Raw genomic sequence first — 141,146 nt, 5'->3', positions numbered from 1 at the left:
CTCATTATTAATTGCACCCAGGTGATTAAGTGCTCTGACTTCAGTATCTTTCTGTGTGATTGATGTTAAGGGCTTTTAACCAATTTTATTTTTGGTTTAGTAATGATGCAGATGTGATGATCAGATCACATTAGCTCTTCCCTGCGGGTTTGGAGAGTCGCTGGGTGGGACTTGCGTGTGGTTTTCTGGTGTGTTGAGAGAGCTGTGATCATCAACATCAGACAGATGTGTGTGAGAGAGACGTGGTGTGGGGGGTCTTGTGTGAGACTGGAGCTCATTCAGCCCAGCCACATGCAGTGGAGGGGGGGGCTGGGGGCAGGTGTGAGGCATGCCGAGTCAGGTCTCAGAAGCTGTGAGTGGGTGGGAGCAGACACTGTTGCTGACATATAGTTTACTCTGCAGCTTCTCTTCCACCAACAGTCAAGCTGGAGACAGGACCGTGGCATGAAAAGAACCTTTGGTCTGGAGCTTTTGAAACTGATTATACTTGAAACCAATTATGGAAAAATGCCTTCTGAAGTCAAGACAGAGGCAGATAAATAAGTGCAACCTTAAAACAAACAAGTAGGAAATGGCGAAAACCACAAGCGCTGTCAGCACTTGTGGTTTTAACCATTTCATCAGTAATAGATAGTTTTAATCAGCAACAGATCGTTTTAACAGCATCAATCAGAGTTGGGTAGATTGCACGGAATCACATCCATGGAATCGGTGTTTTTGGTGTGTAGGTTTTTAGGTGTGGCAAATGCAGCCAGTGCCGATGCCCCTGACGACACCAGCGGGTGGTGACCGCACGCGGGGGCCGCACGGAGGACCTCCGACAGGCGCTGCACACGCGGAGAGTCTGGTGCAGAACTGAAGCAGCGAATGCAGATGATTAACATTTTTAATGGAGGGACCAGAGGCCATGCGGCGCTCTAACAAGCACTGCTGGGTGCTGGCTGTTGACCAGCGGACCATCTGCTCTGCGTCCCCCCCGCCCTGCGTGTCGAGGCTACGCCAGGTCCCTGTCGCTGTCTGCGCTGGTGTGGTAGCTGTTAAATTAGTCCATGGCCTTGCCCCTCTCATTAATATTCATTTTTAGTACGTGTGTCGCCGTTGCGAATGAAATATTCATGCTGAGCCAAATCTGCACTCTAAGCTTTAATAACGGTAAAGATGTTCACTCGTTGTTATGTTAGCTCATCAGCTCGGTGTGTTTAACAGTATTTAACATATTAAGATGTTGCTTAAACACATGAGATGAATACCTCTTCAGTAAATATCTGTGCGGGTGGAAGGCCACACTGTTGACTTTGAGTCCTGTCATCTCAGGAAGGTAGTCAAGCCCCATTGGTTAGGCCCCTCACCTTTCAGCCAATCACAGGTGCAGCAGATTTGCATACAGGGACAGTTCCGGCACCTCAGTGCCATTCTCACTGAGCACCTGTACGTGTGCCTGCTGCCGCCACAAAGCGATCTCCCTCTCCACGCCTGCTATCTCAGAGGCGAGATGTGAGTGGAACCTGTTTCGCGGTGAGCTGCCAGAGAGAGCTCCCTCGGTCGCAGCAATGCGTCCCCCCCGCACCTGCCTCCAGCTGCACCTGCTGCTGCTGCTTGCGGGGCCCGGGGTGGCGTGGGCCGCCGTGGCCGACAGCTTCAGGGACTGCAGCCAGTTCCTGTACATGCGCACACCGCCGACGGGACTGCGCGGCCTGGACCTGAGGAGGATCTGCCAGCGCTACGGCGACAAGCCGCGCTACGCCACGCTCTACGACCGCGCCCGCCGCCTCCCCATCTACTCCGCCTACACCTTCAAGAAGTCGGACGGGCAGAGCCGGGTGGACACGCCCTGGATGTACGAGCCGCAGGTACGGCGGGCTCTCTGTTCGGCCGGTCAGTGTGGCCTGAGCCGGGCTTTGAGCTCATCTCAGTTAGCCTTGCCTTGTTCTCTCCTCATCTTCTCCCAGTCCAAGAACAGCGCCAACAACCCAATACTTACTGGGTTTGCTAAACGATGAAGTTGCTTTCAATATGTTGAAATATATGAATATGTTTCTAAGCCTGCATGTTGTGAGGGCCAGGGATGGTATATGTTTTATATTCAGAACAGCTCAGCATGTTAGAAGCATGTAGTGTGGAGCTGGGTGAAGTATGGTTTACAAGCATCCCAGGCCATGAAAACAGGTATTTTACAATGCTGCCTGGAGCACTGAACCTAGATCATGTTTAACTGTTTTTATTGATTGGCTGGTGTTGGAGTCTGGTATGCATTTGCTGATCCTAGTTCACTTATTGCACGTAATCCAGAGGAAACTTGCTTGTGTTTGGATGGGATCAATATGAGTGTGGGAGAAAGGAGAGGGGAGAGATGTCAGAAAATTCAGTTTCCCTCTTTAACAATCAGCTGACATCACTTCCTCCTCCACTTCCTGCAGATGGCCTCTGAGGAAGAGGACAGGAACATGAAGATGCTGCCCCCAGACGGCGAGCTGGACCCACTGATCGAGGAGAGCCAGGTGGTGCTGCAGGACTACACCGACGCCGTGATGTACGAGCGCGGTCAGCTCAACCCGGACCAGCACCAGGCCGACAGCGAGGACAAGGCCGCCACCTACACCCTGACCAACGTGGTGCCGCTGGTCAGCTCCTTCCTGGACGAGTCCTGGGCCGCCTACCTGGATGCAGTGCGCCGGAGGCTCAACAACTTCTGCAGAGGGACGTCGTACGTGGTGACGGGCGTGACCGTCTCCGGGGCGATGATCCGGCGGAACAACGTGGACCGCCTGGCCGTCCCGAGGTTCCTGTGGTCAGCCTACTGTTGCCCGCGTTTCGACAGGAACGCCCCCTACGAGGTGCGGCACAAGCTCCCCACCTACGCCGCCTACGGCCGGAATGAACAGGTGGGCCACGGCGTGCTGGAGCTGCCTCTAAGGGCTCTGCAGACCTTCCTGAATAACCAGACGGACGTGGACCGCAACCTGGCACTCTTCCACAGAGACTGCATCACAGAAAACACCACCAAGAGGAGGAGGAAGAGGAAGAGGAAGAGGTAGACACCACCAGGAGGAGGAGGAGGAAGAGGAAGAGGTAGACACCACCAGGAGGAAGAAGAAGAAGAGGAAGAGGTAGACGGTCCCCACCTGAACGCCGTGTGGACGTGTGGGGTGTGTCACGTGTACAGACTGTGTGTGACTATTGCATGGGTGTGTGTGTGGCTCTCATGCACACGTGGCTGTATCGTGTATTGTGTGCATGCAAAGGCTAGGCCTATTCTAGACCCATCAGATACTGTCCCTAACAGACCCATCCCACCATCCTAGACTGTCCCCTATAGACCCATCCCAGCATCCTAGACTGTCCCCTATAGACCCATCCCAGCATCCTAGACTGTCCCCTATAGACCATTCCACCATCCTAGACTGTCCCCTATAGACCCATCCCACCATCCTAGACTGTCCCCTGTAGACCATTCCACCATCCTAGACTGTCCCCTATAGACCCATCCCACCATCCTAGACTGTCCCCTATAGACCCATCCCAGCATCACAGACTGTCTCCTATAGACCCATCCCAGCATCCTAGACTGTCCCCTATAGACCATCCCATCATCACAGCCTGTCTCCTGTAGAGCATCCCACCATCCCAATATCACGCATTCATTCACTTTACTCACCTCCTGATTGGTGTTTCGGCAGGGCAGGGCCACGCCCCACCATTCGAATGAGGGTTGCCTGGTATACTTTCTGGCTCTGTTTCATATCACAGATGTGTACTCAGTGTCATCTGGGGAACCTGGTGAAGCTCAACAAGAGACAATAAACACAAGTCAACAAAAAGAAAGTCTGTATGTCTCTTTATGTCTTTTCTTTATGCCGCCTGACTTGTGCAGCAGTAGTGCTTGTGCTGGTCTGCTCTGTAAAAGCACGCTGGCTAGGCCCCACCCAGGCCTCTGAAGGGCCTCTCTGTCCCTCCACACAGTTCTTCAAAGCCTGGCATAGTGGCTGAGAAGCTCCACATGATCAGAGGTTTCAGATCCTGGGAGGGGCCCTGCCCTCATGATGTGTTCAACTTGCTGGTCTCATTTATTCCTTTATTTTCTCCCTTTCTCATCCATGTCAGTTGTTGTTAATTATACATTATAAGCTCCTCACCACGCCAACAACAGCAGAACCCACAAAGGAGCATGACGCGCCTGCAATCCACTGACACACAGGCCTATGCCTTTTTTCACACAACAAATCCCACAATGCACCAGGAGGCAAAGGCTGCCAGAGGGAGAGGCGTGATAGTGAAATGTGAGTTTAATGTAGTGCAATACCTGTAACCTCACCATGACCTATCAACATTATAAAATCAGCTGTCAACCAAACCCGTAACTGTGTCATTATGTCAGTTCACATTTCTTGGAATGTTTATGGAAAAATTCTGTTCTCTGGACCAAGTGATTAAAAAGGCCATGTAGTTTATGGAATCAGGCTTCTGTTTTAAATACAGTTATGATCACCGATATAGAATTGCTAGATCTAGGGCTACCTTCACCCTGGAGTGTATTTAAAAGGCTTGTGGGTTAGGGCATCCTTACAAAGAGGGTCTGAGAGAACACCTCGTTATGTGAAAGGGGTTTCTGGCATAAATTAAGAGGTTTGCTGCTGTCCAGCAATGGCCAGCCAGCCACCACCCATTCAGCCCCTGGTCCTGTCAGGACCTCCCAGTTTAGGTGTTATAAACCTACAGTTGCATGACATAACTGTGCCCTACAGTAGGCCTGTGAAAGTCCATGCTGAGAAGAGAAACCACACTCAAATGAACTCAGATACCGCTGAGCGGGGAATAAAAGGCCGTCAGACAGGACAGTCCGAGACTTGTGCTGGTATCTAAGCAGGCCGATGGTTTTATTACGTGGTGAGCTGAGAGACAGGTAGCGGCACAATGACCCTCAGTGCTGCTGGTGCCTGTTCACTGTGCATTTGAATGTGAGATACCATAATCACGCACTAAATTGCTATTGCAGCCATATACTGTTTCATTCCCTTGAAAAACCATAGGCTGTCCATATGGAGAAGAATGAATTATGATCCACTCTTACAGAGTGACTTCATTTTATTCAATTTACTTGTTTATCCATGTGAAACGATTGCTACTTTCATGTATATAACTGTTCATATGTTATCTGCCTGCATATTCCTCAGTATAAGCACAAAATAACATTCATAAAGGTGATATGACTGCTAAATTTGCCCAATAAATGCAGAAAATTTTGACCTATAGCTAATGTCCTTGATTTTATGTTTTTTACATTTAGCCCATAACAGTTAGCAGCTAACTCTAACTCTGTAGGGCATTTAAATCATTAAGCAAATTATTTAAATCATTTGGCAAATTATTAAAATCATTCAGCAACAATTCTCATTGGGTACTCCCCGCACGAGAAGCTGAGCAGGAGAGAGGACCTCAGTGAATAGCTGATATCCATGTGAGGCCAAAGCCTCGCCCCTTTTCCCTGCCCCTCTCTCCCTCTCTCTCGCTCTCTCTGTCACCACCCTCTCAGTGAGAGGACGAGAGAGAGGGAGAGAGGGAGAGGGAGCCGGCTCTCTGAGCGACAGCCTGACAATGTCCCCGTCCCGCGTGCCCGGCATCTGGGCCCTGCTGCTCCTTCTCCTGTCCCGCGCCCCCCCCGCCCAGCCCAGCGTGGACACCTCCTTCAGGGACTGCTCCCGCTTCCTGTACAAGAAGCAGCCGCCGACGGGCGTGCACGGCAGGGGCCTGCAGTGGATCTGCCAGCACTACGAGGGCACGCCCCGCTACGCCACCCTGTACGACCCGGCCAAGAGGATCCCCCTCTACTCCGCCTACACCTTCAAGAGGTCCAGCGGGGAGAGGAGCGTGGGCCTGCCGTGGATGTACGAGCCGCAGGTACGCATGAGCCACAGGTATGCGCCAGCCTCAGGTATGCACCAGCTGCAGGTACACGCCAGCTTCAGGTACGCACCAGCCGCAGGTACACGCCAGCCGCAGGTATGCGCCAGCCTCAGGTACGCGCCAGCCTCAGGTACACACCAGCCTCAGGTACGCACCAGCATGTGCTACAGGTAAGGGCTTCTTCCCTCGCTCCAGGCCCGTCAGGGAGGCAACGGTGCTGTCAGGGACAGTTTTCCCCGCAAACGGCAATGCTGAGTCATGAGTGCTAATCACCAAGGATGCAGAATCAATAAAGATCAGGCACAGTGGGAAACGGCACGGCAGTGACCACAGACACACCAGGGCTCGGGAAGCCGAGAGGCGAGAAGGGTTTGCAGACTTTTACATTCATCGTACATTACATTGTTGTCATTTATCTTATCCATTACACTTATCTTAGTCATCTTATCCATCTTTATACAGCTGTTTTACTGAGGCATTTGTGGGTCAAGTACCTTTGCTCAAAAGGTAAACTAACAGTGGCCCAGTGTGGATTTGAACTAGCAGCCTTCCAGTTACGAGCCCTGCTGCTTACCACTGTACCACACTGCTGCCCTGTTCATAACGCGCTGGTCTCCTCCTGCACAGGCAGCTGCTGCTACGTACTGTGCTTTTCCTTTTCACCTTAGACATTCTCTCCATCCGTGTTTTACGTCTTTTTTTCCCAGCTCTCCAAGGCGTCCAGCACAGGCAACATGCTTCCCTTCCCACAGGGGGAGGGCGAGCCGCAGCTGCAGGAGAGCCAGGCGGTGCTAGCGGACTACGCGGACGCCGTGCTGTACGAGCGCGGCCAGCTCAACCCGGACGAGCACCAGGCCTCCCCCAGCGACAAGGCCGCCACCTACACCCTGACCAACGTGGTTCCGCAAGCCAAGGAGTTCTACCAGACCCAGTGGGCCCCCTTCCTGGACAGGGTCCGGCAGCGCCTCAACAACTACTGCCGCGGCACGCCATTCGTGGTGGCCGGCGTCACCACCACGGGAAACACCATCCGCAAGGACAATCTGGACCGCGTGGCCATCCCCAGGTACGTGTGGCTGGCTTACTGCTGCCCGGACTTCGACCCCAACGCGCCCTACGAGATCCGCTACAAGCTCCCGTCCTACGCCGCCTACGGCCTCAACGAGCTCGTCAGCAACTCCGTCACGGAGGTGTCGTCCAAGAGGCTGGAGGCCCTGATCAAGAGGGAGATGCCTGTGGACCAGGACTTCCAGCTGTTCTACGACAACTGCATCCCCGAAGTGTGACTTATATTCGTTTGTCAGGCCTCGGGGGTCCTGGCTAGGAAAGCACAGGGAGCCATTTCGTGTGGCCTGGTTTTGAATGTGCTCCATGTCTCATCTCCCTCCCTTTGAGAGGCCCATTTCCTGCAGCAGATTTAGCTAAAGCTTTGGTTTCTGAATGGTGGTACCGATGAAAACAGTTGAAATACCTTTGGGTTGGTTTAGGTTTGATTTTATTTGGGTAGATGGAAAGTCAAATTGTTTCTACTTTTCCTCAATCAGCACTCAGACATTATGTGCAATAACTCCTGATGTGTCAAATGTAAGCTATGTACCATAATGGTGTTGACTGAGCCCTGAGCCTGTAGGTAATTAACGTGATTAGGTTTCTGTGGATCTGTGATCTTCATGAGTTTTTCCCTTTAAGCGAGCAGCTCTTCAGCTGGTAAATTGTGCAGATCTTTGTATGCATTCCTGAAGCTGCTCTTGTGAAATACTTCTGAATGTAACAAATAAAAAAACGCTGCTGAAATTAACATCTTATATTGTGTGAGTCACTTTGTGGTTTTTATATAATAATACTAAAGCCAAACCAGCACTCTTAAATTCACATGAATTCAAAAACATACATTTGGTGTTTTCTCCTACTTACTTACAATAATAATAAATGTTATGTGCTTTAACTCCCATCAAGTGTTACCTGAAGAGATTGAACAATTCCCCCCAACCCAAAAAAAAATACGATTAGAACTGAAACTCTGAGAGAGCTAAATGTTTTTGGCTCTGAGTAATTTATGGATTCAAAATATTTAATAGAAACGGGCAAATGAAATTCATAATTCAGTTCAGATTCAGTAGTGATGGTCAAATAGCCACCAAATAATCACTACTGCAATGACAAAAGTTTGTTCTGTACTCAAATATGCAGATTAAATGTTCCATATTTTTAAAAGTTCCAAATTGAAATTGATATACTCAGGTCAAAATGACACACAGACACAAAAATACCTAAAAAACGTATATGTCTGTAAGGTTACCATGGGAACTCATCTGTGATGCTATAGTCTCTTATGACCCATTGCTCACTCACTCCCTCGCTCTCTTCCTCTCTCTCCTCTCTCTCTCATTTCTTCTATGAGCTGTGCTGTGCGAGAGAGAAAAATAAAGGCTTTCATGTTTATTTCAATAGAGATAGCGCTGGAAAAACTTCCACATCTCCTTGAATGAGAAAGTAGATCCGTTTCCTGCGTGAGGGTAATTAAAGCACCGCCTGCCATCCCTGCCTGAGGGGGGGTATATGCTGGGCTCCTGGCAGGCTTGTCTTTTAAATAAACGGCCTCAGGTGTTTGCTTTAAAGCTTGTATTATTTAAAGCAACCTATAGAGCGATATGACCCCGTCAGGTCCCATCTCTAGGGCCTTTCGTAAGGGTGGGCTACAGTTTTCCTTTACCACTCCACTTAAGGTCCACACATGGACACAGCTAAACTGCTTACAGAGGACCGGCTCTCTGGCCTCGTCCTGACTGGCTGCTTTCGGTTCTCTCTTCAGAATGTGCAGCGGTCGGAGAGCCAATGAGGGAGAGGCCAGCTGGCAGCACGCACGTGCCTCACTTTGCATACAGGACCGAGATTAGAGGGCAAACCGTGCCCCACAGGTGTGTCTGTTTCACTCTTTCATTCCAAGCCGGACATCTTGCGCAGCTTACCGAGGGACACACAGAGCTGTTCGCTCACAGACAGACAGATGGACTGACGGACTCACAGACGCAGGGTTAGGGTAAAGCTTCACTCCGGTTGCTGCTCTGCACCTGTCCTCTGCTGTCCCTTCCTTCAGACACGGCTGTGGCTCTCTGCTGCCAGCTCACGGACGCATAGAGACACGTCGGCTTGTCTCCTCTCATTGCCGGCTCAGGCTCCTCTCCTTCCTGTGTTCCATCTCTCCTCTCCTCTCCTCTCCTTGGTCTCTCCTCTCCTCTCCTCTCCTCTCCTCTCCTCTCTCCGGTTGGCGGCCTCCGTCATGGTGGCGCGGTGGGCGCTGGCGTGTCTGCTGGCGGCTCTGCCGTGGGGCGTGGTGCGGGCAAGCGTGGAGAGGGACCTCTCCCCAGAGTGCCGGGCGTTCCTGTACATGGGCACACCGCCCGTGGGGCTGGAGGATCACTCGCTGAGGAAGATCTGCCAGCGCTACAATGGCAGGCCGCGGTTCGTCACCCTCTACGACACCGTCGACCACATCCCTGTCTACTCTGCCTACACCTTCAAGCGCTCTGATGGGGAGAGGAGGGTGGACGTGCCCTGGATGTTCGAGCCGCAGGTAGACGCCCAAACGTGTGTGTGCTTGCAAATAGCACTTATTCTGAGTCTCCCGTTGCTGTGGTACTTGTCACTCTAATGACCTCAGCAGGGCTGTTTGACCCCTGTGTGAGAGAGATGACCACCCAAAGGGGTGTAGAGGTTAGCAAAGAGCTAATTGTCAATCTCTAAACCCTGCAGACCAGAAATAGAGAAGTAGATTTAGCATCAAAGCTAAAGACTAAGGTGAGAGGACTTTACCCCGCATGTGTTCCATTTCGTGCATGTGTTGTTTGCGGTTTTTGTGATTTAAAAGTCACGTCGCTCTCCGTTTGGTGCATTTACCAGTGCTTCGTTTGACTCGCTGTGTCAGTCTGATTAGATAACGTTGTTACATGCGTCATCTCAGCCATTCAACAATGCCGTTTAACTTTTACACAGGGAAAATCTCCCCTGTTGGATTCTCGTCATCTGCAGGCTCCATTTTCCCTCCCTGCTGCTCTTTCTTTCACTCGCAGCTCTCCACCACGTCCGACACCGGAGAAATGCTGCCCTTCCCCCGCGGCTACCTGCACCAGAACTTCGAGGACGCGCAGGCGGTGCTGGAGGACTACGAGAACGCCGTCAGCTACGAGCGCGGCCAGCTCAACCCGGACGAGCACCAGGCCGACCCCGATGACAAGGCCGCCACCTACACCCTGACCAACGTGGTGCCGCAGGCCCGGGAGTTCAGCATCGGGCCCTGGAAGGAGCAGGAGCACCGCATCCGGAAGAGGCTCAACAACTTCTGCCGTGGCACGGCTTACGTGGTGACCGGCATCACCACCTCCGGACACATGATCCGCCGCCACAACATGGACCGCGTGGCCATCCCCACCTACATGTGGTCGGCCTACTGCTGCATCAACTACGACCACAACGCCCCCTACGAGGAGCGCTATAAGTTCCCTGCCTTCGCCCACTACGGCCTCAACCAGCGGGAGGGCAACCAGGTCCTGGAGATACCGATCAAGAAGCTGGAGGAGTTTCTCAAGGGCTCCACCTTCGTGGACAAGAACTTCCAGATCTTTGTGGATGACTGTGTGCCCCCACCCTCTGCTCTTCCTTAACTGACCCCACCCCTTCCCAAGACCAAGCCCAGTTCCACAGATCACACCTGAGCGCCTGTCTCCTCCGTTGTATTTGATCTGTCTTTACCAATAATTTTACGGCCAATTAAAAAGTTTTATCAGCCATCACAGGACATAGAGCTAATTGTGCAATCAAAAATGCCACTTTTATCTTAAAAATAGAACTGAAATATTATTGTTCAAAGTTTTAGTGATTTTTGTTTTAAACATGATCTGGGTGATGTTTTGTGAAATGAATGAAATGATCTAATGAACTATTGTTTTCATGTTTCTTTGCCAACATTAGGTTCTTTTCCTTCTCCCAGCAGGCTGTAAAATGTCATGAAAATACAGGGATATTCTGTTTAATCAGGTGTACCTGTTCATTTCTGCCAGACATCAATAAAGAAGTCTTCTCCCACCAAAGTCACTGCTTTTGTTCATTTTCTCTTTCACAGAAGCACAGACCTTGTCACTTTGATGTGATTATCTTCACCATAATGAGGTTATAACACTCAATATGTGTGATCCTCTGATAAAGGGTGGGGTCAAAGGTCAGGCCAGTTTTGTTCTGCCTTATTTTTGTCTTTGAATGGTGCTGGGCACGTTTTATGTTTTTACTAGGCGATTTCACCGTTTACTCACCCTTGCCAATTTGAGTACTAGGTACTCAGCCAAGCCTGGATCAACCGATTTTAAACCTCACGCCTCTGACAGGGGCCACAAGTGGACGTGGCCTTAAAAATGTCATCACACTGAAATGGACATTTACATGTGTGAGGGGAGACAAGTCCACAAAGAGCAGTTACCACTTCCCTCGGCTTCCAGAGCAGTGCCTAACCAGCAGACAGGCACGGAGTGCAAATCCATCAGAACCTTTATCATTTTAAAGATCATTAAACCCAGATAACATTAAACCCAGGTAACACATTTGATTTTGCTGAAAGTCCTGCAGATGACGGAAGTGGGTTCTGGGCATTTTCTCCCTGTAATAGCTGATCCAGGACTGTGTTGACCTCCATGAACCTTAATCCAAAATCACTAACACCAGAGCCATGGAGTGAGTTTTCCTCTGATTAAACTAATTGAAGTTTCAGACTCTGTGTGACCCTGAAGAAAACCTTAAAGTAAGAGGTATGCAGACTGACCACAGCTGTGGAAGAAACACTGTAATGGGGGATAAGCGTTCCATGTTGTGCTGCTGTTGTCTGCATGGTGATTGGTCATCTCCCCCTCATTAGTTTCCCTGTTGTGTCTAGGTAATTCTTGAAAGGTTTTCAATGTTCCCCACCCTGGATTAAACATCAGTGTGATGTTACTTGACCCTTTCCATGTCTTTATACAGTATTGCACAACTAAAGAATTTCTGCGTCTGATTCCTAAGAAGAAGTAATCAGAAGCATGAGCATTATAAGGCGAGCTGTGGTCAGAGGACCCTGTAGGCCACATTGCAGTGCATCCTAAGGCCTGTGGTATCTTAAATCCTGATGATAAGCTGCCGTTTTTAAGAGTGGGCGAAATGACCAGACTAGAGCAGAAATTTTACCTGATGACTCATTTCCTATTTGAGGCTGTGGTGTACTAGCTGTGGTGATCATCTAACAGAAAGGGTTCCAGGATGCATGGTTGCTGGTTTTTTTTTTGTTGCTCATCAAGGTTCTTATTTCAATTTGCTTAGGTAAGCCAGGCAACCTGGATGACATAGATATCTGAAATAAAGCAAGTGAAAAATGTGGCGCAGCCCAGTATCTTGTACCTTGCTACTGCATGGCCAGTTTACACCACTGTTTTTACATACTGAGAGACCAATTATTTGATAAGACTGCAAAGGTGCGCTTCTCTTCCTCTCCCGAGCTCTGAAGACTCTCTGTTCTCTGACTCACAGTGGAAGCTGCTTTACATGTCAGTGGTGGAGCACGAGTCCCACAGAGAGAGTCAGAGGAGAGCTGACGTTGTGAGCTGATTGGCTCTGCTCTGATATTGATGCTTGTAGGCATCACAAACGCCACAGTAGCATTCTGATAAAAAATAATAATAATAGCAGTAACGTATTTTCAAGAAGTTGCCTTCTTCCAATAAAGTGTGCCCTGCACAAAGAGAAAGTAGACCTGCTGCATTAGCAGGTAAAGGCATGACCCTGTAGTCACGCTCATTTGAAAAAGCTCTATGTAATCTGATGTATCACCTGGCTCTTTATGGACTTAACTGACCACAAAGCAAACAGAGGGAGAAAAAGTCTTTCCCTCTCACCCCAGGATGTGTAATGACAGATCATACTGAATGCTCTTAAGAGCAGCTGCTTTCAGCCAACCTGACCAGGCCTCCAGACAGAAAGTCATTGCTTTTCTGTATCCACCTCTTGCATGAATTTAATGTACTTCCAGGTGTGTGTTCAGTGTTCAAAGGAAACCCCACAATGTGAGATCTTCTTCGTAGTATAGTTTGGCCTTTTCAGTCAGCACAGTAAGTCATCTGTGGTAAGCCAATAGCAAAGAGAGTCAACAGTGACACAGCTTTGGGTCTGTCACCTGTTTGATCGAATGAATGTAATGGGATGACACACTGAATGAAAGATGTTCCTTGCGTCATTTCCACAATGCGACTCCAAAGTGATGAGTCCATCAGTTTACATGATATACAATTATATTTTATTATTATGCATTTTCCATTTGAAAAACATCAGAAAAGAAGAGCTGTGTCTGTAATTCTTTTTGTTGCACGTTGTAACTTGCCCCCTGTGTCACATTTACATTTATTCATTTGGCAGACGCTTTTATCCAAAGCGACTTACATAGGTTACAGTTCTTTACAATGCTATCCATTTATACAGCTGGATATTTACTGAGGCTATTGTGGGTTAAGCACCTTGCCCAAGGGTACAGCAGCAGTGTCCCGGTGGGGATTGAACCGGCAACCTTTTGGTTACGAGTCCTGCTCCTTAACCACTATGCTACACTGCCGCCCGTACATCATATATGGCCACAAACATAATCACAATCAATGTACAAGGGCCACCACAAACACTCCACACCTCTCTGTCCATTCTTCCTTTTCTCTGTGCCGTTTCTGGGTCAGTGTCCTGCCCTGAGCGAGACATTTATTTTTATGTATCCATCCTGAAATCATCCTGCCAGTGCTGGTCCTGGATCAGGGTCGGGCGGCAGAGCGACAGTTGTGCACAGGAACAGCTGTCCTTCCCAAACCCTTGTGGCTGCTTTGCATGTATGGAAACTGCTATTCATCAACGTGAGTCACAAAGAGCCCGTGCACTGCTCCTTCTGTCCCTGTAACGAGAGAGAGAGAGAGGGAGAGGGGGAGAGAGAGAGAGAGAGAGAGAGGGGGAGAGAGAGAGAGAGAGAGAGGGAGAGAGAGAGAGAGAGAGAGAGAGAGGGAGAGAGAGAGAGAGAGAGAGAGAGGGAGAGAGAGAGAGAGAGAGAGAGAGAGGGAGAGAGAGAGGGAGAGAAAGAGAGAGAGAGAGAGAGAGAGAGAGGGAGAGAGAGAGAGAGAGAGAGAGAGAGGGAGAGAGAGAGGGAGAGAGGGAGAGAGAGAGAGAGAGAGAGAGAGAGAGAGAGAGAGGGCAGACTCAGAGGCAGACAGGAGGGGAGAGAGAGAAAAGGAGAGATCCACACAGTGCACTCGGGGGACAGGGCAAGAGACTGGGAGAGTGAGCCGGCGAGAAGGGAGGCTGAGAGACAGAGAAGGCAGACAGACACACCGACGGACAGACAGACAGACAGAGAGCTGCTGATCTGTCACTATGACACACCTGCTGGTTCCCTGTGCCCTCGCCCTGTGGGTGCTGTGCTGTGCTCCCCTGGGTCAAGCAGCAGTGGTGGAGGATTTCAACCACATAGAGAGGTGCAAGGACTCGCTCTACATGGGCACGCCACCGCGGGGCTACCTCAGCACCAGCATGAAGAAGATCTGCCAGCGCTACGAGGACAAGCCGCGCTACGTCACCCTCTACGACCCCCGCAAGCACATCCCCATCTACTCCGCCTACACCTTCAAGAAGTCTGATGGGGAGAAGCACGTTGACTTCCCTTGGATGTTCGAGCCTCAGGTGAGTCTCCGCGGTTCCAGATACCTGAGTCACTGCTGGCACTGGCCCTTTGGCTGTCAGAGCAGGGGGTTTAAAACCATCACACATTCCTGCAGTAACGGCCACGAGTCACTATCTGCATTATCACTGTCTAACTTGTGTAGCACTCAGCAGAGTGCATACCTTCATCACATTGGACCTTTCAGTACTATTAGTATCTTTTTCCCAAGTGTTGTCCAACTCTAGCCATAACAATTTTTGGTTGACCTGTTTGCAGATAGAAAGACAGGTAGACAGACAGACATTCATATAACTTATCAAAGGCATAGGAAAATACCAATGCATGTTATGCAAATCACAGAGCCTCTGAAATCATGTTTCCTTTATGTTCCCATATTTACTCAAAGGAGCTTTAAAGCTTTTTCCAGATACAAGAAAAATGCTTGCCTTAGTGAATTAGTTTGTTGCCATATCTTGGAGAAAGACGACACCTGATATACAAATGACACAACATGTCAGCTGTATTTGGGTAACGCTAATTCATGAACGCATCTGGGATGCGATTTGCCTCTCCGATACTAAATGACCCCTCGCCTCTCTCTCTCCCTCATCCAGCTGGCCAGTGAGAAGGGAGGTGGTAACATGGAGCCATTCCCCCAGACCCACATGCACAATAACTTCGAGGACACGCAGGCGGTGCTGGAGGACTTTTCTGACGTGGTCCAGTACGAGCGTGGCCACCTGAACCCGGACGAGCACCAGGCTGATCCGCTGGACAAGGCCGCCACCTACACCCTGACCAACGTGGTGCCGCAGATCCGGGAGTTCAACACGGGCCCTTGGTCCGACCACGAGGACCGCGTCCGCAAGAGGCTCAACAACTACTGCCGCGGCACGGCCTACGTGGTGACCGGCACCACCACCTCCGGAAACATGATCCGCCGGGACAACATGGACCGCGTGGCCATCCCGGAGTACATGTGGACCACCTACTGCTGCACCGACTTTGACCACAACGCCCCCTACTTTGTGCGCTACAAGTTCCCCGTGTTCGGCGCCTACGCCCTCAATGACCGCGTCAACAACCACGTGGTGGAGGTGCCCGTCAAGAACCTGGAGAAGTTCCTGAAGGGGAAAATGGACGTGGACAAGAACTTCCAGATCTTCTACAACGACTGCGTCCCAGACTTCTAAAACGTGCCACACTGATACTGTCCCCACACCCCCCCCACGAGTGTGCCTTCTGGATTTCCCTCTACAATTTGGTTTCAAAACGTAGCAAACAAAATACATAAACAGCTATAACACATTTCAGTTATAATATTTATTGAGTTTCTCTGTGTAAAAGAATATTTTAATGCCCCAGCAGCTGTTCATCTCTCATTATGAAAGCACTGGTAGAAAGGTCTTCACAGTCAACACTTACTGATGTGTCTGTATTCTACATGTGCAGACAGGGTTGCCCTGGAATAAACCATCCAAAATAAAACCTACACTCCGCTGTCACTGTGTCTTGTTTTCACGGTCATCGCAAGCCCTGTCTTCTCCCTCGTTAAATCTGAATTCCATTATGTGTGTGTGTGTTTGAATCTGTCTTTAAAAACCCTGTTTTTATACCTCTTAGTGTCCTGTTGAATCCTGCAGACCTGCTTCTTGAGCGGAGCTGTTGGTTCTAATTGCCTCATTCTGCTGCTGAAGCCCATGTAAGGAAGAAGCCACTTATTCAAATCAAGCACAATAGCACAGAGATAAGGAGTAATCAGCTACAGTGATCTAATCACACCAGGGCATTGCTGGTGTATCTTCTTTCTCATGAAAACAGCTGAACTGTTCAAAAAACAAACAGTTGTTTTAACAGTTTGAACACATCTACAGTAAAATGATCAGATGATATAGCTGAAACTACACACACAAGGATCCAGTGCTTCTACATGTTACATCATAGCAGTAACACATATCACCTCAATAAAACAATCAACCTTTTAAACTCTTTATCCCTGTACTACAGCCATAGGCAAAATTTGCATAATTCTAAGAACTGGTTGCCTAGTGATATGAATATATTGCAGAAAGATCTATCCAGCAACGAAACTTTCACCTCATGTGACAGTATGTGTCTATCTGACCTCGTCTGGCAATAATAATGTAATGTCAGTCCACAGTATTATATTCTAGTGAACTTTGACCTCTGAATGTAATGTTCCATGTTAATTCCACTAGTAGCACACAGTCAAAACAAAACATGAGGAAGCGGCTTTTCTATCTCTTTATTTAAAGTGACTGTATGAATTATGGGCTGCCAGCCTCAATGTACACAAAGGAGACAGCTCACAGATGATTAATTCCACACTTTCCAGGAGACTCCTTCCAGGATCATCCCTCAGTCTTGCTTCACTTTCCCACAAATCTCTCCTTCTCTCACCCTGACACGTCCCATCGCTTTCCCTTTCCCTCCCTCACTTCCTTACAGTCTGAGGCAGGCAGAGGTTGTAGAAGGAGCCGTGATCCAGGGATCCTACCCTCTTCCAGGACACCCAGCCCAGCCTCTGTGTGGTCTCCCTGTCCAGGGGAGGGCCGTAGTAATGAGGGTCCAGCACCAGCAGGTAGCTCCCTCGTGCTCCTGTGCACACACCAAGAATCCCCTTGGAGGAGTTGTCTCTGTCCCCGCCCATCATGACAGGGGACCCCTGTGACTGGAAGTGCTGGTGAAGCTCCTCTGCCACACCTTCCAGCTCCGCCCCTCCGCCCCGCACGTGCACGATGCGACAGGGGACGTCATAAAAGTGGTCCAACACCAGGGCTGCCTCAAATGTCCCAATCCATTCCCGCGACCCCACAAAGGAGGGAGGTTTGTCCCCCATGGTGACCAGGGCTTGCTGAATTTTGCATAGACTGGGTGGGGGTATGTTGTTCCTCAGTTGTGACCAGCTCAGACACAGCCAGGAGGAGAGGGTTTGTAGGGTACGATAACCACAACCCCAGCCGCGGTCATCTTGCCCATCACAGCCATAGTGAAAATACAGACACTCCCCAGACACTAGGGAGCGTCTGACAATGTTTGTCTCGGGGTCCGGCAGTCCAACGTGAGCGTTCTTCAACAGCTCCCCCGCCCCGTTATTCTTCACTGTCTCTGTCCTTTGGTGACTTTGCCCTGTCAATCCTCCCCAGTCAACCTCTTCCGTCTGCACACCTTTCTTTCTGCTATCCTCACTCATCTCTTCAGTTTCCTTTAAAGAGCGGCAACGGGACTCTCAGAAATCAACCCTGTAAGAAAAAAATGTGATACCACTTTACAGTAATGCAGTAAGCAAGCTAGCGAGTATTTGGACCGTCGGAGGGGGAAAAACGTAATAATGTTTTTAAAGTTTGTACGACATATTACATACTAGAAGTAACTGTCAGTAGTTATATTTTTTTGTCGAACCTTCAACAAACAATGCAACCGTCATGCCACCGAGCCCGACCAGCGCCGACCGGCAGCAAGGTTTATTTCCCACGTACACAGGAGTATTTTCTGCGGCTTAATTACATTTTCAACTATGTTACACAATTTCTGCTTAAACAAATTCACCTGCATGAAAACCTCAGATCATTCACAATAATAGCTTTATTTTTTTACACATATCGGCAGCTTTTTGACAAGACGCCTAAAGTGTTTCATTCACCTTGTCCGTCACCAAATGTCTTCCCACCAACTACAAAAGCCATAAAAGTAAATATGCGGGTTCCGAAAGTGAAGTTTGTAATGTAACTGCCGTTACGTCACATGTCATTGGATGGCATAAGCTCCATTGCGTCTACAAAGAAAATATCATTTATTAGCATACAAAATTCTTTCGCTTGACAACACCTCTAAATTGCTGCTTTCCTTCAAAGAGAAGGATAATTATTTGAGCTCTGGGTCAACTATAGGTATAATTTATGTTGCTAACTAAAAAGTGTACATAACTCATACATGATACAGCTGGTTATCATTGCTGTGTGATTTTTAAATATGCACACGTGTTACTTGATTACTAGGAAATCAGCAAACAAAGGCAGTCTACCTAATTCCGCTGACTAAACACCGCATTTGCAAGGTATACGCCAGAAACGAAACTGTTCACTACTGCAGACCACAACCGTACATCTTTTAACCGCCGCCCGTTATTATTTTACTGAACACTTCCAGCCACCGCAACTAAGCGTAGAGCTGATGGCGAAACGCAGAGACACCAATGTGCACATTTTCGAAAAGAGAGAATTTTTCGAAGAGGCCTCGCTTCGCTCGGTCCGGCCAGTTCGGACCGCCGACTGCTCGTTCTCTGGAACGGACATGACTGAGACACGAATACGGTAGTGTTTCTAAAGTTCTGCTCCCGGTGATTGTGGTGTTAGTGTCATGAATGCATTTGGGTTCTGTCGAACAGGTTTCCATTTGTAATATTCTGTGTCACCGTGTTAAGTAATTGTAGTCAAAGAAATTAAATTTAGGCTGGGAAACCTATGAAATATTATGGGTCTCAGAATAAATCATTGTCATGAGGCAATATAGGAGGTTTTTGTTGTCGTTGTAGACGTACATTTTAAGAGAAGTTTCCGATCTTACATTTTAGCCAATTTTTGTGAAATTAAATTGTAATCAATCTTAATTTAATTGAGTACCGGTCTGGATTTTACACCACGTGATAGGTGTGCTCAGTAAATTCATTGTGAAATAAATGTGTATGTAGAAAAGCATTGTTAAAACCCACCACCTATAGGGCTATAACAACTCATCAATACACAAAAAATAATCCTAATCAGTTACTATGGTATGTAATATATTACAAGTAGTACTGTAATATGTTTTGTTAGTGTAACAGACACACTGAGAAATACCTTTAATTATTTTTAGTAGTAACAATTCATAAAATCTCCAACTACACATTCTTCCACAAAGATTCTAGTCATGAGAATGCAGATCAGTCAATAATCCTCAATCAACCCTGATTGAACCAAACAGGGCCTGGCCATCACAGCCAGTTAGGAGAGTACTGAGAAAGTCTGTGTGGGTGTAGAGGTTTGCTGTGGGGTATGAAAGATTGAATTTAGGTTTGGGTGCATATATTAAACGAATGCAGTAGATAGTTTCTATTTTGCCTTTTCCCTGAAGCCTGTGCCATTCCACTGTATTCCACCAGGGGGAGTGGGAGAATCTGGAAGTATTGGCACAAGCAGGTGTCCTAATAACTTCCCCCTGTGAATTTTAACCACTGTGTGAGCTCTGACCCTCTCTTCAAACAGGAAGCAGCAGCAAGGAGGGCACGTTTTAAAGATAAAACTGAATTTGGGTCCCAGGGTGATCAGGCTGATGAAGAGATCGGTTTGGGACGTGAACTGAGTGCGTAAAATGCATGTGGTTGTCGTTGTAGCTGAGGGTGGGCATGTGGTATATAATGTATGAGGCTAGCTAGAGTTTGGGTTAGAAGTTGGTGTTGTCACGACTCACATACTTTTTCGCACAGGCTCTCTCTCTGTATACACAGAACTATATATACTGCACAAATTGTTAAAGCTAATTGTCTTAGCTTTATAATTTTCATGTTTTGCTAGTGGAGGTTTGTCAACAGTATTGGGACTGAAAAACAGCTTGTCACATCCCTCTGCTGTTTAGTACATGTTTGTAGACTCACCACTGTATCCAAGCTGCATCAGAGCCTTCTGCTCAGAGCAAAAATAGAATATGGCTCATGATACTGCGTGTTTTTTTTCTTTATCTCCTCCTAGCTTTGAGCCTGTACAGGTTTCAGTCAACTGACACTGCTGAAAACATACATTTGATAAATTGTTTCTCCTTGGTTTCTAAAATTAACTTTCAGAATGGCATTTATGGTGAATCGGGCAAAAATATAAACATATTGAATATGAATATTTAATATGTAAATATGTGTTTCATCATGCCAAGGGAACTCTCTTCAAAGTGGTATGATCACTGCGTGGGGCGGTAACCCCCCCCCCCACCCCCTCCCAAATGCGCCGCCGCTAACGCCACCCCCCCCCCCCCCCCCCCCAGCCCCCGCCCGCCCCGCTCTCTGTTACCGCCTGTCGCGCCTCATTGTTTTCTGTGTTTGATAGCCTGTCTTTGATCGCTGTGTTGGGCCCAGGCGCTCCCTGGAGAATGCATTTCTACTCAATACGGCTGCCAGTCGGGATATTGCCGGAGCCACGGGGACATCTTCAGCTCCCCTGGGGTGGAGGAGCAGTGCACACATGCCTGTGGGGTGGGGGAGAAACATGAAACACGAAGAGGTTTGGACTGTGTCCTCTCTTCTCCTGTGAACCTTCTATAAACAACCAACTCATTCTCATTAATTGTTCAGATACATTACGTTACATTACCGTCATTTAGCAGACTCTCTTAACCACAGTGGCTTACATTGGTTACCATTTTTGCATGTTATCCATTCATACAGCTGGATATTTAGTGAGGCAACTTTGGATTGAGTACCTTGCCCAAGGGTATATTAGCAGCGCCCCATGGCAAATCAAACTAGCATAGTTTCGTTTACGAGCTCTGCTCATTACCGCTAAACCACAATGCCCTATTTCTTAAGGGCCTGAGATGAATGTTAAAAAGGTTAAGACACAGACAGCACTTTTCCCAGAATTCCTTACAATGATGTATCTGTCAGAAAGGACCCAATGTGGAAAGCTGTCAAGCATATGCCTTTCAGATGAGAAGTTAACAGAGGTCCTGAGCTGTGGTCCTTGATCTCAGGGGTGTCCCTGGTGCCAAATTAAGGTCTTTCAGAATTCCCCCAAATTAATTGCTCAATAATTATTTCTCTCACCATTACAGCTGATGTGCTGTGAGTGTTCCGGCGCAAAAATGCTGCTTCACTGTGAATCACTTTTAGATTCACATCTTTTACACCATTTTTACATCCATACCAATGCAATCCATTTAAGGGCTCAAGCAAACCTGATCTGAAAGGTAAGTTGAGCCCGTATACATTCTGCCATTATGGATCCTTGTCCAGGCTTAAATAGTGTTATATGACTCTTTATAACAGTATGACTTTTTAGCCACTAGAGGCTGCTACAGAGCTGGGGTGACATCTACACATGCTGCAAAGATTTTTTTCCCATCATACAATACCCTATTGTACTCATAAATCCCTTGACAATAAGCTTACACACCTAGACATCCCAGCAATCTGAAATCAACCCCAGTGAACTTTTTAGGAATTTGAGGTGTTGGTGGGTGAGGCGTTTGTTGGGGGGGTGACGCGTCTTTACAAATCTCCTGCCCACTGTTACCCAAGCGCCTCAGGCAGGAATGAAAACCAAAATATCCTAGACACGTTGATATGCTATTGTCAAAAGAAACAAAACAAAACTAAAAATAAGCAACTGAAAATATAAACATGTCTGTTGTCCTCTCATTGGCTGCTTGCATGCGTGTGTGTGCTGTTGTACCCGAATCTCTGGAATCTCTTCCTCTTTTCCCGTTACAGGAAGCACAGTCTTTTTTGACATATGACCTGTAGGTAACCAACAGGGAGCCATCTGAGGCCTTCAGAGATCCCTCATCATCAGTGGTGTTATGATTGTGCTGATTGATCTTAACACATTGGGCCAAACTGCCTGAGACACCAGGTCCACTCAGAGAGCAAAAATCATTCCTTGATCATTGAAAAGAGGCTGTTGTTTCTCATTGACCTCTGCCATAATAAGAAACTATTCGACTGTACAGGCAAAATGTTTGGGAAGTGATGCTGATGGTGGGTGAAGTAAATAGTCCCACCTTATTGGAGGATGTTTGTGTTTGGCCTTGACGTATTTATGTTGCATTACATTGTTGTCATTTAGCAGATGCTCTTATCCAGAGCGACTTACACAGGTTACAATTTCATCCATTTATACAGCTGGATATTTACTGAAGCAATATTTGGGTTGAGTACCTTGCCCAAGGGTACAACAGCAGTGGAAGTGAACCAGCGGTCTTCCAGTCACGAGCCCTGTGCCTCACCACTCCACCACGCTGCTACCCGTTTTTCCCATGTGCATCTCTGAAGGTGGTACAGAAAGGTTTTGCCCATTGGCCTCTTCGAAGCTGTTAAATATTCCTGAGCTGCAGTGCTTTACTTCCTGTTGTCATCTCTCAGTTGGACCCAGAGTTTAGTGCTACTGATTAAATATTATTATCTTTCAGTCACTGTCCAGCATCAAAGCAGAAAGCGGGTTTGGCTCTTGCTTCTAAGCAAATACACCCACTCAATTCAAATATGACCGTAACGGTCAGCAGTCCGCAAACTAACTGATGCCTGGCAAGCTGCCTGTTCTTCTTTTCACAATTTATTTGCAGAGGTTTATTTGATTATTTACTTTACTATTTGTGGTCTTGTCAGTTTTGTGTCCTCACTTGCAAGGGACATTATTATTGCTTTTGTAATCATTACTTATATTTCAAGCAGACAACCTCAGTGTTGTGTGTGTATTTTCCATTTATACAGGTACAGGCAATGAGGGTCACAGTACAGAGGTGCCACCTTTGTATTACAAACTCATTTACTTTGTATACGTAGTATGGTGGAGTAGCTAAAGTAATTATTTGATCGTTTTTCAGCCATTCAAAGAAATTAATGGGAACATACAGCATAAAAATGCAGGCCTGGTGGTCAAAAAATGAGCAGGTGAGGCTGCCTTTAGCTTATGTCACGTGTCAGTGTAGTGTCATTACAAAGATTGATTTTCATCTTTATTTAAAAAGACAAGATAAATGATCATTTTCTAATTGTAAGATCCAGTGTATCCACCCTTAGAAGTTGCACAGAAACCTTACTGCAATAATATATCACAAGCTAGGTAACTCAATTCAAGAAAAAAATACAAGCTCCTACTGCACATTTACCCTGTGGTAACCAGTTGTCTAGCTAGTTAGCCTCTTGAACAACATTCAGCTACGACAACAAAGAAAAATGCAGAGTTCTCATACAGGGTATATATTTCTTTTCTGTGAATGTAGTTTATGTAGTTCAGTCTATTTTCAGACATGTTCACCCTTGACTGTGAATAACTGAAAGCTCACAACTTCCTTTCATTTCCAGTGTGGATGCTTGCTTTATGCTTGCAGTATTTTCACCTCAGGAACATCCACATTTGATATTGATCCACATTGATATTCCTGTCATCTCTTTTAATCTGTCCCATAAACTTCTCACTTAAAGCGTACCTTGCATCTTTCATCATGCCTACTTCTTAAACGTAGTTTATGCAACAAACTGCCTGTTAAGGCATTATTAGGAAATGGGAGTACAGGAAACTGTAGATACATTGGGAAGGTGATACTAAAGCTATCACACTGTAAAAAGGACAGAAGCTTTATTCTCACTGCTGCTCTCTGAACCTTGTGGGTTTTATACAGATAATTCATCTCACAAGTTCACCACTGAACATTAGGTTACTTGAATGTTCTTTTTTTCATTTATAGCAGGGTACACGTATCATATCAAAATAAGCAAGGCCATTGTGCAAGCTAGCACAATCCAAGCTAGTCATAAGATAGATGTGAGCCTGTATAGAGGAAAATGCTGATTCAGTCTGGCTAAGCTGAACATTTTAGCTCATTCAGGATGGTGGAATCAAGGTCTTATGAGGTCTTTTGGAAGCGGCTGGAAGACGATGAGTGTCCCATTGTTCTAATGCTTGACGTGGAGTATTTGGTGCAGTAAAGTGATATCCCAGGTGTACAGGGTATTGTGTGTAAATGCAAGTCATGGCCATACCTGCTGTTCTTCTGAACTGTTGACCACAGCATGACCAGGATAAGCCAGGAGACAATGAAACACTAAAGAAAGTATATGTGTGTCTGTGTGTGTGTTTTGGGTGGGGGAGGCTCTTCAATATATTAAAATGTATTCAAAACCCTGCTAAAGAGCAGCTTAGTATATTTAGATGGGGGGGGCCTTCTGAAAATAATCAGCGGGACAGCCAAGCCACGAGACAGGAGATGTGGGGCACCTGGCCAAGTGGAGTGGGCTGGGCAAAGTCAGAAGGTCATCCATATCAGCCAGCAGCTTATCTGTGCAACAAGCAGATCTCTCACCTCTCTCTGCCCCTCTTCACTGTCTCACTTCAGGCCGTGACTGGGCTTCAGGGCGAGACAGAGCTTCAGGGCTTCAGGGCTTGACTGGGCTTCAGGGCGACACTGGGCTTCAGGACTTCGGCAAGAGGGATACAGCATAATGTGGATAGAGCACAGGCCGAAGGAGGGAGGTTTATCTAAACAATTGTATATGTTTCCTTTGTTGATGCTGCTCGTAGGACGCGGTCGACGTTCATGACCTTTTCTCCACCGGTGAAGCTCATTGGAGCATGAATCTGACCACGGGTGACCAGAACGGGGTCACAGCCAGAGCGGTTGCAGATCAGAGCAGTGATTACCCTCCAGGACGCCTCCAGCTCCAAAACAATAACTTCCGGCAGGCCGCTGTCCTGGCTCCTGCTTTGCCCCCCCCCCCCCCCGGGCCCATTCTTTCATTCTTTCATGTGTTTTCCTGTCTCGTGTCGCGCCACTGCAGCGACGCAGGGCAGGCCCTCTCTGGCGGGCGTCCCTTCCCAAACCTGCAGAGGACTGTTGCACTCTCATTTCCTGCTGTTTACTATCCGGCAGGGGAGTACACCTCTGCCTCCATCTCCCTCTCCCTGCAGCACCAAGGAAGAGGGTCCTCTGTACACTGTCCTTAATTTCTCCTCACCAATCCCCCCCCTCCCCAATACCACCACCTGCCCCCCCCCTCTCTGATATCCCAATGACAGCCTCCTGACTGTAGAGTCGCTGTGAGTGAACGCTCCTACCCCCCCCCCCCCCACCCCCCATGCCACCACCTGGCCCCGCCCCCCCCTCCTGTCCCAATGACAGCCTCCTGACGGTGGAGTCACTGTGACTAGGCGCTGCTGCCCTCCCCCACGCCCCCCCTCCCGCCCTCAGGCCTGACACATGTCGTCCCGCACGTACCGTGTCTCTCTCCCCTCTCCTGGTTTGGCACAGACATAAGCAAACAATCGAAGACAGAGCAGGCAGCCAGGCGGCCAAACTGAGAGGCAGAGTGGCGAGTTCATGTGTACGTGTCGGGGGGGTGGGCTTTGCATCCCTCTGCCCCCACGCATTTCTCTGTCGCTTTCAGGGTCAAAGTTCACAGGGTTCAACTCTAAAATCTCAAAGCACCATGGGAAAATACACTTTGTGTGCATGCGCTCAATCAACGGCTTTGTGGAAGGCAAAGGCAGGAGCAGAGGTGTCTCTTCGGCTGGTAGCCATTCATGTGCATCTCAATAACAAATGAAGAACTCAAAGTCTCACTCAGCTGAGATTATTTAGAAGCTTTATTACTAACCCATTCTAGAACAATATATTGAGAAAATAATCAAGATCTATGGGATATGGCTCCAGAATTGTTCTGAAGGACAGATATTAACCCCCCCCCCCCATTTACTTGTCCTTTTTACAACATTGGTAAAATCTGCTGTCCTCATGGGGGACTAAGTTTAACTGTACCAAGATATTAAACACAGAGCCTTGTTCAGTCAGCAGTATAATCAACTCTAAATCCAGTCTTAAAATCAGTCTTTAAATCAGCATGCAGGTTGGACCCCCAGAGCCAAAGGCTGACAAACACTGACAAATAGAATAGCGTTGTGCTTTATTTTTGGGAAAGGCTCCACAGAACGCCTGCATAGTGCTTTCCCTCCTAAATTGTCAGTTTACAATAGATTTTCAGCTGAAACCTTGATTAGCTAAGTGCCACTGTTCGCTATGCCTGGTTTTCAGGACAGACAATGGTGTAGTAATTCAGTAATTGCAAGACCTTAATCACAGACAGGTAAAACTGATAGGCCTATGTTTTGTTCTGACAGGTTTTTGGTTTTCAATTTAAGTTCCTTTCAGCAGTAGCTAAGAACAGAATTAGTCATTATTTCTCTTTATAATACTTTTACCAAACAGTTTTTTTTTATGTAAATGAACCTCCCTAATCTTCCACTAGGCCGCTGCTTTCCAGGAATAAGAGTGTCTTTCCCGGCCTGCCTGTGTGGGAATCTCGGCCATGACATCATCTCTCGTGCCTGCATGTGAGAATGTGTGAGGCGGTGCGGGTCGCCGCGGCTACGCTGGGAGTGACGCTCGACTACGCACTGCCAGACGCAGCGCAGCTTCCTGTGTGACGCGCACAGCCTGCGTTCTTCCATTCCCTACAAGTGCCGGGCAGATAGGAGCGCTTGCAGAGGCGCGCTGAGGGACATCTCCCCGAGATTACGGCACACGCGTCACCCCTTTGAGGGCCGTCTGAGGACAAACCCAAGCACTGGCCCCATTCTGAGACGCTGCTTAAATACAGGCCACTCTCACTGAAGTCCGGGAGTATGTATAACACGAAAGGAGTTTCTTTCTTTCATTGATAGCTGAAAGTTGATGGCCGTAGCCATTCTGTCCTTAACCATTCTGTATTTAAGGAGACTTGCGGCCTTTAATGTCAAAGGTTTTTAGCTTAGATGCCTTTATTCAGGTTTGCTTGTATAGCCAATGTTACTACTTAATATACAGTAAATATGTACCGTGGTCGTCTTTTGGGGTTGTCATGTCCGGTAGGTGAGCAGGTTCATGCACTTCAAATGGTGCCCAAAGGTTGGAGGGGTTGCTCTCTGGCTGTGAGTGACGTGAGGGAACGTGTCCAGGAGAAAAACGCCAGGAGAGGAAACAATTCCAGGAATTCTCTCCGCTGGCATGCCAGATGCACGCTCGACCTCTGTCAGCTTTCTTGGAACTCGCCCAACATCCTCTTGAGCTGCGTGTTCTGTTGTGCCGGTCACTCTTCGTCATCACACGTAGGCCAAATGTGTTGAATTGTGGAGACCGCATGGCCTAAGCATACAGGCCTTCTTACTCTCCTGTTTTGTATTATTTAACCTGTGTTTTACCAGGTAGTGTCAATTGAGAACAGGTTCTCTGTGGCACCTATGGTTTGTAATGACGCAACAGAACTGCACTTGAATTTTAAATGAAACGAAAGACTGAACAGGACACACACTAAACACACTTTACCCGCAAAAAGGACATGATTTGTGACATCATCAAGACTGGTGATATCTGTGACAATCAGAAAATTGGAAGCTACTTTTTATCTCTTTGACTAGTTGTGGATAATAAAAACTCTTTAGGTTGTATTGTATATTACCCTCTACTACAATAATGTGCCATTTTAAAATCACTGTATTCTGTCTATGAAGATGAACATATGCCTTTATCTATTCATCTTCAACGGCTGTTTAAATATGTAAGATTATGGTACTCTGTGTCCAAGCTGTCACATCTGACAAAGTAAATATAGATAACTTATGTTGTATGATAAAGACTGATTGATGATGATTTTTTTATTGTTTCATGCATTGTTTTTATTTCAGCTTGAAATCAAATGAAAATGTGTGGTTCTTGACAAAATGTATCTTTGTTTCAAATTAATTTTCTGTGCAGAGGTAAGGATGGGGACAGTCCAGACAGATTGAATCAAGAATTATGTCAAGATTAAAAACATTTTCAAAAAGTTATGCACAATCAGATCAGTCTCACCATTGAGATCCAACCACCACGAGAAGGATGCACTGTCAGTGACCAAAACAAATTAATCTCTATCCTCTACGAATTAATGACAGGAGACTCCAAGCAAGAAAACATTGTCAGGATTTGTAAATCTATGGGGAATAGTGTTAGTGTAACAATGCTGTATCATAGTCAATGCTGTTCTGGATGTTTACATCACTATAGGTATATTTCTTGTACCATATTCTTAAACACATAAAATGTATGTAGATTACATTCATCAAAAAGAATAATAATGTACATTCTTCCTTGGGGTTTGTTTTATGACTTGTGAAAGGCTTGTGTGTGCCTTCCGCCTTTCTCTGTATTCACAAGATGATGGCTTTACCATTTTCAAATGATATTTTCCAACGACTGCACAGATTCGGTGAAGTCCAGCGCGAACGCTTTCGATGGCTTTTCTCCATGCTAAAAGCTCGTACAGCGCCACGGTAGACCCAGCTGAGACCTCCGGGGCACCTGCGCCAAGGTGGAATTCGTTGGATGATGCGCCAGCGGCAGCGAACGTGCAGGATGCTGTGTTGTCATTTTTTCCGCGAGCAGCGCCGGGTCCCCCGGGAGCATCACTGGAGCCTGGAGGAAGACCCCCCCTTCCGCCAGGAGCGACTCGGGGACAAGGGCCGCACACTCGGAGACTGCCGCTCCACGCCGTCTGCCGACAAGTTGCCGACAGACTGCCTGACAGATCTTTCTCTCAAAAGAGAGAGAGGAGTACGGAGCCAAGGGTTCCCAACACAGCTGTGAGGCACAAATGTATTAAACTTCCTTGAACACCCTTCAGTGTCAGATTAACAGTAAAATCTTAAAAAGGCTTTACGTATAGTACTTACAGTTAACTCGATCTGTCTGGGCTGTCGCCTGTCCTAAGTATTTTTTAGTATTTTTTGGACTGAGCATTGAGTCAACAGGGAAATACTTTGAAAAAGCGCAGTTCATTCATAAAAAACGAGTGGCTCTTTAAGGCTCACTATTTATTTACGTTTGTGGGCTATTGTATAATAACAGATATTATTTGGCTGACAATGGAAAGAACAACGCTTATTCAAAACGGAGGAAGTAGTTGAGACAACCATCACATCACAATGCAATTTTATTCTCATGGTCATTGATAAGAAAAAAATCAAACGCCCCACCGGATAAGTGCAAACACGGCGAGAAATCCATAAAAGAGCTTCGGTTGCAATTAATGGGCAATAGACGGGCCAATGGGCGAAACGACAAGCACTCTGTGAGGGACTATGCGGATTGTGATATGGAGATACCCAGTGAGTATAATGAGATCCCACAATTCTTTCCTATCCAGGTTTAATATTTTTCGTGGATTCTGCGTGGGACGACTTTGTGTAGGGTGTCACTGCGCGTATCGCTGCCGCCAAAGGGCAAGCGTCCTGTCTTATCAGCTTTATTGAGCTATCGCACCGTGCATTGGCGGTTTGTCCAGTTTACTGGGGCTTGCCAAAACTGTGATGCAAACCAAGATAGATTGTAGTCTTGATGGGTAGACAGGCTCCAGGACACGTTCGTGGTAGGCTGCGCTGAAAGACAGCATTGCGCGGGGCGCAATGTAGAGCACCCCGTCGACTTAGTTTGGACACGAACAAAGCCAGATTTCACACGGTACCGGGCCACCTGTGGAGCTGTTGAATTATCTTTTGAAATGGGTTTAAAACATGCAGTGCCACTTCGCGAATGGTTTGCAGTTCAGGTAAGACTTTTTTCCTTTTAGTTTTAAGTTAGACTACATATGGGACAGCCACAATCCATGGATCTCATGGAACTCTGATTATGTGGGATGTCCATAAGATGCATTGGAATCGAGTTATCTGTGTTTTATTTGTTGATTCTTCTTGAGCCCTTATATCTGTTTGTGTTTGTTTGTTTTAAACAGTGCGTTGTTTAAATGTGGCACGACTTGCATTTCCACATAATAAAAATAAAAAATAGATCTAGCTAATGTAAAGGAGCATTGACTAGTCAAACAGGTGCCATAAATATTTCACATACGGCATGTGTAACTTAAAACTTAGTCACCTCATTCTCGTAGATACATTATAAAATGTTAAAGTATGGCAGTTAGAGTGTTGGTCAACCTAATCGTGAAAGAACGAATTCCACCTTATTCTGTACCGATAGTACGATTTCGGTTGTGCGCTCCAGATTAGTGGGTAGGTTGTTCTGTTGAAATGAAAAGATTTTAGGACAAGTGCAGGATACTCTGACCTTTAAAATATAAAACCTGCCAGATTACAGTGCGCGAGGAACTTGAATGTTGCGCGTGACAGTGGCTGCAGCGTTCCCTCGATAAGGACGGGAGTGAGGGAGAGATGAACCACCGATCGCATCTTTATTATAGCTGAATCAATCACGCTCCACGCTGGTGCTCTATACCCTACAAGATCAAGGATGCAGCATTTTCAGTGTAAAAATTCCAACCAATCACAGTCATAAAAGAAATTATTAACTGCTGTTGTATCAGTGTTTTCATGGCACCACGCTTTTGGAACGCGTATTGCGTGCTGTGTTCGGTGGAAGCGCTTTATTTCTCCGAGGCGTCAGTCTTGACTCCGCTCTTGGACGTGTTCTTAAAAAACAGTCGCACAGAGTTTGTGAAAACTGACATGCAGGGGTGCAGAGCCTACGGCTTCTGTTTTGTGCGCAGTTATTTTCGATGCTAATAACTTTGGCAGGTTACAATCATCTGCTTGCGCGATAGCACCCCTGCTATCAACAGTTTTAACCTGTTCCATATATGGAATCTTATATTTTCACCACTCCAAGTATTCCCCTGAAGTTAATATCGAGGAATTTGATCTTTATGCCGCGTGATGGGAGAAACGTCATAGAATAAACAAAAATAGTGCGAGAGGCATGTATTTCAAATCACAATGATTTCATTATCAAACAGCGGCTGGTCTGCAAATAAATCATTGTCATTAAATACCACAACTGTTTTTAAGTGTGTGCACCTGTCAATCATTAAGTATCTGTTAGAACTCGTCAGAGCAATTAGTTAATTAGTTTGTGCGTTAGCTAGTAGAAGTGTCTATCAAGCCGTATTGAATTTAAATAAGTCAATTTATCGGCTATCCTGCAGTGATAGTTGGTTCTGTCAGTACAAAACCTCTGTCATACAACATGCAAATGTTTGTATTGGTTGTCCTTTAATTAGACTTCAGACAGTCCCTCAGCGAAAGCCTGTGACACTGCGGCGGCTGCTCTCACCATCACAAACAGTGAGTCCGCTGAACCACGTGACTTTCGGTCAGTTTCCACATCGTACTATTCCAGTCACTTCAGCGTATCAATCGGCCTGGTGACGCTGGACGGACAGTGACTGTGCATATTTGGAGACTGCTGATGCTCAGGCTGACTAATGGGGATTTTTCCCTATTCCCACCACCATATTGCTGAGTCACTTTTTGGAAAATGACAATTGACGATTTAAAGCAGATGGTGAGTCATCAGGAAAAAACTTTTACTGCATGTTTGTGAGATTTGTGCACTGTGGGGTGTGGTAGGGGAAGGGTCATGTACCGCATGGGGATACCACTGAGCGCCATCCCTTTCCCTGAAGGAAGTGATGTCACAAGTCACCTGCTGATTTAGCATTAACAGTACTACAGTTTCCAATGTGTGGCAACCCACAGAGTGTGAGAAAGGTGCTGGGAAAGTTGTTGTACGGTGCAGTTTAAAACCCTGTGATGCAGATTCACATGGGTTACTGTAAGCTAACTCTAGTGTTTTTACATGTTATCCATTTATACAGCTAGATATCTACCGAGGCAGCTCTGGACCTTGCCCAAGGGTGCAGCAGCAGTGCCCCAGCAGAGAATCAAGGCAGCAACCTCTCAGTTACAAGTCCTGCTCCATACCACTGTGCTACACTGCCTACCTGAGGACCACAATGGAAATAAGAGACTTTGAGGCTTGAGACTTTTATTGTGTTTTTCTTGACTGGTTTTTAGATGCAGTGTGCCTGTCTTGTGGTGATACTGTATTTTTAAATTCATGACATACGTTTAATCAACCGATCGATCAATCGATCCGACTTTGCCTTGATTGAACTGGCTAGCCTTGGATTGTGCAGCTTTCTTACTCAACAGCGTAATGTTGTGTAAGGTTACTGTGTATCTGCACTGCGTGTGTGTGTGTTGCGTAAAGTGCTGGGTTCAGCCAGAGCGTGGCAGAATGTAAAATTCCCTCAGGGGGTTTGATCCGCTGCCCTCAGCTCTGTTTTTGGCAGAACACAGTGACTGCCTGATGTAGAAATAGAACACATGAAGAGAATGAAGTGGTAAAATGTTACCATTGGACACAGCTAACACCACTTCTAGCTCTCACTGCTGTTTCTAGGCTTCAGAAGGGCCCACATATACAGTAGCTGCTGTGTGCTTTTCAGGGAAGGATGCCCCCCCCCCCCCCCCGGCATTGCATCCACCCCTCACTCCCGTTCATGTTTCATGCTGGTACACTGTCGGACCACACCCCTCACCTGGTATTGAAGGTCAGAGGTCAAGGCGTCAGCCTCAGCGATGGCGTGATTTTGGGGCGCAGGGGACTGTGCAGTACTGCTATGTCGGCCTCCTGTATCTCAGTTCAGATTATCCACCCGCTCACACCGCGCTGGGAGGATTCATGAGGCATTACGTCCCATCAATCAAGGTCGTCCTTGAACGGCATTTTGCCAACAGAACCTTGGCTGAGGAGGTGCTTAAGAGCTGTGCTACAACACAACTCACACCAAACTAAAGGTGAGCAGATTACCTGCCTATGAGGACGCTGTGCATCCGGTTTTCCAACTCACTACAGTAACTATGCCGCACTTCTGAAGCAGTGGCAGGACGTTTTTCAGTCAGGCAGCCACGTTTGACAGTAAAGGGAAGCGTAGAATATACAGCAGAAGCTGCTCTCACATGAGCTAACTGATGTGGGTAGTGGACTGGGTTTTGAAACCGGCATCTGGTGGTTCTGGGTCTGTGGTCCCCCGGTCTGAATTACGAATCTCCCGATTCTGTAACGGGGTCGCGGTGAATCAGGCCCCCTGCGTGGCTCTGTGCACAGCCTGCATTTTTGCTGCGAGCTGCCATGTCGTGCAATGCAGAATGTTCTCGCCTCTTAAGGCATAACAATGGGGTCACTGACACAGAGTACGCGTCCTATATAATGCAAACATTCTCACTATTTCTGGAAAAACCGGTGTGCTGTAATTTCCTGATCTCTCAAAGATGACCTAATTTATCATACATTTAATGCATGTTCCCTAGTCATATGGACAGCGTGGTGGTGAGGTGGTGGGGGGGGGGGCGTAGGGGAAGTTTACAGAGGAATAATTGTCATTTGTTTGGATTCGTGCTTATTCCTGAGATGTGGCTCGTAGCCGCCTTCGATACGTGCCTGAGATCATGGTGGCCTGTGCTCTCCTGTGGAGCCCCTCCACACCCTGAGAGCTCCAGCCCGGCTTTGCTTTGTGAATCAGGGCAGGTTCCCCACACAGAATTCGGCAGACCCCTGTGAACAGGTCATTGAAGAAGAGGAGACACCACTGCCCTCACTGTCGAGAAACAAGCTGCTTTGGGGGCTTCTCTAAGGAGGACCCGCTCTGGCTGAGCTCCGAGTGCCGCTCCTCACTGTCACAGGGTCACACAACGCTCGTGCAACATTTGCACAGCATCCCAGTAACGTTGGCGGAGGTGGCCTGACCTGCTCCCTGCCGACAGGGCCCGCAGGGGTGTGTTATGGTAATCAGCTGCATGCGTCACTGATGCGGCCGGTCTGAAAGGGGGCATTGAGCTGCACTTCGGAGGCCAGCCGCTGGGAGACTCGGCACGTCCGCATGATCCACTCCAGAGGGAATCATTCCATCATTCCGCTGTACGGCTCTTTGGCCGTGGATAATTCAGGCGAACCCCCTGTGTTATCGTCCGCCGTATCTATAGCCCCTCTGATTTCTGCAACACATGACCAGGACGTGGAGTGAGTGTGTGAGGAAGGAGCCACTACTTGTGTGTTTGTGATGCACGGGGCACGGGGGGCCGCGATGCTGTATAATCTGCTCATTGTCGCTCTGACAGGGATCACAGCATCCCAAACTCTCTTCACACATGACAGGAGAATGTCAGTGTGAAAATACAGGCCGCTGGAAATGTACAGATCAGTCCTTTTCCTGCTCCGGGCAGCTGTGGAATGCCCTCATGTGAATGCAGGCCATTTAAAAATAAACATCTCAAAGAGAGAGATGAAGAGCGGGCCAGAATGAAGCAGGACAGAGGTGAAGAGGGGACCACACTGGGGCAGCTGCGTTTACAAACTCGGGTCGGGGCGGAAAGCGGTATCAGTCCGTAGGATCTGGCTGTGGGATGTTGCCACTCACAGGAAGCTGCCTCTGTTGTATGAATCGGTGCCAAAAGAGGAGCGTGTGTGAGTGTGAGTGTGTGCCTCATGGCAGCACTCCAGTGCCCTGTGTCTCTGGTTTTGGCTGGTTTCAGCCCCTCCAGAGCAGAGTGCAGCAGGGAGAGGAAGCCAGAGGCTTGCTCGCGGTGGAGACCACAGCCGAGAAATGGCATTCACGTTCAGGCCTGCTCTTTATGGATCAGTGCTGCGCAGATTCACTGATCTTGAAAACATGTGGATCAGCTGGTGTTAGTGGAAGGGACGAGCCTTCGAGGTGTTTTAAAGATCCCTGAAAGTTGGTGTCATTAATAAACAACAACACTAAAACAAGCTTAATTTTTGTAATTGTGTAATTTTTGTCATTTTGTACTTGTTTTTGTAATTCTTGTGATAGATAGGTCATCTGAAACTTCAGAGTGGCTCATCGGTCACAGAAATATTTAAAGGAAAAAAAGGAGGGAGACCCTGTAAATGAGTGTGAAAGGGAGGCCAAGGGTGAGGGGTGGGACCGGGGCTGAAGATGAGGGAGGGAAGGGGAGAGGAGGTAGAGTGATAGAGAGAGGGAAGGGGGGTAAGCTGTGTTAGGAGGGAGAGAGGGAAGAGATGAGCACAGTGAAAGAGAGAGGCGTTAGATATGCGAGAAGGAAGAGAGAGAAGAGGAGACTGAGGGAAAGAGAGATGGAGGGAAGGGGGTGAAGGGGGTGAGTAAATCTACTGAATGTGTGAAGGTGATTATCCTGCTGTCGAAGTACCTGGGAGGAGTGGGCTGTATGCTGCTAACCTAAAGCAGCTTCTGAGTGTTTTCAGGTTGTGAGCAATTGTTGATGGTCATAGACGATTGGTGATGGTTCAAGGTCATAAACGGTTGGTTGTGGTTGACAGACACTGGTGTATGCGTGTGTGTGTGTGTGTGTGTGTGTGTGTGTGTGTGTGTGTGTGTGTGTGTTCTGAGACCTTTAAAAGATTATTTTACACAATATCATTGGCAAATCACCATTTCAAACAACAAATATCACAGTTTTCGGGGAACTGAGCCAGAGAAGTGTGTGGAAAGTAGATAACAGCTGATACAAGAAAAGAAATAAGGGTTCTGTGGTGCCACACAGCTGTTTTTAAAATAATGACCTACATTCATGTCATGGCAAAATAATCTCCTTTCAACTCTTACATAACAAAGACTAAAAAACTAACACCACTATTGCGTACCAGCTTGCTCCACTGGAAGCCAAAACACTTTTATCGCCATCTTAAAACTATTAAATTAAATGAGTAAACTCTTTAAATAGGTCGATTTTTTTTATTTTGGAACAATTTATAAATTACAATTACCAGTTGACAATGGTGATAGAGTATGACTGATTTATCAATAGGTGATGTCGGGAATTCCATCGATACAAGTCTCAAAGGGGTTTCAAAGTATTTTTTTTCCAGATATGTATTATGATTGGCAGTGTGGTCTTCATCCACATCTTTGAAATGTAAAAGGCCAGTGAACTTTTAATCTTCCTTTGAGCTACTGGTGCAGGCCACCTTTCCCTTATTGTCTTTATTGTCTGAATATGCTGGCAGGTATGTTGTTTTCCGTAGGTAGGCTATGGCCTAAAGACTTCATATCCATAAACGGGAAATGAACAACAGCGCTACCTAGTGGTTGCTACTCAGTATTGATGCACCTCCAAGCAGCCCACTATCGGTGTTTTATACCATCCTAACAGAATGTAATGACTCTGATAAACTGCTGTCTCAGGTTGTGTCCTGTGGTTTGTGTGAGTTGGTTTTTGTGTATTCGTTTGTTGTTGTTTGATTTAATTGTGCTTTAACAGTAATGCATAAGTTTAGATGACTTATATTCAAGTGACTGGGGGGCGTGGTGTGGTTGAGGATCTAAGCTAATGATCCAGAGGCTGTAGGTTCAGTTTCCAGGTGTGCCAGTGCACTTGAGTAGGTTACCTGTACAATATGCTGCGTGGGTGAATAGTGGAGCATCCACAGACACAACGGAAGTGTTGATGTTCTCTGTGTGTCGTCTGTTCAAATTCGAGAGCGTAGAACCGAGGAGGACACTGTCAGTGGAAAAGGTAATCTCTCCATGGCCAGACCTCGGTCAGTCCAGTGTCTGACACCCTCATTCCCCATGATCCTCTCTGGTCTGCCCCCTTTAGTAATGCGGAGGTGGGCACAGGAGTGGGGGTCTGTGGCTGTAGTCTGGATCTGCTGCTTTGCAGTCTTTGAGGAGGACGTGCTGGGTGGGGACACCTGGAGTGATGTATGTGGGGGCGTGGCCTGTGTATACGGGCGTGGTCTCATCATCTGTCTCCTCCCCCCTGCAGGACTCCTTGCTGTGCTGCTGATGATTCTGGAGTCGACCCGGCCAGGCCTTCCCTCCCCGCTGCGGCCCATCTGTGACCTGCGGGTTCTGGACCGCTTCATCAAGGAGGCCAGAGACACGGAGGCCACCATGGTGAGGGTCAGACCCGGCCCTTCTGAACCAGAACCGAACCTGAACACCTTGCTCCTCACAGCCTTAGTGTGCGGAGCTGTGCCATGCTGGGGCCACGCTGGGGCCACTCTACATGCACTGACAGCACTTCCAGCTCTGTTGATTCAGCTCGTCCAGTTTGACTTCACTGTTAGCTAAACACCGAATTTGGTTTGGTCTCACTATACAAGTGCTGAATGTTAGTTCTTTGTTGAATATATTAGTTGCTGGAAATGTGGCTGCTTTAACAGAGGGATGCGGGTAAAGATACTTCTGTTAGTCAATGTCAAACCAGCTAAATGTCACAAACAGCACAGCTGTTTAATGTAGAGCTGTTTAATATAGATTAATATTCAGGCAACTTCTGAGTCAGATCAATCCAACATACAGGTCTTCCCCTCAGGACCCAGGTTAAAGAGGACTTATGGTGGAATTTCTTAAGTTTTGACACAGTGCCATATCATTATTGTGTTATAATGGTATAATAGCAATATAACAGATGGATTGCTTTGTCCTCTCTCTCGGTACAGAGGGGATGTAGAGAAGGCTGCAGTCTGGGGGAGCCACTCGCTGTCCCTCTGACCAGCGTCGACTTCGCCGTTTGGGAGAAGAAAGATGTGAGTACATGACACACCCACCAATATTTTTTTGCATTGGAATGGCCAATGCTTTTTTTTTCGTTCTTCCCCCTGTTTGGAATGCCTCTGGTGACCTACCCCTCCCCTATGTCCCCCGGCGAGCCAACTTGTTCCGCCACGGTGGGTTACCGGTCATCATCGGCTAATGACACTGCTGGGATCGAACCAGGCTGTGGCACTGGGCCTTGCACTTGCAACAGCAGGCACTTTTTCTAGTTGATCCACTTGGGAGCCACGCCTGCCACGCCTGCCAGTTTGACGGGAGTGTTTTGCTCCACATGGCAGAGCGAGCAGCTAGTCCTCAGCAGTGAGGGACGGATTGCCTCACACTTCCTCATGCCACTGTGCTGCTGAGGATGCAGTCAGGCTTGTGTGTGTACAGGCAGCGGTAGTGCTGTCTGCATGCCGACAGCCGAGTACTTTGCAGCAGACAGTTCAAAAACTACGCTAGTGTCTCAGTGTGTCAGCCTGTTAGTGAGTAAGTGGGAACACGTTGTAAAACTCTGTGTGTGTGTGTGTGTGTGTGTGTGTGTGTTCAGTTCGCAGAGCAGACCCAGGAGGTTCAGGCAGGCCTGTGGTTGTTGGGTCAGGCCGTCGGCTCGGCTCGGGCGTCGGTCACCGACGCAGCGCTACACAGCCTCATAGACAGCAGCTCCAGGAACATCTACAGCATAGGACAGGTGCTGCACAGCCTGAACATACAGGTGAGTCAGGCGTGGGGCAGAGGTGGAGCAGAGGTGGGGCAGAGGTGGAGTATGGGCAGTGTGTGGGTGGGGTGCGGTTGAACCATGCATACTGCTGTGGGTAGTGGCAGATTGCTGCAATATCTGTGCAGTTGTAGCAATGTACTAAATAGAGAATACAGAATGTAAGTTATTGCAGATGTATGTCTGTGAAGCTAATGAATAAACTGTAAATTCTGACAAACATATTCAGAGGTACTGGTCTGTGTAGAAGCAGCTCTAGCTTTATTCCATTGGGTAAGGGGGAGGCAACTGGCCTGGGCTCGTCTTCGGTGGCTTCTTCCAGGATCATGACATCATGGAGGATGCAGTGTCATTCCAAAGAGCTGCAGGGGACAGGGAGGCGGGGGGTTCTGGGGAGGATATCGCAGGAAAGCATTCATAGATAGTCACACAAATGTGTAAGAGTGGAAATGCCAATGTCTGGGCCGCGCTGCACGGGGACAGATTCCTGGAAAGGCGGGTTTCTCTGAAACAGGCCTCAGAGGAACAGGAAGTCTGCAGCTCAGTCAGGAAGCACAGCCTGTTTGCAGGGGCAGCCGTGGCTGTCGCGGGGAAGTGGTGTGATCCGCTCCTGTCACGGTGCCTTGCTCTGGCTCTGCTCTGGGGCACGTTGCTAATTTAAAGTTTAAGATCTCCCAAAGCATGAAGTCGCCTGGACAGTTCATGGTGTTGTCAAGAGGGCACATTGCTCAGAGAAGCTTACCTTCTCTGGTACACGTTGTCAGTCTTGATGACTGCTTGACTAGAATGGTGACATGCTGAAACAGGTTTGAATATCATACAGTTTAATGAGTGTGGCAGGAACAGGTCTTTGGGGTGAAGTTTGTGTTCTGATCATTTTTTCCCCTTCCTTTCCCTCTCCTGGCCCCCTCCCACGACACAATCAGGAATACACCCCTTCGACAGGTATGTCAGGGGGCGAGGACACATGGCGTGTGTCCACCGTGTCGGAACTGTTTCAAGTTCAAACCAATTTCCTGCGTGGGAAAGTGCGCCTCCTGCTGTCCACCGCCCCGGCCTGCAACAAGGATGGCAGCTGATTGGAGTTCTACAGGACAGGGAGCCAGCTGATTGGATCTCCCAAGAGCAGAGGGTGGGACATGGACCCTGATTAATGCAGGGCAGAACTGGAGGAGAGGAATGTGCTGACAATGCTCAGGTGGAGAAGACACGGAAGGGCGAATGGTGTAGTCCTCTTTGGAAAGATGAATGGGGAAGTCCTTACTGGATGGACAAATGGTCATTGTTTTCTGCAAAAGAGGACATGCACTACACTACAGTGCACAAACAGGAAATGACCTTGTAGGGAGTGGGGGAGGTAGGGCAGTGCCTCCCAGAATGCACTGCTCCAAAAACAGTTCCAAAAATGCTCCCCCCACCCCGCTGTGCTGTGTGTGTATATGCGTGCGCTTAGGCGTGTGCACATGTGTGTCTGCGTGCGTGTGGACCCACCAGCTGGGACCAAGTGGAAATCCTGCAGTCCCAGGCTCTCTATCCCACAATGCACTGCACCTGCTGTCCAGTCAGCCAGCCTGTGCCTACTGAGAAATTCACTCCCTGAAATCTCCACCCTGACCTGTCCTGCCTTAACACAGTTGAATGGACATTCACTGCACTGTTGTTGTTTTTACTTTATCTGTGTGTTTTTACCTGTTTTATATCACTTGTACAATATGATTGTTATTATTTATATACTGTATATATATATATATATATATATATATATTTTTTTTTTTTTTTTTTTTTTTTTTCTGCTTTGAGGTCACCGACATGGATAGATCTTTAAAAAGTCTAAGGGGATTAAGAGTGAATGTTTAAGGGTTTGAAAGTGAATTTTACCCATTCAAAACCATATTGCACTGATGAACTTTGAATATCTGCTACAAAGAAAGAAACATGTATGACATCCAGTTACGTGCTACTGTTCACGTTTTCATACCTGTGTGTATGCGTGTGATCCTGCGTGAATGTGTGTGTTTGTGTGTGTGTATGGGTATGCGTGTTTGTAGGTAGGCATGTCTCCTATCTTAGTTTAAGAACAGAGAACCTGGACAGGTTAGGAGAGGTAGGAGGTAGGAGATTCCAAGTCAGGGTGATGGAGAGAGAGCGAGAGAGAGCGAGAGAGCGAGAGAGCGAGAGAGCGAGAGAGAGCGAGAGAGAGCGAGAGAGAGCGAGAGAGAGAGAGAGAGAGAGAGCCTCAGGGGCTACGTGAGAATGAAGTAGCTGTGCATTTTTATCTGTGTGTCTGACTCATGCAGGGGAATGCTCAAATGAAGTCTTCCACAGATAACACAACTGCCAGGAAAAATAGTGATTGGTTTTTCGATGAACATCCTGCCTTCCCTGCTCCTTCTCACACATACTGTTAATAGGACATTGTCTTGGGAACCGATGGTATTTTTTTAATATAGAAGTGTTTTGTCTCTGTCGTTTTTGCTTCGATATTTTGAATGTAATTATTTTGTTGTTGTTGTTCCCCCTTTTTGACGTCTTTCATTCAGTCTTCGTCACAATGCAGTTATTTTTGAAGGATGTTTGTTCATTTTTCCTGTTTCTTTTTTGTTGTTGTTTTGTCACAGAGCTTTTATCACGGAGCCATTTGGTATTTAAATACAAAATATTATTCTTAGATAAAAAAGGACAAATGAAAACAAGAAGAGAGGAAATTGGTCTGGTTATTTGATTAGCTTCCCTTTATTTTCAGGCATCCTAATGTGCTCAACCCCCCCACCTTTAATCACCCAGATGCATTCTGGTATACTGGGGGTGAGGATGTCAGTCTGAAGTGTGTTCTTGCCTTTTACAATGTGTATTTACAGATAATTATATATTTAGTATATGCTAATCTGTCTCTGTCTGTCCAGATATTGATGTGTCCATTTCCACTTATTTCTTTGTTGTAATCTCTGTTTTTCTTTCTGTCTGTTACATGTCTATATGTCTTTGCTGGTTGTGTTTGTCTTACCAGTTTAGCGAATGGCTTCTTCCAGGCAAGATTAATCTAACACAGAGCTCCCTGTCTCTCAGTCGCTCCATCCCACTACTCTCCCTCTTTTTGCTGAAATCCACTGGGAGATGAAACAGCAGCTGGACACAAAATAACATTGCAATAACATTGACCTCAGTTAAGGGAAGCAGTGACAGGCCTTGTCAAAGGTCACAATCTCCCGGCTCAAATGGACAATAGCTTCATGGTCTTTGTTTTTTTGGACCTCTTTACTTCCAGTGTTTTAATTGGCTGTGAGTGTTAGTCACAGTTCCTCTGGCATTTGCTCTGACCCCGTTCTGTCCGTTCTTGGTGGCTCCGCATATCCCGTGAAAAACATCGCAGCCTCTCAAGGCCTCAGCCAGCCTCTTTCACAGTTTTCTGTGACACAAACATTTTGCCCAGATCAACTCAACCATAATTGATCTCAGGGCCAGTAAAAGTGCATATGAATTTTAGTCACCAAAGTTTCACAGGTGAATGAAAAGACTGAATTCTCCAAAGACCTTAAATCTTTGCAATGCTCTGTTCATGGAAAATTAGTGGACTGATGAAACTCTGGTGCCCATGTATTCCCCATACCTGGACCATAGGACTGTTCCTTTGGTCTGCTCTGCCCTCATGTGGACATGGACCATTATGACATAGGCTAATACTGGAATGGAATATGATGCTCATGTTGATGGGGTGGCAGTGTAGCATAGTGGTAAGGAGCAGGACTCCTAACTGAAAGGCTGCTGGTTGAGTTCCCCACTGGGGCACTGCTGCTGTACCCTTGAGCAAGGTACTGAACCCAGATTTGCTGCCCCTATCATGTCATTTGCCATCACTGTCATGTACCACTGGATTCAGCACAGAACACCTGCATAGCAGAGCTGTTGCAGGTAAGAGCAGGTCTTCCCAGTTGGTGTCCTGTTCATTTGCCAGCTCCACGGTGGAGGTCTGCTTGTAGCGCCCCCTGGTGGGGTGCCTGGAGCTGCAGGACAATGTTTGGGATGTATAATGCACAGACTCAGGCCATGAACACAACAGCAGCTGGCTCCAAAAGTCCTTTGTATTTATATTGTGGCAGTTTCCCATGGTAATGAATCCCATCATTTACAAATGTGAATCCACAGTCACATCCTGCACAACACAGGGGACAATCCTTAAGTGAGGATACAGAAAGGCATGAGGTCATTGTAAATGGCTGTGTAAACCTATAGCCAAAATGATGTGAAGTATCTCAAAGTCAGGCTTGAAAGGAATTCATGAGCTAGATCATTGGCTAGGTATGTAACCCTCTAGCTATCTAAGTAGGTAGCTCACTTGGTTTTGTAAAAGCTTATTCATGCTTTACAATAGTAAGTTAAGTTGTACTTGTTGACTTGTCACATACGTTACTACCAAGTTGTGGAGGCCTCTAGAAATCTGGGGGTTTTAACATTTAAAAAGCATTTTTTTAAAAAACCTGGCCCAGAAAGTGCTGTCCATTTCCAAGCACTATGTAGCATCAAAAACATTATATAATAGCAATTTATATTTTATTATGTCCAGATATTTTAAAAATCTGTAGGAGAATTCTGAGGGCATCGGTTTGTCAGGAGAGTTATATAATACGCAGATAGCCTACAGTTTAATGAACTTATGAACTTTAATAACTTTCTAACTATCATTAGGGTAAGGACTTCATTCTTTAACTGTGAGAGGACTTCTTGTCATGAGTCAATCATATTAATAAACAATGTTATTGCTTTTATGAGTAACTCTCATTGAACTATTTTCTTAATGTAATAAGCGACAGAGCCAGTCCTCCAACAATGAAGACAATGAAAGTGTCACTACGTGAAAACGCTGAAATTTGGCTGAACTCAGAGCTTGGAGGCAAGCTAATAATCTTGATTATTGTCTCTTTCTTGCCAGCTAACTTTAGCTAGCTTTTTATTTTCAGCAAAGGGAGCTAAATCGTTAATTATCTAACTGGGCTCGTCATGTAACTGTTCATGTAGCTTAGCATCATTCTGACCCAGTATGCGTAATAGCAGCAGTAGTGTAATATGTTCTGATTCATGCCCCATCACAGCAGGTGGCGCTATCTACCTTGACATCCACAGAAAAAGTAGCTTTTGCCTGGTGGTTCATGACCCAACCTCTCTTTCGTTTTTCAAATCAACACAAAATATTTCCTGAGCCCACGTAGGCCTTCATATTCTCTAAAAGACATTAGGAAAACATTACCAGTGATCTGTCAGCTGAATTCATATTAACATGACTCCTCCGCATTTGAGACTCGAATGTTACACATAAAGACTTGATTTTCTCCAGAGTAAGATTAGTAAGAATAAAGCACTACCAAGTTACTCAAAAGAATTTACGAAATATTTGCTAGGTTTGCTCTGAAGTAGCCCAGTGCTTCTTCAGTTTGTGTGAGATAAAATGTGGCCCAAACTGTTCATTGTAACTTTGCATCATATTGATATTAGTCATTTTCGTGGTAGACGTAACAGTTTGCAGAAAATCTATATTAAGTTACGTGGGCGTAATTTGAACACTGATTGTACTTAAACTCAAGGAAAAAAACGAATTCTTTGGATTTCGTGGTGCATAGCACCACCTACTGTGCTGGGGAATATACCAGCACTACTCTTTGACGTGTCCCCGTAACCAGTCCTGCCGTGTGCACACCCCCACGAAATGTCATATCAGCGGATCTCCCAGGCGATGCGACATCACACAGCTCAGACGCAAACAGTAGCCTACAAGCATCACTGCATCAAGCACAAGCAAGACATCACGCAGCTCCACTGTCAGTTTACCTACACGATATAACCATCAGCTAAACCCCATGCGTATGGCAATGATAAGCCTTCAGCGATGCCAGACCGCAGGTAGCCAGCTAGATAACTTGCTACCTATCTCACGACAAAGTGAACCGGAAGTAATCAATGGAATGCCTACAGAGTGACCGTTCGTGGTATATCAACATTGTGATTTTTGCCAGTTGGCTAGCTAAGTACAAGGCGAGATACAAGAGCTGGGTCTAGTCTCTCTCTCACCTTGCTTCTACACACGTAGGATGCCAGTTGAATGTCAGCTGTACATATTAGCGATGGTTTGGTTTGCAGTCTAGCCACGAAGCCACATAAAATTAGCGAAGCTGTTGCTAGATCATTGCATCGTAGTGCGTTGTTTGCATTGAATCACCTGGCTAGAAAAAGACATATTGATCCTTATCCACATTTACTACGACTATGTTATAATCATAGTAATAGTAATAATGTATGCAACATGTAATAAAATGTAATAATCGCAGTAATCATGTAGTAAAACCAGGGGCACATGGAGATGTGTGACGTTTGACATGACGTTGGCTTCTGGGTCACGTGGTGCGGGTAGGACGGCCATCTTTTTAAAACACAAACAACATAAACACGCAGCGACTGTCGGAGGGGGAGAAACAGTTTATTAAAGAAAACAGATCAGACATTTTCATAAACGCATTAAACATCGGGGTTCACCGGAGAACGACATTAAAAGAGAGAAGACAAATGCATAAACAGTGAGGACTATACACAAAAATACAGCTGAGAAATTTACGTTGGCTTGCTGTCTGTGGAGAGAAGGTAAGCGCCAAATGGACTCCTTTAACGGTGCAGAAGGCTTACTCTGTGAAATGTTAGTCAGGTAGTTAAACCATTGGCGTCTTGGCTAAGCTGTAAGATTTACTGGTCAGAGGTGTGTAGTGAAACGGGGTGCGATCGAAGCGTTAGCACTGACACCGTTATCAGTGGTTACGGTTCTTATTTTTAGTTATCTTAAGAAGTGTACGTGGTAGGCCGCAGAAAGCCGCGGCGTAGAGTTGCAGGGGCGGCCGGGTGGGGAATCGGGGGGGCGGATGTGTGTACTCACGGTGACACCCCGCCCCCTTCGCCATAACTGGCATCCCTAGCAAGAGCAGCGCTTCCCAGCCAACCAATCGACCTAGGCCCATACCGGTCATCCTCGTAACGTTTAAAGCCAGTGTTAAAGGAAATACATGCACTTTGGAAGAAACGATTCAGATCGTAAAGATTATCTGGCTATCCCGGTGCATAAGTACTGGGATTGTGAAATGGCTTCGGTTTTGATGAATGAACAATTGTGAAGTGTCTTCGCTTTCGCAGACAGCCGGGTTAGCCTGCAAGGTAGCTAGCTAACCTCGCAGTTAATGTCCGCCAGATCGCCAAGTTAAATCTCTGTTCAGCAGTTACTCTGGTGGTATGTGATTGATATAACCAACTTTAGCTGTCGAGGCTCTTTTACGTGTTAGTTACACCACAGAATGTGCAACGATCGCCGATTTAGAGGTGCAGTTTTAGTCGGACGATGGCTGTTGGGAAATTCTGCGCTGGACCGCCGAATCCAGCCAACATCGGCCAGGAAGACAGCTAGATGCCAAGCGCTGTTACGTTCAATACATTTTATACAGCGCACTTGGATCAGAGCAGAGTTGTATTATTCATCATCTGTAATTTAGATCGCATAGCTGGCTAGTCGTCAGAACAGTTTGTCCAAATGTGAGAGAGTCTGGATTCCAGTTTGCTACTTAAATCAATTTGACGGCAACCTATTTTTCTGTTACTGAGAGATATGATCGAGATTAATTTATGCACAAATGTGTATTTCCTCTGCTGGTCAAATGGTAAGCGTTTTATGAATGTTTGGATCCCCGGCGGGATTGCTGGGGATAAAAAAAAACTTGGAAAGAGCGGAAGTACCGCAGTCCCACGCGTCCTCCGAATCAGAATTTTATGTGTGCCTGTTGCACGGTGCACAAGACCACACTCTGAGTGTGCGTTTGATGGTTAAAACTTCGTCATATTGTTTATGGATCATATTGCATATTCATCATATTTCGCTTGTATTAGTGAAGTACGTCTGACATAGAGGCATAACTGAAGGGTAGCTACTGCAGGGGTCAGCAATGGCAGTGATCTCTCCTGAACAGTGCTTCACTTTGGGCTCCAAAGTGCCAAAGCAGTGCCAATAATAGTATTTTCCATGTGCAGAAGGGGTTCATTTCCATATTCCAGGTATGTTTTGCTATAAAGACCCGTCTAGGCGACTGGGGGAGTCAGAATAAAGCATGTTGCCTTTCTTGTTTTTTTTTTCTTTTTGTGGTTGCTGTAGCTTCGCAAGATGATACATTCCTTTGCATGATGTTATTTACCTAGCCAATGCTCTTAACCACAGTCACTTGTATGCTGTACATTTTGGGTCACAGCCATGTACACAGCTGCATGCTTAGTGGTGTAATTCAAGTGTACAATAGGCAGCATCTCACACTGGAATTGAAGCTGCAGCCTTGTGGTTATGATCCTTGTTCCTGAGCCACACTACGCTTTGCCCTCATGCATACCAACGCAAAGTCTGCATTTCACTGCGCATGCCTGTACTCCCTTTCATAACCACAACGTCTGTAGAAAATGGTGATTTTAAAATACGTGTTTTGGAAATGGTAAGGAAGAGCTCACTAGAATAACCAGCATAGTGTAGAGTGGTTTATATTCCCAGGCAATCGAATACTTTAATATTTTCCTTTGTTAAATGCTTAGTGGATGAGGAGACATGTGAAATGGTGCTTCTTAATCAGTATGCCAATGCGTAATGACCTGTTTGACCTCTGTCTTGAAAACTGTCATGGAGAAAGTGATCCAAATACTAATGTATGCACACTGAATATTCAAATTTATTATGCATTTCCTGACCCTGAATATTATCAGTATTGGGGACATTTCATCAGTGTGTTTTTCTTTTCCAGCAAATATAACCTATGACTGGTTGTGATGGAACTAGACCTTGACCAAGTCCTTAGATGTATTCTTTTTAAATAGTCCTCACCTTTAAGCAGTACACTCACTCTATCGAGATAAATCATCACAAAGTGATGCATGTGTTAACTATCTATGAGCTAGCTATCTGTTTTACTGTTTTCTGGGGGAAAAAGAGGGAGTTCTTCCCTCATGTAAGATTTCCAGAATGTCTCTATGCGTCTCTGCAGAGGTCACAGGTACAGAGTTATACTCCCGCTGTAGCAACACAAGTCCTCTTCCTCCCTGCTTGGAATGCCGCTGTTTGGGATGTTAACCCTTAAACATTTGCTAGTGGATTTGAAATCATTCAAATATCTACATGCTAAAAGTAATTCCATATAAAATAAATTAAAGAAGTTCAAACTGAGCCACTTGTTGACGTTACTGTAGCTTAGCTGTCAACTTAAAATGTCAAACCCAAAAAAAACGCTTGAGAAACGCTGTGTACTGCTTCTGCATGGCTGTACTCTTTTGCCCAAAACTGCAGTAATTTTGCTCATTTTAATAACAGTGGGAAATGGTTGAAGTAGAAATGCACATTTCTTTTAACACAAATATCAAAAGAAACGTGATTTAAATAAATTTCTGCTGTAGGTTCTTTGGTAGGTGCTGGAGTGCAGGCACTGGGTGGTTGCATTTTGCATTCCTTACAGCTTACATTACTTTTCCAGTGAATCAAAGAAGACCCCAAGGGGGCCACTCTTTTTCCTGTCTTTAGATGCCCAACCTGTGATTTCAGCTAAGGTAAACATCATTCCTGCAGCTCATAGGCATGGGAGAAAGTTAGTGGGCGCTTTATCAAGAGTAAAAAAAAAGTCTTTATATTCCTGTAACAGCCATGCCCACTGAATGGGGCATCTCTACTGCCAGCCTCATGGTGAACAGGGTGTTGGATCTAGTTGAGTCCAGAGCATTCCTAAAAATACCATTATTAGCTACACAGGTTAGCGCTTTTATTGCTAGCTAAAAAGATAGCACATATGTTTTATTTGCTTAAAATCCAGCTGAAATGGAAAGAAGAAAATGGTTTCACAGGGATAGTTGTCACAGTTGAGTAGCATCTAAAGTAGCACCTGCTCAGAAACCTGGCTTCATGGTGTTCTCCTTTGCCAGGGTCCTGCTTATTCAGCGGTTATTCTAGCTTTTGTAACCCCAGCTTGTATTGTTGTCACTACAGTGGCTGTAGTTGAACCAATATAAAGGTAATTGAATGATTATACGGTGATTTATTGGATAAAGACCAATCATTATGGCCCAATCTGACAAATTATTGCATTTCTGATTGGCTGAGACTAGAGGATTTTAAGAATGTCGTACGTAGCTGCATGTAAAAGCCTATCCTTGAACAAACAGGTACATTAGTATGCACTTGGTGAATCTTATACAGATGGATATGATTTATTCTGTTCAAACTTTATCTCTTGAGCTCAACCAAAAATGTGAATAGATTAACATTTAAAATTGAAAAACATGCGAAATGAAAGATTCAAAGTGGGTGGATGGAATGTGCCACATAACTAATAAATATGGATAAATATTGATTTTCCCTTTAGTAGACTGAATTTCTTGGGGTTCCTCTGTTTGCCGGTGACAGTTAGTCTGAGGTACAAGTCCCCATGTGAGAACATGATCATTAAAACCTACATTCCTAAATTACTCAGCCAACTTGCATGCCCTACATTTTGGGCCATAGAAACCAAGAAAAAGAAGTGCTAATAGTTCTGAATAATAAATATTTTGCCACCACGACAGACCTGTAGAGTGCACATGGAATCACTTTATCGACTGCCAGAACTGCACCTGTTTCTTTTCATCTTGAAATTGACCTATTTGTCATTTTTTGGTTTTGCTTTGCTCTTAATAAAAATGGTGTTTGGCACAATGCCATGTTGTTATTTTATCCTGTGGACTAGAAGTGTTATTTGCATGAGGGGTCCTGCTTTGTGAGTTTGCTGACCTAAACAGCTGCTAAGCAGAGAGAACACTCTCTGGAACACTCACTCTCACACCTGCTCATGTGAGGTGCTTCCTCTTTAAATATTGAACATTTTCATTTATCACAAGGTTTGCTTCGGATTTTTTTGATGTTGAAGAAAACAATATCACCAAGCTGCGTTCTGTCCTTCCACAAACAGAGCCTAGTGTCATCAGTGCAGAAACGGAGGGAGCTGCTGCATTGGCCTCTGGATGCACAATTCTCCTTTCAAACAGCATCACGCAGTTTAAAGTGGATTCAAATATTTACATGACCATGCAATTCACTGCACGTAAACAAGTGTGATATGAGCTGGCAGCTTTGCTCAATTGTTTTAACCAAACTGAAAGGGGGGGGGGGGTGCACATCAACTGTGACATTTGGCTGTGCCAGAGGCAGCATTGTCTGTTATTTGGGTGGTCTTTATCTGCGCTTGGCGCGTAACCTAAGTGCTGATTAAACGACAACTGTTAACTCACAAAAACAGGCAAGGTAAAATGTACTCATCTTTAATTTCCCGAGCGGCGCACAGCTCACCCTCGGTGAGACGTGGTTGGTCAGTGAGATAGGGCAGCTCCACGTCCAAAAACAAAGCTTCAGTGCCAGAGAATGCCATTGTAACATCATGAACTAGGCTACAGTTTAACTGTAGGTACATTATTATTTTTGCAATTTTTTCCACAAGTATCAAGCTGTGGAACAATTAATTAAACAGTTATATCTGATTTAAACATTATTTATTTATGAGCCCAGTCATCCATTAGGACTGCTCTACTTACATGAACTATGGGACAGTAATTCCAATGGGCTAGTATGTTTCTAAAGAAATGCATGAGTGTTAGCATATGGAATAGGTGGTAAATAGCAAACTGGGAGGGAACGCAAAATGTGCTGTTTTAAAAAACCGAACAGTAGCACTCCTACATACATTTTTCAGTGCTTTTTACAGAGGGACACACAGAGTTTTCACATAACCCTCACTAAGCTTAATTGGTGCTGGAAGCAATCATTCTAACTAACTACAGCTACATTCTCTTTGTGAATGCAGATCACTTTGTAGCATAGTGCTTAATATGTGAGTAATTCACTATAATTATTATGTTCGTGCTTAAAGTAACGTTTAAATAAAAATGTAATGAGAAGTATGTTGCATATCTCTTACCACAAAATGGTATCGCTTCACATAAAGACACAGAATAAATCAAACATTACCCATCACATATCTGATGGCCTGTGTTCATCCATGTTTAAGACGTGTATCTTTTTTAAAATATGAAGAAAAAATTAAGTTGTTATCTCAGTTGTCCAGTGGGCTCTGATTAAACTTTCCCTGTTAAGTACATTAAGTGACTGATACCAGAATCCTTGTGGTACTCTAGCTGGTGCTGGTTATTACTTTAAAAGGTGAAGTAATGTAATTTATTAATTATAACAGACATGCTTTTCTTGTGACGCTGTTTTGTCCTTCAGAACCCAAAGGGCATTCCACAGCGTTTCAGTCACCTGCTGTGGGGGACTCGGCGTGTAAAAGAGAGACTGGCTGTTCCTGAAAGCTGCTGTTAAACTGCCTCGGATGTCTGGCTGTAGGTTTTTGATGGGAAACCCGTCGTTCTGAGATGCTCTGGTTTAAACCGGGGAAGGTCTCTACCGTTAGCCCGAGACTGCTGGTAGCAGGTACCCATTCAGCTAGCAGAAATGCTCTGGGAATAGGACGCTGTGCTGCTAGGTTTTTTTAGGCTTGATGAGCGACCTCTTCTGAGTTTCTCTGTCATTTTCAGTACTGCTGGGGCACACAGTCTTGAAAATATTCTCATTTTAGGTTAAAATATGAAATCTAGGCTGCAGTTTTAATTTTATATTGAGCTTATATTGATTAATTTTCGTTAATTTTCATAAACTGCCTGCAATGGTAACATAAACACAACATCAAGGTCTTCTGCAAGCCTCGTTAACAGTTACCTGACACTCCATTACCTACGGATATTCACTGTCCCAGATTTCTTCCTATCTGAGTAGGGGCCAGTGGAAATGAGAACCAGTTAAGTCCCTTGGTGGTTCTTTAGACCTTAGCTTTTGATTTATAGGCTAACATTTGTGGAATTCTCAACACGGCACACAAACTCCATTGCTAGGTACCTTCCCTAGCCAACCAAACAGCCATTGTTTTTCAAAAGTTTGCCTTCAGGGCAGATATCCTGAAGCATATGATTAAGTCTGACAGAAGGTCAGCTTTACCTTACGTGTCGAATTTCAGCGTTTGCGTAAAGCTGTCTTACATTAAACAACCAAGACTAATGAAGCCAGTTCCGTTTTGTTTTGTGGAAGAATGTGGAAATTTCAGTTCTCCACATCTGTGAATTGTTGTATTTTATCAAAGAGTAGAGCTGTAGCAATCAGATATTTAGTTTGTGAATATTCTATCCAGTAATAACTTATATCAGATCATTTTCTTTTGGGTAGCTAAGTATGTGGGGAAAGTTTAGCTTGCTGGCCGCACAGCACTGTACCATGGGCCTGAGCTCTCCAACCCAAGGAACTAATTGCACTTGTGGTTTTGCTCTAGGGGGTGATGTCACCCTTTGCTAGCACAGCACTCTAATACTATATGGCCAAAAGTATGTAGACACCTGACCGTCGCACCTATATTATTAATTAATATGGAGTTGCCCCCCCCCCCCCCCCCCCCCCCGCACCACTCCAGCCGTCGCTTGGCATTGCGCATAGTGATGTTGGGCTTGTGTGCAGCTGCTTGGCCATGGAAACCCATTTGATGAAGCTCCCAACGCACAGTTCTTGTGCTGATGCTGCAGCCAGAGACAGTTTGGAACTCTGTAGTGAGTGATTCAACAGAGGAGAGGCGGGTTTTACGTGCTACGTACGTCAGCACTCGGCAGCCCCACGCGGTCTACCGCTTCATGGCTGAACTGTTGTTGCTCCTAGATGCGTCCACTTGACAATAATAGCACTTACAGTTGACTGGGGAAGATCTAGCAGGGCAGAAATTTTGCGAATTGACTTGTGGCAAAGATGGCATCCTATGACAGTGCCACGTTTAAAGTCACTGAGGTCTCCAGTACGACCCATTCTACTTCCAAGGTTTGTCTATGGAGATTGCATGGCTATGTGCTTGATTTTATGCACCTGTTAACAATCAGTGTGGCTGAAACACCTGAACTCAGTAATCAGGAGGGGTGTCCACATACTTTTGGCCTTATAGTGTATCTCCACTACTCTTGTGCCATTTGTGGAGTTATTGATTTCAATCACAGGGTTTTGAAGCTGTATACTTCCTGACAGTGTGGTCTCCTTTCCTGTAACAAAGGTTCTTTGGCTATGTGCTCCGGCTGGCATATAGACATGAACATGTTAGTGTTGATGGGTCATTCAGAGCCCTCAGGATGCATGAGTAGCAAGTAGGAAAGTGACGTCACTCGCACCTGTATCATATAAATAACTATTGTAATGTTACGTGAAAATAGTTTTACAGGATTTGTTTAATCACAGAGTCTTAATTACAGTCAACGTGCAACTCAAGTATTTATGTGGTAGTTGGAATGTCCTCACGTGCGGAATAAAGTGTAATTGAGTTTTTATGTATTCTTTCACTGACATGTTCGTACAGGAGTGAGGGGGAGTGGGTGTGGCTTTACAGGCCATGTACAGCAGGGCCAAGGCGGTGTTACAAACGTCCGTACTTGATGGAATAATATTGGTAACATGCAGTATGCAGTAATAACCTCTCTCTCTCTTTCTCTCTTTCTCTGTTTCTTTCCCCCCACAGGAGCTTAGAGGAAAGAAAAGAATTAAAATCAATAAAAGTAAGCCAAGAGGCTACCTGGAAATACCTGAAACCACATTCTTTTGGAGACAGAGAGACAGAGAGAGGGAGAAGAGCGAAGAGGGAGAAGAACGAAGAGGGAGAAGGAGGGAGTGAGAGTTGCCTCCTGTCAGCTGTTTCTTCAGCTGTTTTTTTTTTTTGGACTTGATTTTTGATATTGTTATTTATGTTATATCGTGGCTAGTTTCATTGTTGCTGTTCCTGGTGTTATATAGTTTTTCATCTTTATTTTTCTTTTTTCGACATACGGTGTTGCTTTTTTGTGTCATTTCTTTTTTTGTTCAGTTATTTTTATTTTTTATTATTATTTTTTTGGGCTGTGAGAGGAGTCTCGTCTCCCGTTCCTCCTGTTCTCCCCCACCCCTGATTCAGGCAGCTATTCTCTTTCTGTTGGGGCGTCCCCAGAAACTGCACCACTCAGCCTTCTCACCCAAGCCTAACCCAGTCTAGCCCGGTCCAGCACAGCCCAGCCTGGTCCACTCTTCTGGACGGGGTGAGAGTACATCCACGTTTTTCCGCACACAGACACAAACTCCTCCTTTTTGTCACTCAGCATGTAGTCTGAAGTGTAGCTGTTTCCCGTTCCCCGCAGGACACATTTCATAACTGCTAACGCTGCAGGCAGACAGGTTTTTTATTGGCATCAGTGGGAACTTGTCACAACAGAGGCTTAAATTCCCCTCCCGTAAAAACAAAGACTGAACATGCACTGTTCAGCAGCTGTTGCTCTTTGTTGGTCATACCCTCTGGTGGTAAAATGTTGTTACTGCAGGAGTCGGTCAATGAGTTATACAGTCTTCTCTCTCCAGCCACAGCCAACAAATAAGGGAAAAAAATGAGTATAAAGTAATATTTTGCCCCACTAACATGATGTGTCAGGACTTTTCTGTCTGGAAAGAAACAGTCAGTCGTTTCATTTAGTCTTCAGCACTGTGTACTTCCATTTTAGACGAGGGGTCTGACTGGTCATTGCCCAGAGGACCGTGTGACTGACAGGGCAAAGGTTGGGAAGTGCCGGAAATTTACTCGCTGTGATTGGACCGTGGCTCAGAGAGGTCATCCAGTCACAGGTTAGGCAGTGCTCTGAGGCTGAACCATTATGATGCAATATATCAGGCTGAAAAAGGGTGATTCTTTCCAGACTGAGAGGTGTCCCACACTATTCATCTGTCTGTCTGGGGTCCTGAGAGCCAGAAGTGTCGTACTGACATGTTTGTTTAACCCATTGACTGCCCACATTCAGAAATTAATTTTATGTGTACCTGTTGTGATTTTAGAGGTAAAACAGTGTTCATCAATGTTTGATTTTCAGAGTGCTCCACAATAACATTAGGTTAAATTTAAGCAAGAGTTTATTTCTTCATTACATGCGCAACACTGTCATTTCAAGCTGAGTTAGTCCTCGCATTAAGGCCAGGCCCCCAGAGATAGAGGCTTGAGCTCCATCCTGCTTTGGAAAGTAAACTCAGGGAAAGTTTTCAGTTGTGCGGCCCACACGGGCTCTGAGGGCGCTGACCTTCAGCAGCTCCTCGGTGCGTTCCTGGGACTGCGTTTTGGAATAGTTGAGATGCCAGTGAGGCCCGCGAGGCTGTGGGTGTGGCCCTGAGGCCGACGCGGCCCCCCGCCCAACCCGCTGCTAACCCACCCTGTCTCTGTCCGGCCAGATACTCAGCTCCTCTGTGGACTCGAGGAATATGACTGCTGAGACACTTAACTTCGGCCCAGAATGGTGAGAGGATTCTCCACCTGTCAGCACCACGCTCTCCCCTCTCTCCTCCACCTTTCCTCCTCCTTCCTCCTCTCTTTTCCCCTCCTTTTCTCCTCTCTCTATCCTTCTCTTTCCGTCTCTCTCCTGCTTCTTGTCCTTGTCTGTCTGTGCTGAGCTCTCCCCTCTGCCGATGCCCTCTGTAGCCATGGCACGGAAGGGGTGGTTTCCCTCTCTGCTGCCTTCCTGCTTTTCTCCCTTCACTCCTCTACCCACCGAATCCTGTCCCCTCAGCCCCTGTCTCTTCCCTCCTACTCAGAAACACTCATTTCTTCCAAGTTTTTTTTTCTTGGTTTCTGTTCATGGCTCTGCCTCTCCACGCCTCGGTTTGTACTGTGTGGTGTAGAAGCTGTTTTTAGCCCCTGCTCACAAGTAAAAACGTGCTTGTAACCATATTGCAGTGCTTGAGTAAGTGCGTCCTTTTGCTTTTCACACATCAGCTCCTCCAGATAAAGTCAGTATTTATGTGGATATTAATCTTTCGGGTAGTCTTCGCTCCGTACCCAGGACCTACCAGTCTCTGATGGATTAGGCTGCCTGTTGCATTGTTGGTTCATGGCCAAACGAAGGTTAATACTTCATAATACCGGTCCAGGCAGGTTGTTTTTGAGCATTAGATAGTGCAGCCCCGGAGGAAGCACTGTGCTGTCCCAGTGCCTGTGGTGCTGACCCTGCCCCCCTCCTCTCTCCCCCAGGCTCCGTGCACTATCCAGTGGGGGGAGTGTGACCTCCCCACCCCCTTCCCCTGCCATGCCAAAGTACAAGCTGGCCGAGTACCGCTACGGCAGAGAGGAGATGTTAGCACTTTATATCAAAGACAACAAGGTGAGGAGGTGCCGGCGTTTTACTCCAAAGACAAGGTGAGGGCGGGGTCAGGAGACAGAGGGGGAACTCGAGGTCAGGGCAGTGGACTCAAGTGCTTTTGGTTGTTCATTTGTTTTCTAACGAGCTGTGCTGATTGTGTGTGGTTTTTTTTCGTCTGTGTGCGTGTGCGTCTGTGTGTGTGTGTGTGTGTAGGTCCCAGAGGACATGCAGGATAAGGAGTTTGCTGCTATTCTGCAGGATGAGCCCCTGCAGCCGCTGGCCCTGGTGCCTCTAACTGAGGAGGAGCAGGTCAGCAGCACACTGAAAAACACGCTGAACGCACCTGCGCGTCAGCCTGCAGCACACTGAAAAACACACTGAACGCACCTGCGCGTCAGCCTGCAGCACACTGAAAAACACACTCAACGCACCTGCGCGTCAGCCGGAAAACACACTGAATGCACCTGCGCGTCAGCCTGCAGCACACTGAAAAACACACTGAATGCACCTGCGCGTCAGCCTGCAGCACACTGAAAAACACACTGAACGCACCTGCGCGTCAGCCTGCAGCACACTGAAAAACACACTCAACGCACCTGCGCGTCAGCCGGAAAACACACTCAACGCACCTGCGTGTCATGTTGACTTAATGTGTATTTTTATGTATCTTTAACGCACACGGAAAGGAGATAAAGCCGTGATGTTTTGCCTTGCTTTTGTTTTCCTGAATAGAGCTGTGTACACGCTGTGAAGATTTTGCTGGACTTTTAACCTTGTTTCTTTTTCCTTCCTCCAGAGGAACTTCTCCATGTCTGTGAATAGTGTGGCTGTGCTGAGGCTGATGGGAAAAGGGGGCGGGGCCATCCCCGCAGGCGTGGCCAGGGGCCGAGGCAGCACAAGAGGCGGCAGGGGTGAGAGTGGGCCGACCCAAATCCTGACTGCCATTTAGGAACCTGCACGAGTGGATCTGCAAGGCAGCGACTGAACCACACGCCTGTCTGTGTCTGTGTGTGTCTACGTGCCTGCAGGCCGGGGGAGAGGGGACAGCGGATTCTACCAAAGAAGTATTGAGGATGGGGAGGGGGGCTTCGGCCGCAGCGGCAGAGAGATCCATCGCAGCCAAAGCTGGGACGACAGGTACACCTCTTCCCCTTCATCGCCTCTCTCTGACTCACTCTCTCTCTCTCTATCTCTTTCTCTCTCTCTCTCTCTCTCTCTCTCTCTATCTCTTTATCTCTCTCTCTCTGTCTCTCTCTCTGTCTCTCTCTCTCTCTCTCTCTCTCTCTCTCTCTCTCTCATTGAACCGCACAGGAAATGCAATGAAATGAAAATGCTTCCAGTAAAGTGTAGAAGGAAGAGCGGTTGGGTGTGTTGTGCTGATAGCTTTCAGTTCAGCAGGCTTAAATTGTGTGAAATGCATTTTGCCAATATTGCGAGAGCGTAGTACACTGTATGAAAATAAACCAAAGAAATGTACAGGTAGACCAGTGAAGAAACAAATGTCACAATTGTAAGATAGTTACAACTATCAAATCTAAGAAATATACATAAGTAAAATATGTCTGCCACATGCTTTCTTTGCATTATTATTACTGTATTATTACATTCGATGCCAAGTTGTTTGCGGGTTGTTGATGGTGCACCGAGCTGGCGCTGTCTCATACTTCCCGCATTTCTTCCTTCTCAGAGGTGAGCGGAGGTTCGAGAAGCCCCTGCGGCGGGACGGGGTGCGTGTGGGGTTCGAGGAGGCGGGGCCCGCGGCGCGGAAGGACTACACGCGCTCGGACAGCGAGAACTGGCGCACTCTGCGAGAGGAGCACGAGGAGGAGGACGGGGGCGAGCCGGGGGGCAGCTGGAGGCTGGCGGGCGCGCGCAGAGACGGTGCGTGGGGGGGGGGGTCTGCAGTGTACATGGCTGGAATCAATCAGAGAGGCTGTGACGCTGTTTCAGATACTTACTGTTCTTCCCTCTCTCCCTCCCTCCCGGTCTCTCGCTGTCTGTCTGCCCTCCCTCTCACTGCCTCCTCCTATATTCATCTCTGCTCTCACTCTGTCTCCCACTCTCCCTCCCCAACTCCCTCTCACTCCCTCCTTCTCCCTCCCGCTCTCATCTCTCTCTCTGCTCTCAGACGGAGGTCCCCGCTCGGCAGGCTGGCGTGAGCACGGCGGCTCGGGGGAGGGACGGAGGCGGAAGTTTGAGTTTGATTTCCGGGAGCACCCCGAGGGGGGCCGCAGGCGGGCGGGGAGCGAGGGGCAGGAGGACGACCGGGACGGGCTGCCGGAGTGGTGCACCGACGAGGAGGACGGGGAAATGGGCACCTTCGACTCGTCCGGGGCCTTCCTCCCCATCAAGGTAACGTGTGTGTGTGCGCACGTGTGAGAGCGTGTGTGCATGTGAGTGTGTGTACACGTGTGTGTGCACGTGCGAGTGTCTGTGTTTGTCACTACATCCCTCCAGAAATCATATGATCAGCTATTAAGATACCAGTGCAAACGCTGGTCTTGTCCTGTCCTGGGAGACTGATCTTATTGTCATCGTTGTCGGGGAGACAGATGTATTTACTGATTTTGCCGCAGGGTGGTAACACCTCACTTTAGGCTGATTAAACTGTTATTTACACTGGAGCTAGAGGAGCCTGGCGCATGGAACAATCAGCCGTATGCTGCTTACAGACGAGTTTAGCATAGCCGAGTATATTAGAAATCCAAACAATATTACTTTTCCCCACTAATGTTTCTGTAGCTTACTCTGCGGCTGCATATTCCTGGTTGACAGTCTGGTGTCCGCCATCTTGGAAATTCTGCCACTGGTCGTGATGCAGTGATTTGAGTGGTTGCTGCAGCCCTGCTCTCTGTCCCTACAGAAGGGCTCCAAGGACCCCATTCCAGAGGAGCAAGAGCTGGAGTTCCAGGGCCTGGAGGAGGAGGAGGAGGAGAACAGCCAAGACCGAGAGAGGAAGGACAGCAGCGAGGGCAGAGGTGAGGGTGTTCTTTTCACCGGAGGCCCCCCCAACATGAACATTTTCTGGCATCACGAAGGGGGTCGGCTGAAATGAACGGGAGGGAGAGAAGGCAGGATGTAGAAATCAGTCTGTTTGGGACAACTTCTGTCCTTACTTACACTAAAGAGGCATTTTGATATATAACTGCTCCGTAAGAAAAGCGGTGCCTTTTTGTTTGGTTACTTCTCCCTGAAAGTGTTTTCAGTGATACTTGTTTATCGAACAAATGTCTGGTTTATGGGTTATCCGCAGGTTTCATGAGCTGGTTGATTAGCTAGCTAGTTATTGTTATCTGTCTTGTTAGCTAAATATCTTGTTCACTACGTGTGCATTACAACGACCCAGCAAGTTTTTTTGGCTAATATGTAGCAGTGCAGCTACATAAGCAGCCAGTGGCCAAACGCCATAACTGGTGTTAATGTGCTTCTGTAGGTAAAAGGCTGGTCCACCCGGCTGCTTTATTTTAATCCTGTTTCTCATCTGATTTCGCCTCCCCAGCAGAAGCAAAGGAAGCCGGTGTGGCGGGTGAGAGGGAGGTGAAATCTGCCCCTGCCCCCTCCCCCCCAGCGCCGGCGGCCCCTCCCGCCATGGTGAGCGAGCCCCAGCCCGCTCCCTGCGAAGCGGAGCCCCCCCAGGCCCCGAGTGCGCACCCCACCAAGGCCAGCAAGGTGTCCAGTGAAGGTACGCCGCGCTTCGCCATCTCAGCAGCCAATCAGAGCACTCACAGCTCAGCCGTGCCCATACAGGCAGAGCCAGCAGCACTCTCATCCCTCTGACCTGCACCGAGTAACACTTGGCAAACCCGGTTAGCTGAGTGGCACTGCATCCGTTCATACTCGCCAGGCTGTGTTTCCTTCTGTTGGTTATTAAAGCTTCATGCTGTGGAACAGGAAAAAGACCTGCTGTACGCGTTCTTTCTGGTGGAGACTCCCTCACTGCATTCTTGGAATATCAGTTTGTCATCACTAATGTCTGAAAGCAAAAATCCTGTCATAATGCATGTAGCATAATGCATGTTATCTCCACATACAGTCTAGCTTGTGCTACGCTCAGTGAATTGTGGTGTAACTTTCCGTTGGATCTGTTGTCATGCAGAGATTGCACCAGCAGGGGGCATCACTCAGCTAAGCCCCGTCACCACCTCCAGCCTGTCTTCATCCCCTCCCTCCTCATCTGCTGCTATTGACCTCCCACCACCGGGGGGCGACACTGAGGATGAAGAGGGCATGAAGCACCTGCAACAGGTACGGCTGTCACACACAGGGGGTGTGTGTGTTTGTGTCCTTTATGTGTGCTTGTGTTGTTAATGTCTCTTTCTCTGTGCACCTGGGTCATGAGAAGAGTGGATTCTGTGTGTGTGTGTGTGTGTGTGTGTCTGTGTAATATTTCTCTCTTGCTCTTCCTCTGTATGATACTGTGTGTCTATAACTCTCTCTCTGTGTAACATTCTGTCTGTCTGTGTATGTGTGTGTATGTAACTCTCTTTGTATAATATTCTGTCTGTGTGTGCATGCGTGTGTGTAACACTGTAATATTCTGTCTGTGTGCGCGTGAGTGTAACTCTGTATGACATTCTGTCTGTATGTGTGTGTGTGTGTGTGTAACTCTGTGTAACATTCTGTCTGTATGTGTGTGTGTAACTCTCTCTGTCTCTGGCAGGAGGCAGAGAAGATGGTGGCGTCTCTGCAGGACACGTCCCTGGAGGAGGAGTGTTTCACTCAGACGCTGCAGGAGAGCCGCAACACGGCCGCCGCCCTGCCCCTCTCCCACGAAGCCGCCATGAAGTGGTTCTACAAGGACCCGCAGGGAGAGATACAGGGTACACACACACACACGCACACACACATACACACACACACACGCACACACACACACGCACACACACACGCACACACACGCACACACACACACACACACGCACACACACACACGCACGCACGCACGCACACACACACACACACACACACACACACACACACGCACACACGCACGCACACACGCACAGGCCACACTGCAGGGGCACTCTCACACAGACAGGGCTTGCATGGCAGTGCCTGGGAAAATGTCTGGACTGAATGTCAGTTCTGCAGTACCTGTGGATCCCTTCCCTAAATGTGCAGAGGCATTAGAGCAGTGCACCTGGCCAGGTGTTTACCCTCACTCTCTCCTCCCTCTCACTCTCCCCCAAGGGCCCTTCACCACCCTGGAGATGTCGGAGTGGTTCCAGGCGGGGTACTTCAGCATGACCCTGCTGGTGAAGCGGGGGTGTGACGAGGGCTTTCAGCCCTTGGGGGACGTCATCAAGATGTGGGGTCGCGTGCCTTTTGCCCCGGGTCCGTCCCCACCCCCCCTGCTGGTGAGCCAACCGCCACGCCCTCTGCCGAGCCGAGCTTCCGCAGTGAGTCAGAGACATGGTGTTTAACTGCCCCCCCCCCTCACCCGGGGGAGGAGCTGTGTGTGTCCATGCTGTGCAGTGACGTGGTCTGTTAGTGTGTGTGTGTGTGTATTTTGTGTTAGTGTGTGTGTATGTGTGTGTGTGTGTTTTGTGTTTTGTGTGTGTGTTTTGTGTGTGTGTGTGTGTGTGTGTGTGTTTTGTGTTTGTGTGTGTGTGTGTGTGTGTGTGTTTTGTGTTTGTGTGTGTGTGTGTGTGTGTGTGTTTGTGTGTGTGTGTGTTTGTGTGTGTGTGTGTTTTGTGTTTGTGTGTGTGTGTGTGTGTGTGTGTGTGTGTGTGTGTGTGTGTGTGTGTGTGTGTGTGTGCGTGTGTGTGTGTGTGCGTGTTAATACAGTCTCAGTGTGTGTGTTCTGGTGGGATGCAGTGGGCAGGGTCAGTGTAGTGGCTGTGTTTCTGTGAAAAGCTTTGCATTTTCAGTAACAGTAGTTCAGAGCAGTCTGTTGTGCTGTGATTGTGGGGAAAGTTTGTTTGCATGACTGCTCTTTGTGTCTGTGTTGGTGTGACTATGTGTGTGATCACTGTACATGACTGTGTTTGTATACCTTTGTTGATGTGTCTGTGTTCCGGTAATCGCTCTGTGTGTGACCGTGTTTGTGTGACCATGTTTTTGTGATCACTCTGTGTGTGACCGTGTTTTTGTGACCGCTCTGTGTTTGACCGTGTTTTTGTGACCGTGTTTGTGTGACCATGTTTTTGTGACCGCTCTGTGTTTGACCGTGTTTGTGTGACCATTTTTTTGTGATTGCTCTGTGTTTGACTGTATTTGTGTGACCATGTTTTTGTGACCGTGTCTGTGTGATCGCGTTTTTGTGACCGCTCTGCTCCTGTTTCCCGCAGGGGAACATGGACCAGGAGAGGCTGAAGAAGCAGCAGGAGCTGGCGGCTGCAGCAGCTCTCTACCAGCAGCTCCAGCAGCAGCAGCTCTTCCAGCTCATCAACAGGTACCGCACCCCACACCCCCCCCCCTCTGGTCTCAGAGCCTGGTAGAACTGCTGCATGGGATTGCAGTGTGCTCTGTGTGTTCAGGTCTAAAGGCTTAGAGTGGGCGCTTACCAAGAGCCATCACACCGGTAACAATGTAGTATTAACTACAGGTGAGGCCCTGTTGGAATATAGCGAGTACAGGTGTGATGCTCAGTAGATGTGCACTAAGTTAAGTTGTGGTGCTCAGTGAGTATGGACTAAGATACTCGGGTGTATTGGCTCAGTAGGTGTGTATTAAGTACAGGTGTATTGGCTCAGTAGGTGTGTATTAAGTACAGGTGTATTGGCTCAGTAGGTGTGTATTAAGTACAGGTGTATTGGCTCAGTAGGTGTGTATTAAGTACAGGTGTATTGGCTCAGTAGGTGTGTATTAAGTACAGGTGTATTGGCTCAGTAGGTGTGTATTAAGTACAGGTGTATTGGCTCAGTAGGTGTGTATTAAGTACAGGTGTATTAGCTCAGTAGGTGTGTATCGAGATGTGCAGGTGTTCAGCTGTTTTCTTATGGCAGGTGTGGAGAGCAGAGTATGATGCCTTCGATGAACAGGTCGATGTCGGTGCCAGATACAGGGTCCATGTGGGACATGCATACCTCAGCTTCACAGCAGACAGGTGCGGAATCTTCACCTGCGCACTGATACACACAACTACAACACACGGATACACACACACACGCACGCGCGCCTACAATACACACACATCCTCAACACGCCACACACACACGCACACATGTTTACAACACAGCAATACTGACTCTTTTCCCCAATCTTATCCTGTCTTTTCTCTCCTCTTTCACTCTCCACCCCCCTCTCCCTTTCTCTATCAAGGCGGTGAAGCCTCTTTATGGGACTTAACAATGAATTCTTCAACTCAGGGTCCAACTCTCGAACAGCTTCAGAAGGTAAGAGCAGGCGCCCCCTACCTGTTAGGAGGGTAAATCCCATTCATCATAATCCGTGTGTTTCAATCCAGGATGTGTGGACCTATAGGCAGCCTTTTATAGCATGTGGTGGGCCCTGCCCTCTGTGTGTTCTAAAGTGACGCACCCCACTCACAGCCTCTGAAACAGATTGTCGAAAGTCATGTTAACGTCTTTGTGAAAGTGTGTAGCTCACACCTGTGTGTGTTACTTTTCCCTCAGTTGGTAAAAAGTACTTCACCTTTCTGTTCATCCCCCTTAAACAAAACCCCAGGTGTTTAAATTCAGCTAAATTTTGTGTCTGTAATTTTGACCCGTGTGTGTGTGTGTGCGTGTGTGTGTGCGCGTGTGCGTGGCGGTCGCAGCTCCAGCAGGAGAGGAGAGACGTGGAACTCAGGGCGAAGCGTGAGGAAGAGGAGAGGAAGCGCAGGGAGGAGAAGAGGAGGCAGCAGGAGGAGCAGAAGAGACGAGAGGAAGAGGAGCTGTTCCGGCGCAAACAGGTGAGGAAGAGGAGCCGCTGAGCTAGAGCCAGTCATCGTGCTTGCGCGGGCACCACCCAGTTTCCAGGCTGTTCCATGGAAACTGGCCAATCAGAGCATACCATCCATTTTTCATTACAAGAAGCAGACCAATCAAAGACACGTTCATTTTCTCAATGAAGAATGTTTCTGCATAACAAGCGTATCTGGAATGGCCATTATTCAGATTTCTTTTCTCACACACGGAGCTGAGATTGGACGGTGGGTGGGCTGTATGCAGGTATAAATAGCAGCGTGTGTCTCTTCAGCAGTGCCGGCAGCAGCAGGAGCTGATCATGAAGCTGCTCCAGCAGAGCCAGCAGCAGGCGGCCCAGCCCAGCCCCGGGTGGAGCGGGGGGCCCAAGCCGGGCAAGGCCCTCAGCCTGCTGGAGCTGCAGCAGGAGGCCGAGAGACAGCTGCACAAGCAGCAGCAGCAGAGAGTGCAGCAGCAGCAGAGAGACAGGGTGAGTCCTGAGTACTGAGAGAAACCACAGAGAGAGACAGTGTGAGTACTGAGAGAGAAACCAGAGAGAGAGACAGGGTGAGAACTGAGTACTGAGAGAGAAACCACAGAGAGACAGGGTGAGTACTGAGAGAGAAACCAGAGAGAGACAGGGTGAGAACTGAGAGAGAAACCACAGAGAGACAGGGTGAGAACTGAGAGAGAAACCACAGAGAGACAGGGTGAGTACTGAGAGAGAAACCACAGAGAGACAGGGTGAGTACTGAGAGAGAAACCACAGAGAGACAGGGTGAGAACTGAGAGAAACCACATTTAAGGTTATTTGACAGGAGGTCAAAACTGTTGCTTCACTTTATTCATTGGACTGCAGTTTTAAACATCCCCCTTTCCTGTCCCCTGCCCTTCCCTCTCCCCCCAGCACGGAGGCCTGTCCATGGGAAACGCGGGCGTGTCGCCCCTGGGGAGTCAGTGGGGCGAGGGCGCCGGGGGGCTGTGGGGGGGTGCGGGCATGGAGGGCAAGCCTGGGGGCGGCAGCACGGGCATAGGCATGTGGGACGAAGCGGTGAAGAACCAGGCTGGCCTCCGAAACATGGGCCTGAAGAACAGCCGCAGCAGCCCTTCCCTCAGGTCAGTCACCTGTCACCTGTCACCTGTCACCTGTCACCTGTCCCGCGCGCGTCCTGAACGCCTGGCTCCTGTGGAGCCTGCCGGCTGAACTCTGTCTCTCTGTCTGCGCGTGTGTGTGTTTGTGTGTCTCTGTCCCGCAGTGAGCAGTTCATGATGAACAGGCGCAAGCGCACTGAGGAAGAGGAGAAGTTGCTGAAGCTGCTGCAGGGCATGAAGCCTCAGGATGGGTTCACCACCTGGTGCGAGCAGATGCTGCATGCGCTCAACACCTCCGCCAACAACTCCTCCTCCTCCCTCCACGGTAACGCTCCCTCTCTCACCCCACCCGGGGTCAGGAGCCCTGCAGTGGCGGACCCTCAGCAGGAAATGACACATCATGACCGACATGTTTTCTGCAGTCCTACACACCGGTTTAAATTCCCAGCTCTGTCTTTCATGCATGACTTCCCTGCACCTTTTCGAGGGATTCAAGCATTCAGAAGCATAGCAGGATTTAACCAGTGCTGCATTTGAAACATGAATACACCTCACTTTTCTGACTTTGTCTTTGAGTAAAAATAACAATGCGAATACAAAGAACAAGGGAGAAATAAAAACAGAAAACAGAAATGATGGTAGTTGAAGAAAAATGACAGAATCAAACGTATTTCATGGTGTGACTGCAGTGAGAGCCTTTAAATGTGGTGTTCTGGTCCAAACGCATAACCCCGTTTGCTTGCTGTGGTTCTGTGCAGTGGCCACCATCGTGGCGTACCTGAAGGAGGTGGAGTCCCCCTATGAGGTCCTTGACTTCATCCGCTCCTACCTGGGGGACACCGTGGAAGCCAAAGAGTTCGCCAAACAGTTCCTGGAGCGTCGTGCCAAACAGAAAGCCAACCACCAGAGGCAGCAGCAGCAGGTGAGTGTGTGTGTGTGTGCGCGCGAGTGTGCGTGCATGTGTGAGTGTGCGCATGCCCGCATGTGTGTGTGTGTGTGTGTGCGAGTGAGCACGCAACGCTGGCAGTTAATATAGTTCAACTTTCCTTTCCCAAGCAGCTATCAAAAGAAGTAGCCGGGTTGACCATGAACTTCCCTCTACAGGTAAGCTGTCTTTCTGACTTGGTGAGAATTGTGACAAATCCCTCAAATTTGTAATGACATCACACATTTCTGTTACTAAAAAAATCACTGATTTAGTCAGAACCCTATTAATGTTTGTGTTTAAAGTTTAACATAGCAGAAAAATATACATAAACATGCACAAAATGTTAAGATAAAAAAAAATGAGTAACTTTCTTCCTGCTATCTCTCCCCCTACCTCTTCCTCTCTCTCTCCCTCCCTTTTTCTGTCTCTGTCTCTCTCTCTCTCTCAGGACTCCATGCGGGGGGTGAATCCAAACACCCTGCAGTCAGTGTTCCAGGCAGCCCACGCCGGGAAGGGGGGGGTCTACGACCCCCAGGGGGGGAAGATGAAGAAGAAACCCCCCATGATGCTGCACTCTGACCCCAGCATCCTAGGTAGGCTGCGCAGGTCAAAGGTCACCTTTTCATACCTCTGAGCCCAGGATGCTATACCTGACTGTGTCCCAGACCGCAGACTGTCACTGTGTGTAGTAAGATAAGCAGGTATGCTTGGTCATTTAGTATGTTCACGCCTGGTAGTACAGATAGTTTAACATGCTTGTAGGTACCTGGATGTCATATTACACAGCCCACATGTCAGCTCCTCATGGTGATACAGAAACTCCCAGCATGCTGTGCATTAGTGTGACCCCACCATCACACATACAGTGTTGTGAGAAGTATTGTGGCTTGGCTGGGCTCAAAGGGGTGACGGGTGAGGCAGAACGTCAGGAAGCAGAGCGGTCTGTTTTGTGAGGAGATGCAGGCTGTGCCTCGTGCGAGTGTTGCCTGACGGTGTGTGTACTGCCCCCTGCAGGATACTCATTCCACAGCGCTGGAGACAGACTGAGCCTGAGTGAGATGGAGGTGGTGGAGGATTACTGATCCACAGCAATAGCTACCTGAGGCCTTGGTCTAATAATCAGACCTTCTGATGACGAATGTGCACTGCTAGGGGCGGGGCTGGGGGCGGGGAGAGGGCGGGGCAGGAGAAAGCCAGGATATTTGTGTGTGTGTGTGTGTGTGTGTGTGTGTGTGTGTGTGTGTGTGTGTGTGTGTGCAGGGGTGTGTGTGCAGGGGTGTGTGTGGAAATGAGGGGGGTGATGGTGGAGTGCGGGGCGCCAAAGGCCGAGTCTGCGGGGTGGGGGTGGGGAGGGGGGGGTTGATAGCTACCACTGCTGCCACCGCTACTGACCCCCCAGGAGAGCTGGGCAGTCCTGTGCCCCGGTCAAGAGGGGCAGTGGGGTGGGGGAGAGGAGCGAATCCCCTGGCACTTACGACAGCACCTTAAACTTACTAATGCACTTTACTCAGATGGGATTTGAATAGGGTTTTAAACACAAATATATGTGTGTGTGATTTTATATGTATGTATAAAATCACATACATATATGTATATATAACATCTGACCTGGAAGGTTATATTTCAGAGGAATAAGGAAAAGAGGTGGCAAATCAAAAGTCAAAGGTTGGGGGAGCCTTTTTTGTAAACCTTATCAGAAACAAATCCTTTCTCGAAAAGACAAACACTGTTGTTGTTTTTTGTTTTGTTTTTTAAAAAAACGTTTATATAAAAAGTAAAGCTATTAAAAATGGATTGAAAAACTTGAAGATTTGCACTTGCTAAAAAAAAAACTAAAAACACAAAAAAAACAAAAAACAAAAAGATAGATTAGCTATAGAGAGCGATATTTTTGTGAATGTGTGCGAGCGAGTGCATTGGAAACATACTAGTCTGCACAATGCATCTTTTCTCACTGCTTACCAAGACGTGTAAAAGAGAGGCCATTTTGTCATTGTGTTTAAACCAGAATTTTGTATTTCATGGGCAGTCGTGTGTGTTTTTGAGACCTCTTGTATGGATATGTGTGTGTGTGTGTGTGTGTGTGTGTATGAGAGTGTGTGTGTGTGTGTGCATGCATGAGAGAGAGAGAGAGGGTAATTGCACAACACATCCTTTCTTTCACCAGCTCTTCATCCCCAGATAAAAACAATCCAGATATATGCATATGTACAGAAATGTGTAGCGTTATGTCTGTGTTCTGTTCTACCACTTGTCCTCTATTTTTTGGGGGGTGGGGGTGCAGTGAGACCCCTCCTCCATCCAACATGCCTCTTGGACAGTGATATGAGGAGATGAAATGGGGGTGGGGGGTGGGGGGGTCGGCCTGATTCTATAAACTGGCCACAGAGATGTGGTCACTGTGCGTGTGTGTGAGTGAGGACTAAACAAGTGTGTGTGTGATGAACTGAGTGGGCTGTGAGGTGGCTTATTTCCCTTGCATATCTGCTTTATATAAGTTGAGTTCCATAAGTGTCTTGAGTCATTCTGGTTGCCCTTTATGTTTGCTGTTCTGTACTTATTTATGAAAACAAACATGCAAAGTGTATGTAATTGTATATTTGAAGACGTGTTGTTTAATCTGGGGATGATGTTTGGGGAAACTAGTTCAGTTTATTTTTTTGGATGCTATAATATTGCCTTTTGTTAACTCTTCTGTTAACCCAGTGAATGGAATGGGTATAGTTTCTAATTGAGCTATTAAAGGAAATAGCATCAAACTGTTTGTGTGCAGGTCAGTGCACCAATGTTAGTATGTTGTGTTACTATTCATTGTTGTTGCAATTGAATTTTCTTTTTATATGAACATTATATACAAAGTGAAAAAGTATTTGGTCGATGATTTGGAGCACTTGAGGCTGCTACAGTTTTTGTTCATTTTTTTTTCTTTTTCCTGAATTTTTTTGTTTCATTGCCTCCTTGAAGTGCGTCTGTGTTATTTCTTTCTTAAGAAAAATGTTGAATGTATTCCAAAAAAAAAAAACAAAAACACAAAAAAAGCAACTCGAGATGATGCCGGGTTTTCACTTCAAGAAAAAAGAAACAAACAAAACAGAAAAGAAAGCGAAGAGAACAGCTCCTTGTTTTTTTAATACATAAAGAGAAACATGGATGGCCACTTTCACACACTGCCGCTACAATCCTGTTCACACAAAAACAAAAAAAAACAACTTTTCTATTCCTCGTTTACAAACCACAAGGATTCCTGTGGGTGCAGTTTTTCGTTTGTTTGTTTTTTTTGTGGGGTGGGCAGGATGCACCTCCGCTGTATGGACTGTCACAGCGAGCGGTTGCCCTGCGTCCTTTTCAAAAGGGGAGGAGTTAACTGACGCTCCACCTCTTACCCGGGTAACGGCTGTTGCTAAAGGACATGTTGGAGCCGAAGTGCAAAAAACAAGGGTTACAGTAACAGAACTTTTCAAAAGAAATCAAAGATGGTTTCCATTTTTTTAACTTTTATTTTGGTTAGCAGGACTGAGGATCACTGGATGTGACCTTTCATTAACTTTTTGTTGTACTTTCTGGCTTTAACAGCCTGTTTATTTTTGTCTTTTTTTTTTTTTTTTTTAAAGAACGAAATGCAAGAAAATTCTGTTATTTTTGCTAAATTTAAATAAGAGCAGAGGATTTTTTTTTGGTACTTGATCCACAAACATGGAAACAAACAATCTTCGCTTTAACCAAGTTTTTTTGTGGGGTGGGGATGTCTTCAGTTCCTGGAGGATTATATATTTTTGCTTAAAACAAACATTAAAAAAACAAGAAATATATTGGAGAAGATGGACAAATATATTTCTCATCGCTGTAAATATGACCTCCACAGTCATGTGTGATCGAACTGTGTGGTCATAACTGTCTCCCTTTGTTTTGGAGGGGATGATGTAAGCTGGTATGGGCCTGGAAAGCTGGAGTGAAAAAGAGGAGTTTACATAGGCCTGGATGGAGCCCCCCTCCCCAACCCCTCCCTCTGCACTTTGAAAATCAAAATGTGAGGATCTTTGTCTTTCCAGCGGAGAGGAAGAGAGGGGGTGAGGAGGAGGAGGAAGAGGAGAGGTCAGCTGATCTCTTGGTGACCTCAGAGATGCTTTCCACAAACTGCTGCTGTTTCACTGGAAAAGGATGGAAAAACTTACCCTCTTTCCTGTACATACATATATATAAAATACATATTTTTATATACCTTGGAAAGCTTAAAAAACTAAGGATGCCTGATATGAAATGAAGGAAATTTGGTGAATTGAAAAGTTTGCTCTCCAAGCAAACCTTTTTTTGTTACTGGATTTTGATTCAAGAACTACATGCCCCATCTGCTGCTGTCTCCTGGGAGTGGAGCAGGGGCGCAGACAGAGAGATGGATTCAGCTCGAACCCTTAGCTACAGAAACAAGAAACAAAAGAGTGTTGTAACTGCCTGTTCCAGGAGTGTTTCTTAAACAGCAAGAAGGGAGGAAAAAGGGAAAACATGCTGGAGTTTGTAGTGGGTGTGGTGAAGGAAGGAGTGAGGTTGAACTCTGGATTGCTTCAAAAGGCCTTTTATTTCTGTCTGTTTGAAGAACAAAGAACTTTGCAAAGCAGGAATTCTTCTAGTTCCGGTCTGGTCCCTGGAGGGTCAGCGGTTACCTGAGAGATTCCGGCCAGCTCCGAGCGGCAGACTCTGCTCCTGGTATGTGATTCTGTGCCCGCAGCCACTGATGTTTGTTTAGGCTGTAGTATGCAGTGCACATGACCACAACATATCGTCAGCACATTGTTAGAAGTCTTTTTTTCGCCGTGCAGATTTCACTGATAATCACACTGTTCTCCATCTTTCTCCTGTTATTTTTTTGTAGGTTGCAGCTGTCCCACCCTGCCCGTGTTGGAAAAGAGGACAGTGACCTTTGACCCCTGTGTTTCAGTCTGATTTCTGTGTCACTCTCCCCTTTCCTCGCTGTCCCGTGCAGGGAACTGCAGAAGTGCATTGTGGGTAGGAGGGAGATGGCCTCCTCCTGCTGGCACACGGCTCTGTTCTGGGGGGAGAAGCCGGGGCGTGGGGGGGTCAGGCCAGCAAGGCCGCCCCCCCATATGGGTCAGCAGGCCCAGGTGTGCCCCCGCTCTTCCTCAGCGGGAGCGGTGGCAGGGGGAGGACACAGCCACTGTGGGTCCCTAACTCCGCACGAGACGAGGAGAGTCTTCGCCCAGCGGACTGAACCGTGTTACCGGGCAGCTCGCGTCTGGCAGAGGGGAAACGCCGTGCCCTGATTGGCTGCTTGGATTATTCCTTTGACTCTGGAGTGAGTTTGTGCACCGCGAACGACCGCAGCCCGGGAACTGCGTCCGTGAAGATGTCTGCGCAGGACGGGCAGAGCTAACGCCCGCTCGCATGCCCAGCCACGCCTGGCGGGACTCGTACAGAAATACAGAGGGCACCTGCGTCTGCAGCCCAACCCAACCCCAGGCGCGCAGAAGCGGAACCGGACCGATGCAGCTGGGCGCTGAGATGTGAGCTCTCAGCCTGGGTCCCCGCCTCGACCCAATCATCGGCTGCCTTGTAAATAATGTACATTTCATACCTTTATTTTTTCTCATCCTTTTTTAAATTCTGGTTTTAATTTTATTTTAAATCTGTTTTTTTGTTGTTGTCATTTGACATGCCTTAACTGTACATATGGGCCCTGGGTTTAAACCAGATCGGACATGACGATGTAAAGCTCGGTTCTGGAGGGAGACAGAGATCCCCCGTCTCTGCACGGAGAGAGGCAGGGGGCAGCATCCTGTCTGAGCCCAGTCCATCCTCACCTTTCCTGGTAGCAAACCTACAGAGACGGTGTGCAACCCCCCACCGCACGGTGACCCCCGACACTGAAACTGAGCTATCCACATCATAGCTTGCCTTGTGAACTCTGTGACTTTGTAAAGAAATTTCCAGTTTTAAATGCCTATACATGTAGCTGAGGTACGAGACTCAGGGTGCGAGTCTGTACAGAGTGGAGCTGAGCTGATTGGATGGGGGCGAAGGGGGAGACGAGCGGATTGGCTGCCTCGTGCGCGGAGGCTCCGCCCCCTCCCACACACCCACACAGGGCGCTGGCATGGAGCCCCAGCAGATACAAACCCAACCCGCACAGGCTCACAAATGCAAAGCCGAAACCGCTGGAGTGGTGATGGGTTTTTAGGTGGCTGATCAGGGTTGATGGTTCGACACCCTTGGGTTGAAAATCAGTGCCTGGTTTTCCGAATGGGCAGTTTGGCTTTGCGTGCTCCTTATTTGCACAGATGCCAGTGAGATTAACCAGAAGGGTTCTACACCCCCTGTGCCGGTCACCCCTGGTCTCTCTTTGGAAAGGGGAGCAGAAGAGACTGCCGTCTGTGCCTGTGTCCCGTTTGGAGGCTTTTCAGAGCCTTGCTCTCAAAGGAGTCTCGCAGTAACCGCTGATGGAAAAGCGGTTCTGCCACAGGAGTGTTAGTTCAGTGCCCCTGTTACAGGCCTGATGGGCTGGTGAGCGGAGACGGGCAGGAGAGCGCAGATGCAGCCGTGACCTCACTGCCCCTGCCTGCATCCAGCAGCCTGCTGTGGTGCACCACTGTCAGACACACTGCGTGAATCTCGCTGCTGCAGAAGGGACAGAGACAAGCAGAGCGGGAAAAAGCCCACTCGGCTGCCCTGGCAGGAGAGGGTCGGTGGGATTGGTCTCAGCATTCCGGAAGGGTGTGGACATCAGGATTCTCGATTGAGTTTTCCTATAGCAAAGCTGAATCCTGACGATAGAAGGTCACTGCCCATGGTGGTGTTGTGCATGCTGCAGGACAGGGTAACTGGGATAACTGTTTTCTGTACGTTTGAGAGGTTGTTGGTTTTAAGCACTGTGCATGTGTGAGAAGTTTCATTTTTAAAGAGAATTTATACATATAACAGACATTGACAGTTGGGAATGAGAGAAGCAGATATTCCAGTGAAGGAGAGTTGTCCACAGATATGTTCAGGAGCATATGCAGATATGTTCAGGAGCATATGCAGATATGTTCGGGAGCATATGCAGATATGTTCAGGAGCGTTATGTTGCATAGTAATCTCATGTCTTTAAGGAGCCCTGGCAGAATGTGATAGAATGAAAGACTGTGTGTCTGTTGCAGAGCATTCTGGGGATCTTGTGACAACAGAGCACTAAATTTATTTGTAAAAATATTTCCGAACGGCCTGGTGGAATTGGAGTGTGCGCACAGCCTGTGGGTGTGATGCGAGGCTGGGGAAAGCTAGCACGCGCGGCCAGGCGCCCTGCGTTGGAGCCGTGCAGAGTCTGGTTCCGATTTGTGTCATGGAGCAGTTGGCACACCACGGTTCCTGCTGATTGATTTCTGTAGGGTTAGGGTTCGGGTTCGGGTTGGCGTTGCTCCTTGGGTCTCTGTAACTCTGTGTGGCGAGTAGATTATTAGAATCTCAGTTGGGGAGTAAGGACAGGCATATGAGACATTATTTCATTATTTGATCAAGTGACCATCCAGGGAATGAGTTCACCTGTGGCTGTGGTAATTATAATATTTATACAGGTTTGTATGAATGGTTGTTGACTTTTTTTATTAATAACTTTAAAGTTGTTGTATAATATCTGCAGTTCAGGCCCTGTGAGCGGTGTACTTTTTAGATTCAGACTGATCTCAGATCTGCTAACTTTTGGGTTCAAGCTGTTGTGAATGCTGAGCTGAAACTGAAAGCATTGGCTGTGTTTTTGGGTCACTTATTCCCTTGGATGTGGAGAAGATTGATATTCAGAACTGAATTCATCGAGCAGTGCGCATGCTCTGTGTGGCTCGGATCCAGAGAGATGGGCGCCGCGCGGTGTTTCTTCGGTGAAATGCCGTTCTCCTTCTTCACCCAGCCAGTCAGCTCCTCTCCACTGCTTTAAAACCTTCTGAATGTTTTAGACATTACATAACAAGCGCAAAATGGAAAGAAAAAAAGAACAACCTAAAGAAAATATGTAAATAGTTTTTTTGTTTGTTTGAAGAGAACAAAAAATGGAAAAAAAAAAAAAAAATAAACCAGTTTAAAGTTGAATTTGAATCCGTTTTCTTTCTCTGTTGGGATGTGGTGTTGAATATGGTCTGCCTGCAACACCACATGCTTTTCACGTTCAACACCAAACGAGTTATTGTCAGTCAGAGAAAAAAAGCAATGATTACCAGCAGTTTTCCATTTTCCATGAAGTCCTCATTGTTAATTTACCTGTCTGCTATCCTACAGAAGGTCATGGGACACCCTGTCTGATTGCAGGAACATGGGGGAGACCACAGGTTTGGCTACGAATGACCTGAACGCTGCAGTGGCCGGCACAGAGCCCTGACTGCAAGTTTATTGTACATGTTTGAGATGAATTACACTGCCAAATTAGAACCAAGATGGGCCTCCTCAGAAGTGGGTACAGACTTTCATGACAAATTGAAACAGTCGTCTACAGTTAAAGACTGCCAACACACTGTTACTTCCTTTGAATTAAGGCATGTGTTATTTGTAACTCCCTGTGTACCATGACATTGGGTTAGCTCATGTATGGAGTATATTTGGTTTTGAAGTGCTTTACACGATTTAGACATTTCATTACCCCTCATGTGCACAGTAATATTTTCCACATTTAATTATCTGAAAGGACAAGACAGGCAGTACGACTGCAGTATAAATGGGCATCCGTAGCAGTTCAGATACATTAAAACTATACAAATTACTATGTCTGTTTTGTAATTTGTATCATGATATAAACACTTCGGACTTTGTGATGTCAAATACTCAACAAACATGCAGGAACTCTTGCAAGCATTGTATGACATTTCCTGCTCCAAATTTACCATTAAACTCTACTCCCTCTACCCCCTCTGAGACAATTATGGAACATTGTCAACCTAACCAGAAGTATGGATCTGTCCAATCATTCAAAAACAAAAAAACAAAAAAAACATGCAGCCATGCCAAATCACCACGGGCTGTCAAAGAAGGAAAACCCTCTCACATGTAAAGATTATCAGTTTGTAGACAGCAGATCAGTGATCAAAATGATGCTGGTTTTGGTTCACAGGCATGTCAGCTGAGGTCAGTAGAGAAAAAATACAGCCGTTTTAAAAATTATTTTCATGGCTCAGAAACAGACTTTTGCACACAAAACCAGAGATGAAGGGAGCAGACTGCTGCGTTTTCATCAGCAGGAAGAGCATGTGACTGAGAATGTGCAAAGGGGGTGACATTACTGTAGCTTGTTACTGACTGGCATAATTTGAGGTGTTACAACTGACTCTACTCTCCCTTACTCTGCATGGTAGACTTACAGACAGTGCAAAGCCACTCAGGCTTCTAGCTGCACCATATGCTGTAAACGTTTCTGCACGATGTTCCCACTTTCCAAGATGGCAGTGGCCCCATGCACACTGTTAAATTAATTCAACGGTAGTTTCATGAACACCAGGATGGAGTCCAACACCTTCTGTGGCTATCAGTGAGGTTTAGATTTTTCCATTCCAAATCTAAATCTTGATGATCTTTTATGGAGATGTTCTGGATCACAGAATGCAGAGTAGACATCCATCTCCTAGATCTCTCAAAGAACGAGAGGCTTTCCTTCTTCAATAAGGCTCCAACATGCCACTGGAGTCCAAGAAGTGTCCAAGAAGGACTGAAGACGTTATGAAGGTAAAGGGCGGTCAAACTCTTGGTCAAATCATTATTTTACTGTGTAAAATAAAAATATAAAATGCTAGACTTTGAAAACACTCGTGTGTATTATTTATGGGTGGTGCTTACAAGCATCATTAGTGCATTTGCGTGTAATCTGTTGAATTCTTTATTGACCTGCTCAAATCCATTTAAAAGTAAATCTCGTAGAAATTGTCGTAAAGTCTCGCGATGTCTGACGTCATCAGCTAACAACAGGGAGTACATTATGTCATGGCGCCTTCCACTGTGATCGTGTGCAAGGTGTGAGTCTACGCTCCGAGCACATCCAGCAGGGTTTCTCTTACCCGGGAAGTCCTTTTGGAGGCGACCTGTCTATTTCGGGAGAAACTTTGGGAAGAACAGGAGTGGAAGAAGCGCTAAAGGGGAGCAGCGGCAGGAAGCGAGAGGATCATTTCACACGAAGGAGCACAGAAGCAATATTATATCAACCAAGGAGGTGTGTAAATAAATGCAATAAAACCGTGGCATGCAGCTTGCCAGTTATTTCCAGCTTGTTTGCCCTAGAGCAGTTCTGTCTGGTTTGCATGCTTCGCTGTGCAGAACAAGACTTTAGCTAGCCAGTTTGCCCAATTATTTAGCATAGCTAGTTATTAACATTTGTGGTTTAATAAAAGTCAGGCAAACAAATGGCGACCAGTGCGTGCGAGGTCACTGTGCTAGCCTCGGTATAGCTAGGCGAGCTTATTTCGCATTCTGTGTAGGATTTTTACAGCCACAATGTTGTCATTTGTCTGTAAATGCATGTCAGTAGCTGGATTAGCTCCGGCGACACTCACCAGTACGCGCGGTTTGCTTCGGAGTCTTTCGGAAGCAGGTAGCCACTCCCATATTTAATCCGAATAGTGTTCGCTGGCTGGTGTATGGGAGTGTGGTCTAAAACGGTATCTTGACACAAAAAAGAGACGATAGCCTGTAACGGTTGGTTTAACGGTGTATGCTTGCAGTGTTAGAAATGCTAATATTAATTTAAGGGAGTCGTGTCTGTCCATCACCATACTGACTGTCCCCCTTCCTCTCTCCCTGCATTACGCTACCATTGATATCTTTTCCCACCCTCGTTTGTCTGAACCCCCCCCCCCCCCCTCAGTGTTGTAGTGGTGCGGTGATGTCCTCGCCCTCCAGATGCCGCCAGCCACCTTCCAGGAGAAAGCATTACCCTAGTAGCACCTACCACACTGCCGTCTGACAGAGAGCGGACAGAGAGAGGCAGAACCAGAGAGAGAGAGAGCGTCAGGGAGCCGGGGGCTTTGGGAAAGGAGAGGGTAGGCTACTGAGTGTGTGTGCCCACGTGTCTGTGTGTGTGTGTGTGTGTGTGGGGGTGAGGGAGACCGCTGTAAGCTTAGAGAGACAGAGTTGCAGTGTCGGCTCCTTCAGAAATGGGTGACACTGGAGGAGTGGCAGGGACGGGGCAGGAGGCAGAGGGCGAGGGGGAGCCGCCCCAAAAAAAACCCCCTGCAGCCCAGCATCAGGGCTGTGAGGAGGAGGAGGAGGGGAAGCAGACAAAGGAAGAGTTACCTCCGCCAGCGAAGCAACCGAGGCTGGGTGAGGTGGCCGTGACCTTTGACCCCGAGTTACCCGTGGCACCTGCGGAGGAGACCGATGGAGGGCGCGACCTCTCTCTGCTCATCCAAGACCCAGGTGAGGAAGAACGCAGCGAACATCTCTGTATCTGCTTCTCCTCAACCTGACACCTTGCTGTTCTGCTTCTCCCCTCGTTCCTGTCTGTATGTTCTCTTTAACCTCTCTCTCCCACTCAACTGTGGCCCAAAAAGAAATGAATGTGAAACAAGAAGGTGGAGGGCGGATCCTGGCAGCTGTAGCAATTCATGTAAAAGAGCAGATGCAACATTTTACCCCACTGTTAAGTGGCATAGTTGTGGGGAGCAGGGCTCGTAACCAAAAGGTTGCTGGTTCGATTCCCTGCTGGGGCACAGCTGTTGTACCCTCGGGCAAGGTGCTTAACCCACAATTGCCTTGGTAAATATCCAAATGTATAGATGGATAAAATTGTAACCTGTGTAAATCGCTGTGGATTAGATCCTGCGTCTGCTGGATGACAATAACATAATGTAATGTCTGTCTGTCTGTCTGTCTGGGACAGAGTCACTTCAGCAACATGATCCTGAGGAGGGGGAGGGTGAGGAGAACAGGGAAGGGGAGCAGAATGGAGAACAGGTGCCCAGAATGGTGGACAGAGAAGAGGAAGAAGGGAGTCCCCAGGAAAGCCAGAGGTGAGGCCTTTTCCCAAAGCCTTTCTCTGTGTTGAGGCATAGGTTAATGTCCCCGTTGCCATTCCTTGTTGGGCTTAAAAAAAAAAAAAAAGCCTGACAGCCCTCCAATCAAACACTTCCAGAGGGACAGAAAAATGAATCCGGTGACATCATTGTCGTATCTGTGATGAAATTGATATACCCATATTAAGGTTAGACAGCAGTGTGATGAAGTGGTAAGGAGCAGGGCTTGTAACCGAAAAGTTGCTGGTTTGATTGCCCACTGAGGCGCTGCTGCTGTACCCTTGGGAAAGGTGTTTAACCCACAGTTGCCTCAGTAAACATTGAGCTATATAAATGGATAAAATTGTAATCTCACATCTGCTAAATGACAATAATGTAGTATAAAAGATCTGCCTATTAAGAAGAGCATGCAACAAGAGCATTAATCCATTCCACTTAGTGAACATGTTTTGTGTCAAATTATCCTCATTCCTACATTTTGTGTATTTTTTCCTAACCCTTTTTCCCTGAGGCCTACTCTTACTCTCCTCTTTCCCTGCAGCCTGGGCCTAGATTTCAGCAGAAAGCCCCAGATGCTCACTGGTGCCTGGGCTGAGTACACCAGCTATCCGGAGAACTACCTCAAGGGCTGCAAATGGTAAACACTGCTATTATGGAAACAGGATTCATGGTGTGTTATCTTTGCTTGTACAAGGTGTGGGCTGTGCCCAAACTGTAGCAGTAGAGAAATGTGCCAGAATTTATTACGGATTGCATCCTTATCATTTGGAAATGTCTGCCCTGTCTGTATTTTTGTTGTGTCATTTTTAACATTAAGAAGTTGTATGTTCAGGCAGCACTGTTGGAGGTGTGATGCGTTGTGATGAGTGTATTTACGTGGACTGACAGTGTGAGATCACCGGCCTGGTGTTCATAGAGAGCTCGCAGTGCGGTACAGGACAGCCCGCCGGGGCAGGGGATATTTATCTCTCTGAGGAGGAGAGGACCCTCCTCGGCTTACAGGGTACTGGTCGGGGGTATGGGAGGAGGGTACGAGGGGGGTGGCAAGGGTGTGGGGCGAGGGTAGGGGTGGAGGTTACGGGAGGAGGGGACGGGGGTATGGGAGGCGCCCCATTGACCTGCTGACAATATCGACAGCCCATGACTGTGTTACCCTCCCCAGATTTACAGAGCCCTCCCTCCCCTCATCTCTCTCTCTCCCCAGGGCCCCTGATGGCTCCTGTGTCCTGTCCAACAGTGCTGACAACATTCTGCGTCTGTACAACCTCCCGCCAGAGCTCTACAGCAACGACTGGGACCTGCTCACTGAGATGGTGAAGCTCTCTGCACACCTGTATCCGTGTACCTGAAATACCTGTCCTGTGTGCCGTACCTGCTCCTGCCTGTCTGATCTCCGCTCATTTACTCTCACACTCTCACACTCTGACACTCATCATATTCCTCTGTAGCATTATTTTAATGGCGGCCTTACCTGTACTGTACCTGTTCTGTACACCTTGAAAGCAGTATCTCTGTGTTCTGTACCTGTGCTGAACTGCAGAGTCCGGTGCTGAGAATGGCAGAAGGGGACACCATTTATGACTACTGCTGGTTCCCCAAGATGAGCTCGCTGGACCCTGATACCTGCTTGTGAGTGCATTCCTCTTAGAGACCAGTCTGTCTGTCCACCTGCTGACCTCTCTGGAACATGGGGCCTCAATCCATAGTGCAGACAGTAGGCAAAACCACCTTTTGCCTTTTTCTTTTTCATCCTGTATTTCCCCCGGCTTTTTGTGATCGCCAGTCAAACACACGTTTGGTTCGTCTCTTTGAAAGAAGCCCTGCACTCGGGTGGGAGTGTGGGATGGGGTGCAATGCAGTGGATGCACACCAGCATGTCCAAATCAGGGGTTAGGAGCCATTCCATACTCTGCATCTGTGGAAGTGAAAGGTTGCTACAGTGGTATGAGATCCTAACCACCCCTGCAAAACAAAGCCAGGTCGTTTCATCACTGTGGGCTCTCGGCCATGTCAAAAAATAAGAAGGCTGGTTTTGAACCCTGGGCCATAGGGCTCAGCCTGCACTTGGGATAAGCACCTGTACTGTCTGAGCCACTCCGGAGCCCAGTCCTGCTTCCTGCTGGAAGCCAGTGGCAGTTGTTGATTGGGTGTTTCCCTCCCTGCGGGAGAGACGGGCCCCCTCCCGTGGCCTCCTTATGTCACAGCTTGGGGTGTCTGTCCTCGCTTTGATCGCAGCTCCTGCTGGCTGCTGGCTGCTGCTTTCCTTCCTCCACTGCAGGGCAGTCACTGTAACCGTGACACGCTTTGCATGCGGCCTCCAGCCGGCCACACACGCTGAGCACTGAGCACTGAGCGCTGTTGCCACGGCAGCCAGGGAGGGGGTGTGGTTAATGAGAGGCTCGGCTCCGGAGCGTTCCGTGTGTTTTCCGTCACCCCGGTCAGAGCCAGGGTGCGAGCCAGGCGTCCTCTGAGAGGTGGAAACACGGAGGGTCACACGCAGAGAGTTCAGACACAGAGTTACATCTGCTGATGAGCGCTCGGACGGAGGGGGCAACCCGCGCGGTCCGCCTTGGGACCCACAGAGTGTTTGAGTGTGGAGTCAATCACATCCGCACCTCTGGTCCTAACGCCACAGAGCTGAGCGTTATTAACTCTCGTGTTATTTCCTTTCATGTCGTTATTAATATTGTTTCTCATGTTTGCCTTTTCAGCATTGCCAGCAGTAGTCGTGATAACCCAGTGCACATCTGGGACGCCTTCTACGGTGACCTCCGGGCGACCTTTCGACCCTATAACCACCTGGTGAGTGAGTGTGGAAAAGGTGCAGATCTACCTGTGCAGCCAGATTCTCACCAAAGCCATTCAGGTGCAGCACTTTGACCCCGAGGCACCGCCTAGGAATTAAACGTGGCTCCTTCCCACTGCAGCACATCAGTAATTATAACAGCAATTAAAAGTTAAATTTATCTGATCACTCTTTCCCGCTGTTCTCTCTGCCTCAGTCTCATGAGTATTCTCTCTTTCTCTCTTCCCCTCAGTATCCGCGTCACTCCCCTCTGTCTCATTCACTGTCTGCCTGTCTGTTCTCCCTCTTTGTTTTTCTTTCTTCCTGTCTGTGCCCTCTTTCTCCCTCTCCTCTCTGTCCCTCTCTTTGACCATCTTTTTCTTGCTAAATTGGAGTTGGCAGCAATAACATAACCTCCTTCCCTCTGCTGCTGCTGCTCCTGGGCTTTTGGGCTGTTTTTAACTGATTCTGCCATTTTTGATGATTGAAGTGTTTGATATGATAAATGCCCCTCTCCTTTCCCTCCCTCCCTCTCTCACTCACTCTCTCTCTCTTTGCTCTGCTTTTGGGTTGTTAAATAACTCATTTTTGTTGTTTGACATGTTTGATATGTGAAATTTCCCTCTCTATCTCTCACTTTCCCTCAGTCTCTCTCTCTCTCTCTCTCCCTCTCCCTCTCTCTCTCTCCCTCTCTCCCTCTCTCTCCCTCTCTCCCTCTCTCTCTCTCCCTCTCTCCCCCTCTCTCTCTCTCTCTCCCCCTCTCTCCCTCTGCTCTCCTGTACTGTTGGGTTGTTAACTGATTGCCTGTTGATGGAAGTGTTTGATGTGGAATTTCTCTCTCTCCCTGCGTCTCTCAGGACGAGCTGACTGCAGCGCACTCCCTGTGTTTCTCTCCTGACGGCTCTCAGCTCTACTGTGGCTTTGATAAGACGGTGAGAGTGTTTTACACAGACCGCCCCGGCCGCGACTGCGAGGAGAGACCCACCATGGGTAAGCCCTGCGCCGCTAACCTCCGCTGCATAACTTTATCACACTTTCATCACACTGATGGCCCGTTATTAATTTCCCCTCAGTGATGTGTCAATGTTAAGGCCATCTGCTCTACAGCCACATGGTTACAGTGGTGATCTAAATGAATCCTAAATGGGTGGTGCTATCAGGTGTTGTCAGAGGCTTGTTGATTTGAATGAATCGTAATGATTTTACACTTTTGATTCTTTCAAATGAGTCAGTGATTCATGAAGTCCCACTCTGCCACTGGTAGAAATGGCTGTGCAGCTGTTTGCTGTCCTTAATCTCGCAGTGAGTTAACTCTGGCAGTGTGTGGAGTGGGAGTCCTTTTGCCTATGAGTTTGATGCAGTGCCGTGCTGTCCCCCCCCCGCCCCCCCCGCAGTGAAGAAGCAGGGTCAGAGCGGCATCATCTCCTGCATAGCGTTCAGCCCGTGCCAGTCCCTGTACGCCTGCGGCTCGTACTCCCGCACCGCGGGGCTCTACTCCTGCCAGGACGGCACCCTGCTGGCTCTGCTGCCCCCCCGCCACCACGGGGGGGTCACACACCTGCTCTTCTCCCCCGACGGGCAGCGGCTCTACACCGGCGGACGCAAGGTGAGGGCCGCGCCAGGCCGCATGGTCTCACCCCCTCCCCCGGGCTGAGCCACCCTCTGCAGTGGTTATACTCACATTGAGGGCAGTGAAATGTTCAGTTATGGTGTTTTCCTAGCACTGAGGATGGTGCTCTCTCTCACTCTCTTTCTCTTTCTGTCGGGCCTTGCCTGTGTCGGTCGTGTGTGTGTCAGGATCCAGAGATTCTGTGCTGGGACCTGCGGGATCCTGGGCGGGTTCTCTTCAGCCTCAAACGGAGTGTAACGACTAACCAGCGCATCTACTTTGACCTGGACGTGTGAGTCTCTCAGCCTGCCTCTTACAGTGAGCCACACTGCTGTTTGGGACTTGTCTCCATGCTCTTTCTGCATACCCCCCCCCCTCCCCAATCCGCCCTTATGTCTGCTCGACCAGGTCTGGACGCTACCTGCTGAGTGGAGACACTGAGGGGGTGGTGTCTGTGTGGGACACATCCACAGCTCCCCCTGATGGGAAGGAGGAGGTACTGCAGCCACAGCTCCAGTTCCAGGCTCACACGGACTGTGCCAATGGCATCAGGTATGTAACTTGTGCTGTGGAAATTCTCTTCTAGGTCTGCCCAGCAGCTACAGAAGAGCATTCCCCGTAGTATAAACATACTGGATAGGTAAATCAGTGAATAACACAGTGAAATTCATGACTGATGGATTGTTTTTTCCTCTGTTTCCCTCCATCATTCTCTCTTAATTTCCATCTGCCCTCCTTGATCTTGCACATGTCTTTTCTGCATCTTTCTATCCCTTTCTCCCTGCCTTTTCATCTCCCTCCCACTCTTTTTGTATCTCACATTGTCTGTCCTCTTCCTCACCTCCATTTACTCTCCTTCTGTTTCTGTCCTTTCTTTTTCACCCTCACCTCTCCCCCCCCCCCCCATCTCTGTCTCATTGTTGCTCCCTCCTCTCTCTTTCTCTTTCCCTACTCTCTCACCCCCCCCCCCTCCCCCAGTCTCCACCCCTACATGTCCTTGCTGGTCACGTCCAGCGGTCAGCGGCAGTTCTGCTGGCCAGGTGACAGCGAAGGTGACTCCGACTCTGATTCCAATGGCAATGCCATGATGTCACCACAGCAAGTCCGCCATGACAATGCCCTGGCCCTCTGGTGGGTGGGGCCACTGGGCGTGGCCTGCGAGGGGGGTCAGGAGGTGCAGCTGCCTCCGGCACAGGACTAGCTGAGCCCTCACGACCCCTTAACCCCCCCACACCCTGTGGTTTAAACCAAAACCTTTTTCAACTGCCAATATGAAGAGTTCCAGAATGTCCACAGGGCACCCAAGAGACGCACCAAATCGCGTTAGTCTTAACACAAAAGCCGCAGACTACTGAGGGCTTCTAATACAGTTTTTTTTTTTTATATGAAAAATACATTTTTTGGTGTTCTTAGATGAGGCAAATCCCAGTCTCACCAAAACAAAAAGCTCAGGTCTGGAGATGAGGCTAAATTAATTTGTGGAATGTACAATTTCCAGCTGATTATCGTTTGCAGACGTTTACCTCTCCTTTATGGAGACTCTCTGACCCCGCCCCCTATCTGACAGGCCTAGTGAAGTGCCATTCTCGAGTAGGGTCATGCGTTTGTAAGAAAATTATGTTCTTTTTTTACTGTCCCCTGTGCCAACGTGCTGTTGTATACCGTGATAAACGTATATTTTTGTAAGTCCTTGATGAACTTTTGTCTGAATGTGCTCAGTGCATTGCCTGTAGACTTGCTATTAACACACCAGTGTGGGTTTTACGGTGTGCTTGGAGTTTGCCTGTGTGTGGGTGTGTATGTGTGTGCACGCGCGTGTTTGTGTGTGTGTGCGTGCGTGTGTGTGTGGGTGTGCGTGAGTGCATGCGTGTGTGTGTGCGCATGCTAGCAAGTGTGGCCATGTGTCTGTGCACGTCACTCTGAAGAGGTGGTGTGCAAGTCTGTGTGCACATGTGAGTGTGTGTGTATGCATGTGCAAGTGTGTGTGCACATGTGAGTGTGTGTGTATGCATGTGCAAGTGTGTGTGCACATGTGAGTGTGTGTGTATGCATGTGCAAGTGTGTGTGCACATGTGCTTGCACGTGTATGTAACAAGTCTTGGTGAAGTCTTGTGCAGGTGCTAACCAGCAGCGCGTATGTGGAGGGGGAGGGTGGTAATTGTTTAACAGCTCTTGAAACCTAAAGTGCTAGCGCTTTCCTAACAGCTTTATTGTGATGGCCTGTTACAGTACTGCACCGTAGGGTTTATGCGCTTCAGTACAGGAGAGTGTTGTATTGACTGTCTGATTAATGCACAAATAAAGATCTCTTCACACAGAGAGGGTGCTCTTTCCCTGGCATCTCCACTTTGATTTTCTGTCCCATTATCACTGCATTGCCTGTATTGTTTGGTGCAATCCTCTGAGTCGGTTAGTGTCCTCTGTTTTGTTCTGGTAATGGCCCAGATTATAAAGGCACAGACCTCTCATTTTATTCCTGAAATGGAATTTGGACAGTTGCTCAGGCTGAATCAGCAAACGCACCTGCAGACACACAAAAATCAGACTCACACACGCACACACACACACACACACAGACATATACGGACATCCACGTGTTCCTATTCTTACACACATACACTGAGGTCCAAAATTATTGGGACACTCACTTTTTTTTCTGAAAACCCACAACATTTTTGCTGCATATTCCATCAGACATTGGGAAAGTCATATTTATGTCAATGTCAATTTCAGCTTCATCTTCTGTGACCATGTTCCAACCTTGTTAGGTTTATATAGGCTTCAGTATGAGTGTTCAATTAGGGGGCAGGGCAACGTTTAATCAGGCCTAATTGAAGTGATGGTCATTTTTGTTCACTTGTCTGCACTCAATAAGTATGTAGGTACCTTTTAAAATTAAGTTAATGTCATGGAATTGTCAGTTTGGCAGAATTAATGTCATACATATTATTAAAATGTTGGAAATAAGGGTAGTCATCAGACAATCGTGTGCCAACCACATAAAGAGATGTTTTGAAAATGTTATTAGTTGCCAAAACATGTAACTCTTCGCCACACCATAAATTAGGTTCGAGTGATAAAACTAATAGCTACATGGACACATCCACACTTAACCACAAAATGCCCAGGTGTCTCAATAATTTTGGACCCTAGTGTATGTGGTCACTCATACACCTGCACACACAAGGCCATGCTCATACACAAACGCACACACACACACACACAGGTGTACACAAACACATACAGGCACATACACAGGACTACAGAAACGCATATAGTCACGCAAACAGGAATGCACAGCCACATACAGGCCTATAAAACCATATACAAGCACGCACATACACACAGTCCAACACAGCCGCATACAGGCACACGGAAACCCTTGCAGGTCTACACAATGGCATTCAGGCACACATACACAGGCCAATACAACCACGCACATATATAGGGCTTCACAAAAAGACGTACACACACTAATGCATACACTCTCACGCTGCTCCCAAATTTCCGCTTGCCCTGCAGGCAAAAGTGTCCCTCTTCCCCTCCCTTAGTGGTGAGCCTGTGAATCGCTCTTGTTGTGTTGTGGAGGTTGCCTAGCGACCGCAGAGAGAGGGAGAGTTGCAGGGCTGCACTGGGACTGGTCGTTTGGGTTCCTGTCTGTTCTGTGACATGGCCGCCGCCGCCCCCCTGGGTCGGACTGCGGGGGGCAGCCTCGGGGGGGTGTGGGTGAAGGGGGGGCAGACGTCCAGCACCGGACTGCTGGAGAGGATGATCAACCGTACAGCCCTGTCCACACAGAGAGTTCTCCACCAGCATATCACGGGTGAGTGCTCGAAAACTGCCACCAGTCTGTTATCCCAGTCCTCTTTTATATATTTAATTACTTTTTACCTTTTTTAATTCACCAGGCAGCTCTGCTATGTCTACACTCCGCTCCAACTGTTCTAGTCCAATTAAACCCACGCAATTAAACATCCAAGGCCTGCTCTGGCTTATTACTCTTATTTATACAGCTGGGCTGGGTTGTTTTTTTGCTGAAGCAATTAAGGTGAACTATGCTGCCACAACAGCTGTGTCTCATTTGGGATTTGAACCCATGACCTTACGGTCCGGTGTTATTTGCTTTAAATGCAGGTCTGTCCTGCTGCCCTGTCTGTGTGTCTGGGCCCAGTGGGTTATGATTATCATTGGTAGGAAACAGTCTAGCTTGGAAGTTTGTTGAAGGAGAGAGAGACGCAGTTTTGGAGGAGTAAGGCACGTTTATATGACATGAGCTCTGTATCGGGCTGCTGACAGAGAGGTGGTTTAATACGGGCCATCAGCACGACGGATCAGCGGTGCTGCTCTGTCTGACGCAGGGTAAAGTCCCTTGATCAGGTACGTGACATCCTGCGCAAACTAAATGCAAATGAAGCCCGTTCGTTTAGCTGTTCCTTTTTTGTTTCTTTTGAGTAAGCGGCTTTGATGTTTTAGTTCTCGCAGAGAAGGTTTAACTCGAAAGACTCTGACCTTTCCTGTTGTGAAGGGCACCACATTAAGTGAACTCCGATGGCCTGACTGAAGAAGTGTGCTGTTCACTGCGATGTCACCAGCCTGACACTTCTGATTGATTGGTACTTGCTCTTCATTTTTTATTGAATTTAAAAACAGACACTACAGTTCTGTTCAAACTCACGCAAACCGTGTTCTGTGTCCCTGTCCAACCCCAGAGCTGGGAGAAAGACTGTGTCACACCTCCTCGCCTTTTTCCCCCTCCCCTGACCACACCTACAGCCCTGCCCAGCTCCCCAACAGCCCCACCTGTAAGCAGCTTGTGGGCGGAACTACGGCAGGGGACACACCCTGGACAGAGACGCTTATCCAGTGGGTTGAGGAGGAGAAAGAGAGGGCATTAAAGCAGCAGAGAGAGGTAAATGTTCACCACCAACCCTCCCCCCCCCCATGCGATGATCCTGGAGCAGCACACTGTATGTAAAATAGTTTGGATGAGGATAACCTGGCCCTGGATCAATTGTTAGGCAAATAGCCCGTAAGCTAAGCTATATGTGTCACACAGAACAAACACACCAGGAGGCCTGCTCTGTACCCCCCAGGGCTAACCACACCTCTCACCACGGCCAGAGCCTGCAGGCCCGGTTCACAGAGGCCCTGTCAGCCAGGGAGAGGCTGGAGGCCGAGCAGAGGCAGGGGCAGCGGGTAGAGCTGCTGGCCCAGTTTGAGGAGCAGTGTGCTGGGCTGAGGGCCAGGATGGAGGAGGAGAAGAAGCTGGCTGTGGAGGAGGCCTGTGAGAAGCTCAGGGCCCAGCTGCTGACTGAGGCCGAGGAGCTGAGGGAGAGGGAGGTACAGGCTGTCCGTGCTCAGGCCCTGGTGAGGAACAGACCAACAGATCTCTTTTTTCTCTCTTTCCATCTCTACACAAACCACAATGACTGGGCAGTCCCCCAACCAGCTAGAAATGAGTGGTCTGTCACAGGTTTCATATCTGTAAATGATCCTGTTTACCTGCCTCTGTGTCTGTCTGTCTGTCAGGAGCATGTGAGGCAGTGTGTGAGGGAGGCAGAGAGGGGTGTGAGGGAGCAGTGTGAGAGGGAGAAGCAGAGGGACAGAGAGAGACTGCAGGACCATCACAATCAGGAGCTCAGTCAGCTGCACAGCAGGTAAGAATACTGTGCTCACACACATATACATGCACTCAGTCACACACTTACACATTCACTCACATACACACTCATACTCACTCATGCACAGACACACACATACATGCACTCTCTCACACACACACTTACGTGCTCATGCATACTTACACACACTCACTCACACACATGCTCTCACACACACACACACACTCACTCCCACACGATCTCACACACACACACTCTCAGACACACACACACACTTGTGCAGTCTCTTGCCTTGAATGAGTATCTCTCAGCATGCTATCTCTGTAGGATCCAGCAGCTGGAAGAGCGTCTGGACTGCGTCACCAGGGAGAAGATGCAGTACGAGAGAGAGTTTAAGGTCAGCCGATTAAGCAAGGTCACCATGAATTAGTCAGCAGAACAGAAAAACCAGCTTCCCCATGACTGCACACCCCCTTATTCTCCTTTCCTTTTCCCTCCTCCATCTATCCTTCTCTTCCATCCCTATCCATTTCCCCCACTCTGCTCCACCCTTTCCTCTCTCTCTCTCTCTCTCTCTCTCTCTCTCTCTCCATTGCTCTCAGAAGGTGCAGTGCAGTTACAGGCAGTTTGTGGACCTGACTGACTCCTCCCTCCACTCGGACTACCTGCTGCGCCTGCGTGGTCTGGGTAAGGAGCCTGGTTTCACTGAGACTGAGGTGCAGACTTATGACATCATCACTGTGTGACCTTCTTCTGCCTGGTCTAACTCTCACTGCCCTCTGAACTCAGAGACGCCCCCCCCATCCAGGGTGGTCTGACACTCACTGAAAATGTTTTGGAACAGCAGACTACTCTCCTTGTTTATTCATACCCCTGGGAAATTTGAACAAAAACATAATACAGCATGTCTTATTGTCCTGTTTCTAGAGTTATCTAAAAAGAGCAGCATTATGTTTTCCAAAGGATTACGTCCAAAGATTATTACAAAATTACCCTTACCCCTCAGTACCTACAAACAAAATTCTGCAAAAATAAACTGCATCAACATTATGTTGTCTAGAACTTCTCAGAAATTTCCAAAAACATGTCTTAACATTGGGCGTAAAATGAGGCTCCACACAGAAACAGTACATTAGTAGCATGAGAGAGTGAGGCTACGGTGTGTGGGTACATTAGTAGCATGAGAGAGTGAGGCTACGGTGTGTGGGTACATTAGTAGCATGAGAGAGTGAGGCTACGGTGTGTGGGTATATGTATAGGATATTGTGACAGCAAATCGATCATTCTGGCACATTTTGCAGGATAGAGTTGTGGTTGGGAGAGAGTATGAGAAAGACATTATTTATCTGTCACCCTACGGAATATGGAAATAAGTTTTACCCCTGCTGTAAGGCTGGAAATAAAATAAAATCCACCTGCTCACCGAAAAAGACACTTGTGGACAATTCTTTTGTTATTTTGGTCCTTTTCCTGTTTAGAGGGTTGTTAGTCCAGGTGAAGCTCTCAGTCATATTTAGCCCTGGTCCACACCATGCAAGGTGAGAGGTCAGGCTGGTAGAATGGGGAATAACTTGTTTTTTCCTTTAATTGTGTAGCTCTGTGGAGCAAGTCACACAATGTCTTTGTCCTGCTTTGGAAACCGATGGAGATAATAGCGTGACTCCATACAGCGCCTTTTATTTAAGGACCAGCGCATTACAGTGGACCAGGCTCAGCGTCCAGGAGAAAATACAGAGGGGTGCAACTGCAATCCACGGTGCACAAAAAGTCATAATTACTCTGTAGACATTGGGATATAAAGAGACAACTGGGGGTGCACTGCACACCGAAACACCCCCATTATCTGCAGTGGAGGTGTGCACCTCATCCACCACCAATACCCTCACAGGGCAGAGGTGAGGACTCTCCATTTGTTTTGGTGCATCGCCAGAGCGAGAATTTGGCCAGAGCAGCACTGCAGTGAGGGTCATTAGGTTTTTAACGGCCGGAAGTCAAGAACTCCGCTGATCCGACAGACTTGCAAATTCGCAATGTGTTTTCTGTGAAGGACAAAACGGTGTTTTGTTTAAAATTAAAATATTTCTGGTTGAAACCACGGCATTGTAACACCGCTGCCTGTACAGAAACAGCGCCGCTGATACAGGAGTTTGGCCCATTATTTAATTAAAGAAAAAAGTGAAGTGTTATTTTTATAATGACGTAACACTGCCACCTTTCCACAAATTAGTATACGGTGTAATTATGTCGATCGTCCACGGGGTGGCAGCGCAGGTGTAGTTTTGCCATGAGCCTCGGGGATTGGCGACTCGAAATCTGGCGTTCGGCTTCGTTTCGCTTGTGTCAACAACGGACCCAAGAGCCCCAGTGTTAAGAGGTTTAGGGGCCGCCTTTGGCACCGTCAAATCTCAGGGAGGGTTCACGACGGCAAAGGCATCACTCTCACACTAATTAACAAATTATTATCACTGTGCTTACCATAAATTATTTGTCATTATTAATTTTAAAATCACAGGTGCAAAATGCATTTTAACTTCATTGAGTCGTTCTGCAAACAACAGCTACATAGGCCGCCAGTGAACAAACCCAATGAATTCACTAATTTTTTTTTTTTTGGTAAAACTATAGTCTGATTTTGTCTGGTATTATTGCTCTTAAAGTGGATCATTTCCAAAGCGTATTGTTGTTCTGCTCTTTGGGGTTTTATAGTGCTGCTGTAGCCTGTTGGAGCTCAAGAGCTGCTGTTCCTCCGAAATGAATAGTGGGGGCGCTCCAATCCTTCCACAGATTTCTGAAGCTCACCAAAAAAATCGTCGCGTTTGTCGTGCGTGATGGTGCGAGTGTGTCAAACGAGGGAGGGAAGCGATTGCGTGTTTGAGAGGAGAAAAAATCCACTCCGAGCTTTGTTTCGCTTGCTTCGTTTCGGGTTTCTAAACCCCTTCTCCACTGCCTGTCTTGCGGTTAGGAGGGAATGATAGGAGAGGTGTAGATCGAGGGAGGGATACGACTGCCCAATGCCGCCTTTCAAAAAAAATGTAGGTAATAAAAAAATCCAGTCGGTGCTGCTGCTTGGTTAGCGCGTCTGTCAGTCGGAAGAGCGGATTTTTTCCCAAGCACACATACCTCCCCCTACCCCCTCCCTCTCTCCGCCTTCCTCAAACAAGCAGTCTGTCAATGTGCTGGGAGCGCTAGTCAAGTCAAACCAGTAGGATTTTGAAACGGAGAGACGGATAGAAAGAGAATGTCTGATATCCGTCCTGCGTCGGAATAGTAAGACAGCAGGGCTCCCCGTGACCTAACATATCAGAGACTATTTTTAAATTCAGGGGCTATGCGTGTAGGAATTATAAATATTATTTAAAATATAGATAAGGGTTTACGGTGAGACCTTTTAAATAATTAATGCAATCTCGCAAACTTCGACTGATGCTGTAACCTAAAATTACGACTTTTATGTTTTTATTTTTTTGCTTTCGTCCGACTTTTTTGCAATGAGTTTGCTTTTCCTCGGTCCCTGAAACGCGTGCATAGCTTAGGCTATAGTTTTTTTTTCTTTTCGTTTTGTCTTGAGTAAAATTTAATAGTGCTTGGCTTGTCCACTGTAAGGAATGTTGGTTTCCAAGGAAAGAAGCAAAACTGAGAAAAGGGGGAAAATGCGGGGTGCGGGGCTGTAGGAACCACCGCGCGCATCAGCACGTCCTTCTGAGGATGGAAGGCAGGAACGAGCACCTTCGATTTTAAACACTCGCGTTTTTGTCTCCACTTGCTATTTTCTCATCTCTCTCGGAGAAAAGGGGAATCGGAAAGGAAGACGGAGGGGGAGGAATGGGAGAGAACCCGAACCAAGCCCGTACAAAGAACGAGGTTCGTCAGTTTGCAAACCCCAATCTGAAGCCGTCAGTATACCAGGCGGATAGTTTCTTTAATAACATTTAAATCCGATAAAAATCGACTTCTCCTCGAGAGTTCTTTGTTGGAAGGGTGTTTCGCACGAGCCACTGAACAGCGGCCCCTGAAAAGAGGACTAAAGACAAACAAATAATTGGGGAAAATATGGAATCGGCATAGTATTTATTTCTGTATGAACACACAAACTACTTTAGAGACCAAGAAAGGGTTTATTTACGCGTACATGGGCTTTCCACGGGAGTAGATCGACTTTTAAAACCTCGGTGTAATCGCTTTATTTTATATGTGCTTTGTGTTTTTGGCTGACATCCATGTGGTTGCCCAAGTCACGCTATCTCCTCGCGCACTGAAGGATTCACCTATAGCCTGCCGGGGGGGATCTTTGTTCGAAACTCCCCCCACCTTTTCTGCAAAATTCCCATTGCTTTGATGGGGGCGAAAAGACGTGGTTTGGGGATTGCAATGGCGTGTCGGAGCAGTGGAAATGGATTGGGAATTCTGGTGGTATTCGTAGTGGATTTACTGGGGATCGCGGCCACCAACATGGAGCCAATCTACTGGAATTCTTTGAACAAAAGGTAAGGGTCGAAACAATGCCTTCATATTTGATGTGCGTCTGTCGAAACATAAACAGTTTTAAATATATGTTTGCGCTCGCTCCTGCGAGCCTCTTTGTACGGGGGTAAAGTGTTTCGGGTTCTGGGTTGCACTGTGCGGGTTCAACACCATTTTCTCTGCTCTCCAGTTGGTAGTTGAGCGACGCCGGAGGATCGCTCTGCGTGCCGCCGCGTCCTCAGCTAATGCGAGCAGCTTTACAACTTTGGAAAACTGATATAAATGCGTGGCTGCGGTGGATGTGTGGACGGCAGCACGAAGGGACGCTTCAGCGCTTCTTTAACTGATACGCTTGAATTGTACGATTGCATTGTTTGTCTTGCATTTTTTAGAATACAAAAACCACGATCATTCGTCACACCACCTTGAAAACCTGAAACTGTATTTGACTAAGTGCCGTGGAAATTACAACACCCTAAAAGCAGCCCATTTTAAGGAAAATAAGGAACTTAGAATTTAAGTTCCTTTGTTGTTTAGTTAAGGGATGTTTCTCGTAACCTGTTGCTTACACCAGTGCGCTAAAGGAGCGCAAAGTGATGAATATTTTCAGTTCGTTACCTCGAGAAAATCGATTCTCAGGGTGGCACACTTTGAACTGTGCTGATATGCGAGTTCGATCTAGTTGTCCACTTTAATCCAGCATCGAGGTTCAGAGTGAAAGGTCCAAGTTAGGACTGTTTATTGTGAAGTCGCATTGCACTGTCTGCTGTCGCTGAGGTGGCGACAGATATGTGGAGTATCTTCTGCCCAACGCCAATCAGGGTGGAATTCCCCGGCGTGAGGTATCAGTTGCGTTTGTTAACCCCCGGCCTCAGAAATTTGCTTATCAAAGTGCTGGCATCGCATTTAAATGACAACAGTTGTAAGCAGCGTCGGCCCTGCTTGTCTCTGGCTGTCCCGTGATGTTTATGGAGGAACATGTTCCTGTCAGCCTCGCTCATTCCGTTTGACAGGGGATGGTGTGGGAATCGCACAAGCTTCTCCAAAACTGAATGCAGTTTATGGTGTAATGTAAAAAAGTGGCACAACATATAATATTTTGTATAAATACAAAAAATGGTCTTATAAAAACGAGGTTAGTCTGAATTCATTTCTGACCTCCAGCGAAAAGAAACGTGTTCCTGTTTTATATTGTCTTCAGTTTGTGATATATGACATTATCCCGTGCATGTACACACTTTATTTAGACTAGTTTAAAAGGCTTAATCCAGTTCTGTGTGTGTAACGCGTCGAGGACCTGCATCGCTTGTGGTAAAAAGCCGTCTTTAGTGCGAACTATGCCCGTAGTCGTCTTTTCGGTTCATTGTTTCTTCTCACCTTGAATTTATGAGCGCTTGCTGGATGCCTCCCCGTCTCGCATCGAAACCCCGTCACTCTCCACCGCTGTTTCCGCAGACGCGCTTAATTAAAAGCACAAATCTTGACATGTCTCCAATTTAGCAGTTAATTACGCCGCTTAAATGGCAGCGAATTGATCTGAGAGAGGTGAGCGAGTGATAAGTAGACGGGCAGACGAGTGAGAGATGGACAGATTGTAAGAGACAATGCGAAAGACGGAGAGACAAGAGAGACACGGTCCATAAATAAGAAAATGTCCCTGCCGTAAAATCCATTTAGTCGTGTGTCAGGGTTGAACCCTCGGTAAGAAAGTCGCATAGAGACGCACTGGCGCATCTGTTACTTCCCATTGTCACCGCTGTCACTTCGACCCAACTTACTTGTGGGTAAGTACTGACGCAGGGAGATTTACATGTTACACATCCATCGATAAACCAAGACATTTACAGCTGTTCAGCTGAACCACCTGGTATCTTCTAGTTGGACCAAATTCCCAAAACACTGCATAATACCAGTTTGGGGTCATTTTACTCTCTTGTTGGTTTTTTTTTCTGCAGACTTTGCTGGAAAAATCTTTTCACCCAGGAAATGTTTGCGTTGGGCTCCATTTTATGATGAGTATTCTGATGTGAGGCTAATCCACACTTGCCCGAGATCCCACAAAGCGGGCTGCTTCATGTGCATATCACTGATCAGGGATCTGTCGTGTCACAAATAATCCTCCTTTTTGTAGCTTTTTCAGTGAGCAGTCAAGGCCTCTGTAGTAAACTGGCTTTGCCAGGATCATCTCACAACCCTAAATATTATGGGTGCAAACAACTGCAAGAGAACATGTGAGCTGTTGGGATCTGAGAGGTGAAAGTATTGCTGGATGGTTGGGGTCTGGCTTTGCCATCGCAGCCGGTTGGGGAGGTGTGGGGGCAGTGTTCTGACAGTCTGACCGACGCACCCCCTCACAGCAGATGACTGTATATTACTGTAAACGTTATGACTGTGTGTGTCTCCATACTGCTGCGAGTGAGTTGTACTACAACTCTTCCCTCTCAAACACGCATTAAAAATTTAATCCCCTCTGGCTTTTCAATAATTAATTAATCGCCAGCTAATTGGCTCTGGATAAAAATGGGGTTAACTAGGCGGATCGTTTTGAGAGGAGAAAAAAAATAACCAAAATAAAAGCCCCTTTATTGTGATGCCCGGAGTTTCCCTTGCTGCTGGAAAGGCTAAGGGAAAGGGAAAATGGACAGTCACACAGGCAGTCAGGTTACAGCGGTCTGATTCGCACAGCAGTTTCAGGCCAGGTTTACCCACTAATCTGCAGTCAGATTTTGTCCACAAATTATACATCCTACCAGCAGGGTTTGCCTTTGGGTTTGTCTGCCAGATGTGTACGTGCGTGTATGTTTGTGTGTGTGTGTGTGCGCGCGCACATGTGTGTGTGTGCATGTGCGCACACGTATGTATGTGTGTGTGTGTATGTCTCTGTGTGCACGCGTGTGTGTTAGTAAAGCATCACAGCCATTGATATGCAGTGAGAACGCCAGGCTGAAACTCACAGGCATGGCATCTCTCCCGCGCCGCGGCAGCGAGGTGTTTGGGTTGGAGGGTCCAGCCGCGCTGCGTTTGGTCTGAGAACAGGAATAGGAACAGAAACAGGAGTGCTGCCCTGAGCACATGTGCAGATGCGCTCTCCCACACGAGGCCGCAGGCCGCCGTGTTCCGCTGAGTTTACCGCCAGCAGGACGGTCCGGATGCAGGCAGCTGGCAGTGTGGCCGGGTTCAGACCGCCCGGTTCGGGGGCGGTATGAGGGCAGCGTGGTGAAACTGAAGGCTGTCGCCTCTCTCCCCCTGGTGAAAAGAGAAATGCCCATGGGACCGGCTTTGGTGCAGTGTTAAGGAAGCCGATGCAGTAGGACAGACTGCCTAGGGAATGCAGGGCTTGAGCAGGCTGTCATTAGCAAGTGTGTTCTCATTCTCCTGCTGTGGTGTGTGTGTGTGTGTGTGCGCGTGCGTGTGTGTGTGCGCGTGCGTGTGTGCGTGTGCGCGTGTGTGCGCGTGCGCGTGTGTGTGCGTGTATGTGTGCGCGTGCGTGTGTGTGTGTGTGCGCGCGTGTGTGTGCGCGCATGTGTGCGTGCACATGTGTGTGTGTCTGTGTGCGTGCACATGTGTGCGTGTGTGTGTGCCTGTGTGCGTGCCAGTGTGTGTGTCTGTGTGGCCTGTAATGAAACTCCCAAGGGTCTGAGCTTATGGACGCATCCTTGTATACCGAAGTCACGGGTGTGTTTCTCTCATACACGTTCAGTGACATTAACAAAAGTGCTGGACAGACAGACGGACATGCAGACAGACAGACAGGCGTGGAGGATAAGTGGACACAGACAGGTGTATAGAGTGACTTATATACAGGTAAATGGGAGCACAGACTGGCAGGTCGATATGGTGATGGACAGAAAGATTGCCTGTAATCCCCGCCATTGATTTAACAGGCTCTTACATGCTGGCTGACAGGTTCGACAGGAGGCCCCTCGAACCCCTGCTCCTCTGGCTCCCACAGGTGTCTGTCAGCATGTTCGCTGGTAAACAGAGTAATAATCACATTACCTGTGTTTGTCCTGGGTCAGCCTCTGCTGGTTAGCAAGCAAATTATGTCTTCTGCACTGATCAGAGATCAGTCTGGGGAGGTGGGGATGGCGTCCCCATTTTGCTGCCTGGTTTTCTCCGGGTAATCAGGGCGTGGCCCTGTAACTGAACATGGAGAAATGGTGTGGAGGTCGTTCCTGCCCTCAGGGGAGTGTCCAGGGAGCTGTCACCAAGCACCGTCAACTTTCTGGGGCACAGAATCCTTCAGCAGTCGGAGGTACTGTGTGTTCACGATGGCTCTTTAAACGTGTATTTTTATCTCTTGCGACTGCTTTGCTAACTTAATGAAGCTTCATTAATTTGCCGGTAACCATTATTCCAGTATGACAGGGCTGAGTTCATGTAAAAATATGTTGTGAATTATTTGTGGGAGGCAAATGCTGTTTCGCTGTCGTAGGAAGCGGGGCCATGTTTTTGGAGGGAACTTCCCTTGACTTTGGATTGCAGGTTACCAAGAGTGACAGCAAGCTTCAGCCTTTGACACTAAAACAGAGAGCAACGATTGGCTGAGCCAGGGAGGAGTTTGTAGCAGACTCCACCCAGGTTTTGATCATTGGGGGTACTGGGAAACAGCTTGCAAGCCTTTCCGGGCTGCTTGCCCTGCACAAGGAGTTTGTGATTTCCTCTAGGGGTGGTTTTGGGCATTGTTCATAACCCTGTGTAGGAATATGACTGAAGTGTGGAAATAACCTGTACTGCACTGATGCTAACCCCTGTCACACTGACGCTTTCTCATCTGGAGGCTTTCAGTTTACCTCACCTCAGCCATTTTCACCCTGTCAGAGGTCACACCACACAGACAGCCAAGCAAAGCTACAGCCCCGCTTCTCAAAATGGAAATAAGACCAACATTTTTTTTTTTTTTTTTGTCAGAGTTTTTATGTCAATTTTGGCACACCCAGAGAAAGATTTAGGGCCAAATGTAACAAACATTGGCAAACTGCATCTTTTTGGCAGGGACATTTCGGCTTAAAGGAATGAGACTTGCCACATGTGTCTGTGAGAAACACCCTTTCCCCCCTCTCTCTGTTTTTCCCCAGTTTTTCTCCCCCCTCCCTGGGCGGAAAGTGTTAACAGAAATGGCAGGAAAAAAATGGATTGCTTTCATGTTGGACCAATTCCAGCATGGGGGGTTAAATTTCTTCTCCAAATCCACCACCCCCCCCAATAGAAAATCTCTCGCTACTTTCCTACCTCTCCTCCCACCCCTTCTCTCTCCTCCCCTCCTCTCTCAACAAAGGAGCTCCTTGGAGCCTCCAGCTGAAAGCCCCCCCCTCCCATCCTTTCCCTCTCTTTTCTGTCAGACCTGTAGAATTATTCCACCTCTTCTTTTCGTTCGCCTCACTCCCCTCTCACTCTGACTACTTGCCTCAAACCAGTTCCTTCAAATCCTCCTCCTTCTCCTGTTACTTAACTTTATAAGTTTCATAATGCACGCTCCTCTCCCTTTTCCTGTGTGTGCACGAGAGAGAGAGTGTGTGTGCGTGAGAGAGAGTGTGTGTGTGCGTGTGTGTGTGTGTGAGAGAGAGAGTGTGTGTGTGCGTGTGTGTGTGTGTGAGAGAGAGAGTGTGTGTGTGTGTGTGCGCGCGCGCGCTGGCGCATTCGGGGGTGCACTCATGAGTGCGAGTTTGAAATTCTGCAAAGACGTTTGGCGTTCATGGCAAACCCGTTTGCCTACATGGCGGCGAGAGCTCGACAGACTTAATCGACTGATGGAGACGCCACAGAGACGACTGCGGTTCACCGCTCCGCCGGGCGACTCGGAACAATGAGAAACACTCCCATTTACCTTTCCCTGCCCCCCCATCCCTCTACCCCGCCTTCTTCCTCCCTCTCTCACTCCCTCACTCCCCTTTTCCCCCCTCTCTCTCACTCCCCCCCCACATCAGGGTCCAGCTGTAGTGTATTTCTGAGACTGCGGGAGAGTAAACAGATGGAGTGGTTTTTCTTTTCTTTTCTTTTCTTTCTTTCTCCCCCCAGTGAAAGGAGAGCTGGAATAATGGCCTGAGTGAGAGAAACGGACAGAAGCCCTCAGAACGGCACTAACCCCTCCGCGTCTTTGTCCTCTAGACTTTCATTTGATCGATGTGTGAGCGTGTGTAAGCTGAGTGCATGTAGACCAGGCTCTGCCCGTTACTGCCCTTAATGTGGATGCCGGGGTTTCTCTTTTTCTTTTTTGAGGGAGGGGGGATCTCTGCCAACTGCACAGCTGCTCTGAAGCCCAGAGGATTGTGGGTGATGCAGAGACCCCCCCCCCGGCTGTACCTTCAGTAATCCACAGGTCTGCGTGCTGGTGGCCAGTCAGATCTGTCCGTCCAGCTGGCGACGGTGCTGAGAGAGGCCGCAGTCGACATTTAGCAGTCGTGTGCAGACGGTCGCTCAGATCTCTGTCACAAAGTGCCGCGCTGTGCTGTCCTTGAGGGCCGAAGGGAAGTGTCAGTGAGAAATGAGAACGAGGTGTGTTTTATGATGTTTTGTTAGACGCGTATTCACCGTCGAGTGCTTCAGAAAACGTCCTTTCACAACCCCCCCCAGCGCCCGAGTCAACGACACAGGCCGGCTCTACCACCAACCAGGGCTTTTTATTGGAGTAGAGACATATGAAACCTGCGAAAAGCTGCCTTTTCTGATGCCTGTGATCATGTGGAAAAACTCGTTGTGATCGTGTGGATGCGCAGTTTGCACAGGACCTGCAGTTTGAGCTCCACCCCACAGCCCAACAGTCTGACACGCCACCTCCCACTCCCTTAACTTCCACTGTAGCTCTAGTGTAGGACTCCTAACGTCCTCCTAAAGCATCAGAATTGTCCCCCTGGGCAAATTGCACATAAGAATACATAAGCACTTGAAAAATGTCATAATTACATGTCAAGGTTAAATTCTTGATATTTTGATTTCAGTAACTTACTTTCCATTGGCTAGCATTCTAGTATTTGATCTGTTCAGCAAAACTGTAGATAATTTACTTACTTACCATATAGTAACTGATCCTCATAATCAGTTGTATAATGTATTACAAGGGGTAATGTCCAAGACTCATGTAAGAGAAGACTAGTTGTGTGTAATGTCTTACACTGAGCATTGATCTTTACAAAATCGTATATGATCACTCTCTCACACCCCACTATATTAGATGACAAACTTTGTGCTCTGAGTTCTGACTGAGTGACAGTGAGGTAATGACTTTTGTTTGAAGCTGGGATTCTGCCAACAGGGAATCATGGGTAAATTATCATGTCTGCGTGTGTGTCCCATCCCCCCCCCACCCCCCCTCCATATAAGGAACTATTTGTGACAGAAAACAAAAAAAAGAAACAAAGAAAGTTTTCTTTAGAGGCGTGAAAGGGAGTGTGAAAACAACAGAAAATGGCCTGTACCACTTGACCCCATCTTAGGGGGGTGTGAACAAGGGGAGGATAATCCCCCTCACTCACACCACCCGTCAGCCCCCTCAAGCACTCCTCCAGTGTGGCGCGTTCCCCTGTCAATCAGGCAACAAAGCTGTCTGTAAAGGGATTAAATCTGTCTCTCTCTTTCGCTCTCGGCCTCCCTCTTCCCCACCCCCCCTCCACCCCCTTGAAATTCAGACACTTTATTAGTATGACCAGTGACCTGGGAGTGCTGCCAAAGCCGTCATTCCAGGTGTCACACAAAGTTTGATGAGGAAGTAAAAGTTCAATCCTGAGGTCACGCTCTCTGTGACTGCGGTCGTGCTCTCTGTGGCTGCGGTCGTGCTCTCTGTGGCTGCGGTCGTGCTCTCTGAGACTGCGGTCGTGCTCTCTGTGGCTGCGGTCGTGCTCTCTGTGGCTGCGGTCGTGCTCTCTGTGGCTGCGGTCGTGCTCTCTGTGACTGCGGTCACGCTCTCTGTGACTGCGGTCGTGCTCTCTGTGACTGCGGTCACTCTCTCCCTGCGGTCACTCCCTGTCACCGTGATCACTCTGTCCTTGCGGTCACTCCCTGTCACCGTGATCACTCTCTCCCTGCGGTCACTCCCTGTGACCGTGATCACTCTGTCCCTGCGGTCACTCTATCCTGCGGTCGCTCCCTGTGACCGTGATCACTCTGTCCTGTGGTTACTGTGTCAGTGCGGTTCCCCTGTCCCGTGGCTGTGGATTGGGTGATGAGTGAGACCTCGTTTCGTGGTGCCCCTGGGTCATGAGGCCAGGGAGTGCATGCCTGAGGCTGGACTTTTCCCCCGGGTCAAATATTAATCTCTTTAAATCCAGGGAGTAATCTGAGAGGTTAATCTCATCTCATCTGTGAGTCTGGGAAAAACTGGACAATATTTCTCTTCATCAAGACAGGGTGTGTGTGTGTGTGTGTGTGTGTGTGTGTGTGTGTGTGGTGGGGGATATATTTACAGAGAGAGAGAGAGGAAGGGATGCTCCACCTGTTGACTCCATTATGAATATTTCTTAATTATCCTGCATATTTTTAGTTTGTTGTGTTTATCTTTGCATGTGATTGATGCACATGCAAAATACTTATTAGAGTGTGTGCTGCACCCTCACAACCGCAGAAGTGTAACCTCTCACCAGGTGACAGCCTGTGTTTCACATCACACGCACACGTACTGTGTAGAACCCGTGAAAGGGTGGAGGTGCACCTTAAGCACAGTTCCGGAACACAAGGGCACGTGTGCATTGAAATTCTCCACGTAAGTGTCATGCGCTTTGGAGGACTGAATGCTGAAGTATGCATCCAAGCATCTTTTATCCACACTCATCCTTCCCAGAGGTCCTTGCGATTTTAATCTTGCATTAAGGCTATAGCAGCTAGAATTGCTGTACAAGTGTGAGTTTCCAGCCGGCAGTCCGCTTTGTATTCATCTCATGCTTAAAGAAGTTACCAGGAATATTGATGGGATCCTCTGTGATAAATCATGGGCTTCTGCAAATGTACTTTGTATATATGTAAGGTCAAAGGTCAAGGGGTGGTGATAACAGGCCTTCCAAACTGAACCCTTTTTTGTGTGCAACACGCTCGTGTACTTGGGCCCGTATGCCTGGAGTTACAGTAGGCAGGTATGTAGTTTTTCAAGAGCGCAATTTGGAGAGCAGCCCACAGTTAAATGTCAGCTTCAAATTAAAGGAAGCTCAGCCTGGCGTCCGCTGAGATTGCCCGTTTATAAATTCCTCAGGTGCAATATGTAGCGATCAAATGGAATCATTTCGTCCTGATACTTGTCCCAAAGCCAATAATCCCAACAGGTGTCACCCAGACCTGTCAGTAATATTTTCATCTTCCTCGCAGACAGACGCAGACAGACTCCCAGCACAGGGTGATCACATAATCTGCGCTCCACCTGCCAGCGTGGAGGTGAGCGTGTGCGCAGGCAGGAGAGGAATGTGCAGCTTCTGCATATGTTCTCTCCTGCTTTGTCTGGCGTTGACGAGCTTAACGAACAGACACACCGCTATTGTACCCTACTTTCAAATCTCCCATAATCCTTTTCTCCCTTGCACCTCTCGCACACTTCTCTGCCTCCCCTCTCTCCCTTTCACACCTTTCTTTCACTCTCACACAGCGCTCACATGGTGAACACACACACACACACAGATACACACACAGCATGCTCAGTCAACCTAAATATCAACAACAAAAAGTGAGAAGAGCTATTTTAAAATGTCCTATGCACACACACACACACACACATTCAAACGCACACAAACAGTGGAAATGAAGAGAGAGTTGAGTGACCCCCCCAGGCAAAGTTTTCCTCTATTCCTGGATCAGTCAGGCAGTTTGAGGATCCTCATACACCCCCATATCAGCTGCGGGAACTTACACAAACCGGCTCATTTCCAACCAGTGGTCCAGAACGCTTCCCTGACCGTGTGACCGCGCGGTCTGTTCCAGCAGTCTCAAGCGTCAGACGGAGGAATGTGAGCGAGGGGCCGACCGAGCAGGACAGCCGGGAGGAGGAGAAGGGGGGAAGGGGTTTATATCCTCTCTTTTTCCCTTTAAAGCGTGGCCCACCGCTGTTCTATAGTGCAGGCAGGATAATCGTACAATGGAGAGAGTGAAAGAGTGAAAGAATGAAAGCGGGAGGAGAGAAAGAGAGACCGCGCCATGCCGTAAAGCGCATGGCCGATGGTTTCATGGCCGTGTGTCATATCTCCGGCTGTTTCTTTATGCGCTTTTGTCCGCGCCCCCAGCGTGTGTGTGTGTGCTCCTTGCTGTGACCTCTGTGTGGATTCCCTCTGTGTACTCCATCATCCCCAACCTCCCCGCTCGTTTGGACCCCAGTCCAGGGGAACCCCCCTGTAGTGTTCTGGGTTATTACCCATCGCCCCCCCCCTCGGGTTGGACTCCTCCGGTGCGTCTGAACTGATGGTTTTTCCTTGTTGGATTTCTTTTTTTCCCCCACAGCTGCAGAACATACCTGGAAAATGGCCATTTCCTGAACAGCTCCAGACAGCTGTTTGTGGGGGGCATCTCTGTCTAAATCAAATTACAATTTTTTTTTCATGTTTTGTTTTGTTCTCCATCCTTTTTAATTTTCCTCTTCATCTGTTCATCTCATTCCTCTCTTGCTTATATCTCCAACCCCCCCCCCCCCCCCCCCCTCTCTCTCTCTGTGGTCTCTTTCAGATCTCTGTCTTACAGCCGGTAACCTTGTAGGACAGTGGGGTAGATGAAAGGGCTGTGTGCACTTACGGAGAGCTGTACCTTTCCCCGTGCTGTGCTCTCCCAGCCTCACCCGGAGGGGGGGGGGGGGGGGGGGGGGGGGGCAGGGGGGGTGGACACAGAGGAAGGAGACAGGCAGAGAGGGATGAGGGGTGTCACACTCACACAAGGGAACCACAGCTGTACCAGAGCTGAGTGTGTGTGTGTGTCTGTGTCTGTGTGTGTTTGTGTGTGTGTTTGTGTGTGCATGTGTGTCTGCAGTTGTGTCTGTATATATGTGTATATGTGTATGTGTGTGTGTGTGTGCGTACATGTGCATGCATATGAGTGCGTATGTGTGTGTGTGTGTGTGTGTGCGTGCATGTGCATGCATGTGTGTGTGTGTGTGTGTGTGTGTGTGTGTGTGCGCGTGCATGTGCATGCATATGCGTGTGTGTGTATGTGTGTGTATGTGAGTGAGTGAGTGTGTGTCTGCGCTCTCATGTGCATGGGTGTTAGTGTCAGCACGTCTGAGTGTTCCAGTGCTGGCAGCCTTTCCCCCAGTCGTTGGCAGAGTTTTGCTGTGTCTGTCTGGCTAGGAGAGGGAGTGAGGGAGAATCCCACCGAGAGAGGGATTACACAGAATTACACACACTCTGCCTCCGTCACACACACACACACACACACACACCGCCCACTGTCACGCACGCGCCCAGACACACACACACACACCGCCCACTGTCATGCATGTGCCCAGATACACACACACATACACACACACACACGTGTCTGCATTCACACACTGCAGGCGTGTAGTGCCAAGTCTGACGCACTGTCACACGTATGAGAGCTGTAGGCTTTGCCGTGCTGGCAGAACGGCTGAATAATCCATTAATGCCATCTCCTTTAGACAGTGTTAACAAAGCTTGGCTCACTGTGTGTGTGCGCGCGTGCATGCGTGCGTGCATGTGTTTAGCTGTGAATCTTAGTTTTATTCCTCCTCCCTTAAACATGAAAAAGAGGGAGTAATCTGTGAGAAAAGGCAGGGCTCTGAACGCTTTTGATTGACATTTATAAAGGGGTAGGCTTTTCTTGTTTGACTGGGATCATGGCAAAACATCACCCACCTTATCTGACATGTCCAGCAGAGAGAAAAAGAAAGACAAACAGATGGATGGACACACACACACACACACACACACACACACGCACACGCGCGCACGCACACACGCATGGACAGACGGAGTGAGACACATACACACGCACGGACAGACAGAGAGACACAAACACACACACTCTCAGAAACCTAGTTTCATTTTTTCGCTCTTTCCTTTTCCAAACCTACCAATTACAGCCACTTCATCCGCAACCTCCCCACCTCTCTGTCTCTCTCTACCATTCTCCCCCTCTCGCTCCCTCGTTTCTTAATGAGCAATCTCGTTAAGGTCAGAACCATGCACCGCCACACTGTCCTCCTCTTTCTCTCTCTTTCTCGCTCCTTTTTTTTTTCTTTCCGCCCTCATTCACTTCCTCCTTTCCTCCTCTCTCTCCAGAAGATGAGGGGTCCTGTCGTTTGCACGCAGCAGGAAGAGGGGCTGAGGGGGAGAGGTAGAGGAGAGAGTGAGATATGATGGAGAGAAAGCGAGTCTCGGAGAACAGGAAGGAAAGGAGTAACAAGAGGACAGATGGAGGGAGGTAAATGAGAAGAGAGAGGGAACTGACAGGATTACGGCTCTGGTTGCAGGGGGGACGTAATTGCCTGCTGCGCAGCTCAGTGCACATTGGGGCATTATTTCAGGGTGCACCCAATCATTTCTTTGGCCTTATTAAGACATCAGTGGAGGGAGCAGGAGAGATGAGTCACTGTGAGTGTGGAGCGGACTCTGTGTGCACACGTCTTTCAGAGAGCAGTATTTGCTCTCAAAGTTGAGGTACTTGAACTTAAGCGGAAGAGAAAGCAGGAGACTGAAAAAGCGACCAGCATTAGTTATGCCTCAATTGATGTGTTAATTAAAGACCTGGATTCCTCGACAATTAATGAGGAGTCTTGATTAATTACCGTGGACCACTTTACTGAGAAGGAGCTTGCGTCGGGTCAGAAGGGTGAGGCTTGTGCAGATAAATATGAACGCACCGCCCCTGTGCACTGGGTGGGACAGGAAGGGGGGGCTCACAAAAAAAATCTCTGAATAAAATGTCAATTGTACAGTTTATAAAACGTATAACGTGCACACGTTTGAAGAAGTATTCTGTTGCCACCTTTGAAGTGGCACTGTGTGTGAGAGTGCGTGTGTGTGTGAGAGTGTGAGTGTGTGTATATGACTAAGCATATACAGGTCCAGTCAAACGTTTAGACACACCTGATTAAGGTAATGGGAAACATGCGTTCCAAGATTCGATCTAAAGTCTTCTGCTTAAATGCTTGACATTTGTTTCTTAGGCATCAGCTTCACTTTTTATATTTATCTGAATGTATGAAAACATTTTTAAAAAAATATTTTTGGCTATTTTGAAAAATCTAAAATATATTTGTTTATACCACTTTTTTGGTCACTGTATAGTTCTATTTGTGTGGTTTCATAGTTTTGAAAGCTTTACTGTTATACTAAAATGTTGAAAATAACAAAAAGAAAGAAAGAAAAGTGTGTCCAAACTTTTGACTGGTACTGTGTGTATGAGTGTGCGCGTGATAGCGCGTGTGTGTAAGCGTGTGGGTGAGTGTGCGTGTGCGTGTGCGTGCGTGTGAGTGTGTGCAAGTGCATGCGAGTGCGTGCGTATGTGTGAGTGAGTGCGTGTGTGTGTGTGTGTGTGTGTGTGTGAAAGTGCGCGTGTGTGCCAGGTCCTTAGTGCTGCTGCCAGCCCTGCAGAGTTGCATGCTCTCTCTGCCTGATAGTTTAATGAGCGGTGAGGGCGAGGGGCGAGGGGAGAGGGGAGAGGGGTGAGGGTGAGTTCGGCCAGGGCACAAAACCACTGCCCCAGGTCTGGCATGGCGCCGGGCCACTCGCCAGACCACCTCTGCCAGCCGCGGGTGTGGCTTTCACAAGGCATCATGGGAGTTGTGAAGACTGCTGGCAGCAGCAGGAGGAGAGAGCAGCGTGCAGGTGACCTCAGCAGTGAGTCACGACAGAAAGTGCCCCCCCTTTCTGCTGGCACAGAGGCTGCTCACAGTGGTTCCTCTCATAATTAAACCCATAGCTCACACCACCTCTCGCCCACAGCTGGCCTGAGTGCCAACACAGGGTGTGAATTTTACATTATGCGGAGGAGTCAGTCTGCGGCTGGGAGTGGCTGAACCCCCCCTGCACGCGCGCGCACACACACACACACACACACACACACACACACGCGCTCATGCATACACTCATGCACACACACACACACACACACACACACACACGCGCTCATGCATACACTCATGCACACACACACACACACACACACACACACACACACACACACACACACACACACGCGCTCATGCACACACACACACATACACACACACACACACACACACACACACGCTCATGCATACACTCATGCACACACACACACGCGCTCATGCATACACTCATGCACACACACACACACACGCGCTCATGCATACACTCATTCACACACACACACACACACACACACACACACTCACACACACGCTCATGCATACACTCATGCACACACACACACACACACACACACACATACACTGGCTGACTGAATTTCCGCTGGGATTTCCTCCATGTGTGAGGGGTCCAGAGACACTGCAATATGGACTGTGCGTTATCCGTTTGGGTGTCTGCCTCAGAGAGTCCTGCTCCAAGCAGGGTCACCCCCACACGCCCGCTGCTACTGGGGGGAGGGGGTCTGCGACTGCAGGGGTTCGTGAATAGGGGGTGTCTTCTGAAAGAGGTGCCGTTTGAGTCCCGATTTTCTCCTTCTGTCTCTTTGTCTCTCTCAGTTAAAGTGTGACAAAGATCACCCCGCTCTCTGTCACCCCCCCCCCCCCCCCCATTTGTATACCCCTGTTCCTCTCACCCTCTCCTTCTCTCCCTCTCTCTTCCTCTCCCTCTCTCCTCTTCTCTCTCTCTTCCTCTCCTTCTGTTCCTCTCCCTCTCTCCCTCTCTCTCTCTACCTCTCACCCGGTCTCTCTCTCCCTCTTTCTTGCCTCCTCTTTCATCACTTTCTTCGGTCTCACTTTAAGCCTATCCTCCATCACTCTTAGTCTTATACTCTATTCTTATTCTCCTTTCTTCTAACCCCATCTCTCCCTCTGTCTGAACCCTCCACCCCCCTTAGCTCCCTTTCTCTCCTTCACCTTTCTCTCTCTTTTTTTTTGTCCACTCCACGCCTCTCTCTGTTCCCCCCCTCTATTCACCTGCCACTCTCCTCTGCCGGGGGTCTCCCTAATTATGCTCCATCCTTCCTGCCCTGGCCCTGGCCCCCCTCCCCTGCGACATACTGATACAGACACCTGGCTTAACTCAGCAGGCATCCCCCTCTCCCTCGCTCCCTCTCCCCACCTCTCCCTCGCTCCCTCTCCCCACCTCTCCCTCACTCCCTCTCTCCACCTCTCCCTCACTCCCTCTCTCCACCTCTCCCTCACTCCCTCCGCCCCGCACAACCCCCCTTCTTGTTCCTTTGTTTGTCCGGTAATCACTCGATCCTCCATTTTTTTTTTGTCTCTCCTTAACGCCACCCCTCTTTTTTTTTCCGTCTGTCATCTCCTCCCGTCTTTTTTCCTCCACTTTCTCATTTCTGTCTTTACCCCTTTACTCCCTCCATCTGTTTCACACCCCTTTCGCTCTGTCTCTCACTCTTCCTCACTCTCTACCTCCCTCCTTCTCACTTCCCCCTCTCTTGCTCTCCGTGTTTTTCCACCATTTCTTTTTTCTCCCTCTCTTTCTCTCTCTCCCTCTCTCTCCCTCTCCGCCTGCGTTTCTTCCTCACTCTCTCGCTCCTTCTCTCGCTCCGGGCCATGCGGTGTCTGTCACTCAGCCAATCGACACAGTCGCAGAGTCGGTGTGAACTTTTCATTTGATGACTTTGAGAAGAATGGTAATCAGCGGATTCCCCTCGGAGAGACAGACAGAGAGAGAGAGAGCGTGTGAGAGTGGGAAGGAGAGGGGGACGAGGGGAGCGGGTGGAGGTAAAAAAGGAGGAAAGATGAATCGAAGAGGGAATAGCTATTTTCTCTCACACCCTCTCCAGCAGGGCTCCCCCTCTCTCCCCCCCTCCCGCCTCCCTGAGAGCTTTCTCGTCAGAAATGCAAACAGAGAAAACTGTATTTTTAGACCTTTTCATTTTTAATTATCATAATGATTTGGGTTGTTGAGTCTTTTCATGTGAGTTTGAGTGTCTTGGGGGGTGTGGTGGTATTCCCCATTGGGCCTACCCCTCCATTATTGAGCATGTTCACACTGGGTCTCTTTCTCGGTGAATTTGCTCCTGTGGTGCCTTCTCTGCTTTATTTACCCATGTCCAGGTCCCTGTAAGCTGCATGTGCCGTTGCCGTGGTGAAAGGAGCCGCTCTATGCCTTGCGTGTCAATACTGTAAATAACTGACCTGAGTTTCTATTGTCTTGTTTCTTTTTTTTTCCTTTTCTGTGCGTCAATCTTGCCCTCAGAAATAAGGGGCCGTCACAAAAGTACATGTTCGGAAAGCAATGGCTAAACTGAACCACACAGGTAGCCTTTATGAAGGCGGTTGGTGTTGGGAACATAAGTAAAGTTCAACCACTTAAGCTTGAGATGCAGGGCACTATATGAAACTCACTCTGGGTCAGTACAGACGCCGGGCGCTGTGTCTGGCTCTGACTCTGGGTCAGTACACATGCAGGGCGCTGTGTCTGGCTCTGACTCTGTCGCTGACCCCAGGTCAGCCATCAGGGCTGTAATTGGGATGACACCCTTCAGTACCCTGAGAGAGGTGAGAATCCGCAGTGGGGCTCTGTCCCTCCTGCCATCTCAGACACCTCCACTGGTACACCGCAGGGCCCCTCCTCTGCTGCCTTCAGCCACTCAGCGCTCTGAGCCTGGGAACAGGGAGTTCAGCTGAGGTGCTGATTACAGAAGTCAGGACAGGAATACTATATGGCACTGCAGGACCAGGGCAGAGTAGCCCTGCAGGCACTGCGGCCCTCCAGGCTCAGGGTAGAGTAGCCCTGAAGGCACTGTGACCTTCCAGGACTGGTAAAAGTGATTTGGATTGACAGTTCTATGGGCAAAGCCTTTCACCACCACACAGGGTTGGCTGCATATTGTCCTGCAACCAGGCCGTCCATGCAACTAATCTCGATTAGCTCTGTGATGTGATTGGATGCCTATAACCTCTAGACCTTGGTCTTGTGTGGTGAGAGAGACACAGATATAAACAGTGTTGCAGCAGGCTGGGGCACAGTGGACCCCTCCGCCATTAAACAGCGCCACTCTCAGACCCGCCAGTGCCGCTCTCAGACCCGACAGCGCCACTCTCAGACCCGCCAGTGCCGCTCTCAGACCCGACAGCAGCACTCTCAGACCCGACAGCAGTACTCTCAGGACTGACAGCGCTGGCATGGCCTCCTGGCTCCAGGGCAGCACACCTCTCCGAGGTGCCAGCCGCCTCTCTCTCCAATCAGAGCCCATCCCCGATTCGCTGTCGGGAAGCGTCTGGTGCCGCTCAGGGGCGCGTTTCTGTGGGTGACGGGGCGGGGTGACGGGGAGCAGACGTGACATGGCTGCCGCGGCGCGGGTCGGAATAGCCGCAGGACAGCGGGGGGGGGGGGGGGGGTGGTGCGGGAACGCTCCTCACCTTCGCAGGCGTCCCCGCGCACTGCCAGCCGTCCGCGGCGTACCTGCGAGTCTCCGCGGCGCCAATCAGAACCAACCATATGGAAATAATTACTCCTAGCGTCTCTCCTACCCCAAACATTCCCACACCCCTTCCAGCGCTGCATGACTTTATAACAACCTTGTGCTTGTAGTTTGCAGCTTCTTACTCCCTCCAGCTTAGTCTCTCACTCTCTCTCTCTCTCTCTCCCTCCCTCTCTCGCTCGCTATCGCTCTCTTCTTTCTTCCCCCCTCTCTCTTCTCTTCCTCTCTGATGCATCCTGCACAGTGAGCCTATCTCCTCCATTTTGGAGTTCATTGGCTGAGCGCACCCCTTCATCCAGGCATCTCAAAGTGCTGTTTGCCGGTGCGACTGGCTCTGGAGTCCCATCCTGTGTAGTAATGGTGTCGGGCGAAAAGCTGGCGCTGTGCTGCTTTCTTATACAGCTTCCACGCCAGCCAGCAATTTTTTTTCCCCCCGGGTTTAAAAGAACACCTCCATTACCGTCCGCGGAGTTCTCAGCGCACGGCTCGGTCCCTGCTATGCAATCACCCAGATTGGTCCAATTTCGGTCCAGTCCCTCGGCTCCAGCCGTAGTCTCACCTCCATTCTGCCAAGACCTCTGTGCCAGCCTCCTCTTTCCTGCTCATACGAGCACAGGGGGGTGTGAATCTGGGGCAGTTAGTCACCAGATTTGAAAGATAACCAGCAATGTGTAGCATTATTTGCATAAGATCACCAGCAGCCAGAAAGGTGCTCAGCAGGTACTCAGGCCACGCCCACTGCTCGTGAACAAAGGAAAAGCCCCATCCCACGTACCTGCATCAGATACCACTGACTAAGCAGTGGGCCAGTCCTGACATGGCTGCCTTTTGATTGGAGGACTGTGCTTTGGGAGCTGTCCAAGGTGAAATATGGGCATAAACCAGCTGTGTCTCTGGTTCTGCACTTTACTCCTGTCCCCTGACAGCCAGTGGAGAGAGCTTTAATCGCACTACCTACCCTGAGAGGGAATTGGCGCCCTGGGACAGCACACTGGACCCTGAATCTAAGGGCTGTGAGTTTTAGTCTCAGTCAAGGGACTGAGGTTGAATTCTTGAGGGAGGCACATCACCTCAGGCTAGTAAGATATCTGTCATTTATGATTTGACAGAGCTGATGCTGTTAAACTGCATCTTATCCTGTAGACAGGTGCATGGTGACCAAATGAGTAATGGTCATGTTACCACAGATTTTACAGTGGTCTCTGTCCATGGATACTGTTGTATAAAAGGTATGTGGCGAATATAGTCATAGCTGAGCGTAGCAGTCAAGGGTTTTATTTTAGTTTTATCTCAGTGAAGTGCCAGTTAACCCACCCCCCTGCCCCGTATGTTCACACACGCACGCATGCGTACACACAAACGCTGCACAGAGCACCGTTTCCACGGACACGTGCTCGGCTCTGTCGTGCGGCGGGCCGTTTGGCGAGGGTCACCTCTCCGTCGAGCGTCTGCCACGCAGTCGCGTCCTGGAGGGGCCGGCCTGACAGCACCGCGGTTTACATGTTGATGGTGTGAAACCAGCTATTATCATCCGAGGAGCTCGCTTTCCTGACACTCCTGCCACCAGGTAGTTAAGTGGCAAATGAAGTGAGAATTGAGCTCCAGTGTGCTGCGCACGACGCACTCTCAGAGCCGGGCCCGGGGGGGTCCGAGCGCCCGGCGTGGTAATTGGCTTATTTTTAATCGTTTTTCGCCCGTTTGCGGATGTTTACACAGGTACAGAGAAAGGGACCGCCCCCCTCGGGATGGCCTCCACCAATCGGGGCCAGGCGCATTGTTTTACTCCATAATGCCGCATTGTTATGAATTATGAGGCTGCGTTTCAGGGAGTCCGCGGAGGCGCCCGCCCCGCGCCCCGCTCTCTGTCCGCACCTGGCCGCACCGCCCGCCTCCCACTGCCCCGCAGGAATTCGTGAAATGCCGTAGGGTGGCGAAACGGGCCGGCTTTGGCCCAGATTTCATCTAACCGCAATGCGCCGGCGTGTGTGACTTCCAGCGGAACTGGAGCAGGTGTTCTCTTTGTTTCCCAGTCTCCCTGCCGCTCATTGAGTTTGGCGGTTGCGGAATTGATCTCTCAGAGTTGGGGGACGGAACTCCATTACAGGTAGATTGAATCAGGGCCTACAGCGCTGCATTCGCATACGGATTCGCACAGGGGGTGGGGAGTAGGGGGCGGGGGTGACGGGGGTTAAAAAGAAACAATCGCTGAGTTCTTGTGGCGGGTCAGGCAGGTTTGGGGGAGGGGGGGAAGAGGGTGGCGGTCAGGGTCGAAAAAATATTTCTGCTCCCTTGCCCTCTACTAAAGAAGAGAGAGAAGAAAGGACCCCCCACCCCCACCCCCACCCCCACCTCTGCCCCCCTCCAACCCCCACTCCAGTGTTATAAAGTGTGGCCAGATGAATGGCTCTATTGTTAGAGGGAGAGAGAGAGCAGTGGGAAAGGAGAGAAAGACAGGAGTCTGTTTAGGACAACGAGTGCAGCACACGGCAGAGGCAGAGAGCCACTCTGCTGAGGAACTGAAGCCAGTGAGGGAGGTGGAATCTGGACGTGTAGCGAGGCCTGTTCTGCGGATTTCACAGCATATATTGCAGGCATATATTACATTACATTACTGTCATTTAGCAGACACTCTTATCTGGAAACACGTACATAGATTACAAGTTTTTACATGTTATCCATTTGTCCAGCTAGATATTGGATAGATGGGTGGCAGTGTAACACAGTGGTTAAGGAGCAGGAGTTGTAACCAAAAGTTTGCCAGTTCAATTGCCTGCTGGGGCACTGCTGCTGTACCCCTGGGCAAGGTACTTAACCCACAATTGCCTCAGTAAATATCCAGCTGTATAAAGGGATAACATTGTAAAAAATTGTAACCAATGTAAGTCACTCTGGATAAGAGCGTCTGCTAAATGCCAATAATAAAGATATTTACTGAGGCAATTCTGGGTTAGGAACCTTGCCCAGTGGGACAGTGTCAGTGCCCCAGCAGAAAATTGAGCCGGTAACATCTTGGTTACGAGCCCTACTCCTTATGTACACACATAGATGCACGCATACATATCCACACAGGAAATACCTTGTAGTACTTACGTAATATTTTCACATTAGGCATTTGCCTTGCTATTTCTTGAGTGCGTTTCGTTGGATTATCTGAGTTGGAAACAGGAGAGCAAGGCAGTGGAGCTCAGTGGTGGAACAGGCACGTGGGCGTATTCACCACAGAGATCCCAGTTTCACACCTCGGATAACCGTGTTTACAAAGCGGTGGAGACAGAGGTGTGTGGTGGATTAAGTTACTTAGAGTCAGGCAGGTACGTTCTGCCCAGGTGAGCTGGGTTTACTCTGATTACCACAACATTCCTCTTGTTTTAACAGACTTTGGAGCTCTTGTTTTGTTTCCACATGCCTTCGCTCTTGTGGGGAGCTTTTCTTGTCTTTACAAATACCCTCCTTTTTTAGCATCTCTGTCTCCTCTCTCTCTCCCTCCCCATTCTCTTGCCCGAGTGCAGTTGTCAGACTTGTATGCTACGAGTTCATTGTCAGATTCTTTAACGCAAGTCTACTGTGACTGAGAGAAATGCCATCAGATAACTGAGAGAAACGTGCCGTTAGGGAAATAAAAGGTGTTTGTTGGAGCCAGCAACACCCCCCCCCCCCCCCACACACACACACACACACACACACACACACACACACATACACATCCTGACTGTTTTTGCTGGGGTAGTCACATGCTGAGTTGCACACCCAGTCGCATCATGTGGTTTAAGCGCGAAAACCGAGCCTTGACAATAGTAGATGACCACATGTGTTAGGCCTGTCAGCTGTTGGGTTGAGTGATTGTCTTAAACTACAGTAATTGAGCTCCCCCTTGTTCTCCTGTACTCTCTGCTGACTGGTACTGACTATAATCAGGACATGAATGAAGTTGCAACCTAGGACTAAAGTTATGATCAGCCTCATGATCCAAGATGCTATTTCTGATGAGTAAAATAATCTTGCTAGTAAAATAATCTCATTAGCTCCTTTTCACCATCTAGTGGCAACATGAACATACTGCAGTTATTGTCGGGGAGTCTGCTGTCTGCTCAGTCAGTCTGTCTCTCATTGAGTAAAGGATGCTACCACTCCAAACACTGCTTGGTTACAGCCAAAGATGTCTTTAGAGATGGGGTTAGAGTCCATAGCAGAGTCTGAAGATTTCTGAACTCTGAACTGAAGTTCTAATGGCATTACTGTTGGGTATTAGCTGATGCTTGGAGCATTAAAATGTGAACCTGAAGGTTGTGTGTTTGAGGCCCTGGATGAGGCACTGTTATGACAAATGCAGACGCAACATCCTTTCGTATGAATGGGTAACCCAACGTGTCACATGAAATGCAGTAAGTGATGTTCGTTTGCCTGGATTGCTCAGTGTAAAAATAACATTCTGTTCATTTTATGGAATAAATGTGGCTGTCCTGCAACATGTTTGCCACAGGTTTCCTCGGGACGCAGTGGATGAAAGGTAATGAGTAACACAGTCTAAACTGAGTCTAAACTGAGTATGACTCTTTGAATGGCTTCGCTTTCTCTTCCAGCTTTGGAGCTGTGTTCTGGCCGGAGAGAGTGGGTAACTCCCATTGGTCCATTGTGGTCTGGCTCACTCCCATTGGTCCAGTCCTGCTGTGGGGTTTATGAATGTCTTACCCTTGAGGAGCACCATTAACGGACCTCTCCCTGTCCCCCCCCCTCCTTTCCTCTCCAGGTTTGGGGATGACAAGGGCTACGTGCTCTACCCCCAGATAGGGGACCGGTTGGACCTCATCTGCCCAGCCTCCGACCCCCCCGGGCCCCGGGCCCCTCCCGAATACGAGTTTTACAAGCTGTACCTGGTGTCGTCGCGGGAACAGGCAGACAGGTGCGAGGTGATGGGCGCGCCCAACCTGCTGCTCACCTGCGACAAGCCTAACTCCGACATGCGCTTCACCATCAAGTTCCAGGAGTACTCGCCCAACCTGTGGGGCCACGAGTTCAAGACCCTGCATGACTACTACATCATCGGTCAGTGTCTGGGGGCGGGGCTTCATCTTACAGCGGGGAGGGGGGTCACTGTCTGAATAAACTCCCTTCCCCCCCCACCCCCCACTTCCTTCCTCTGAATGTTATATATTACACATCTGAGTCTGAAGGAGATGCTCTCTGAAGGTCAGGTTGTGATGATCTGAAAAATTTGAACCCACAGGAGAGGTAGTTGTGTCAGTGCATAGGCATGTATGTGCGCGTGTGTGTGTGTTTGTGTATGAGCGTGGGTGTTTGTGTTTATGTGTGAGTGTGTGAGTGTGTGAGTGTGTGAGTGTGTGAGTGTGTGTGTGTGTGTGTGTGTGTGTGCGCGCTTGTGTTTATGTGTATGTGTGTTTGTGTGTGTGTTTTTGTATGCACTTGTGTGTCTGTGAGTGTGTGTTCACGCTCTGTCTTTGTCTGCCGGCTCTCCTCGGGGTAGTGGTTAGGTCGTGGGGCTGAGATGTGTGGGTGACGCTGTTTGTTGAGGTTGAGCTGTGTGATGCGGGTTAGAATGCCGTCCCGGTATTTGTTCGTGGAATTGCGGCATGTTTGTATTTGATGGTGGATCCGGTCACCCTTATTGATGTGGGCTGAGTGTATCGTACGGAACAATCTGCAGAAAGGAGGTTTCGAGCCAAACGGCGGTGTTTTTGCAGCGGCGGAGGCTTGCAGAGGTCGAGTGCGTGGGAGCGCTCCTCCTTTTGTTCTTCTCATCTGAGTTTCCACGTGTATTTTGTGTCTGTCAGCTCGAAAGAGGAAAAGAAGGAAGAGATAAAAAACACATTGATCCTCTCCGAAATTACTTCTTTTTCCACATATTTAATTTTTAAAACAATTTGGCACCAAAGCGAATACGCCGATAGGACTCCCTTAACTTACTTGTCTCTACCCTATGGAATTACCAATTGGATTTTTGTATTTAAAATCACAAATTTCCCTGCATGTGAAAACTTGGTTTTGTGGCCTTGTGTTCTCAGCCAGGAGCAGCATGTCCTTTCTCTACCTCTTCCTCCTTCCTCTGGACTTTTAGCGTCTAATTTTTGTTTTTTCCAGCAGTCCTTCCGTGGCATTTTTTTTTATCAGCACTCAAACAGACCCGACTAATCGATTGACAGGCCTAGCCAATCAATGAGGATCTCAAATACAAGGTCAGAGACACAGACAGAGAGAGGAGGGGTGTGGGGCAGGGGGGAATGAATTGTGGATAGCAAGAGTGATGTAACCTAGGAGCCTCAAATAGGCAATGGTTACAAGGGGTGTGTGAGTGTGTGTGTGTGTGTATGTGAGTGTGGCTCTGTATGTATGTGTGAGATCTACCCCTTGGGGAAATGGCTTTTAATTAACCCACCTTCGCATTTGTTAATTTTTCCAATATGGGTTAAATGAGCTGGAACAGGGAGTGATGGAGGGAGGGAGGTTATTAATACAGCAGCTTGTGTTCCTGTGCCGTAGGTAGTCATTTATTCAGTCCTGCACAATGGCACCATGGACCACGTGTCCTACCCAACCTGGGACTGAAACCCATAGCAGACTGGTCAGGGTCTTGAGCAGGGCAGTCTTCACAGGCTGTCTGTCCTGGGCGATGGCGTGGTGCAGCGGTCGTTAGTGCTTTATATAACATGCCGTGATTAGTTTGAGTAGAAATGCGGTTTTGTCCGGATTCAGGAGATGGAAAACATTGCCGTAGCAACAGCAAGAGGCAGAACGCTCGGCGATAATCACTTGCATGATTGCAGTAATCACTGAACTTACTGGGGGGATGTGAACATACTGCACCATGTGACACACTCACGCACTCGCACACGCACACGCACATGCACACGTGCACACGCGCACACGCAGACGCACACACACACACACACACACACACACACATATCACACTTACGTACACAGCACATGTACATATACGCACATACACACATATGCATACACACCTATACACTGACACAATACATCATACACATCACATGTACAAACATACATAGAACATGTATACGCGCACACACACACACACACACACAAGCGCACACAGAAACACACACACATACACATCACATGTACACACACATAAACACATAAACATATATAGCACATGTATACACACACAGCACACACACAGCGCACACAGCGCACAGCACAGACACATTGTCATTCACACTGCCACCGTGTTGTGCTGTAAGGCCCGGCTGGGTGCCTCCCTGTGGCGGGGGTCTGTTGTTCAGGACCTGCCTGGCATTCACTCTCCTCAGTGTTACAGCGTGCCGGTAAACATTGATTGATAGCTGAACAATCTGTACCTTTTGAATCTGTCCCAGGGGCGTGCTCTACCCCCCTGCCCCCCCTCATGCTGATGGTAAAAGCACCATGAATAAACGAACAGTCCAGCCACACGTTGACCATAAATGATGCAACAGCGTCTGTTGGGAAGTTAAAACAGTAAATGTTCGTGTCAGCGCTGCCTCCTGTCCTTTCCCTGTCTTTGTCCTGTTGGACGGGTTTTGTGTCTGACGGTACCAGTGTCTGTGTTTGTGTATGTGTAGCTGCATGTGTGCTTGTGTGTTTTTAACTGTATGGGTGTCTGAGTGTGTGTGCATGCATGCGTGTGTGTGTGTGTGTGTGTGTGTGTGTTTGTGTGTGTGTGTGTGTTTGTGTGTTCAACTCTGTGATTTTGTTGGCGTCAGTGCATGTGTGCATGTGTGTGTGCATGCGTGTGTGTGGGTGTATGGACTCTGTGTGTTTGTGTTGCTATTGGTGTGTGTGTGTGTGTGTGTGTGTGTGTGTGTGTGTGTGTGTTGGTATCTCTGCATGTTTCGCCTGTGTCTGTGTCCACGTGAGTGAGCCGTGTGGAAGTTGTGAATCATTCAGGGCTGCTGGTTGCTTTATTTATGAAGCTTAAGCTGGAATAATTGAGACAGGCCTTTCACATCCTCTCATGTCTCTCTCTGCCTCTAAACGTCTGCATCTCTGTGGCTGTGTACAGCGTGTCTGTCAGCCCCTGTGTGAGCATGTGCGTACAGGTGTGTGCGTGCGCGTGCGTGTGTGCGTACAGGTGTGTGCGTGCGTGTGTGTGTGTGTGTGTGTGTGTGTGTGTGTGTGTGTGTATAGGCGTGTGTCCTGTGTATGTGCTGTGCGTGCGTGTGTATTCATAGCTTTGTGTACATGCTTGTATTTGGGTAAGTGTGTACGAGTGTGTTTGGGTAAGTGTGTACGAGTGTGTTTGGTGTGCACAAGGGTGTTTTGACAAGTGCGAGGGGCCTGTAACTCTGAGCTGGGAAGATCAGAGAAACTTAAAACGCCTTAAAACTTAAAACGATTACCTCTGTTTTTCCATCACTCAATAAAGACATAGGGCACAAGGGGAACGGATCAGGAAAGAGAGGGACAGAGACACTCATCACAGGGGCCTCATTGCAGAGTATGTACTCAGGGATAAATGTCAGGCCACAGGAAGCGCAGGCACCAGTTCTGATCCGATCCATCTCTCCTCGCCGCTTGATGCTGGAGGGACTTTATTGTTGGTGGTACCGTGGCAGTTTTTTTACCTGCTTCTGTCTGTGATTGACAGGCGTAATACCCTCGGTTACACCCTGACCCATTTTCCCTCTGTTTGCACTGTGTGCAGACTCTGGCCCGATGGCTTTGGTGTTCTGCGTCTGTCTGTACCAATGAAGGCTTTGCAGGAGCGCTGTCTTCAGCAATGCTGCCCACCTCCGTTTTCCCACAAAAAAAATCCCCAACTCCAACTCCCCACAGAACCCAGGGAAAGAGAGAGCGGGAGATGGAGAGAGAGATGGGCAGAACGTAACGAGGGAGGGAAATTCTCCAGACAAAGCAGGACTGAGGGAGAGAGGCTCGCCCAGGGAGTGGGGAGAGAGGGATGGCTGGATGTAGCGTGTGTGAATTAGCGAAAGTGACAGGTCACCCTGCTGATCTAGGTCGACAATCAGAACTCTGCTGCTGTCTGTGTGTGTGAGTGTGTGTGTGCCTTTGCGTGTGTGTGAGTGTGTCTGTGCCTTAGCGTGTGTGTGTGCGCGCACGCAAAAAAAAAAAATCTCTTGCTAAAGGTCAGACGGGAAGAATCCCTGTAATTGGATTGGGGGTTTAACACTGTGATTCGTTTAACCTCCCCATGCTGTCATTCACACAAATACACACACACACACACACACACACACACACACACGCTCTCTCTCACAGTGTCCCACACACAGCGATTTCAGGCCAGCGCATGGCTCTGTGTCACTGTGCCCCCATGAATGGCACTGCTTTCTCCCATATCTCCGAACAAAGTGGGCATTGTGCTGGGTTCTGCTCAGGAACCACTTGTGGAGGGGACGCGTTTCCCCAGACGAGGGGAGTGGATATGCCAAGCACACCTCTCCGGCCCTCACGTGCCTTGAGCATGCTTATCTGAACCAGGCTTTGTGTATGCCGTGGGTTTACACGCAGACCGCAGTGTACCTGCAGGAATGAAAGACACAGAGATGCACGTATGGCCGACATGGCTGCTCACGGAAACAAAAGGCAGGAACAGTAACAAACGCAGCATACAGAGTGTGTGGAAGGGCTTTTAAACAGACAGGCGTGATATTTGCTGTGTGAGGAGGGAGATTAGAGTGTTCAGGGGGGATTTGGGCCGACTGCAGCACACCAGCTGTTCACTGGAGAGATGAGGAGGGGGGAGAGGGGGAAGAGAGGAAGGGAGGAGGGAGAAGGAAGGAGAGCGGGAAGGTGAGAGAGAGAGAGAGAGAGAGAGAGAGAGAGAGAGAGAGAGAGAGAGAAGGTGAGAGGGAGAGAGAGAGAGGGACGGAGGACAAGACGAGGGTCTAAGGGGAAGGAAAAAAATCAGCAAGGGATGATTAAACGAAATGTAAATTACAGTTGTGACCAATGAGGAAATGACAACACAGCACTTCCTGTTTTAGATGTATTTCAGGATTTAGTCATCTGAAGGAGGTGAAGAGTGTGTGTGTGTGTGTGTGTGTGTGTGTGTGTGTGTGTATTGATTTGCTTACTGATCATGAATGCATTCATTAAACTAATAATTAGTCTTTAGAAGAATGCATTATATTAATTAATTTGGCAGAGGCTCTTATTCAGAGTATCTTACAAGCCTATTGTGACAAAATTCATTAAATTCAAACCACAAGAACAATATTAACATGGGCCCATAACAGCTGGTGACGCAGTGATACAGCATCAGTCTGAAAACACCACTAAAATAAAAGCGTACAACAGGAGATATTTTAGCACACACATAGAATGTGATTAAATATTAGCTGTAAAATTATTATACAGTAGCTTTCATCCATTAATTATGTGTAATGTAGGCATATAAATAATATATAAATAATAGTATGTGTTTTTTTAGCTGTTATCTGGTTAACATAGAATTTTTTTCACAGCAAAACTGTATGTATATATATATATATATATATATATATATATATATATATATATATATATATATATATATATATATATATGTATGTTTATACACACACACACACACACACACACACACACACACGCGTGTGTGCAAACAAGCGCACACACACCAGCCCCCTAGAGGTTTTTTGGCGAGCTTTTTCTCTGCTCAGAATTTTTAGCCAAAAGCTTAATTCACCGCATGGTGCGCGGGTCCGAGAGCCAAGGTTTTAATAATCGTTAAAAATGCAAGACAGTCTACAACGGTGGAACAAATCGCTTTGATGATGTAATCTGTGTTGTAAATCTGGGGGTGCTGGGGTGCTTGCTGCCGTGGTGACCGGCGGACAAACGCAACACCTCGAATCGAGGCAGAAACGGTGGCGGCGGCCACGGCCTCCCGTCTCGGCACGCAGACGGTACGGTTTCAGCCCTCAGACACAGAGCACTTAATTACACATGCAGTTACACGTGTTATAACACTCCAGCACGGATCCTGTCCTGCCTGTTCTGTCTCCCGCCCGCCTGCCCCCCATACGCATCCCGAAAACCAGCCTTTTAATGTATGCAATTATGGAGCTAATTAGGGTAATTAATTCAGCCAGCAACGGGGCCCGGCCCGCTCCTATTCATTGTTATAGATCCAATTTAATCCCTGCCCTACACACTCACAACAAAGGACCCGCAGCTAATGGGGGCAGGAGTGTGTGTGTGTGTTTCTGATTACACTGTGCTAATACTGCTGTCCTTCACTACAACCGCCAGGCTAAATCTCAAGCAGCTGCCGCAACTACCACTGCCTCTACACCTACTTAACAACGGGACTGTAACTGCCATCACATCTACGACTGCTTTACAAAAGGACTATAAGCTGCCTTACAACACAGAAATTATTACCATTTTATCTACAGCTACTTTACAACAGGGAAATTATTACCATTACTTCTACAACTACTCTACAACTGGAGTATTACTACTTCTACCTCTATAACTACATTACAACAGGACTATAACTATCACTCATATTATTACTACTTTCATCACTGCTAGTACTGCAATCAGCAGTGCAGCTACGGTGGAGCAGTGCTATTTTCACTCATTAGTTTTTTGTTAACGTTGTGGTTATTAGTAGTGGTTCTCCATTCGGAGAGGTTATGTCTTTTTGAGAATCCCTGTTTTGGTGGGTCTGCTCGGAGCTCCTGGGAAGTGTGTTTACTCTGGGAAAGTGCTGTTCAATGCCCCGTGTGAATCGCACATTTAGTGCAGAAAACTACAGCACCAGAAGAAGCAGTATTCCCTGGACCCAAGACCTTCCACTTATCCCTGTTAAAACTTTTACCAGCTTCGACCCATCCTTCCGGCTGTCTCTTTCGGTCCGTTTCTGCTTTGGCCCTCGTCTTTTCCCTTTCCCAGAATCCCCCTCTCCCGCCCTCCGTCTCTCTTTTTCTGCCATGTCTCCTTTGCTTCTTTGCCAGTATCTGTGGTTTGTAAAGCTTCAGCATTACAGAACGAACCTGCACACACACATACACACACGCATGTACGCACTCCCATATACGCACACGTGTCACTCCCGCTCATATTTTCCCTGTCATGTCGTTCGCCTCTCTCTCTCTCTGTCACACTCATATTCTAATTCAGCTGGCCCTCTTGGGTAGCACAGAAACAGACGGGAAACTAACATCAGAAAGTATGTCACGTCAGAAAGTCAATCCACAAAAACAATTACAACCAGCCCTAGTCACACAGGAAAACCCCTCCCCCTTTCTCTCTCTCCCACCCCTTTATCCTTGCTCTCTCTCGTTTTACTCTTTCTAGCTTGCATGTATTTTCCCACTTTTTCTCTCTTTATATTTCTGTTTCTATTTTTCATGTCTTTCTCCCTCTCTTGCTCTCTCTTTCCCTCCCTCTGTCTTTGTCTCTCCCTCCCTCTCTCTCTTTCCCTCCTTCTCCCTTTCTCTCTCTCTGTCTCTTACTCTCTCCCCCTCTCTCTCTCTCTCTCTCTCTCACTCTCTCTCCCTCTCTCCCCCTCCCACTCTCCCTGTCTCTCCCTCTCCTTCTCTCTCTCTCTCTCTCCCCCTCTCCCTCCCTCGCTCTCTCCCTGTCTCCCCCTCCCTGGAGCTGCGCTGAGGCACAGATGTCAGGACATGTTATTTCGGCTGGCTGACTCTCCATGATGTTTTTTTTTTTCTTTTCTTTAGTTCTTTTTCCTCTTTGGGAATGAGGCTGAAATTGGTGGGGGGGCGGATGGGGGTGAGCTGGGTGCATTGGAACGCGTACAGGAAAAAGCACATCTACTGTACACCCATCCCAAATCCATTAAACATGTTCAACATTTCACCCCGTGGAGCGGCCAATAGCAGCGTGCGCTCCTGCGGACAGGCCAGCTCCTGCCAGCCGGCTTCAGACGCCTCGCTTTTGTCTGAATGAAAGCGGCACGGAGTTCTGACTGGGGTTCTGACAGAGGGAAGTGAGGATAGCACAGGAGAGGCTGAGTGACAGCCGCACAAACGCATCGCAAACGTGCATGCGCTGTCCGCTCAGCTGCGCGCAGCCTCTGCGCAGGGGGCCTCCGTGCCCGGAACAGATGGACAGACACACCCACAAGACAGAGGGGTCCCTTTCCAGCAGGTGGGGCAGGGCGGGGCAGGGCTGGGCCTGGGGGGCGTGGAGTGGAGACCGGAATGCTTTAGGTTTGAGTCCCGGATAGGACGCTGTGGTTTTCCCCCGGGGGAGAGAACTTAATGACTTTGGGTCTCTGGGAGAAGGCCTGGGGATCCGCCGTGGGCCCCGGCCGAGGTGCAGACAGCGGGATTTATTGAGGCTGTTAAACGGGGGCCTGATTAGATGGGCAGATTGAGAGCGGCAGGTTGGGGAATTGGCTGGTAAACCCGGGAGACCGTCCTCTTTCTCACGATAAGAGCCCCCGGATCTTAAACGCTCACAGCGAGCCGGGACCTCACCTCTCTGCTGCTCTATTGTCCAGCCTCACTTCCAGCAGTAATCTGCTCCTCCCAGGAGGTCCACTGTACACAGAGAGACTGCTCCTCATCTCACACACCTCAGCCTCCTTTCAACACGAGAGGGCTGCACACATTAATCTTAAAAGATCTCATCTTCCTGTGAATAACACACACGCTTACACACTCACACTCACTCTCACACACACACACACACGCATGGATACACATTCTATGAAGGAGACACAAATATACACACACATTGAAAGGCAGACACACATACACACACATGTGCGCGCACACACACGCACACACACTCACACAGTAGTCCCCCCTGTGGCTGGTGATTTTCTTGCTACTCTCATGTGCTTCATTAAAACCTTTAATTAAAAGGAAAATTATATCTAATTACACTTTTTAAGATGTAACATTCAGTTCTGAAAGCATTGGACACTTTGTTACCCTGAGCTAGTCTCCTAACAAGTGGTTCTTGTGCCCAGCACGGGCAGTTTGTGTGTGTGTGAGCGTGTGTGTCCTTGCAGTTTGTATGTCTCTGGGTGTGTGTGTGAGCGTGTGTGTCCTTGCAGTGTGTATGTCTCTGGGTGTGTGTGTGTGTGTGTGTGTATCAGCGTGTCTTTTATCTGTGCTCAGCACTATGCCCCATACCCTGATGCACACATATCCAAAGACATTGTTGATTTTGTTGCTCTTTGACATTTTTATATCCATATTTTACAAGCCAAAGTGGCAGTAATGTGACCCAGAAAAATGGCTTTAAAAAACCTTTCTGTAAGATGACATCTCTCCTTCTCTTCGGCCTGTTTTTTTTTTTTATTTTCACCAGTTTCTCTTTACCTCTCCTCACATCCCTCATTCCGTTTTCCTAATTTAGGCTCCTGCGTTCCCCCCTCCTGCTCCTCCCTCCCTCTCTCCGTGTCATAGATCGCCGTTTCCCTTCTCCCACCAGACCGTTGACCCACTTCCCTCTTCCCTGCTTTCTTTTTTTCACCACTTTGTCCTTCAGTTCTGAGTCTTGTAGCCCCGCCCACCGAACGCACACCTCCACCTGTTCCGAGGTGGAAGTCATCTGGAGGACGAGAGGCACGTGGAGGTTTTGGCAAAGAGACTTGAGGCTGGCAGCGGGGTTCGGTTGGGTGGGGTGCGGTGCGGATCGCAGCTAAGCTTCCGTTCCATAATACTGTATTGCTCAGGAGAAAGTGGGGTGAGATAACGCACAATAAAACACCACACCGGTGAGGAGAGTGTTATGCAATTAAAACGGCCATTTTTAAACTGAAAGGGATGAAAGAATGAAAGGAGAGAGAGAGAGAAAGGGGGGAGGGATTGAGAGTGTGAGAGAGACTGATTGGTATGGAGACAGAGAAAGAGGAAGAGATGGAGAGACAGAGGGGGAGGGAGGAGAGTGAGAAGTGAAATTCAGAAATGAAACCCTAAATCAGATAAATGACCAGCAGGGACCGTGTGAGAGTCACCTCCCAGCCGTGAAACGGGTCTGTATGGGGGAGGGGGGCGGATAGGTCCTGTTAGAAGAGCGAGAGAGGGCGGGTTGGGAAGAGGTGCCAGCCCGCTGCCGTTTTTGGTCAGGCACGTCCGTGGGCAGCCCCGCGCCGGCTGAGCACAGTGTGTGGGCGCTGGAGGGGTCGGGATGGGGCCCGGCCCAGTCGATGGCAGGACGGGCTCTGAGCTAATGGGGGCATTCACTCACGAATCAGTGAGCAGCCAGAGCGAGAGGGGGGCGGGGGGGCAGCCGGAGAGAGAGGAGGGGGGCCGGGTTGCTCATTACTGACTCTCCAGATCTCCCCCGGAGCAGGGCCCGCGCCCCACCAGGCCAGCACAGAGTCAGTTAGGTAATGGACCAGCGAGACAGGGGGGAGGGGGGGGGGGGCTGGCAGACACGGTGTCTGAGGATGAGGCAGCGTCTGTGACTGGCCCTCTGTGTGGCGTGGACACACCCACCTGCTCCCCCCGCATCATCATCATCATCATCATCATGACACACAATGTGACCTTTAACCCCAACAGCAGAGTGAAGTTGTGTCAGAGACAACCACCCCCACAAAGACCCCCCCACCCCAGCCTCCACGCGGTGTTTCCTCTGACACTGTCTGCTGTCAGGCAGGTAAAATCATTTACACCTGTCCGGGAGAGAGAAGCGAGGGCCAGAGAGGGGTGTTGTGCCCTAATTCAGGAGGGGGTGGGCTTGTTGCTTCGTTATGCATGGAGAAACACAGGACGGCGAAGGCCAAAAGAAAGAAAGAAGCTGAAAGACGAGTTGACGGGAGCATGAGCAGGGAGCGCAGCCGTGCCTGGGCCGGAAAGAGAGCGAGACCACGCCACTGACCCATTTCTGCGGGCGGCCGGGCCAGTGACGAGCACAGCAGGGACAGGAGAGGCCACCCAGACAATGCAGCTCCGCACACACTATACGCACTATATACACACACACACGCACACACTATACACACTATACACACAGCACACACTATACGCACTATATACACACACGCACACACTATACACACTATACACACAGCACACACTATACGCACTATATACACACACGCACACACTATACACACTATACACACAGCACACACTATACGCACTATATACACACACACACACACTATACACACTATATACACTATACACACAGCACACACTATACACACTATATACACACACGCACACACTATACACACTATATACACACACACACGCACACACTATACACACACTATACACACTATACACACTATATACACACACTCACACACTATACACACACGCACACACTATACACACTATATACACACGCACACACTATACACACTATACACACACGCACACACTATATACACACACACTATACACACTATACACACTATATACACACACACTATACACACTATATACACACACGCACACACTATACACACTATATACACACACGCACACACTATACACACTATATACATACACACGCACACACTATACACACTATATACACACACGCACACACTATATACACACACACACAGGCATTCACTCATACACACACAAATGTACACTCCCACTCATATACTCATACACACTCACTCACATGCACGCATGCACTTGCTGGCACCCACAGACTGACGCTAAGGGACGAGGCTGTCAGGTTCACATATGCAGCGTCACACACTAATAAAGGCTGGCTGCAACGCTGGTTCCCACGATGCACCACTCATAACACGCACGTCCTGTCTGGCGCAATATTTCAGCCCAGCACTGTTTTCCCCCAAAGCCTTGCTCAGTCAGGCCCGAGAGTGCGTCTCATCCGCACCCAAACGGAAGGCATTGATGAGCGAGAGGGCGCTGGCATGCACACGCAGACATGTATGCTGCTACACGCACTACCCTGACACGCAATAACCAACACGTCACGCTGTCACACACGCGAGAGGACATGCGCACACACACACTGTCAGTAGGCAGTGTGTGTGTCTACACTGCTTACCTCTCCCTTCTCAAAGACAAACACTCTCTGCTGCACTCTGTATGCCTGTGTGTATGTGCGCACGTGTGTGTGTGTATGTTTGTGAAGGGTGCTCTCATTTAAATGTGAAATGTGTGTGTGTGTGTGTGTCTCCTGCTCTTACATGCTTGTTCTTCATATTCCCTCATATTTCCTCTCGCTCTCTCCTCCTGTTCTCCCAGCATCCTCCATGTTAGTCCTTATGTTTACTCAGCGTTTCCCTGCCTGCACTCCTTGCATTATTCCAACGTTCCCTCAATGTTGTCTCAATGTTTTAATGTCTCCAGTGCGCATTGTGTGTACACTTGCACACACAGATGCATTTACTCGAGAGCCAGTCCTGTAAAAACACAAACGGGGACAGCAGACCAGACACACAAGCACACACAGATGCAGGCAAACACAGATAAAGACATACACACAGGGTTGCAGGCAGACACACAGACACACAAGCACACACAGATGCAGGCAAACACAGATAAAGACATACACACAGGGTTGCAGGCAGACACACAGACACACAAGCACACACAGATGCAGGCAAACACAGATAAAGACACACACACAGTGGCAGGCAGACACACAGACACACAAGCACACACAGATGCAGGCAAACACAGATAAAGACACACACACGGGGTTGCAGACACACAGGGTTGCAGGCAGACACACACGGGGTTGCAGACAGACGGGGTTGCAGACACACACACGGGGTTGCAGACAGACGGGGTTGCAGACACACACACAGGGTTGCAGGCAGACACACACAGGGTTGCAGGCACACACGGGGTTGCAGACACACGGGGTTGCAGACACACAGGGTTGCAGGCAGACACACACAGGTATTTGCACAGGGCCGGTGTGGCTGCCTCACACAGCGTACAGAGAGGATTCGGGGAGCTGGTGGGGCGGCCGTTCGGCCCCGCGGTTCCCAGAGGCCCCAGCTGCGGAGTGACAGGTTAACGGGAAGCGATCCCACCCAGAGAGACGGGAGGGCGTGACGCTAATCGAGGAGGATGGATAGAGGGAGCGTAACCGCGGAGAATTAAAATGTCATTGAGCAGCTTGGTGTGATGAGTGCAGAGGGGAGACAAACAGCAAGCACGGCATTGTGGGAGGCAGGACACAGAGATCATTCCCCCTCCTCCGCTGCTGTGTGTGTGTGTGTGTGTGTGTGTGTGTGTGTGTGTGTGTGTGTGTACGTACGTGTGTGTGTACGTGTGTGTGTGTGTGTGTACGTGTGTACATGTGTGTGTACGTGTGTGTGTGTGTGTGTGTGTGTCCCCTCTCCTCCTGTGAGCTCAGCTCTGCACCACCTACACGTACCTGTGAGTGTTTCACCTCCACCTGAGCACTCTCGCATCCTGCGAGCACTGAGCTACCTAACCCAGCGGAGGGAGACGCCTCCTGCTAACCCAGCGGAGGGAGACGCCTCCTGCTAACCCAGCGGAGGGAGAAGCCTCTGCTCTGCTGTAGTTAAAGCTGCAGTCCGCCGAGGACATGCTTGTAAATGTTGTTCTTCACCTTTAGAGCTCGCAAGTGTTCTTTTGCATCTCAAATCGATTGTGTAAATCCCAGGATGACACAGCTCATCCGTGTGGCGTGAGTCAGAGACCTGCTCTTCCCTGACATCACATCAGGCAGGTAGCGCACCTGCAGCCCGCACAACAGGTGACTCCTGTGGGTGCAAAACTATAGCGAAAAACACAGGTAGGTACTGCCCCTACACTAATATACAGAAATAACAAAAATATCCCCATCGGAAGAGAGTGTGCACATAGGACCAATTTCTCTGCATCGCCAGTCAGACTGTGCAGGTGCCAAAGCGCTTAACCTGCTGTAAAGTCAGTAGCAGCCAAAGCTCCAATGCTCTTAATGTATGGAGCAGTTTGCTAGAATTCCTAGTGGAAGTAGAGGCCCTTTGAGTGTTCAGGATCAGGCTTGATGCAGCGCTGCTTATGGTACAAAATGATTAGCCTAACGGGGCCAAACGGCCTGCTCTTACCATTAAACTTATATTTTTATATTCTTCTGAGGACTGAAGAGGCGTATGCATTCAGCTGAAATACCTATAGGATTTATATACCAGCTGTTTTAAAGGCGTTCCTTTTTTTACCGCATTGTCCCTTTAATACAAATGACGTACTCATTCTCTCCCTCTGAAGTACCTTTGAAATCCTTAGAAACAGCCTTTAAGCTGGAGTGTCACATGGAGCTTCACTGAATTTGCAACGTCAAATCAACACAAGTTTGACTGCAGTTATTTTTTTATATACTGATAGTGTATTGAACATTTTTTTTTCAGTCAGCATATGAATGTTTTCTTGTGCTGAAAGCATATGAATCATTTTATACTGAGAACATATGAATACTTTTTGTACTGTGAGTGTATTGAATCGCTTTTGTACTGAGAGCATATGAATCGTTTTTCCCTGAGAGTGTATTGAATCGTTTTTATAATGAGAGCATATGAATCATTTTCCTCCTGAGAGTGAATTCATCTCTTTTATACTGAAGGTGTATTGAATAGTCTGTTACGTTCAGATGAACTTCTCACAGGGTCTCTCCGGTGCTCAGAAGGGGTACCGGGTGTAGCCCCACGTCCTTGCGGAGGTGAACGGATGGGGTTGCAGGCCACAGCCCTGTGGGGACACACTCAGGGTTGCTGTAGGCTGACAGTTGGTGGTGATCAGGAGGTCGTTATAGCTTTGCGTTTCCCATAATCCCCTCTGAGTCCGGCACGTAGCCGAGGCCAGGGGCAGATCTGGGTCAGGCCCTGGGCTGTCGCGGGTGACCTGGCGCATGTAAGGCTTTGTTTGCTGGGTTTGCCGTCTGCCCAGGCTGTCTGCTCCCTGGCGGAACAGAACGTTCAGAACCAGAAGCTCCCCCCCACTTTTCGTACCGGCTGAGTTACGCAAGGCTGAACTCAGACGAGGACAGTATCCCATGAAACTTTGCTGCTGTTGCAGTTGCTAAAAGAGGGGACTGGTTGAGGAGCAAATTATACGGGAAACTCGCTACTGTGGGAAAACTCGGATGCAGATTCTTCACTCTATCTGCCCAAATTCTTCACTGAGTCTGCGCAAATTCTTCACTGAGGGAAATCTGCACAGTATGGAAAATTACTCCCCACTGGAAGGGTAGTTTGTAAAACAGAAATGGACATCAGAAACCACAACCTGGCTTGACCATTGACCCGGGAAAGTTTCTCCTGGTCATTTCATAATTCATGATTCAGACTTTGCTCAACTTTCACGGAAACTCTGTAAATGCAGACGGACAGATCCGTGTCAGTGAGGAGTCAGCTCGGGCCTCCTTCTGCTACACCAGAAGGAGAAGAACGGAAAGATACTGCTGCTGTTTTTCAAACCATACATGACCGTACATGATGTGGGATGTTAAATTAAAGATGGGATGAAGACTACGCCTGTCAGAGTGCAGCTTAGCGCCTGCATCACCTCCACCAATCCCGTAGCCTGTATTACCTGCCCGTGTTTAAGTGCTCCACATTCAGGTACCAAACATTCCACCTGGTACGACCCAGGTCAGGCCTGCATCTGAGATGAGTCACTTGAGCCCAGATTAGCCCGGGTAAGAGCTCAGGCGGAAGATGAGGTGGTGTATGCTACACTAGTCAGGAGCAGACCCCAAACTGACATATGTATTTAGTGCCTGCGCTTTCTCTCCCTCTCTCTTTCCCCCTCTCCCTCTCCCTCACTCTCTCTCTCCCTCTCTCTCTCTCTCTCTCTCTCTCTCTCTCCCCCCCCCCTCCCTCTCTCCCTCTCCCTCTCCCTCCCACCCCCCCCCCCCCCTCAGTGCCTGTGCTTCCTGATTAACCCTGGGTCCTCTGTTGTTTCTTTAATGTACTTTGGGCACTTTTGCGTTTGAGGGAGTTTTTTTTTTTCGGGACCGCTGTTCCTCTGCCGTTGTCCTCGAGTGTTCTACATCTCGCCATCACTGCTGATCATTGTCTCAATTACTCCCCCCTCCCTGTCTCCCCTCCCCTCCCCTCCCCTCTCTCTCCCTCCCTCCCTCTCTCTCTCTCTCTCTCTCTCTCTCTGTCTGCTCTCTCTCTCTGTCTCTCCCTCTCTCTCTCCTCCACTCCCCTCCCTTCATCTCCCCCCCCTCTCTCCTTTGTCTCTTTCTCTGGTGCTCGAGGCTCATGTGGTGCTCATGGTTGCGGTCAGACTGGAGGCATGTCACTGCCACTCATGTTTCCTTCCCTCTCTCTGTCCCTGTTTCCCTCCTCTACTCTCTCCTCTAACTATTTTCTCTCTATCTGTAACTTCCCCAATGCTCTCTCTGCTGCCCCCCTCCCTGGCCAAGAATAACTTCTCTCCTTCTCTTTCTGTCATCTTCATCCCTCTATCTCCTCTTTCCCTTCATCGTTCTCTCTCTCTGTCTTTCCCTCTCCCTCACTCTTTCAAGGATTCAGAGGTTCAGTTGTGCATTATTAGCATGATTGGAGTTATCCTGTATTGACAAAGCATTTTTGAGCACAACTATATAAGATTGACTTTCCCTTGTTTCCCCCCCTCTGTTTGGATGCCTACTCTTCTGTGTCTTTCTGCTACTTTTCTACCTCTTTCTCTCTCTTCCCCTAACTACATATCATACTCCCTCTTTCCTCCTTTCTTTATATCTACCTCTATCTCTACTCTCTGTCTTGCTTCTCTCTCTCCCCCCGTCTCTTCCTTCCTCCCTCTATCCCTCTGTCTGTCCCGCGCCCTCCCTCCCTCTCTCTCCCTCCCTCTCTCTCTCTCTCCCTCTATCAGGTCCTGTTGTCTCCTGTCTCAGTCATGTCAGTAGCAGCTTGTCACAGACCATCAGTATCTCTCCCCCCCCCCCCCCCCCCCCCCCCCATCCCTCCCTCCCTCCTCCTCCTCATCGACTCACTGTGAGTTCCACAGACCCTGGCTAATATTAGAAAGCATGCTGACAGTTTTTTTCCCTCTTTCCTTCTCCCATCTCTTTCCTTTCCTTATTTTGTCCTCCAGCTCTGTCCATCAAATTTAATTTCACTTTCTCCTCTCTCCGCCTTTCTTTTTTCTCTTCATGTCCCCTCATAGTTCTTTTATCTCTCTCTCTCTTTTTCTGCCGTGTCCTTAACGGCTTTGCCATTTTCGGGTTCTCCTTCCATTTTCTGCCATATTTCTCCCTTTTTTCTCCCCGCTCCGGCTCGTTCGACCTCGCTGGCCTGCATCAGAGGCGGGAGAGAGAGGTGTGATAAGACCCCCGTTTTCACACCTCTCTCCTCCTGCTTTTTGAGTGTCGGAGACGTTACTCTGTAGCCTAAAGCGCAAAGTAGAGGCAAGAATTTTTTTTAAGTGGGGGGGGGGTGTTGTGCTATCCCTTGAGACTGGTAACCAAGAGAGAGAAAAAGATAAAATGAAGGAGGGAATTGGGAGAAGAGAACTGGAGCGATGGGCGAGAGAGAGGGAGCAGTGTGTGTAGCAACGCGTGTATCCTTTTCTCAGATTCTTTTTTAAAATTCAATTTCTGCTTGTGTCAGCTCAGCCTCCTCCCCTTCTCTCGCTGGAAAGTTCATAATTGGTGCTTGGTGAGGTCTTTGTACTTGCACTGCATCCTGGTACCTATGCCACATCCTGGTACCTATGCCACATCCTGGTACCCATGCCTCATCCTGGTACCTGTGCCTTATCCTGGTACCTATGCCACATCCTGGTACCTATGCCACATCCTGGTACCCATGCCTCATCCTGGTACCTGTGCCTTATCCTGGTACCTATGCCACATCCTGGTACCTATGCCACATCCTGGTGCCTATGCCACATCCTGGTGCCTATGCCACATCCTGGTACCTATGCCTCATCCTGGTACCTATGCCTCATCCCGGTACCTATGCCTCATCCCGGTACCTATGCCTCATCCCGGTACCTATGCCTCATCCTGGTACCTATGCCTCATCCTGGTACCTGTGCCTTATCCTGGTACCTGTGCTATGCCTCATCCCGGTACCCATGCCTCATCCCGGTACCTATGCCTCATCCCGGTACCTATGCGGCATCCCGGTACCTATGCTATGCCGCATCCTGGTACCTATGCTAGGCAGCATCCTGGTACCCATGCCTCATCCCGGTACCTATGCCTCATCCCGGTACCTATGCCTCATCCCGGTACCCATGCCTCATCCCGGTACCTATGCCTCATCCCGGTACCCATGCCTCATCCCGGTACCCATGCCTCATCCCGGTACCTATGCCTCATCCCGGTACCCATGCCTCATCCCGGTACCCATGCCTCATCCCGGTACCTATGCCTCATCCCGGTACCCATGCCTCATCCCGGTACCCATGCCTCATCCCGGTACCTATGCCTCATCCCGGTACCCATGCCTCATCCCGGTACCCATGCCTCATCCCGGTACCTATGCCTCATCCCGGTACCCATGCCTCATCCCGGTACCCATGCCTCATCCCGGTACCTATGCCTCATCCCGGTACCCATGCCTCATCCCGGTACCCATGCCTCATCCCGGTACCCATGCCTCATCCCGGTACCTATGCCTCATCCCGGTACCTATGCGGCATCCCGGTACCTATGCTATGCCTCATCCCGGTACCTATGCCTCATCCCGGTACCTATGCGGCATCCTGGTACCTATGCCTCATCCTGGTACCTATGCCTCATCCCGGTACCTATGCGGCATCCCGGTACCTATGCTATGCCGCATCCTGGTACCTATGCCTCATCCCGGTACCTATGCTATGCCGCATCCCAGTACCTTCTGCATCCTGGTACCTATGCGGCATCCCGGTACCTATGCTATGCCGCATCCTGGTACCTATGCTATGCCGCATCCCAGTACCTTCTGCATCCTGGTACCTATGCGGCATCCCGGTACCTATGCTATGCCGCATCCTGGTACCTATGCTATGCCGCATCCCAGTACCTTCTGCATCCTGGTACCTATGCGGCATCCTGGTACCTATGCGGCATCCTGGTACCTATGCGGCATCCCGGTACTTGCTCTGCACTCTCGTACCTCACACTCTCTCACTAGTCCCACTGATCTAAGTGCAGAGCAGCCAACATGCTCAGTGTCAGCCACAGGCCAGGAGTGAACGAGCTTCGGCAGAGAGCACCATAGAGGTGTGTGTGCTTTAGCCCTAACACCAGGCCTTTGTGGAGCTGATCTTGTGAGCTAAAGGTTGTCGGTTCAATTCTCAGTTCAGCCTCCCACAGCTACAGGAGCTGTGCTGTCCAGTCTTTATGTTTGAAGTTGAGGCCTTAATCAGCTCACCTGTGGTCTTGTGTGGGAATTGAACTGCCGGCGTTGCCAGGAGAGAAACGGAGTCTCCGGTTCGTGGTGGGATCGGTGGTTTCTGCAGCGCGTCCTGGAGTTTGCGTCATCCCTCGTCTCCCTGCAGGGTCTTCGTGCGTTCTGTTTAACGAGTTTACGCAGAGGACGCCTTGCTTCAGATTACCTCATTACACACCCAGAGCCAGAAACTGTTTACTGTGGAAATGTTTACATGTTTGAATGTTTTAGGGCATGTGGTCTGGAATAGCACATGGAAAATAAGCAAATCTAACGGAAACCTAATGCTGTTGTGCTGCATGAGTCTGATGGAGGGAGAGAACTGATACTGGAAAATGCTCCTCTGCGCTGCAGGCCGTGTGTGTGTGTGTGTGTGTGTGTGTGTGTGTGTGTGTGTGTGTGTGTGTGTGTGTGTGTGTGTGTGAAGGTGCCCTGTCTGACCTCCCTGCTCTCTCCCCCTCTCTCTGTAGCCACCTCTGATGGAACGCGTCAAGGCCTTGAGAGCATGAGAGGGGGTGTGTGCGCCACGCAAGGCATGAAGGTGGTGCTCAAAGTGGGACAGAGTGAGTAGCCAAACCTTCATCATCATCGTCATCATCACTGTCTGTGTTCTGCCCGAGATCCACAGCTGTGCTCTGAAGCACTCTGTGTTCCTTCTGTCTCAGCTCCTCCCATTCAGCTCTCTCTCTCACACACACACACACACACACACACACACACACGCACACAGCCGCACACACACACTCACACATACTCGCACACACACTCACGTACTCACACTCACACACACGTGCACACACACACACACGCACACACTCACACACACACATGCACACAGCCGCACACACTCACTGACACACACTCACACACACACTCACACATACTCACACATGCACACATACTCACACACACAGCCGCACACACTCACTGACACACACTCACGCACACACACTCACGCACACACACTCACGCACACACACTCACGCACACACACACACACACACACACACACACACACACACACACACACACACACACACTCTCACACTCACTCTTGCCCATCTGGCTATTGATCAGCCCAGTAACTTGTCGAATTAATTGAGAATTAAACTACATCCTTACTGTGAGCATCCCACAACACACACACACACACACACACACACTCACACACTCAAACACAAACATACCACACATATCCTGATTACTCTCACAGCATTGAAACTCCACACACCTGCTCTATCCATTATACACATAGTTAAAGACACACAGACATGCACTCCTCCACTCCCTGCTCACACGCGCGCGCACGCACACACACACACAGCTGTGTCACAGTGCAGGGCTGTGTTAGTGTGAATCTGTGGGGCTCCTGGCTCACTGCATTAGTGTGTCATTAAACTCTGAAAGAAATGGCGGCAGTAAATTAGCTGAATAACAGTTGGAAGAATAAGGTGATTTTACTCCCTCAGCCTTTGAATAACAGGGTGTGAGACGCAGGCAGCAGCATGTGTTTCATTCTTCTTAATGTAATGAGGATCATTCTACACCCCCCCCCCCCCAAACCCCCCCAAACCCCCCCAAACCCCCATCTCCCTGCATGTGCACACTGCGCACACGCACAATACACGCAACTCCGTACACCCCCCCCCCCGGGACTCGCTCGTTCATCCAATACGCTTATCTTATTAATGTGTTTGTTGCAAAAGCAGCGCCTATCAGTCATATAATCGCACTGTCAGCTCGACGGAACAGCGCGAGCCAGCAAACTCCCCCCCCCCACACCCCCCCCACCATCACCACAGTCAGAAGAACTGGGCTGCAAAAAGAACAAGAATCATCTTCTCTCCGGCTCCCCCTCCCGCCTTCTCTCCTGTTCACCGCTCTCTCCAGCGTTGTCTCTCCATCTCTCCCGTCCTCTCTTGTTTTTTTTTGGTTTTTTTGGTTTTTTTTTATGTTACATGTTCTCTCTCTTCCCTCCCTCTTCTCTTCCTCTCGCTTTAGGTAGTTTCCAGCAGCTAAGCTGAGACAAAGAGGTCATGTTTGGTTTGTCAACATGTCCTCGTTGCCGCCTCGTCACAGTGTCTGATACGGGGCATGTGACACTTCCCCAAGCCATAGTGTTTGTTTTGTAAACATTGTGCCTGCCAAAGTGCAGGGACCTGATTGGCCAGTGCAGCGCCGCTGTGGTGTTTTCGATTGGCAGTGATGTCATCGGCAAAACGTGTTAGCAGAGACCTCAGATTGCCTCGTGTGAAGTTTTAGAAGGAGCTAAAAATGTGTTAGAGCTTCTCATTTTCAGTTTTTAATAACGCAAAAAAAAAGAAATTAATTGTTCAGGAACATGCTGGCGAAGCCAATCCACCCTCTTACCTAAGCAACAATTACGTCTGAGCCGAACCTGCTGGGCTGTGCTCCGTCTAATAGCCTGGGCATGCGTTCAAATTGCACAGAGAGAGATGTAATCAGTTTTATTTTTGACAAGAAACCAAATGTGACTAAACTGCGGTCCAAAAAAATGTTCAAACTCCTCAAACGAGAATGCTGGAAGCCTGCTGAAAAACTTGCGTGATGTTCCTTCCTTGAGTATAGGCGGCTATTGCTTATCCAGCAGGGGTTACCTACAGTGCTGCGTGTGTGTGTGTGTGTGTGTGTGTGTGTATTGTTTGGAGGTTTGTGTCTAAGCTCACTGGTGTTTCCCCACAGGTCCCTACGGCCTGCCCCCCAAACCCCCGAAAACGGAGCAAAACGGGGGCCGATCCAACACCAAAAGTGCAGGTGAGCGGGAGGGCTGATCTGGGCGCTGGCAGCTGGAAGAGAGGGCGTAAGATGTGAAATATTGTCTAAGCGTCTCCCCACATCAGTCTCACTTTAGTCTAATGAATTCCATCCCCTCTGGCCGCTCCTGTGCCGGCGGTATCCTCCTCGGAGCAGAGCGCTCCAGGCTATGAGCCGCCTTCTAATGGCCATTGAGGGATGCGTGGGGGAGAGGTGCGGGGAGGCTCGGAGCACCACTTTCACACAGATATTATTGTCATTAGTCTGCCGCCCTGGCTATGCCTGGCCGGGGGGGGGAAGAAAGGAGGGACTGGAAGAAAAAGGGCTGATGGAGGGATAAGGAGAGAGGGAAGGGACAGGAGCTGCTGTTCCTTTCTCCTCCATTTACACCTCTTTCATACTTTCTCGCTGTCTCTCTCTCTCTCTCTCTCTACACCCCTGCTTTTTCCATCTCTTCACACCCCATTTCTCTTCTCTTCCCCTGCCCCCTCTCCCTCTCTCTCCCTCCTGGTTTTGAGGCCTGCTGTTCCCCTCCATCTCTCCATCTCCTTCCTCCTGCTGTCTTGCTCAGCCTCTGACCCCCGATTCATCCTCCTTATCTCGGCGCTTCCTCCAGGGCACCATGGCAACGCGATACCTCTGAAACGTTGCAGGAACGTTGTGAGAATGTTATTTTACCCTTCTGTGTACTTGAAGTCAGAGCCAGATGCAGGACAGTGGAGGAGGAGTGGAGTGAGGGATGGGGGTATAGTCAGAAAACACCATGAAGAAGTGGAGGGGGGGGTACAGTCAGAAACAAAAGAAATTTGGATAGAGAGAGAGAGAGAGAGAGAGAGAGAGAGAGAGAGGGGGAGAGAGAGGGAGACAGGGAGAGGGAGGGAGAGGGAGAGGGAGAGAAAGACAGAGAGGGAGAGAGGGAGAGAAAGGGGGGGGAGAGAGGGAGAGAGAGAGAGAGAGGAAGGCTGGCTCTCAGTAAGGAGAGCACAGAGGGGAGGAGAGGGGAAGTCATTATCATCATGTTCATAAGTCATTATGTTCTGAATAACAGAGAAAACTAGAGCCAGGGAGGCAAGGAGAGACAGCGGACAGGGGAGAGGGAATGAGAGGGGGAAGAAAAGCAGAATTGTGCCAGGAATAATGATGCTTCAATTGAGAACGTCCATGGAGAGAAACAGACCCTGAGGCAGTGTGGCCAGATCCCAGAAACCCCCTGCGGTCACCAGGACCATGACTCCTGCTCCATCGGAACACATTTATCTGTGTCAACATGTGGTCTAACCGTGCGGTCCAATCACACGGTCTAACCATGCGGTCTAACCGTGCGGTCCAATCGCGCGGTCTAACCGTGCGGTCCAATCGCGCAGTCTAACCGTGCGGTCCAATCACGCGGTCTAACCGTGTGGTCCAATCACGCGGTCTAACCGTGCGGTCCAATCACGTGGTCTAACCGTGAGGTCCAATGATATGGCCTGACCATGTGGTCCAATCACACTTTCTAACCACGTGGTCCAATCACACGGTATGACCGTGCGGTCCACAGACATGTTCACTATGCCTGTCTGTAACTCATGCTGTCTGCAGGCTTGCAGGAACATGGCCTTAAGTCAGTGCAGGATGTAAGTGGTACACATGCATTGCACTTTCGGACCTGTGGTCTGCTGGGTTTCAGAAACGCTGGATGAGGTCTGCAGTGTTACTGAAACAACGGGGTCTTTGAGCGTTGTGGTGTGCTGGATTACTCAGCCTCTGCCTTTAGACACTGCAGTCTCCATGGTTATTGAAATATTCATTTCCTCTGCTTAAAGGTTAAAAGCTGCAGTCACTCGGATGTGCTGCTCATCCTCCCTCAGGGCTGCTGCTAAATCTGTCCCGCTCTTCCCTTTTCCTGCCGCAGGTGGCGCTGGGAACTCCACCTACCCCCAGGGCGGGGCAGGGGCCGCGGGCGGTGGCGAGAACGGGCCCCTCCCACCCTCCAACGTGGCAGTGATCGCGGGCGCGGCGGGCGGCTCGGCGTTTCTGCTGCTGGTGACGGCCGTCATCTGCGTGGTGTGCTACCGCCGGCGGCACGCCAAGCACTCGGAGTCGCACCACCCGCCCCTCTCCCTCTCCTCCCTCACCAGCCCCAAGAGGGGGGGCGGCGGGGGCGGCGGCGGGGGCAACAACAACGGATCCGAGCCCAGCGATATCATCATCCCGCTGCGGACTTCTGACTCCGCCTACTGCCCGCACTACGAGAAGGTGAGCGGGGACTACGGCCACCCCGTCTACATCGTACAGGAGATGCCCCCCCAGAGTCCCGCCAACATCTACTACAAAGTATGAGAGTGGGGGGAGACCAACACCCCATACCGCCAATGGCAACAACCCCCCCAAACCCCCCAAACCCACCCTACACCCTCTCTGAAGTCCAGATCCTCTAGCTTGTGTCTTTCTCCACACACCCTGAATCACTGCGAAACTGACCTGGGTTCAGTCCAGGGCAGGGAGACTACGGTTGGATCCCCCTGGGTGCGGCTCTCAGAGCAGACTCATCAAGACCAGGGGATGGAGGAAAAGGACCTGGCGATCAGAGCGTTTTTTTTTTTTTGGTTTTGTTTTTTTTTTTTTTGTTGTTTTTGTTTTTTGAGAATTACCGCATCAGTACATGAACTCCTGTGACCTCCTTAAAAGCTGAATCTGTCCAGCCCCTTGTCGAGACCAACATCAGAACTTTGGCTGCGTAAGCTAACTCACAAATCGCTTTTTAGATTTTTTTTTTGGTTGTTGTTGTTGATTTTTATTTTAGTTAGTTTTTTCTGTCAGGGGCTTTTTGTCCTTCACACAGGGCTGAAGTTTGGGATCAGCAGATTAGTCAAAGTTGTGATTTTGGTCGAGGCCCTAGTTTGTTCAGTCAAGCATTAGTGGTGTTCAGGATCTTGTGTATTTTATTAATGTGTGTAAGCGTGAGTGAGTAGGATAATAATTATGATATTGATCACTGCTGTTGCACACAGTGTGTTTACAGTTGGTGCGTGGTAGCGTGTGCGTGGATGTGCGTGCGTGTTTGTGTTAGACTGTTTTAAAAAACCAAAACGACACAAAAAAGAGTGAATATCAAAAAAAAAAAACTGAGATTCCGATTTTCGTTTTTTATCGCTATCAACACTTATAGATTATATATAAATATATAAATATGCCGTAAATAATTTTTAGATGTTTTTTCTATCGTTGTTTTATTTTTTCACTAAATTTTCGTTGTTAGGTTCTTTTATTCCGAGGCTTAGTGTTTGCCGTTCTCCTTCTCTCGTTTGTGTTGTAATTTAATTGAATCTTTTTATGGTTTTTCTTGCAAACGGACGCTGCACTCTCCCTCCTGTGCCTCTCTCCACCCTCAGTGTGTATACTCCCCCCTCGACGCTGTAGTTTTCAGCTTAGACTTCGTTTGTGGCAGTGCTGAGGTAGAGCAAGCTGTTCAAAGTTTTGAGAGTGAACGTTTTCTTTTTCTGAGGGGACAAAAAAAAAATAAAACGGGAAAAAGAGGGGAGAAAATGATGCCACCTCAAATTTTGGGAAAAGGTGGAAAAAAACTCCAGAAAGAGTGTCCCAGAAGAGGAGGGGGAAAGAAGGTTCCTGGAGATCATCTCTAATGGACATTTGAAGTGGATTCCTGACCAGACTCTGGGATGTGGGGATATTGGACACAGATGCTGAAGTGGTATTTTGGGCATAAACTATGTGAACAAAATGTTTTATTTCTCGAACACACATCTCATCAGCACTGATTGGAGACATACACACAGATGTGAAAACACACTCATTTCAAACGCACACACACAGTCTTTCTGTTACACACTGGATACACACACATACACACAGATGATGGAGACAGATGAGACATGAGCTGACACGCACACACACACACACACACACACACACACACACACACAGGTTACACGCTGTTGTTCCTTATTGGAGATGATGAAAAAGTGGTTGTAACAGAAAGGTCAGAGCAGAGGTCAGAGGTCAGAGATGTTGCTGTCATCACTCCTCTTATCGTTGTGTCCTGTTTCTGTTAGTTCTCCTCGTTTCGTTTCTTCGTGTTTGAGCAGACAGCGATGGCGGATTTTTTACGCCGTGTTTGCGGGCTGTGCCTCATCTGGGTGTTAAGCTTTGTGAGCGGCGTTGAGTGCAGTGTTGAGTACGGTGTGAGTCATGTGACCTGCGTATGTGACCTCAGTGAGGGAGACACGGGGGAGGGGCTGGATGTCATGAGCAGCACTGCGGTGGACTGAGAGCGTATGTAGCCATGTCTCATGTACAGCGTGCACACACACACACACACACACACACACACACACACGTCATACACACACACATATAATGCACCTCATACTCATATTTCCAACATACCTTGCACATGCACACTAACATACACATACTCACAACACACCTCATACACACGCGCACACTCACACCCACACACCCACACACTCACACATACACTCTCACACACACACACACACACACACACACACACACACACACACACACACACACACACACACACACACACACTCTCAAGCTCTCACGCTCAGCTGCTCCTTGCAGTGTTCTCCATTTCCCAGCCTCTGTAAGAGCCCTAATGGCTCCCTTCT

The 141,146-nt window shown here is 48.4% G+C and overlaps 9 protein-coding genes and 1 long non-coding RNA gene across 10 annotated transcripts; 9 read left to right on the top strand and 1 right to left on the bottom strand.

Annotated features, from left to right (window-relative positions):
- Window positions 1-1,249: 1,249 nt before the first annotated feature.
- On the top strand, window positions 1,250-3,035 carry LOC118790558 (endonuclease domain-containing 1 protein-like). Its single transcript, XM_036547505.1, has 2 exons — window positions 1,250-1,850; window positions 2,418-3,035. Exons 1-2 carry the CDS (start codon window positions 1,551-1,553, stop codon window positions 3,033-3,035), a joined length of 918 nt encoding a protein of 305 aa, XP_036403398.1. The 5' UTR covers window positions 1,250-1,550.
- Window positions 3,036-5,592: 2,557 nt separating this feature from the next.
- On the top strand, window positions 5,593-7,295 carry LOC118790685 (endonuclease domain-containing 1 protein-like). The gene is made up of 2 exons (XM_036547677.1): window positions 5,593-5,895; window positions 6,609-7,295. The coding sequence occupies exons 1-2, from the start codon at window positions 5,593-5,595 to the stop codon at window positions 7,185-7,187; spliced, it is 882 nt and encodes a 293-aa protein (XP_036403570.1). The 3' UTR covers window positions 7,188-7,295.
- Window positions 7,296-9,181: 1,886 nt separating this feature from the next.
- Window positions 9,182-10,681, top strand: LOC118790684 (endonuclease domain-containing 1 protein-like). Its single transcript, XM_036547676.1, has 2 exons — window positions 9,182-9,475; window positions 9,972-10,681. The coding sequence occupies exons 1-2, from the start codon at window positions 9,182-9,184 to the stop codon at window positions 10,560-10,562; spliced, it is 885 nt and encodes a 294-aa protein (XP_036403569.1). The 3' UTR covers window positions 10,563-10,681.
- A 3,602-nt stretch (window positions 10,682-14,283) lies between these two features.
- On the top strand, window positions 14,284-15,893 carry LOC118790575 (endonuclease domain-containing 1 protein-like). The gene is made up of 2 exons (XM_036547522.1): window positions 14,284-14,625; window positions 15,220-15,893. The coding sequence occupies exons 1-2, from the start codon at window positions 14,320-14,322 to the stop codon at window positions 15,796-15,798; spliced, it is 885 nt and encodes a 294-aa protein (XP_036403415.1). The 5' UTR covers window positions 14,284-14,319; the 3' UTR covers window positions 15,799-15,893.
- Window positions 15,894-16,938: 1,045 nt separating this feature from the next.
- On the bottom strand, window positions 16,939-18,286 carry ufsp1 (UFM1-specific peptidase 1 (non-functional)). The gene is made up of 2 exons (XM_036549125.1): window positions 18,270-18,286; window positions 16,939-17,868 (listed from the first exon to the last, which is right to left on the bottom strand). Exon 2 carries the CDS (start codon window positions 17,817-17,819, stop codon window positions 17,061-17,063), a length of 759 nt encoding a protein of 252 aa, XP_036405018.1. The 5' UTR covers window positions 17,820-17,868; window positions 18,270-18,286; the 3' UTR covers window positions 16,939-17,060.
- An 11,361-nt stretch (window positions 18,287-29,647) lies between these two features.
- Window positions 29,648-40,054, top strand: epoa (erythropoietin a). Its single transcript, XM_036548603.1, has 5 exons — window positions 29,648-29,927; window positions 36,943-37,073; window positions 37,622-37,708; window positions 38,269-38,433; window positions 39,363-40,054. The coding sequence occupies exons 1-5, from the start codon at window positions 29,912-29,914 to the stop codon at window positions 39,513-39,515; spliced, it is 552 nt and encodes a 183-aa protein (XP_036404496.1). The 5' UTR covers window positions 29,648-29,911; the 3' UTR covers window positions 39,516-40,054.
- A 4,737-nt stretch (window positions 40,055-44,791) lies between these two features.
- gigyf1a (GRB10 interacting GYF protein 1a) lies at window positions 44,792-66,731 on the top strand. The gene is made up of 25 exons (XM_036548778.1): window positions 44,792-45,063; window positions 53,049-53,598; window positions 54,770-54,834; window positions 55,566-55,695; window positions 55,888-55,983; window positions 56,471-56,585; window positions 56,703-56,811; window positions 57,362-57,555; window positions 57,803-58,026; window positions 58,538-58,652; window positions 59,174-59,356; window positions 59,771-59,919; window positions 60,335-60,494; window positions 60,865-61,073; window positions 61,965-62,068; window positions 62,622-62,722; window positions 62,938-63,011; window positions 63,395-63,529; window positions 63,820-64,011; window positions 64,429-64,637; window positions 64,778-64,938; window positions 65,372-65,535; window positions 65,673-65,717; window positions 65,990-66,134; window positions 66,556-66,731. The coding sequence occupies exons 3-25, from the start codon at window positions 54,800-54,802 to the stop codon at window positions 66,621-66,623; spliced, it is 3,117 nt and encodes a 1,038-aa protein (XP_036404671.1). The 5' UTR covers window positions 44,792-45,063; window positions 53,049-53,598; window positions 54,770-54,799; the 3' UTR covers window positions 66,624-66,731.
- Window positions 66,732-76,587: 9,856 nt separating this feature from the next.
- wrap53 (WD repeat containing, antisense to TP53) lies at window positions 76,588-83,638 on the top strand. The gene is made up of 11 exons (XM_036548743.1): window positions 76,588-76,914; window positions 77,378-77,507; window positions 78,052-78,147; window positions 78,715-78,823; window positions 79,051-79,139; window positions 80,222-80,312; window positions 81,153-81,285; window positions 81,690-81,901; window positions 82,093-82,196; window positions 82,313-82,456; window positions 82,883-83,638. Exons 1-11 carry the CDS (start codon window positions 76,653-76,655, stop codon window positions 83,103-83,105), a joined length of 1,593 nt encoding a protein of 530 aa, XP_036404636.1. The 5' UTR covers window positions 76,588-76,652; the 3' UTR covers window positions 83,106-83,638.
- Window positions 83,639-87,510: 3,872 nt separating this feature from the next.
- LOC118790643 lies at window positions 87,511-88,692 on the top strand. Its single transcript, XR_005005509.1, has 3 exons — window positions 87,511-87,561; window positions 87,853-87,922; window positions 88,128-88,692. It is a non-coding gene; the product is annotated as an uncharacterized LOC118790643 (long non-coding RNA).
- Window positions 88,693-91,020: 2,328 nt separating this feature from the next.
- On the top strand, window positions 91,021-139,599 carry efnb3b (ephrin-B3b). Its single transcript, XM_036548194.1, has 5 exons — window positions 91,021-92,009; window positions 114,233-114,528; window positions 134,208-134,300; window positions 136,441-136,512; window positions 138,407-139,599. The coding sequence occupies exons 1-5, from the start codon at window positions 91,861-91,863 to the stop codon at window positions 138,832-138,834; spliced, it is 1,038 nt and encodes a 345-aa protein (XP_036404087.1). The 5' UTR covers window positions 91,021-91,860; the 3' UTR covers window positions 138,835-139,599.
- Window positions 139,600-141,146: the final 1,547 nt, after the last annotated feature.

The sequence above is a fragment of the Megalops cyprinoides genome, chromosome 16, assembly GCF_013368585.1.
Source record: "Megalops cyprinoides isolate fMegCyp1 chromosome 16, fMegCyp1.pri, whole genome shotgun sequence".
In the NCBI taxonomy this organism is placed as follows: Eukaryota; Metazoa; Chordata; class Actinopteri; order Elopiformes; family Megalopidae; genus Megalops; species Megalops cyprinoides.
This window is presented reverse-complemented; position numbering and strand designations above follow the sequence as displayed.

Bases quoted from the DNA above. Each gene is read 5' to 3' on its own strand.
- LOC118790558 (XM_036547505.1), top strand. From the start codon at position 1,551: ATGCGTCCCCCCCGCACCTGCCTCCAGCTGCACCTGCTGCTGCTGCTT. The intron at 1,851-2,417 runs GTACGGCGGGCT...CACTTCCTGCAG, and splicing joins CCTGGATGTACGAGCCGCAG to ATGGCCTCTGAGGAAGAGGA.
- LOC118790685 (XM_036547677.1), top strand. From the start codon at position 5,593: ATGTCCCCGTCCCGCGTGCCCGGCATCTGGGCCCTGCTGCTCCTTCTC. The intron at 5,896-6,608 runs GTACGCATGAGC...TTTTTTTCCCAG, and splicing joins CGTGGATGTACGAGCCGCAG to CTCTCCAAGGCGTCCAGCAC.
- LOC118790684 (XM_036547676.1), top strand. From the start codon at position 9,182: ATGGTGGCGCGGTGGGCGCTGGCGTGTCTGCTGGCGGCTCTGCCGTGG. The intron at 9,476-9,971 runs GTAGACGCCCAA...TTTCACTCGCAG, and splicing joins CCTGGATGTTCGAGCCGCAG to CTCTCCACCACGTCCGACAC.
- LOC118790575 (XM_036547522.1), top strand. From the start codon at position 14,320: ATGACACACCTGCTGGTTCCCTGTGCCCTCGCCCTGTGGGTGCTGTGC. The intron at 14,626-15,219 runs GTGAGTCTCCGC...TCCCTCATCCAG, and splicing joins CTTGGATGTTCGAGCCTCAG to CTGGCCAGTGAGAAGGGAGG.
- ufsp1 (XM_036549125.1), bottom strand. From the start codon at position 17,819: ATGAGTGAGGATAGCAGAAAGAAAGGTGTGCAGACGGAAGAGGTTGAC.
- epoa (XM_036548603.1), top strand. The intron at 37,074-37,621 runs GTGAGGGTCAGA...CTCTCGGTACAG, and splicing joins GAGACACGGAGGCCACCATG to AGGGGATGTAGAGAAGGCTG. The intron at 38,434-39,362 runs GTGAGTCAGGCG...CGACACAATCAG, and splicing joins TGCACAGCCTGAACATACAG to GAATACACCCCTTCGACAGG.
- gigyf1a (XM_036548778.1), top strand. From the start codon at position 54,800: ATGACTGCTGAGACACTTAACTTCGGCCCAGAATG. The intron at 61,074-61,964 runs GTGAGTCAGAGA...TGTTTCCCGCAG, and splicing joins TGCCGAGCCGAGCTTCCGCA to GGGAACATGGACCAGGAGAG. The intron at 64,638-64,777 runs GTCAGTCACCTG...TCTGTCCCGCAG, and splicing joins CGCAGCAGCCCTTCCCTCAG to TGAGCAGTTCATGATGAACA.
- wrap53 (XM_036548743.1), top strand. From the start codon at position 76,653: ATGGGTGACACTGGAGGAGTGGCAGGGACGGGGCAGGAGGCAGAGGGC. The intron at 76,915-77,377 runs GTGAGGAAGAAC...TGTCTGGGACAG, and splicing joins TCTGCTCATCCAAGACCCAG to AGTCACTTCAGCAACATGAT. The intron at 78,148-78,714 runs GTAAACACTGCT...CTCTCTCCCCAG, and splicing joins TACCTCAAGGGCTGCAAATG to GGCCCCTGATGGCTCCTGTG.
- efnb3b (XM_036548194.1), top strand. From the start codon at position 91,861: ATGGGGGCGAAAAGACGTGGTTTGGGGATTGCAATGGCGTGTCGGAGC. The intron at 92,010-114,232 runs GTAAGGGTCGAA...TTTCCTCTCCAG, and splicing joins TGGAATTCTTTGAACAAAAG to GTTTGGGGATGACAAGGGCT. The intron at 134,301-136,440 runs GTGAGTAGCCAA...GTTTCCCCACAG, and splicing joins GGTGCTCAAAGTGGGACAGA to GTCCCTACGGCCTGCCCCCC.